We start from the raw sequence: 143,993 nt of genomic DNA, 5'->3' as shown, positions 1-143,993 counted from the left end.
TTTGCTTCTCTGGAAAATCCCAACCAAAACACCATGCAATGATGCTTAAATTGTTAATTTTTAGATGGCACTTGGAATAGCAAGAAACTTAAGAATCTCTACATGTTGAGTAAGTGGACTCATCTGTAACAATGTTAATTCTAACAGTATTCTTGAAAGAAACACTAGTGAAAATCCAAATCTTCAGCAACAGTTGTCAAAACAAACAAACAGTATAGGGCTGGGGAGATAGCTCAGCAGGTAGGAACACTTGCTTTGAAGACCTGCGGATCTGAGTTCAAAGCTCCAGCATCCACATGAGTAATACTGGGTGCAGTTATGCTTCTTTATAACTGCAGTAGTGGCTGAAGAATTAGACACAAGAGGATTGCTATGGGTTGCTGGCCACCAGCCAATCAGAAAACCAGCTCCAGGTCAGTGAAGAGATCCTTTCTCAAGGAAATAAAGTGCAGAGCAATCCGCCTGATATCTTCCTCTGGACTCTGCACAAGCGCACCCGGCTGATTGCACACACATACATACTACACAGACACACAGACAGAGAGACAGACAGACACACACACACACTCCTGGCTGATTTTGTGTCAACTTGATACAAGCTAGAGTCGTCAAAGAAGAAGGAGTTGAGAAAATACCTCCATGAGATTCAACTGTAGTGCATTTTCTCAATTAGTGATCAATAGGGGAGGACCCAGCCCATGATGGTTAGTTAGTGCCATCCCTGGGCAGGTAATCCTGGCTTCTATAAGAAAGCAGACCGAGCAAGCATGGGAAGCAAGCTAGTAAGCAGCACTCCTTCATGGCCTCTGCTTCAGCTCCTACCTCCAGGTTCCTGCCCTGTTTGAATTCTTGTCCTGACTTCCTTCAATGACGAACAGCAATATGGAAGTGTAAGCCAAATAAACCCCTTCCTCCTCAATTTGCTTTTTGGTCATGGTGTTTCATTGTAGCAATAGAAACCCTAACACACATGCATGTGTGCACATACACATACATACTATACACATACATACTACACACAGAGACAGAAACAGAGACAGACACAGAGACAGAAAGAGAGAATTAGAAAATAAAATGATAAATGAGTCAATGGTTTACGCAACTCTAATGACCTGAGTTGATTCCTATGGCCCACATGGTGGAAGAAAAGAACTTCTCTGTTGTCCTCTGACCTCTATACACTTACTATGGTGTGCCCACCCCAACTTTACACTTAACGTAGAAACTATTTAGAATTAAGAAAATATATCATGGTTCATTCTTACAGGGGAATTATTTGTAGCAGAGAAAACAAATACCCTAAACCTAAAAATCAAATTATATAAATCTGAAAGTGCAATATTAAATCATTAAGTGGTGGTTCAGAGCCCCTACAGTATGAATTTTTATATATAATATAAACTATCTGGGGATGCTTTTATTTACAGTGTAAATATAAAGCAAAATATGAACACCTCATTCTAATTCCAAGTTACATCAGTAGGTAAAGGAAAGACAATATGCAATTCAGGGGGTGGATTCAGAGCATTTGCCAAGTTTATTATCCTAAGTACTGAGCACTTGCAACTTCATTTTACACCTTTCGATAGCATTCATATGTTTACTATGTCTGATAAATAACAATGATTTTTAGAGCTTTTTTTCATAAATCTAGTGTATACCCATTTTACCAAATGATTGAAATTCAATTGGTTACAAAGATGGAGTATCAACAACCAGAAATCTCACCATAACTGAGGAAAATAAGAACATTTTGCTGTTTCACTCTCTTGTTTTTTAGTTGCTTGAATATGTGCATATATTATGTGTATGCTGATATATTATGTGCATGCTACATGGACATTTTTTAGAATGGTAGTATGTATGCAGTTTTATGCTATCTTGTCCTCTTTGTATTTTAATGTTAAATCATTTGGCATGGAAAAGCATTGAGGTCTGGTTTTGTCAAAAAAAAAAAACTTTATAGCTGTATCTGTCCCATTTCTTGAATCAAGCATTCAAATACACTGGTAGGCAAATGCCACATCTATTTCATATTAAATGATATTATCCGAGTCTGCTAAACAGCTCTCTATGCTCTTCGTTTAATCTGTATGCCATTCAGTCTGTTCCAGACAGTGATTGCAGCAGCACAGACAGAATAATTCCATTGCCTGGCAATGCAAGCCCCACCCATATGACTCACCTTTTGAACGGCTTCACAGTGTAATAATAATCACAGTGAATGATGAAAAATGTATAATACTCACTACAACATGCCAAGCTAGGCTCTGAATGCTTTTAATGTCATCTTTCAATTTCTCTCAAGAGCTCAAAGGGGCAGATACTGTTCCAATTCCTATTTAGAACAAAATGGAGTTTTGGTGTGTTTTCTTTATCATAAATACAATACATACTTATTTTACAGAGTTAACAAGACTCCGAGAAGGAAATGAAACCCACCACTACTCTGTGGGTCTCTAGATCAAATTCACAAGTATCTCATCTTAAAGGCCATGTCCTACTCTTTTTATGTTTAGTATCTTCCAGTGTTAGTGGTAAGGCCATTCCAGGAAAAGGGACTCCTCCAAGATCCTGTTGTTGTTCAGCATGGACACAGATACAATTTTGTTTTCATTTATGACCCCTTTTAAAGGCTTAGCTGGAAACTAGAAGGGAAATAAGGGGCCTGGAAACCATCTAAAAAAATTAAATTTATTTTTTCTTTTCCAAACTTCCTCAGTTCATCTCACAACACAGAAATGACCAATACTAGTGTTGCTTAGCTTATTCTGAGTTTCAAATAAAACAAACACCGTATCTGTCAGAAATAAGACCTAAAAGTACAGTCATAAAAGACATGTACATGTGATGGGGCAGGCGGGTGGCCTGGCAAGTGGGCCGAGTGTGGCCCAGAGCCCCCTCTCTGTGCGTTTGTGAAGTGATGGGTCCCCAGGAGGGGAAGGAATTTGCCTCACATGGGCGCCAGATATAGTGGCAATTGATGAGGCAATCCCATGTAGTTTATCTGGTAATTAAAAGAGGTTTATTTCAGAGGTAACTTACAGCCCATAAGGGGTCAGTTACAGGATCTGGGAGAGATGAGGTACAGTTCAGTGTGGTTCTCTGGAGAACTCTGACTTGGTCTGCAATCCAGCATCCAGGATCACGAGGAGCCAAGAGAGCAAGCATGTATGCCTCTCAGGTCTTAAGGGGTCTCGTCTTGGCCACGCCCCAGGGGCAGGTCATAGGCAGGTGTGGCAGTTACTTTTTGCCACACTAGGGGCAGTGCTTCAAGGTCAAAGCTGGAAGAGCTACTCACTACACTTTATAGGTGTTCAAGATACTTTTCATTGTTGACATTATTCAGATCAGAATACAGGAGTTATGGGAAGTTAAAAAAAAACAAGGTTTGGGCAAGTATCTCAGTGGTAGAGTGCTTGTCTAGTATACACAAAACTCTGGGTTCAATCCCAGCACCCAAAGAGTGAAAAAAAGAAGTTAAAGCAATTTTCCCAGGGTAGGAGCCTCATAAATGAGTGCTTAGAAGTTAAAACCTTCAATCACGAAGTACCAGTATTTTTTGCTCTGTTGTCTGCAATGAGTCAATGAGCCTAGATACTTTGCTTAGGACTTCTCCTTAATCGTCAGTCTTACTTCTTATCTATTTATCAAGATTTTGTCTTAATATCTATATAGTCAAATCTGAAAGTATAAAGTATGAAAACAGCTCAGAGAAAATAGTCATCATCAATATTGCAGATATTGGGTTAATAGTTCTACATCTCTTAACAGAGAAATTGCCCACAATTGAATCACAATGTAATGTAAATTCCAATTTAATGTTTGAAAACATACCTAATGATATTATAAGTGATAAAATACTAAATGAGCTCTAATAGTACACAAAACAGATAAGGAATAACATCATATGCAGAAGTCAACTGCACATTTTTAGAAGAATTCTACCTTCACATCTAAATAAATAGCTCGTCAATTTATTGTTACACACAATATCAAGTGAATGTGCATCAATATAACATTAATAATAAATAACACATATTAAGGCAGGGGAGTGTGCATGGTCCTCGAGGAAACTGTACTGACACTAGTAGCATAATCCAGATGAATTTTGCTGAGATGGACCTTTAGGCATGACTGCTGGTGTTCATCTTTGTGTTTGCACACAGTGTCCTTGTATTGTCCTTCCATACTTCATGTCCAGGGTGCTGCTAGTGGACACAGAACGGGGGCCACAAAAAAGCAGAAATCCAAGACATGAAGCAGGGACTCTCCAATGTCAATTTCTCAGACTAGTTTTGCCAGATACACCAGGATGGAGACTTCAGGGCACTGTGTCTTGTACCCCTGTGGAAATATGGAGAGCTCAGTTAGCCAAAGTGTCTAGATTACAGGTAGTATGTTCTATACATTGCAGTCAAGCTTGATATCTCGTTTATTTCCTGATAGCCTTTCCTACAGCAGCAGATGAAAGAATAATAGTAAGTGGCACTGTTTGTGCTTTTCCTTTTTTGTCTAAAATGTCATTTGTTAAAAACAAGCATTTGCACAGTATGTATAAATTATGTCAAAAGCAGCACTACTATTTTTTCCAACATAATATTTTTATTGATTATTTGGGGATTTCATATAATGTATCCCAAACACACTCACTTTCCATTCCTCCCAGGTCCACCCTCCCACCCTTGTGCACCCCCCTCCCCTCAACCTCACACCCACTGCCAAAAAATAAAAAGGGAAAAGAGAAAGAAAATACATCAATTACAATTTGTGTTGCCCCTATACTTATTGGAGAATTGTCAAACTCTCAGTGGCCAGCCCCTTAAAGATAACTGAGTCCTTTCCCAACCCCCTGCCAGAAGCCAACAACTATGAAGAGCTACTCTTCAGCATCTTCATCACAATTTTTAAGGACTCTTCCTCAGTGGCTTCCTGTCTAGACTGTTTCTTTTTTCTTTGGTGGGGGGAGGGGTTGTTGCAAAAGCCTGCAATGTCTCATTCTCAATTAAGAGTCTGCAGTCATCTATACTACTGCAACAGATGTTTCACTGTCCGCAACAGTCAGTGGCAGCATGGATCATGACTTCCACCAACTGCATGGACCACAGACATCCACTTGGTCACTGGACCATATCATGGACCATAGACTGTGGTGTTATTGTGTTCCCCAAAATATTGTGCACCCTAATAAACGTATCTGGGGTCAGAGAACAGAACAGCTACAATATTAAACATAGATGTTAGGCAGTGGTAGCACACGCCTTTAATCCTAGCATTCCAGAGGCAGAGATTCACCTGGATCTCTGTGAGTTTAAAGCCATACTGGAAACAGCCAGGCATGGTGACTCACACCTTTAATCCCACGAAGTGAGCCTTTAATCCCAGGAAGTGATGGCAGAAAGCAGAAAGGTATATAAGGTGTGAGGACCAGGAACTAGAAGCATTTGGCTGGTTAAGCTTTTAGGCTTTTGAGCAACAGTTCACCTGAGATCCATGAGGACACAGAGGCTTCCAGTTTGAGGAAACAGGATCAGCTGAGGAATTGCCAAGGTGAGGTGGCTGTGGCTTGTTCTGCTTCTCTGATCTTCCAGCATTCACCCCAATAACTGGCCTCAGGTTTGATTTTATTAATAAGACGCTTTAAGATTCATGCTACAATAGACTTCATCATGACCTCTGGACGAAATACAGATCACAGACATCAACATGGCCTCCAGTCGCTTCAGAGACCACAGACATCAGCATTGTCTCCTACAGCAACCCATCATCATAGACAGCCACATTATCTCTGGTGGCAGTACGGATCATAGATGTCAACATAGCCTCAGGCAGCAGCACAGACCACAAACACCAGCATGACTCCCCATGTGTCAGAGCAGACCACAGACATGTACATGGGCCTTGGTGGCAAGACAGACTACAGACAACCAACATGGCCTTAGGTGGCAGCCCAGACTACGGACATCCACTTGTCCTCTGGTGGTAGTATGGGCCAAGAACATCAACATGGTCTCAGGTGGCAACATAGACCATGAACACCAACAAGGCCTCTGGGGCAGCATGGACCACAGACATAAACATGGCCCCAGGCAGCAGCCCAGGCCACAGACATCCACATGTTCTCTGTTGACAGGATAGAACACCGACACTAACATGGCCTCCAGCAGCAACACAGACCATTGACATCAACATGGCTCCTGGTAGTAACACAAACTATGGACATCGGCATGGACCCCAGAGCCATCATGGAGAAGGGACATCAACATGGCCCCTGGCAGCATCTCAGACTACAAACACTAACATGGCCTCAGGGGCCAGCACAGACCACAGACATCAGCATGGCCTCCAGTGGGAATATAGACCATTAACATCACCATGGCTCCCAACAGGAACACGGACCACAGACACTCATATGGTCTCCAATAGCAGCAAGGCCCTTGGGCATCAACACAGCCTGTGGTGGCAGCCTAGACCACCTACGCCAGCATTTACTGGCTGTAGTCTGGACAGCATTGTGGCCTCTGGCGGCAGCATGGAGCATGGAGATTTTTTTTGAGAAGGCCCAGTTCAGGAAATGAACCATTCTCCATCTCAGACATCCTGCGGTTGCTCAGAGTCAGGGTGATATTGGGGCTTGGCAGTGAGTTTAGGGACAGAATATGCATGAGCTCCAGGCTGCTGCTCATCACCCTGTCGGCCCTAGGTTTTTTGAGGAGGCCCAATCCTAAAAAAATGAACCATTCTTTACCTCAGATATCCTGCAGTTGCTCAGAGTCAGGGTGATTGTGTGGCTGGACAGCACTTTCGGGGGCAGAGCCTGGGTGAGCTTCAGGCTGCTGCACACCAATCTCCAACATCCTGTTGCTGCCCAGAGTCAGGATGATCTTGCAGCCGGGCAGGGCATCCGGGGACGGGATCTGTACGAGCTCCAGGCCGCTGCACATCTCCCTGCCTTAAGTGAAGGCAGTCGGGCCTGCTCACTCGGTATGAACATCTTGCCTGTGACCCAAGGGCAGCTCCACAGCAGTGGTGCCTCCATGCTGCAGGCCCAACCAGGGAACCAAGGACCTGCACTATGAACTGCTCCGTGGTCCCACAGGTGCCAGTGGCCACTGCCATTAACCTTGGGTTCTGGTTGGAGCAAGTCGGGGGTGGGAGGATGATGACAGGATACCACAGGACTTCACTCAGCCTCCACCGATAGTCTGCTGCAGGAGCTACGTGTGCTGTGGCCATCTTTGCTTGATCTCCCTGCAGCACTACTATTTAAATGTGTTTTCACGGTAATGTTTTTTACATGAGTTTGATGGGCTTGATTTGCAATTTTTATTTAAAGCATTTCAAATGAAGTGGGTTTTAATCATTTAGTGATCATGGTCTGTAGAATGAGACACAGCGAAAAAACAAAGCAGAGGACTGATGAATCTAAATTGATGCTTGCTTGAACTGAGAAGTATGGTTCAGCTAAATCTGTTTCCAAAGCATGTTTTCTCATTAAAACATTTTCAAGTGCCTGTATGATTTTCTTCCTGGCAGACACTTATTTGCTGTGAGTAATCCATTATTGACAAGTGGCTAGAGGCTTAGGCCTCAGGGTAACCGTATTATGGAAGGGCTAAATTCTATCTCTAGGTTTTTAAAGGTCATATTTGTATTCTCATGTTCCCTAATGATCTAATAAGTAGCTCATTATTATTAGATTATTTTTACTGTGAAAAACCAAGTGGTGCATCCCTTTGGTTTATCATCAAAATGAATACTACCATAGTGAATTTAAAGGTCCATGTATTTTAACTCACCAGGCGCTAGATTTACCTTGCACCAAGTTCATTTAGCTTTATAAAGGACACAGAGCAGGAAATGGTGTGGTATATATAATAAGCAAATCAAGAAGACGCTCCTGGTGTCTCCTCACCGTGCAGGAGATATTTCTGCCACAAAGGATGAGAAGCCAACCTGAGGACATTAGAGCAGCGTGATTATGCTCTATTAATTTAGTGCTTGGACGAGATGCATCTTACTGCCTTTCAGTGAGCTGCAGCTCAAGGAGATCATGCAGGAATGGCAGGGCCAGGGGCTATCTAGATGACATAAAGTAGCTGTGTCCAGACCATTCTGTCCTAAGAATGTGTGCTTTTAGGTGACCATGCAGGAAGAAAAACAAAACAAAACAAAACAAAAAACCAGACAAATGTCATTGAATCTAGAGGAAACGTTCACAGCTGTTACCTTATTATCTGTGAGTGTTAAGTAGGAGAAATCCGAATGTCCTTTATTTCACATGATAGTGAGGTTTTTCTCCACAAGTTGTATTTGCTTGAAAAGAGACAATAAGCATTTACAGAATTAAGAAGGCAACTGGATATAGTGGAAATTCGACCTGACCCACCATGTCTTGTCCCACCAGTTCCCAGTTTCTGAGGCTGCCAGTGTCCAAAGATTCTCCCAAGATAGTCCGTGTATTTGTGAATATTGGTGTATGTGCTTTTAAAATAGTTTCCTTAGTTATAAAATTAAAACCTGGCACTGCCCACACCAAAAATATACCTTCTGGTTATGGTGTGAGAGCAGGTGACACAATTAATATCCTAATATATGAATTTGAAAAAAAAAAATACCTCTTTAATTCTATTTTCAAATATTATTTGTAAAATATGCTTTTCAAGAAAATAGCACTCTACTCTTAAATGAACATTTCTTTTTAAAAATTTCAGATATGTAATTTACATTAAGAAATACCATATTTGGACTGAAGAGAAAACTCAGTTGTTAAAGTGCTTGCTGTCAGGCATGAGGACTTGAATTCCATACCCAGAATGCATGTAGAAAAAAAAAAAAAAAGCTGGGCTTGGTGTAATTCTTGTAATTCCAGCAGTGGGGAAGCAAAAATCTTGGGGCCTCACTGGCCCACCAGCCTAGCCTAATTGGCAAGCCCCTAACCTGTGAAAAACTCTGCTTCAGGCAGGTGAAAGGCACTCACAGGCCAGCCTGGGCCCTCACAGTTTAGGCTGGCTGAAGGCATCCACAGGCCCCACTTTTGTGTCCCAGGTGGGTAGGTGCCATTATGATGAGCAAGTACGTGGTGGAGAAATGGGAGAGAAAGAGAAACAGCATGGTTCATGTCCCAAGGAAAGGACAGAACTGAAGAATGAAGGTGGTGAGAAACAGGCTGAGGTGGGTGGCCTGCTTGCCACATGGGGCAGGGTGATGTCAGGGCCCAGGCTGCTGCCAAGGGCCGTGTCTGGGTCCTTGGCTCTACCACAGCCAGGGTCTGTGTTGACATCCATGGCCCATGTTACCACAGGGTGCCAGAGGAACCATTCATGTTGAAATCTTAAGGCCATGCTGAGCCAGCCCACCTTTCACTGGCCCTCAGAGAGTTGGCCCTGCCCCTTCACGGCCACTGAAGCAGGAGAGCTGAACCTCACCCTCATGGGAGAGCTGCCTGCCTCCGCACTAGGAAGAAATGACCCTACTCTTCACCACAGGCACAGGAGAGCTGGCATAGAAGAGATACCTCCACCCCTCACCTGAGGAGGACAGTCCCAACATCTTTTTTTTTTAAATTATTTTATTTTACAATACAATTCGGTTCTACATATCAGCCATGGATTCCCTTGTTCTCCCCCATCCCGCCCCCCTCATTTCCCCCCAGCCCACGCCCCATTCCCACCTCCTCCAGGGCAAAGCCTCCCCCGAGGACTGAGATCAACCTGGTAGACTCAATCAAGACAGGTCCAGTCCCCTCCTCCCAGGCCGAGCCAAGCGACCCTGCATAGGCCCCAGGTTTCAAACAGCCAACTCATGCAATGAGCACAGGACCCGGTCCCACTGCCTGGATGCCTCCCAAACAGATCAAGCCAATCAACTGTCTCACCCATTCAGAGGGCCTGATCCAGTTGGGGGCCCCTCAGCCATTGGTTCATAGTTCATGTGTTTCCATTCGTTTGGCTATTTGTCCCTGTGCTTTATCCAACCTTGGTCTCAACAATTCTCGCTCATATAAACCCTCCTCTTTCTCGCTAACTGGACTCCCAGAGCTCCACCCGGGGCCTAGCCATGGATTTCTGCATCCAGATCCCTCAGTCATTGGATGGGGTTTCTAGCATGACAATTAGGGTGTTTGGCCATCCCATCACCAGACTAGGTCAGGACTAGGACTAAGACTTTAGTAATGTAATGCTCCAAGGGCAGTAGCTAGAATCTGGTAATTAGCAGTAGGTGTCACTTAGACTAGGACTAAGTCCCAACATCTTGAACTGAGCAGCTCAGCTACCACCCAGGCCCACATCCAGGGCCTTGGGTTGGCCCACCCTAACATCTATCCCATCTGTGACCTCCTGGAGTGTGTTAAGGGACTGGTCCTGCTGAACAATAACCACAGGCTCTCCATGACTCAATACAACAGCAGGATGTCTGAGAGGAGTATTGATGAGGGTCCAGTGATGATGGTGTGACAGAGGCCTTGAATCAGACCAAGGACTCATTGCAATGGACATTTGCAGATGGGGATGATTGGACAAAAGGTTATACTGCATGACACACCACAGCTCCCAATGCCACTAGGATGAATGAAGAGATGTTGGAGAGACAGGAAAGATGGAGGAGCAAGGTGGGTTTTTTGTTTGTTTTGTTTTTATTTGGTTTGGGGGAGTATTTTGAGGGGGTGTGCTGCAGGGGTGATGGCTGGATATGGAGCTACTGAGAAGTGAGCGGGACTGGGATTCATGATGTGAAATTCCCAAAAAATCAATAAAGAATTATGTTATAGATGTTAAAAACCAGAACAAGGTAGATGGCTCCTGAAGATCGTCACCCAAGGTTGATCTCTGGTCTCCATCCATGCACATCTGTACACATATGTGCACCCATACAAACATGCACAAAAAATAAATACTGCATTTAAGGGCCTACAGTCTTGTCAGCTAGATGATGAAACTGACTGTAGTGAAGGCAAAGAGGTCACAATATGAACAAATGTAATGCTCCAAGGGCGGTAGCTAGAACATGGTAATTAGCAGTAGGTGTCGGTATGTTTCTCTTCCCTAAAGGCATTAAGAACCAGTCAGGGTTTAGCAATATTAAATCCAGCATGGGTAGCAGTACTTGAAGCATTGTTTTTAGACGTTAATCTGCCCAACATAGAATTCTGATTGTCCAAAAGAATCATGTTCACCTATATCAACAGGTAATTCAAACAAGAAAAAGGATTGGCCATTGACATGTGTATACTTGCTTGCGTGAACCAACATTAAAGAAATGTAATCAAAAGCATCAAGACATGTGGGTATATAAGCAAGATATAGGACATCGTATTCAACATGACTTTTAAAGAACACATATTTATTTGCATATGAATATACATATGTTGTATTTTAAAATATTAACAAGCCCACACATAGTTGGAGAACATTTTCACATTATGGAGTGGGTATCTTGAGACAGTACACAGTAAGAAAGAATACACAAGTTAATGAATGCCTCTATTAATGTTTCTAGTGTTTTCAAGGGTTGGAGCTCTTAATTAGCAAAATCATTAGAATAAAACTATGATAACATAAGACAAACCTGTTGTGGTTTAATTATAAAACTCATATGGTAAGGGGCTGGGAAGACAGGCCAATGGTTCAATGGATAAGAGCTCTTGTTGTTCAAGCATAAGGACTTAAGTTTGAATCCCTAGCATCCACATAAAAAGTCAGGTGTGTCTGTGCATACCTGTAACACCAGTACTGGGGGAGGGGATAAGACAGGCAGAACCACAGTATTTCAAAGTAGAGGCAGGTGGATTCTGAGACATCATAGGTGAGCCCACCTAGCCAGATCAGCCAGTTTCTGGTTTAGTGAGAGATCTTGTCTCAAGACAATAGATCTGCAGAGTGATAGAGAAGGACACCAATGTTCTGCTCTGGCCTCTGCATACCCCACACACCACACACCACGTATTCACCACACTCACAAAATTAATGCTTCAAAAATACTTCTGTACATTAAGTTACATTAAATATACTGTAATGTAAAAAGGACTTTACATAAAATATGTTTATAATCATATGCATTTCTTGTTTAAGAGGTAAACACAGGAAATATTCTATCATGTAATTTAATATCCCTAGACACTGTGTGAATGAGCTCTTCATCTGCTACATGACATGTTGAAAGTGTCTCCTGTGGAATTCCAGGGAGGCGGGTGTTTTCTCTCCCCCTCTCTCCTTTTGAATATCTCTTGCTAGCGACAGCCATGGTGCAATTCTGAATTTGGTCACCAGAGGGCGGAAACAGCCACTCTTGCAAGAAAAAATTACTCTCTTGTTAAAAGGAGCAAATTTGAGTATGTGGAATAAAATAATGATTTATTACTTAAATAAAAATTAACTACCTGTATTCATTATATAATTTTTAAGTTTTGAGGAGACCAAGTCTCCAACTTCAACTGCCATCAAAATCACCCGGGAGGTCTGTTAAGCCTGCTACAACCAACCAGGTTGTAGGAATTTCTGGTTCAGCAGTGGGGATGAAGCCCAAAAATTAGCATTTTCTAGCAAGTTCCTAGGTGATTCTGGCACTGCTGGTCTGGGAACCATACTTTGAGAGTTATACCCTTTCTGAGGTCCTTGGAGAGCTATGATGTGCTGACAGTCTTGGTGGAGATAAGCAACTTAGGCTCCAGGCGATGAGGTTATGGGTTGTAATGGAATCACAGGATCAAGGATCTTGTCACATCTTTTTTTTTGTTTTGTTTTGTTTTTTTGTTTTTTTGTTTCTCAAGACAGGGTTTCTCTGTGTAGCTTTGCGCCTTTCCTGGAACTCACTTGGTAGCCCAGGCTGGCCTCGAACTCACAGAGATCCGCCTGGCTCTGCCTCCCGAGTGCTGGGATTAAAGGCGTGCGCCACCACCGCCCAGGATCAAGGCTCTAAAATGTACAGACCTTGTTAAATTACCTGGCCCAACACTGGCTGATATTTAACAGCCACTCTTTGCACTTGATCCCCTAACCTAGTACTCCTCCTCAATTAAGACACAAACCTGACGGTGCACGCCAATAAAGAAAAATATAATTAATCAGCAGTCCTGCCACTCATGCTTAACATTTGACATATTGTGCTATGCTATCTTTCCTGTACTTTGGTGTATACACACAAACATAGATACTTCTATTTCTGAGGACGTGACTTCTCCACAGGCATCAGTACATAGGTAACTGGATTCAGTCTTACGTCTTGCAGCTCTGCTATTAGGATGGGTTCCCCTATGCTGCCCCTTGGTTCAAATGAAATCTTTTCTTATATTTCTTTAGTGTCTTTTTTTTCCTCTTACAAAATATTATACAAGGCAAAGATAACAAGGAGAGGGAAGTATATGTAATAGTAGAAAATAGTGTGTGGATTCTCTGTCCTCCTTCCAAGCCCTTAAGGTAACTTATCCTACAAGAGCAGAAAGTTGCCACGGCTAACACAACAAGAACGTCTGCACACCCTCACCTCCCTTTTGCTACAGTACCTATTGCACTTGATCTGCTCTCGTACTCACGGTTACTTTCTGTTACACCCACCTCAGCTTCAAGAAAAAGAATGCCGCGTCGAGTCTCCGGTGGTTTCTCATTTCCCCAGACAACTCAGTGAAGAAAACACTCTGGTTCCATTTTACTGCTAATCAGTCCTAAGCTTATGAATGATAATTTTTATGTCTATGTGTGATGACTAATCTTGGTTATCAATTTGAATACATCTGGAATCAACTCAAATCAAGCAGCTGGGCATGCATGTAAGGGATTTTTTTTAATTGGATCATTTGAAGTGGAAAAACTCACCCCAAATTTGGCCAGACCTTCTGGTGGCAGCCCACATAAAAGGACATAGAAGAGGGACACTTTTGCTTTTTGCCTGCTTGCTCTCATTCTCACTGGCAAGGTATCTGTCCTGCTGCTAAGGCATTCCTTCACTTGTGTTTGAACCTACTTCTTCAGGGTTCCAATGTAGACTGCAGCTCAGCAGCTCTCTTGGAATTCCTTGGGACTCTAGGTCTAGATGGGGACTCCTGAGGCATCCAGTCTCATGGACTGAACAACTACTGGATTCTTGCTTGACTTTTCTGTCAGGAGACAGCCTTTATTGGACTACCTGGAATACAGCTGGTAAACTACTCTAATAAATCCATATTCTATTCATTTTATTCATTCTTTCAGTTCTGTTCTGTGGGTGTCTCTGCAATCACCATGGCCAGCAGAGTAAGACCCACAGGAGCCAAGAAGGCAGTTTGCTTCAACACAGCTAAATAGCTGTTGGTGTTGGTTCAAACTTTTTTTGTTTTGTTTTTTGGGTTGTTTGTTTGTTTGTTTTTTCGAGACAGGGTTTCTTTGTGTAGCTTTGGCACCTGTCCTGGATCTCGCTCTGTAGACCAGGCTGGCCTCGAACTCACAGAGATCCACCTGGCTCTGCCTCCCGAGTGCTGAGATTAAAGGCATGCGCCACCACCACCCGGCAGTTGATTTAAACTTTGAAAGTCTGACCCCAGGTAGTTTATTTTAGGCATATTTAAGCACAGCACAATTCGGTGAAATTTTTCCTAGTGATAATTAACTTAATCTCGTGTGCAACTCAATTCCCATGTGCACAATAATGCTTAAGATGTGACTTCATCAAAACTCTTTATAAAGTACATGTGGCATCATCCATAAAGGTGGGTTCTATAGATTGACTACATGTGACATCTTCCATTAAGATAGATTCTGTAAATTAACAAGCTCATGATGCTGGTTTAGGGAGGGTCCAGTGTGCTTTGGGCTGATCAGGTAGTGCAAAGGGCCACCAGGCTAGTCACCATGTTTGACTCCAGCCTTCTGGGAGGATAACAGACTTCTGGGCAAGTAGACATGAAAATTCTTACTTCCTGATATGGTGGACAATCTAAGCGCAAGTACTAGTTTCAGATAGTGGGAAAATGGCATGGGAGAAGCAAACTCTCATTTGTCTAAGCTAGCATTGTACCTGGAGAGCTTTACACTGCATTTCCTCTAACTGTGTTAGTAAACGTATAAGGCAAGTAATACGGCTCCTTAATTAGACATGAGAAAACCTAAAACTACAGAAAGTAAGAAAGCTACCCCTTCCCCCAGAGCTAAACCTATGAAAAACAGGCCAGGGACTGTGAAACACGGTCTTCTCCTACTGTGTTCTCTTCGTGTTATGGGACGGATTTTAGGGAAAATCTGCCCATCAAGTAGCAATCTCTCCCTCCTATTCTTCAAAACTTTTACAATCAACCAGATTGATTTCTTCATCATAAAAATTGGTGACAAATATCTAAAAGATATATGAAAAATAGAAAGACATTATTCAAATATTCCTCAGAAAGCACTTCCTGTATAAAGAGAAAGAAAAGAAAACAAAAATTTTAAGTCTCATAGAAAATCTTAAGAATGCTAGCATAACCATGATACTAAATTAACAAAAATGAGCATAAATTAAACTGTGAATAATTTTATTCTCAAAACAATAAATTGCATGTAAGGTTTAGTGTTGCCACATCTTTGCAAAACTATACATATGCATTCCCATGTCCATTTGCAGAAAACAATGTCTTTTATGAAGAAAAATCATTTCACAGAACATGCCTCAGCAGGGGAAGAGGAAGTAGACAAGCTATTTTCGTTTTCACATGATATATTTATTGTTTGACATTTTTCAGTTACAGACATATATTACCTTTGCTTAAAAATAGAACCAAAATATGATCCAGCTCTACCAGTCCTAGATATATACCCAAAGGATTCCAAGTCTTTCCACAGAAATACTTGCATGCCCGTGTTTACTGCTTCACTGTCCAAAATAGCTAAGAAATAGAAACAGCCTAGAAACTCACGAATGGATGGAGGCATAAAGCAGATGTGAATATACATGCACACTGCCATTTTAATTAGCCGTGAAGGAAGCCAAAGTGATAGCCTTTGCAGGAAAATGGATGCAACCAGGAATCATTTTGTTCAGCAAAAATAAGCAAGACTCAGAAAGACAAAGACCACATGTTGTTTCCCATATATGAATCCCAGATTAAATGAACATATGTGTACATACATTGGGATTGTCAGTCATGAGATTAGAAAGGGGATCATGGAAGGGAAGAAATCTTAAAGACGTGGGGATAAAAGAGAAGGTCTTCCATACCATGGAATCCATGCGATATGAAAGCAGAGGAGAGGCATTTGCAGGAGAGGGGAACAGCAAGAGGGAAGTAGGAGAGATGAGGGAGGGGCAAATATAGACAAACTCTGTATGAAAACGCCATGAAGAAAACCGCCAGTTTGAATGCTACTTTAAAAGTTTAATTTAACAGAGAAACCCTGTCTCGAAAAACCAAAAAAAAAAAAAAAAAAAAAAAAAGTTTAATTTAAAAATGTACTGGATTTGTGATTTAGGGAAGTGAGATACATTTTGGAAGGAGGGAAGGTTTTCTTATGATCTTATCCAGTTTTAAAAAGATTTTTTAAAATGTGTGTAAGTTTTGCCTGTATGCAAATGAAGTGAACCACATGGGTAGAGTATGCATGGAGGCCAGAAGAGGGCAACAGATGCCTTGGAACTGGAGTTAGAGATGCCTGTAAGCTTCCACATGAATGATGGGAACTGCACCTGCAAGAGCATTAAGGCTCTTAACCTGAGCCCTCTCTCCAGCCTTCATCCAATTTCATACAAGTCTACCGTTCTGTTAAAGAAATTCATAGTACCTAAGCTAAGGGAGGAGGAGAAGAAGAAAAAGCACACCCAAACGCAGACCTACTCTTCCTCAGAGACTCTCACAGTGGCCCCATTCTCTTCATCTGAAACAGAGGTGGAATTTCCTTCCTTCCAGGAGCTTAGAGATCCAGGCAGCAACCTCTCCTGCAGAAATGTCTGGCTGTGCCATTGAGGCTTCTAGAAAACTGGTGGGTCAGGCCCAGACCCCTCCTTCCCAAACCTTTCCTCAGCAGACACTCAGAGATGTAGTTTTAGACTTGACCAGCAGGTGGCAATGATCTCAATAGTCTGTCTTTGCTGCAACAGAACACCATAATTTTGTAAACAGATGTATGTATGTATGTATGTATGTATGTATGTATGTATGTATGTATGAAATGAATAACACTAAAAACATTTGATTTTTTCATATGGACAGAGAAGAATGAACGTGAACATGATGTTTCATTTGTTAATAAATAATGGCTCCCAGGGCTGAATCTCTCACCTTCATGCAGTGTGTGTTCAAGGGCCCCTTTGCCCTTCCACTTTTCCTCTTTGAAGCACAAATTCCCATTTCCAGATGCCTACTGACATGGTGACTTGGAAAATGGTGACTACATTTTTCCCATATATATGAAATACTAGACTAAGGAGAGAAGAATCAGATGAGATAAGTCATCACATAATAAAAAGAAATGACACAAGTGTCCTTTCTTTTGCCAAATATCAGCAGGAAACATCTGCTTTAAAAACAGCACAAAAGCTTGTCATTATGTAAATGTTTGTGGACGGCATTTCTTGTGTGTATATTTTCAAACTTCTTTAGTAGTTGTATTTATTTTCTGTCACCCCCCCCCCCCCCCGCTTTATCTTTTTAGACAGGGGCCCACGAAGCCCAGGATGGCTTCCACCCACCAAATTCTGGGATTACAGGAATGTACTACCAGGCCCAGCTAGGAAAATTTCTTAAAGGCTTAGTGTTTTCTGAGCACATTGTGTAGTTCCTCTGATAATCCCCTTTTAAATCACTTCAGGCAGGAGTTTTGCTGCTTAGCAATAATCTTTTTCTGTGTGTTAATTTAGTACTCATTTGTACATGCAGTCAATGTTAGATGCATGCATATATAATGATAAATGTACAATATACAGTCTATGAAAACACTATGCTGAGAAAGGACTATACAAAGTAAAATGGCCACGGTCAAGATCGGCTCTACTTGCAGTGAAGGGAGCATCTTGCTACCACTGGATAAGCAAACTACCACTGTCCCTTGTCTCCCCATCCCATAATCACACATATGCCCAGAACCTTAGGACATAGAGTGACTGGATGGAGGCCAAAGTGGATTATACTGTCTGATAAATTGGGTATTCCCAGCAGGACCACAGTGCAGATGAAGATGGAACTCGTGAGCAAAGCCTGACCAGTTAGAGGTAGAGCTCTTCAGGATTTGCAATATCTGAGTGCATAGAGAGACAACATGGGCACCATTGTGCTAGAAGGTAATCAAATCAGAATTCTCCATCTTTCTCTCAGTGTACAACCTCATCTTTTATAAACGACAGAGTCAATTGTGTTTCCATGCACACACTCTCACCTCTTCACTTTAAAATAACAGCCTGTACTCATGCCTTCTGCCAAATCGTTTCTCTTCCCAGTGTGTGAAAATGGATTGTCTCAACAGGGAACAAAGATTCCTTTGTCTTCAGACATATTTATTTTGAGAACTTAGTGGAAAGTATTTATACTGGGACTGGAAATTTTATCAAATATTTCTTGAACAGGAAACCAGGCAACATAACGTTCTCAGTCTGTATGGTCTGAATATATATAATCCATAGGCAAAAATACTGTTCTATATGAAAATAGTCTTGAGCTTGAGTTGGTGATTACATTAAATTTAAATATTGAGCTTGGAGAAAAAGCAACTAGAAATCATGTTTTCTGTATGCTGTATGCTTAATTTTCATAAAATGATAGATATTTTTCAGAGTCGAGTGATAAATTTTTCTGTGTAAGCACTGTCCACATATTAAAAATTCAAAGTTTATAAACAAGGTTAAAAGTAGCCCTAGTCTTTCACATTAATAAGGTTGTAAAGATAGTATTTATTGAAGACTCAGCAAAGACTTTTCCTGACTTTGTATATCTCACACATCCTTTTGACATTTCCTTCTTCACTATGTAAAGTTAGAGCTGGGATTTGCACAAATAAAAGGTTACTTATTCCTAATACATGTTTGGAGTTCTTGATTTCCTGATCTATAGAATACAGATTATCACTCCTTGCCAGTAGGAAGTATCCAACGGAATCCGAAGAAACTGAGGACCTCTGTAAAATGCAAGGAAGTGACAGTAGGCATGCCAAAATAGCTGTTGTCATTTTAAGAAGACTCTTGGGGGCTGACCATAGTGTCTCCTTTTTTTTCTTGTTGAATATCATATTTATCGTTGATAGCTATGGCTTTTTGGTAAACATTTTCATTAACTTCTATTATAACTTGTGCATTAAAACAACACTTCCCATTGCTTATGTATGGACAACATAGGTAAGGTAGCTTCTTCACGCCTCTGCACTTAGTCTTGTTTCCCCCTTTTTTTATACTTACAGTTTTAATTGTACTTTTGATTAGATGGAGCTGATTATGAAATATGGATCATGTCTATCTTTGGATTTTTAACCTATCTGCCTTCCATCTTAAATTCCTTCAATAAATACCGGTTTATAACAGAAAATAAAAAGTGTTGATTTGGAGGAACACATTTTTGTCCCCATGGGTTTTGTTTTTTAAATAGTTGGTAATATCTAAAAATTAGAGAATATCATATATAAATACAAATTACATCTTGGCTTAATCACAGGAAGCCTGAAAACCCTCAAGCATAGGACTGACTGGAACTGAGTAGCAGTGTCTAGCCTGTTCACATGATTGTGGCCATCGTCAGTTGAAGGACACCTTGACTGACTCACACTCTTGCTACAACTGCTGCTACTTTTCTTATCATCAAGAAAAAGATGAAATACCACCAAGCACGATGATCTCTGATCACTAGAATCCACACGATAGGAGAAGAGACTCTACTCCCACAAGCTGTCTTCTGACCTCCACGTGTATGCTATGGAACATTCAAGCACCCATGCATGCACGTGCGTGCACTCACACACGCACACACACAAATAAAAATGTAAAACTTAAGTATTATTTCAAAACATTCTCCATCTCTATTCTGTATTTTAAATTTAGATTAAATTTAATGTGTGTGTGTGTGTGTGTGTGTGTGTGTGTGTGCATGCATGCTACAGCGCATGTGTGGAGGCCTGCAGACATCTTGAGAAGTCATTCTTCCCCTTCCACCGTGTGAGCCACTAGGGGTTTAGCTTAGGTTGTCAGGCTTGCACAGCAAGTGCCTTTACCCCCTCAGCTGTCTCATGGCTTCCTGGCTCTATTCTTCCACTGCTCTACTTCCCTACTGCTTTTATAATGCTGACAAGTCCCTTTTAAAATTACTTTCTTTGCTAGGCCGGAGGGAGCAGTTCTCTAATCTCAGCTACTTAAGAGGCTGAGGCAGGAGAATTACAAGTTCAAGGCCTGTCTGGGCTGCAGAGTGAGTTCAGAGTCAACCCGGGCAGTTAGTTTAGTGAGATCCTGTCTCCAAAAAAGAAGTAAGAAGAGAACTGAGGATATAGCTTTGTGCTAGAGTACTTGCTTAGCATGTGTGAGGCTCCACTCTCAACACAACACAACACAGCACAACACGATTCACTACCATAACACTCATAACACACCAAAGCCTAAGTGAAATTCCTTCACACTGCAGTCGCGGGGACACATCCTCCTGATTGTCACTATCCTTGTGGTCGAGCTGGCTTTGTTGTTCTTCTGGTTGTCCTGACTTCTTGCTTGTGCTCTTTTATGGCACACTTAAGGGCTCTTTTCAGATCTCCTTCTCTGTGTCTCTCAGTATGTGTTTCTAAGTCACTCATGCCTTTCAGCTTCCAGTACCATGACTTCCGAGTATCTCCTTAGAACCTTTCCCCAGGCCTCTAAAAGCAACTCAGTGCCTGTCCCACTCTTCCACAGGCAGGCTTCGCTTCACTTTAAACTCTCCCTGAACATTCCTTCTCATACAGGACAATCTTTACCTACTCCCCAAATCTGAAAAAAAAATTCTCCAATAAAAAATAAAGTAGGTGAGGTAGTAGAGATGTTAGTTTAGTCTAATCATTCCATACTGTATATATATACAAATATATCTTGAAATATCACCTTCTACCCAATAAATATAGACAATTAATATTTTTCAATTAAGAATAATTTTAAGTACGTGGGAAAAGATTAAGATTGCTATCCAATTCAATAAAACTCTCTGCTTCCATTCTCAACGCAGTTGCCATAAGCACCACACATTCTTTCTGAGAACATGATGCATTTAAACCTGTAATGAAACGCACACCCTTAATCCCATCTTTTGGGAGGCAGTGAGGAGGATCACCGTAAGTTCAAGAGCTGCCCGACCTACAAAGCAAGTAGGCCAAGTAAGTAAGATTCTGTCTAAAAATCAAGCACGCAAGCAAGAGAGCAAACAGACAAAGAGAAAACAGCAATAAATACACATTTTAGAATTTGATTTTTTATTGTTTTATATTTTGTTGAAAATAGATGGTGTTTTTTTTTATGATATATTCCTCCCAGATCCTCCTATCTGCAAGCCAGAAAAAGACAAAACAAACAAATGAACAGTAGAAAAAGAGCCAAAGAAAAGCACAAGAAACACACATAGACACAGAGACACACACATTTGCACACACAGAAAATCCCATAAAAGCACAAAACCAGACAGCATAATATGTAAGCAAAAGACCTTTTAAGGGAGAAAAAAAAGCTCAGACAAAGAATTATGAAGCAAAAAAAAACCTCTTCAAAATTTAAGTTCATTTGGTGTTGGCCCGCCCTTAAGTGTGGTTTGTGTACCCAGTGAGACTTCATTGGAGAAAACTACTTTTTCATTTGCAAGCAGTTATCAATTGTAGATAGGTTCTGGATTAGGGAATGGAGCTTCTGTCTACTTTCCCTGCTTAGCTCTGGTACCCCATTTGGTGCAGACCCATGCAGATACTGTGCATGCTGCCACAGTCTCCATGAGTTCATATGTGGTTCAGTTCTGTTGTGTCAAGAAGGCCCTGTTTCCTTGGTGTCTTCCATCCCCCTGGCTCTTACAATCTTTCTGCATCTTCTTCTACAGAGTTCCCTGAGCCACAAGGGGAGGGATTTGATGGAGACATCCCATTTAGGATTGAGTGTTGTAAGGCCTCTCACTCACTGCACACTGTCTGGTTGTGGCTTTCTGTGTATGTACCCAACTACTTCAGAAGGAAACTTCTCTGATGATAGCTGAGAAGACACTGATCTGAGTCTAGCAAAATGTTATTAACAGTCATTTTATTGCTACATTCATCATCTTATACCAGTCAGAATGGCCAAGATCAATAAAGCAAATGACAGCTGTCATTGCTGGTGGGAGTCCAAACTTGTACATCCACTATGGAAATCAGTGTGGTGGTTCATAAGGAAGCTGGGAATCGATCTACCTCAAGATTCAGCTATACTACTCTTGGGCATATACCCAAAAGAAACTTCACCCCACCACAAGGACACTTGCTCAACCATGTTCATTGCTGCTCTACTATAGTCATAAGAGTCAGAAATTGGAAACAGTCTAGATGTCTATCAATGGATGAATGAATAAAGTGTGGTATATTTACACAATGGAATATTACTTAGCTGTTCAAAAAAAAATGAAGTCATGAAATTGGCAGGAAAATGGATGAAGCTAAAACAAATCATCCCAAATGAGGTAACCCAGACCCCCAAAGACAAATATGGTATGTCTTAGTCGGTGTTCTATTGCTGTGAAGAAACACCCTGACCACGGCAACTCTTATAAAAGAAAGTATTTAATTGGTGCTTGCTTGCAGTTTCAGAGGTTTAGTCCATTATCAGCATGGCTGGGAACATGGTGGCATGTAGGCAGACATGGTGCTGGAGTTCTACATCCAGATCCACAGGCAGCAGGAAGACAGAGATACTGGAGATACTGGAACTGACTTGGGCTTTTTGAAACCCCACAGCCTATTAAAAGTGACACACTTCCTCCAACAAAGTCATGCCTACTCCAACAAGGCCACACCTCCTAGTCTTTTCAAATAGTGCCACCCTGTGACTAAGCATTCAAGTACATGAGCCTATGGGGGTTGGGGGTGTTCTTATTCAAATAACCACGTGATATCTAGTCACTTATATGTGGATGTTAGTTGTTAAGCCTTTGATAAGTGGACTACGGTCTGCATAGCCACAGAAGTTTGGTGTAGTGTAAGGGACTGGGTGGGGGGAGGCTCTCCCTACAAAGGGAAAATAGAATAAGTAATTATGGATGGATGGGGTGGGAAGACTAGAGTGGAAGGCTCAAACAAGGAAGGGAAGAAAAGATGGAGAGAGACAGATAAAACTAAGGGCCATTTGAGGGGTTGTATGGAAACTAATATGGTAGAAACTTCTTAAAATATACACATACATGAACGAAATCTAAACCATCACCAAATGATGGGGGAGACGAAGTCCCAGTTAGACATCTCTCACCATCAAATGTAGCCTGCAGTACCAGGAGTGGGTTACACTTTATTGAATTGTTGACCAAAGGGGCTCAATGGAAACTGCCCCCCAAATCTCAGGCTATTGCTAAGGCTATTGCTCTCCACAAACTGTCTTAGGTCCTGTCTTAGTTAGAGTTTCTAATGCTGTGATAAAACACCATGACCAAAAAGTAAGTTGGAGAGGAAAGAGTTTATTAGGCTTATACTTCCATATTGCTGTTCATCATCTTCATCATCGAAGAAAGCCAGAACAGGAACTCAAGCAAGCAGGGCAGGAACCTGGAGGCAGGAGCTGATGCAGAGGCCATGGAGGGGTTCTGCTTACTGGCTTGCTCCCCATGGCTTGCTCAGCCTGCTTTCTTAGAGAACCCAGGACCTGTCCGGGGTTGGCCCCACCCACAATGGGCTGGGCTTTCCCACATTAATCACTAACTAAGAAAATACCTTATAAGCTTGCCTATAACCTGATCTTATTGAGGCATTTTCTCAAGTGAGGCTTCTTCCTCTCCAGTGACTCTAGCTTGTATCAAGTTGACATAAAACTAGCCAGCACGGGCCTTATTGCTGATGACATCACTTAGATATCCCATTGAATTCAGAGAAGTTGAGCTGGTGCCTGACTAGAGGCTTCACCACTAGAGATGTTAGTTCATGGTCTGAAAGACACTGCATACTGTCATCAACCCAGCAACAAACACTGAGATCTACAGTGGTGACCTATCTGCAAGATTCACTGGTGCAACTGTGCCACAGAAGTTGTGGGAGTAGCCAACCACTATCTGATTGGACTTAAAGCCCACTCCATGAGATGAAACCCATGCCTGACACTGTGTGGGTGGCCTAGGGGAAAAGCAAATACTATTGTTCTGCTAAAGAAATGTAGCAATAAAATGACTCCCAAGGACACTTTTTTTTGAGATTGTAACTTAATTACAATGCTTCTCCTTTCCTTCTCCTCTCTCCAAACCTTTCATATACCCCACCCTGCTATCCTTCAAATTCATAGCCTCTTTTTTCATTAATTGTTATCATATGCATGATATTTTTTTCAAATCCAGAGAGAGGTATGCCAACTGTATTTCTATTGGACTAGCTCATTTTAGAGAGAGAGAAATTGGTCTGGGAAGCCTTCGCCTGGTTTCAAAAACAGTTTGCTTTATGCCCTTATAAGAATTATATCAGAAATATTCAACATAACTCTAAGTGCCTAAAAGCACAGGGAATGGATTTAATGGATTTGGATTGCAGGTAAGAGAAGCAACTCCTGATGTTTTCTCTGTTAGTAATTTTGACTTGTGGCCCACAGAAAAGCATTAACTTAAGTGCTAAATGCTGCTCTCAAAATCGTAGGTGTTTTGCTTGACTGTATTTCTTGCTTGTCCTTGCTCACACACAGCAGTTTTCAAAAGGTCTTTTTGCTCATTTGGGTTTTTAAGTTTCATTCTGTTTTTAATGGGCACATAATAATTGTTCATATTTTGAGGGTGTAGCGTGGCATTTCTAAACGGGTATACAACGTGCAGTGATCAGATTGGGATAATTGGCATGCATTGCCTCAGATATTTAGCATCTGTTTGTTATGAGAACGTTTAGGACCTCTTCTTGTTGTTTTGAAGTATACAGTGATGTTATTAACTATAGTCACCCTGCTGTGGTATAGAATACTAAAAATTATTCCTCTTATCTAGCAGTAATTTTGTACCTGTCAACTAGTTTCCCCTATTATCGCTTCCCCACACACCTGTTCAGAGAGCAGAGCTGTGATGAAAATCTACTATTTTGGATGCCAAGCTCATGCTTCTAATGTCACTGGCCTCCAAATTACACCATTTCTCATACCCTATATTTTATTTCTTATTTGTTTATTACCTTTCATTAATCTCACATCAACATGAGCTATGGAATGGAAAGGACTTTGTTTATTTGTTTCATGGTTATGTCCTCAAGCAGCAGAGTTACTGCAGTTTTTAAAATATAATTATAGCATTCCTTCCTTCTCTTTCCTCTATGCAGCCCTTCCAGTGTACCGACCCCGCCCCGCTTTCTCTTAAATCCATAGCCTCTATTTCTTCAACTGTTTTTACATATATATGTATACATTTCTAAATATGTAAGTACAACCTGCTCAGTCCATATAATGTTGCTTGTATGTATGTTTTTTTCAGGGCTGACCATGCAGTATTGGATAATTAATTTGGAGGCTCCTCCCTGCAGAAGACAATTTCTCCCACTCTCAGCATTCCTTAGCTGCCTGGAGTTCTTTTTCTGGGACTGAGGCCCCTTGAAATGGACACCTTCCATGTTAGCATGTCTATTGGTGTTGCCATTGCTCAGGACTTGTTTAAACAGCCACCTGGACCACTGTCAATGGACCTCCACCTCACAGTGCCTGAATACCCTTCAGTCTCCCATGTGCCTTTCTTTCTCTGCCTGTGACTGTCTGTAGGGGAGGCATAAACTGAATATCTTAATGTGCTGATGGGAGTTTAGTTTCAATGAATGGAACCAAACTTACTATTCCTTCCTTCAATTCCTTTCATTGTTAAGGGGTTTGGAAAACTTTTCACAAAATTGCCATTTCTTCGTCTTTGAGTACTCAGGTTGTATTCATTATCAGTTGCTTCGTTTTCATGTACTGTTCTCTCCCTCCGTTTTCCATGGGGATGAGTATTGAATACAGTAGTTTCCATTGGACTTGAGTCAGAAGAAGCACTACACTCATTTTACAAATACTGAGTGCCTTGTTTGTGCTAGACGCTGCTCAAGAGCAACAGAAAACGGCACTGGAGAAAACAGATCAAATTCCCATCGTCCTGAAGCTTGCATTCTACTGGCTACTTTAAATACTGAAGAGTTCCTCATGGGAATGTACTGTCTACTAAATGACAGGTATAATGGTAAACAAAATGAATAAAAATTCTTGCCCTACTATAGCAGCCCTGGGGATCAATTTGAAAACTTTGCCATGGTGGGCCCAAGAACTCCTTGTACTAAGATGTCAGGAATCAAAACCAGGTTTTTTTTTTCCTCAAAAATTACATTTTGTAACTATTTGTTGATATGTAACTCACAATCATACACTTTATAATACACCTCTTTAAAGTGTAAAAATCCAAGATTTTTAATATAGTCGCAAAAATGTGCAACCATAACTACACAATTCATTTTTAACACTTTCATGATCATAAGGAGACACTCTTGCCCTTAGCTATCCCTCTCATCCTCCCCTACACACATAAGCAGCCACTTATCTATTCTATGTCTATTTTAAATATGTATTGTGCATATGGATGCTTTGCCTGCATGTACACCTGTACACCATGTGCATACCTGGTGTCCACAGAGGCCAGAAGAAGGCGTCAGATTCCCTGAGCCTGGAGTTAGAGACGGTTGTGAGTTGCCATATGGGTTCTGGACATTGAACCTGGGTCCTCTCGAAGAGCAGCCAGTGTTCCTAATCATTGAGCCATCTCTCCAGCCCCTGTCCCTATATTCACTGAGGACATTTCATATCAACAGAACCATGCAGTAATAGTTTCAGGACTTCATCATGGTAATGCATACATCAGTAATTTTATAGCGGGATCACATTCTATTGAGTAGCTATATCACGTTTTATTTGCATATTTATCCACTGCTTGACATTTGGGTGTTTCCACCTGCCGGTTAAAATGATAAATAATGTTGTATAAATATTCATGAACAACCTTTGGCTTAAACAACTGTTTTCAACTCTCTGTATATACCCAGAGGTAGAATTATAGGCCAAATATTTATTTTTTTAAATAAAGCAGAGTGTACGTGTGTGAAATTTTAATCAAAGCACAGAAAGACAAATGCCTCATGATCTCACACATCTGAGGAATCTAAAAATGCTCATCTGTAGACATTCAGAGTAGAATCATGGCCATCAGAGGATTGTGTGCAATGGTGAGGAGAACAATGACCAATGGTTGCAGAATGACACATAGGAGGAATAATTCCGGGCATTCTATAATATAGAAGGACAATTGCAATACTGTAGTTAATAATATCATAGTGTATATTTCACAAGAACTAAAAGAGAGGATTCAAAATGCTCTTGTGACAAGGAAGTAAATGTTTGAGGTGATGGATATGCTAAAATTCACTTTATTCTTAAAAAATATGTTTTAAATATCACACTTTGCCCTAAAATATGCATAATTATTATTATGTATCAGCTAAAAGTGAAGTAGTGTTTCAAAATAATATACGATAAAATACAAAGCTTCCATTTTAACTTTAAACCTCTCATTGCCTCCCATTCCTCATCTCAAAGGTAAAGCTAATAATCAAAATAACAGCAATAATACCATATCTTTCTCAATGTTTATGTAAAGAAATAGATATATTAGTACATGGGAAGCACTGAGAGCAGTACATGGATAAGAATGAAAATGATGTCACTTCAATCATAGAAAACATAAAGCATGGAAGAGGGGCAGGGAGTGCTTAGGAGTTGATGTGAACTTTTTAACTGAATGTAATCAATAAAGTTCTTCCTGATCAGGGTGACTCTGAGGAAAGACCTATCTCCATACATAGAATATATATTATACTCTAGAGCAGAGGCCAGTACCAGGAAATTGAATGAAAGGCTTGTGATTTGTGGTTGATCTGGGATCTAAACTTCAAGCTTCTACCAAGTAAACACATAACTGACATTTCTTTATCAAACATATGGAAATTGCTTCTTTAATGCTGAAGTAAAGGGTGAAATCAAGTTAATGATGTGGCTCAGTGAGTAAAGGTGCTTGCAGCCAAGACTGATGACCTCAGTTTGATTCCTAGGAATGGTAAATGGAGAGAACTCTCACCTCCACAGGAACACAGTGGCAAACACATGCTCGAGTGCACGCATGTGTGCAAGCACACACACACACACACACACACACACACACACACACACACACATTAAATGAAATAAATCAGATAAATAAATAAATAAATGTTTTCAAATGGTGAAATCACAGAGACAGACCAGCACATAGGACAGAAAGTTTCAAAGATGAATTCTCTTTCTTGAAAGATTTTATCATCTCATTCTTATTATACGGTACTCTCTCTATGCTAACTTCTTTCTCCTTCTTATCACTCTTAGAAATATCTTTACTTTCCACACTTGATTCTAAAAACCACAATCATACACACTTCTCTGTCCTGCCAACTAGCTTCCAAATAATGACGTGAAGACATATTAATTATGAAGCCTCAGTCTACAGCTTAGGTTTGTTCCTAGCTAGGTCTTACATCTTAAATTAACTCATATTTTTTAATTTGCATTCTACCACATGGCTTTTTATCTTTCTTTAATTCTGTACCTCTGATTTGTTCTGTGCCTCTCTCTCTGCCCAGAAGTCCCGCCTATACCTCCTGCTTAACTCTTCGCCATTCAGCTTTTTATTAAACCAATCAGAAGGCACCTTGGCAAAGACACATCTTTACAATGTAAACAAATATTACACAAAACTTCCCAGACAAAATCATCCATTCATGAACATTATAGGCAAAACTATGTTTTCTTTTTGACAATGATCATAAAGTTATAAATACACATAATTAGTGACAATCTTTATAGTACATGAGATTGTAAATTTAGCTAGAAACGTTAATGGAAAGTTAAAGAGAGACTTTATTAAAATACAGATAATAACTCTAAGGAAATGTGAATTATGTGAAAATTTTCCAGAATATTTTATGGGCAGACAATTTACATGCATAATACATAAATAAGTCAGAATGTTTCAAAATGTATTGAAACTTTACAGTGAAATGATTCCACAATAATCTTGCACTATAATAAAACAGGAAAAAGAGAAGAAAACTATAATGTACATAAATTAAAACACATGTTACACACCCATGGTCTCACAAGAGCTGTGGTTTCCTTCACAAAATCAAGCAATAAACAGGGTAGAGAAGGTAGAGAATCTCCAGGTCCCTTACTGATGAGCCACTGGCTGGGGACAAGTACTGGCAAGGGAGAATCATTCTTTAGTAAGGATATGGTCACTGGTAGGTTTCCCATGTTCCACTGGATGTTCCCACGTCCATTCACGTATGGGCAACACTAACTAGACTTAGTGGGTTATCAAAAATAAAAAAGACATGAAATTAGAAGCTGGGTAGAGGCATGTTGAAAAGGAGATGGGAGGAGCTGAACAAGGAAATGGGGTAGATATGACCATATTTCCACTTTATACATGCATGGAATTCTCAAGAATAAAGACAAATTTAAAAAGAATATACATGTAAATACATTATCAGATGTAATGATTTAACATTTAAAAACATTATACAAATTCATGTGATAACTTAAGTAGCAGTGGACACACAGAAATATATGCAGAAAATATGAGCTAAGTTACCACATATTGACATCTTTCTATATATCAGGATAAAAGACAACACAGAGATTTTCTCTAGTGAGTAATTATTTCTCCATTGCAGTTATTTTTGAAATGAAAAGATTAATTTTGAAATCCAAAGGAAAACCATAAAATTTTATAATATTGTTGTGCATTATTAATTGGATTTGATGATCGTAAAGTTTGGCAAAATGCATGTCTGGACATAAACATGTATATGCTCTCTCTATATGTGTATATGTAGTTGGCATTTTCTTTGGGCCACCAACTAATTCCCAAATAATGACACGGAGACTTATTATTAATTATGAAAGCTCAGCCTTTAGCTTATGCTTGTCGCATTAGCTGTTATAACTTAACTTAACCTGTTTCTATTCATCTACATTTTGCCTCAGGGCTTTTTACCTTTCTGTATGTCCTACTTTCCTGCTTCCTCCATGTCTGTCTGTCTGGTCCCTGGCATCTCCCTAGCGTCTCCCTTTCTTTCTCTTTTTTCTTTCCTGAGCCTAAATTTTTCTTCCTACTTATTCTTCCTGCCTGGAAGTTCCACCCATACCTCCTCCCTCACCCACTGGCTGTTCAGCTTTTCATTAGACCAATCAGGTGCCTTAGACAGGTGAGGTAAAACAGCAACACATCTTTACATAATTAAACAAATGCAACACATGTTACATAGTTAAACAAATATTCTGCAACATAAACAAATGCAACACATCTTTGCATAGTTAAATATCCCACAGCTTGTATACACACTTTTGAAGCAACAAGGAAATTTTAGCAGTCTTTATTTAGATTCAGACATTTGCGTATGTGTTTCACTGATTGGCTTGCTATCTCACACATACTCAAATTAGTCAACACAGAGTCTCCCATTATCATGGAAAACTTCTAGCACACAGTTTAAAATAATTTAATATCTATAGGCTCTGAGTCACTTCATTTACCATAGAAATTTCCAGAAAAATCCTACTGGTGGGAGGACAGTATTTTCCAAGGCTTCCTGCTAAATGATGAACCAGTAGTCATTCCAGATGTGGTCACTAGATGGTACTGATCTCCAACTTCTGCCTTTCTTCAATAAAAGATATTATTTATGAAAGTGAAAGAAATGCCTTATTCAGAGTTGCTTTGCATTACAAGATGTGCAAGAATGTGTAAAACAAAATGGTGACTGAATTTTTTATTTAATGGTTTTCTTCTTTTTTCTAATTCCACAATGTAATTCCTGGTGACAAAGGTGACACTCCACTGTGAAGGCTGACTTGGGGTCAGAGCAGAGAGGAGAATGAGTTTGGGCATTTGCTGCAATTGTGAAGTTTCACAGGACAAGTATAGAAGAAGACTTTTTAGACATGCCCAACTGCAGGGTAGTGGGTTTCCACACAAGATTTCCCCAAGGATGAACCGGGTCATAGAACGTTTCCTGCCTGTTGTGTCTCGCTAACATCTCTCAATAACTTCTCCTTCCACTCTTCCTTGACTGAAGTTCTTAGTCCTCCAGTCTCAGCTGAAACATCACTTCCTGTGGGACGTCTTCCCAACACACTCCAATGACCCTAGGAACTTAAAGCTCTAACACTAACTCCACCAACTTCACCACTTTAAGACAAATATTTTTGTTTCAAAAGAGTTCAGTGAATGGAAACTCCTAACTCCTCATGCCTGTGGCCTAACACAATGGAAAATTCTGAAACTTTCAAGTATCTGAAGGTTGGTCCTAGGTTTTGGCTCTTCTACTTTTGAGAGGGACTACTGGGTCACAGATCAAGTAAGCAATGGACGTCTAGATTTAGTCCATACAAGACAGCTGGGAATGTTTGTGGGAGAAGCTATTGGAAGTGATGAAGACTATGGGTTGATGCCTTCTCTTCTCTGAAAGATTCTGTGGAAGAGTGAAATGGCAATCTCTTCTTTGCGGCAGAGAGTTTGGCAGAGCAAAGCTCATTGAAATGTTCTAGATAGAATAAACTTGAGCACGCTAATTTGTAGCAGATACTCTTAAAAACATTTCCAAGATATTGAAGTTTTGAAGACAGGAAAAACATTACAAACAAGAAAAGATTTTAAATCCTACATATACTTTCTAATTAACTGCAGGTATAACAAGACACTGAGTTCTAGTTTAAATTATGTAACATTTAATTCCTTTCACCCACTGCACTATCAGCATACTGCTTTTCTTTTCACAGAATAGACAGATAAGAGAGAAGACAGACAGACAGACAGACAGACAGATAGAAATAGTTTCACGTCAAAGCATGGCTGATTAAGTCATCTCTGTAATCTCAAAGATGTTTCATATTTAATCAAAGCCCATCAAAGAATCTGAGAGAAGGAATTTCTTAGATAGAAAAGCATGCTCTCAGTCATTGGTAAAGCCCAAATTTCTGACTCTAAAATCCTAAATCTTCCCACTACTTCACTCTGAGTTGCCTTGATTGTGGGACATACTTTTATGGTCTTTGTTTCATAATATTAATAGACACTGATTTTCAGTTTAAACAATAGTGAAAAGGCCTTCACAGATGGAGTAGTAAATTCAAATAACTAGCAACCCCACAACCCAGTGACAAACACAGTTAATTTTGAAGTCTCCTTTCTGATGCTTGGAAACTCTTTCCTACTTTCAATATAGTGTGATGATTTGGGGTAACTCTGTCTTGATTTGTACCACTGTAAATCATATTACATTACCTTCTACATTCCATTGGGAGCACGCTTTTCCTTGTAAGGAATTCCTTCTCTGAGAGGACTGGTAATCACTCCATCGAGGATGGGGAGTGGCTCATGAGGCAGTAAATGGTTGCTAGAGGAAGAGCTGTCATTTTCTTCAACAGTGTGGCCATTACTAAATCGCCCATGCTCTTGTAAATAATGTCCCACTCATCCTTGTGCAAGCAAAGTGAAGTAAACTCAGTAGGTCACAAAAATAAAACGTAAAGATAGGAAACTGTATTTCTTTCTTCTTCTGTTGCTGTGATAAAGTATCCTGGCAAAAACAAGGGTTTATTTGGCTCACAATTCCAGATTCTATTCCGTTACGACAGGAAAGTCAAGAAAACAGGACCTGAATCAGCTAGTCACATTACAAGCACAGTTCACATTAGAGAGCAATGGATTAATTCACGCATGCCAATACTCAGCTCACTTTCTCTACTCTTATATAGGCAATGATCCCCCTCCCCCGCCTAGAGAATGGTGCCACCCATTGAGACAGGAAGTGATATGGCTGGGTGAAGAAAGGAATATAAGGCAGGAGAAGACAGGAGTTCGACCCTTTTGGCTGAGGATTTTGTAGTGGTGAGAGCTAGTGGCTGGCTAGTGGCTGCTGGGCTTCTCTGAGCTTTCACACTGATATCTGACTCTGGGTTTTTATTATGAATACCAATTAGGATTCTTTCCACTTTAATTAATGGAATAAATTCACCTCTTCACAGACACACCCACAGGCAAACTAATCTAGACAATCTCTCATTGAGACTCACATTCCAGGCAGTTCTTCATTGTATCAAATTGACAGCTAAAACCATCACAGAGGGAAGAAAAAAACATTTCAGCAGAAGAGAGAGGTGTATGAGACAGGGAGAAAAATGACAAAATTCAATATATTTATGTATGTAAAATTGTCAAATAAAATAAATAAACAAATAAGGGAAATTTCAAACTATAGGGGCAAAAGCAAGATGAGACTGGGGGGTGTTGGTAACTGACAACAGGAGAACACAACAGAACTTGACTTGTGACAGAATGTTTATGTCTCTATTATGGTACTGGTTTGCCAGCTGTACTCACTTCTCAAACTTATACATCCCCAAAGCCTGAATTTAAATAAATGCAGCACAGTTAAGACCAATTCAGAGTTGAAGAGTCTGGTACAATACACAGGAGAACACTTATCAGAAGCCACAGGAAACATTTAAAAATAGCTAAGACCAAAAGTGTTCACATTTGGTCATTTCCATTCACTCTTGTGCAAACTCTCTCTGTGTGCAAAACCAACATTAAAAAAATCAGTACCTTTCATATATTCCAATAATAAACATGCTGTGAAAGAAAATAAGGAAATGATGCCATTCACAACAGCCTCAAAACAAAGAAAATACCTAGGAATAGACTTAACCATGTGGTGATATTTTGTTTGCGCTTTAACAAATAAAGCTTACCTGAAGATCAGAGGGTGGAGCTAGCCACTAGTTAGCCATAGAGGCCAGACAGTGGTGGCACACACCTTTAATCCCAGCCCTTGAGATCTCATGCCTTTAATCCCAGCACTAGGGAAGTTGAGACAGGAAGTGATATGGCTGGGTGAAGAAAGGAATATAAGGCAGGAGAAGACAGGAGTTCGACTCTTTTGGCTGAGGATTTTTGTAGTGGTAAGAGCTAGTGGCTGGATAGTGGCTGCTCTGCTTCTCTGAGCTTTCACACTGATATCTGACTCTGGGTTTTTATTATTAATAACCAGGTTGATGAAAGACCTCTACAATAAAAACTCTAAAACACTCAAGAGAAAAATTGAAGAATACATTAAAATATGAAGAGACCTCCCATGCGCAAGAACTGGCAAAATTAATATTTTGAAAATGGCTGTTATATTATAAATGATGTACAAGTTCATAACAATACCAAACAAAATTTCTATGGCATGGCTCATAGAACTGGAGAAATCAATCCTAAAATTTATTTTGACAAACAAAAGGCTCCAAACAGTCAAAGGACTCCTTCCCAGAGAGACCACTGCTAGAGGTATCCCAGTGCCTGATCTCAAACTGTACTACAGAGCCATAGTAACAAAAACAGCAGGTGGTGACACAACAAAGAACACTTAGACCAGTAGAATAGACAGAGGACTAAAAAGCAAACCTGCCTAGCTATAGCACCTCACCTCATTTTTTTTACAAAGTTATAAAAAATATACATAGGGAAAAAATGACTTCTATCTCTCACTTTATACAAAAACTACTTAAAATGAGTCAACGCCTTTAATGTAAGATTTTAAACCTTAAAAATTTTAAGAGGAAAACATACAGAAAACAATTCAAGATATAGGTGTAAACATGGGCTTTCTGAAATATTCCAATAATTCGGGAAATAATAACAAGGACTGGCAGATGGGATTGCATCCAATTGAAAAGCATCTGCAAAGAAATCAGAACAATTAACAGAGCCAAGGCCAACCTACAGAATGGGATGTATTCTTTGCTACCCACACATCTGACAGAATAAATGAATATTTACAGTGTCTACAGAGCTATAAAAATCAACAAGTAGACTAATTAGATGAGCAAATAATTATCAATGAAGAAGTGTTGAACACACTTATAACTATCCATAAAATTTAAACTGAAGCTACATAAAGATTCCAACTCATCCTAGTCAGAATATCTATCACTAAGAAAGCAAATAAGAGAGAATCCTTGTGTATGGGTGGCAGGGGGGGGAGAGGAAACACACACAGCTGTTAGGAATGTAAATTAATCGACCTGCTAGGGAAACCAGTATAGAAGCTCCTGTAAACAGTGAAGTTAGAACTTCCATATGGGCCGGGTGGTGGTGGAGGAGGAGGAGGAGGAGGCGGCGGCGGCGGCGGCGGCGGCGGCGGCGGCGGCGGCGCACGCCTTTAATCCTAGCACTCGGGAGGCAGAGCCAGGCGGATCTCTGTGAGTTCGAGGCCAGCCTGGGCTACCAAGTGAGATCCAGGAGAGGCGCAAAGCTACACAGAGAAACCCTGTCTCGAAAAACAAAAAAAACAAAACAAAACAAAAAAAAAAAGAACTTCCATATGATTCAGCTATATCATTCCTGGGAGTATATGTCCAAAGAAAATATGTGAGCACACTACAAAATGTCTGCACATTCATGTTTATTATAGCAGCATCTGTAGTAGTCAAGTTATGGAATCATTGACCTAAGTGCCTGTCAATAGAGGAATGGATAAAGAAAATGCGGTATATATACACAATGGAGTTTTGTTTGGCCATGAAGAATGACATTATGACATTTGCAGTAAAACTGATGCAACTGGAAATTACATTAAGTGAAATACACCAAGCTGAAAATGCAAATATTGCTTGTTCCCTGTCATATGTAGTTCCTAGATCTTATTTAAGTGTGTACAAAATAAATTTTATACATAGTGTGAAAACATAACTTATTAGTTCTATTTGAGAAAAGGAAGGAGAGTCACAGGAGGGGAAGGAAGAGAGACTAGAAGAGTATGGTGGGCTATGGTCAAAGTACATTATGTATTTGAATGAAAATATCATTATGAAACCCACCACTATGTATGATGAATAGGCTCCAATAAAAATAATAAATGAAATTACTTTTCATGACATTTAATATAAATAAAGCATGTGGTAAAGCAAATTCTTAATAATGATTAAAATATTAGTGAATTAATGTATTAGAGGAATAGAAGTAATATAAAGGATTCAAGAGGGAAAGAAAATTTGTAAAAATGCCAGAAAGGTAAAAACCAGAAGATTCACCAAGAAAGCAGGAAAATAAAAGTACAAGATGGCAAAAAGAATGCAAATACATAAGAAATCATACTATTTATAAACTAATTTATCTAGGTTTTTTTAAAGCAGTGCATAACTGACTTTTTAAGTCTAGTTACATGCAATTTACAATAGTCTCAACTAAAATTCAGTAACACACAGAGAAAAAAACCATATATATGTAGTAAGCAAGATTTACAACTGAAATATAACAACATAGAAATGTTTAAAGTAAAGAGACAGAAAAAGACATGCTGGGAAAATTTGTGGAAATCTACTGTAGCTATATATTTTTATCAGAAAAAAATGGCCTTTAAGGCAAAAGACATTATTAAGGATAATGCGGCTCAGAACACAATGCTAAAAGGTAGAATTCTCTAGAAAAGTATCTCAGTTTTATGCTTTTATGCCTCCTAAAAACACAGCTTCAAAATCTACAGCAAAGAATCAACAAATTACAAAAAGAAATTGACAAATGTACCATTACAGTAAGAGTTATTAACATTCCTCTCTCGGTAATTGATAGATCAAGTAGGCAAGAAAAAACAGTAAAGATACAGAAGGTTTGAAAAACAAAACTAACAAGCTTGATTTAATGGATTGGATTCTACAATGAAAATTGGAGAAATAAAATGCTCCTCAAGTACCTTGCAAATGAAGTGGTTATAAAAATTGGCATTGCAGTAGTCCCTAAGACAAGAGTTAAAATATTCACCAGCTAATTCTAAAGTATGCAGTCAGCCTTCTGTCTACGGATTCCAGAAACCTAATCATCACAAATCAAAATATTCAAAATAAAGTTGCATCTATATTGAGCACTTACAGAACTCTTGTTGTTATTCCCTTAACCATGCAGTGCATCAACTATTTACATCATGTTTATATTATACCAAGTATCGTAAATAACCTAAAGATGATTTAAAGTAAACAAGGACAAATTCCCTGTAGATACCAAGAGGCAAAACACACCTACAAAATTAATTCTCCTAGAATTAAATTCTAAGAGAGAGCCTAAAAACCGTACCTCAACAGAAGTAATAGATCCCATAGGTGAGAAAATGCGAGTTATTTGATATGTGACATTGAAACAAAGCTTTTCCATTTATCTTTCCCATCTAGCATTTTGCTCCATATCCCTTTCTGGAGGTGTGTAGTGTAAACCATCTCACTTTAGCCCCTTTAACCATATAAGCAGAAAAACAAACACAGTGCTCCATGTCTGTGCATCGGGACATATTATCAGCGATTGTGTCAGGCAGTATGTACCAGTCCATCATGACTAAGAACACAACAAAGAGTCTTTTACATTTTACTTCACTCATGACCTGTTACCTTGTAACAGGATAAGTAGTACTTCATCATTAGAATAAAGGTACACAAAAAAATGAAGGGGGGAAAGTCTAAACTTTCAGCCTTTTGCATTTTACCTTTCTTGTGTCCTTCCACAGCCTTTCTTTCAGCTGTAATTTTAAAAGCCAACCAAACCATTTATTTTCTATTTTTGACGAAAAAAAGTCCATGTAATTGATAGGCTTACCCTTTACAAGGTCTTGCTTGAGTTATTTCTAACAGCCCAACCCTTTCCATTTCTGCGTGTATGTGTTCTACATTAAAAGTAATCCACATATGGCAATGTGGAGTCTATTAAGTAGATGAGTGGAGGGGTAAATCCTGTTACTTAGCAATCATACTTCAGGCATCTTCCAAATAGAGCAACTTCTACCACCCCATCTAACCACAATGGCTTCTTGCCCAGACCAAAACACGAGAAGAGACTTTTTCATTGTTCTGTAGAGAATACATAGGACAGATTCAGAGTAACATGAAACTGAGTGTCAAACAGGGAGTAATTTTAGATGAAAAGGATCTTTGTATGGCTCCAAGTGATGCTGACAGTAGATTCCATTTGTTCATACTTAGGGAAATGTGTCAGATAAATATGCAGTCACTGTCCCAAAGTCACACACATACTATACAGAAGGAAAAAACAACTTCTAGTTTTCAGAAAAGAGTATTTTTTCTACTCTACCACACCATAGGACAAGAGGGACTTAATATTGAGGTTTTCATATTTGAGTAAGGACATAGAGCTTTGTATACTAAAGAAATAGATCCTAATCTCACTTTTTCCTGTTATGAACAGGCTATTATTAACCACTGTGCATAGAATAGTTCATAGATTCTAAGACGTGATTTCAAAAAAATGTAATACCTCAGTCATAGGTATCTTACGACTATAGTAGCAAAAATTTTGTCATTGTTAGTAACGCCTAAAAATAACATATTTCTTAAGAGTGATGGCATATGAATTTCAATGAAGCAAGGTTCTCCACATTTCAGAGCCTCAGTTTCCTCATCTGTAGAATGGAACTTTTGTGAAGTTAAAGGGAGGTAATCCCAGTGCCTGACACATAAAGAACAGTACCCAGAGTTGGGGAGCATGGTAGCTTTGCACTGAGCCTTGGCATTCCTCGCAGTGCATTTGGCCCCTTAAGTCTTTCCCTCTTCTTTCCCAAGCAGACCAGAGAACGTGACTGCAAACTGGTACTGAATGTTTTCCATCTGTATTTGGCAACGTAATATGCCTTGGCTGGGGGAGGGGGGCAGCAGTTTCTTTTCTTTCTTTTCTTTTCAGCATTTGTCCTGTGGAAAATCACACAAAAAATTCCAAAACTACATACATAATCACAGTGATTATACTAGTGTTTCAAATACAAAATTCTTAAAACCTGCTGTGTTGCAAGGGAAACTTCTCAGGACAGAATGGCTAGATCAAAGATTCACAGGCTCAAAAAAAAAAACCAACTATTTTTCTATTGAACAAAGTCTTGGCAATTTTCTCACGGCATGAAATGTTACTCAGTTACAAATAAGAACACAAGATCCCTATGTGTTATCTCTCAATAAAATAAATTTTAATAAATTCTATTTATTAAACATATGAAAGAGAAAATTTAAGCTGCAATTCTTATAACATTGAAATTTATAATTATTCATATTGTGAGAGTAAAAAAGATTTTTAAAAATTTTCAGAAGTAGCAGGTATGGTGGTGCATGTCTTTAATCCCTCCTAGCATGTGAAAGACAAAGGCAAAAGGATCTCTGTGAGTTCAAGTCCAATCTAGTCTGAACAGTTTGTTCCAAGTCAGCCAGCACTATGTAGTGACACCCTGTCTCAAAAAAAAGAGTTTTCTCTTTTTAAAGTAATTCTCGTTCATGTGGGATATTAAAAGTACAGACCAAGGGTCTGGAGGGACTGCTTGGTGCTTAAGGGCACTTGTTCCTTTTGCAGAAGACCTGAATTCTGTTCTCAGCACCTAAGAGGCATCTGTAATTCTAACTCAGGGGCTCAGCCACCCTCTTCTGGACTCTAAAGGTACTGCATGCATGCAATGCATGCACATCCATGCAGACACACTATTCTTACATGTAAAATAAAAAGAAACAAATGTACAGACCTGTATTTAAAAGAACCATAAGTAATCCCCAATCACATTCACTGATAAGCAGTTTTCATACTTTGCTGCATCCTAACACAAATAGAAGCAATCACACATATGCACATATATGTATAGTTGCATATGCATTTTATGTAACTAGAACAATACTGGATGCCTATCTGGTATTATGTATTGATACTTGACATTTACATTATAACATATAGAATGAGGCTAATATTTCTCATTTTTTGTTAGTAAACAATTTGTATGTGACCCTAAATCAATTCTTATTCTATATGAATCTTCAAGTAATGAGTGCTGTATTTATTTATGAAATACACAATATTTTTACGCATTTGGTTCTGTTATTTTTTTCAATTACATCCTGTCAATGTGTATGTCAATCCTTTTTACTTATTTTAGCATGAAAAATAGCAGACTCTCTTATAGGTTTTTTTTTTTTTAAGATTTATTTATTTATTTATTACGTACACAGTGCTCTATCTGCATGTATACCTGCAGACAGAAGAGGGCACCAGATCTCATTACAGGTAGTTATGAGCCACCATGTGGTTGCTGGGAATTGAACTCAGGACCTCTAGAAGAACAAGCAGTGCTCTTAACCACTGAGCCATCCCTCCAGCCCCTCTTATAGGTTTTACATACATGCTTAGTTTGGGTTGATTGTCCTCTTATCCTGGCTTCTCCATCACTTCCCTGATTTAATCTGTGTTTGAACTCTTCCACTCAAGGTATTTCCCCTTTCCTATCAAATGTGCTCCATAACCCTTATAACCTGTCTCCCTTAATGCCTCTTTTTCCCCTCATTGGGTCCCTTTTCTCATTTCAGGGCATCTCCATGTGCTCACTCAAAAATAAATATGCATACACAAAAATTAAGAGCAACCAATTCAATACTGCATCTTCACAGAATCTTGTTATCTAAGGTCAGGCATTACATCCCTTCCAGCCTGAGGCCATTTGTTCTTTTTGCTTGAAAGGATTAATATTAAAGAATAATATTTATTGAGCACTTAGAGCCAGATATTTTACTATATCCCTTAAATGCATTTTCTCATTTAATTTTGAAGTATAATTTAATCAGAATTTTTGCCATTATAGCAGCTATTTAAAAGATTATTAATGGATATGAAGGAAGTTAATAAATTTGCCAAAGATTATGTGCTGTGGATATCACTCTGTATAAATAAAATGCTGTTTGGCCAGTAGCCAGGCAGGAAGCATAGGCGGGACAAGCAGAGAAGAGAATTCTGGGAACAGGAAGGCAGAGAGTCAGGAGACACTGCCAGCCACCGCCATGAGAAGATGTTAAGATACTGGTAAGCCACGAGCCACATGGCAACTTTTAGATTAATAGAAATGGGTTAATTTAAGATGTAAGGATTAGATAGCTAGAAGCCTGAGCCATTAGGCTAAACAGTTTAAATAATATAAGCGTCTGTGTGTTTATTTTATAAGTGGGCTGTCAGACTGCCGGGGCTTGGTGGGACCTGGAGACAAAACTCCAGCTACAATTATGCAACTAGAAAATAGTAGCATCCAAGGCCAAACTCTCCTAACCAGTTATATTGCATATGGCTTAGTCTAAGAGGTGAGGCCAGTGTGCAGGCAGTGACTCATCCAGTATCCTATGCTCTATTGTGGTTTGTTTCTCTGTTCTATTTCTTCTTTCTCGAGCTTATTAAAAATGGTTTTCTAAAGTTCTTGAATTAGAAAGTAGAGTGACAGGCCAGAGACAGCTCACTGATCTTCCAGACAACCTGAGTTTGATTCTGAGCACTCATATCAAGCAAGCGACATTTGCATTAACTCTATCTCTAGGGGATCTGACACTCTCTTCTGGCTTCCAAGGGCACTACATTTATAAAGCATATACCCACTTACAGTCATACACAAATACACACAACTTTAAAATTATAATTTGATACTTTTTTAAAAGAAGAAAGCAGAATGATCCAGGAAGAAAGTCATGTAGAGCAGATAGTGTGGATTTTTTTCAATTTTTTCCCCAAATTTCTCAGACAACTTATTCCACAACTTGAAGATGGCAACTAAACTAATACATTGTATAGATTTGTGTTTCATTTCTTGTTACTTTTCCATTCCACTGCTAACAGTTTGGTTCTTTGTTTTATGTCCAAATCTTTTTTATAATGGAATGTAGTCATGATTGGGAGAGCAAAAATTTGTTAAAGGCATACTACATGCCAAATTTTCTTATTTCCTTCACACAGCTCTGTGGGAATGGTATTAATTTTCATCATTTTACAGTGGTCAAATTCAGGATCACAGACAGTGAGTTAGTTTTCCAAAGTCCTACACGGGTAGAAAGAAGGACAGGTTAGCAAGATGGCTCAGCAGGTAAAGGCACCTGCTGCCAAGTCTGACAATCTGAGTTCAATCCTCAAGACACATATTGTGGAAGGAGAGAATAGACTCCTGCAAGTTTTTCTCTGACCTCCAGTTTCACGCAGGAAGGAGAAGAAATCAATACGTGTAATAGTAGTAGTAGTAGTAGTAGTAGTAGTAGTAGTAGTAGTAGTAATAACAACAACGAGGAGAAGGAGGAGGAGGAGGAGGAGAATCAGAAGAAGAGGAAGAGGAAGAAGAAGTCATTTCTCCAGTCTCTCACTTTCCCTGGAGGATACTGAGCACCCCCCCCCCCACACACACACCTTTTAGAAGATTACTTTCTAGGGCTTGAGTTAGGATTACTTTAGCTCACTTACTATTTGTAGGCCCATGGATCCCCTCATTAATAGCTCTTTCAGGTGATGCAGAAGATAAAAGAGAGGAAATATCACTTTTTGTGCCAGGAGACCTGTGTGTAGGGCCATGTGAAGAGATCCTGAAGTGGTGAGTAAGGTCAGGTGACAGCTTAGTATTTGAAAATCTGGGAAGGTCATCTTGAAAGTAGAAATGAATACCAAAGTCACTCTATATCATAGGAATTTTGTCCCACCCCCTTTAACCATGAAAACAAATATTCAAGGAAGTGAATAATAGTTTCTTCCTGACATACAGTTTAATCTACTAGAACCAGATCACCAACATTGTAAATTACAGATCAGGGACATTAAGCATGGACTTGTTCTAAAAGAAAGTCCCACTGTGTCTTATGGTCTCATGAGCTTTGAATGTACTTTGTCTAATCTCCCAATAGATTGGCAATTACTTCACCCTAGTGTATTCTTCAAACATTTAGAATTAATAACCACAGACATTTCTCTTAATAATAAAAACCAACATTCTATTAAAACACTCGCACAGGATTTTTTGTTTATGGTATCTTGGCTTAAATTAGGTAGTTGTTAATAATTATTTAGGGTTGTAATGTCAATAACTGTATCAGTTATAAGGGCAGAAAAAGCGATCAAGAATTCTCAAAAAATAGGTATTTTTGTCAAGATTTAGCATCATGGTCAAAATTAGTGTAATAACCATAACATATAAAGTCAAGATAAAAATCTCATTCATTCTGTAGTTGGCGATCATATCATACAATAAAACTATGGGGAAAAAACTAAAGAAAAGTGGACTTATTTGCATGTATTGCAGACATGAAGGTGAACATATAGCTTGATATGCTTCCAGTGTAGGTCTATTATTGAACAATTATTATTTCAGTTTCAAATGGTAAGTGAGCCATCGACTATATGGTAATTTTTTTATAGTGAGACTTGTTTTTAACCACCAAAAGGCAGGTAAACGATAACTTTCAGTTTTTATGATGTTTTATTCTGAATACACCTATGAAACAATACCCCAAATACTATAGCAAAAGAAACACAAATATAAGTTTTAAGATTTCATGAGTCAAAAAGAAAAAAAAAGAGTAGATTATTGTATCATTGCTGAAGACTTCCTCAGAGGTGAAGTAGTAGTCTTCTGGAAGCTGAGCTTTACGCTTTGGTCTGGCTCCTGGTTTTTTACTACTTGATTGACCCTCGGCAAAGATGCCTTTTCTTGAGTGTGTGCATGTGCGCGCGAGCGTGCATGTGTGTGTGTGTGTGTGTGTGTATGTGCGTGTGTGTGTATGTGTGTGTGTGTGTTCATGTGTGTGTAGATGTATATGTGTGTGCAGGTGTCTATGCACATGTGTACACTTGATTGCGGATGCAAGAGAACATTGAGTGTGGTGCCTCAAGTGATGTCCACCTTTTATTTGGAGGGAGGGTTGGCAAGGTCTTTTACTGGCCTAGAACTCCTCAAGTAGGCTAGCTTGGCTAGCCATCAAGCCCCAGAGATCTACTTGTCTCTGTAGCTAGAGTTTTCCTGCCTTGCCCACAGTCAGGACAAACCTCTTTCACCCGCCAGTCCCACAGCCTCTCAGACCCGACCAAGTAAACACAGAGACTTATATTGCTTTCAAACTGTATGGCCGTGGCAGGCTTCTTGCTAACTGTTCTTATAGTTTAAATTAATCCATTTCCATTAATCTATACCTTGCCACATGGCTCGTGGCTTACCGGCATCTTCACATGCTGCTTGTCAGGGCGGTGGCTGCCAGTGTCTCCCTCACTCAGCCTTCCACTTCCCAGAATTCTCCTCTCTCCTTGTCCCGCCTATACTTCGCGCCTGGCCACTGGCCAATCCGTGTTTTATTTATACAGAACGATGTCCACAGCATGTCTCTGCTTCCCCAGCCTCCCCAGTGCTGTAATTACAAGCACACCCCACCCCATCTGGCTTTTTTAAAAAACATGAGTTCTGGGGTTTAACAGCAGGTCCTCATGCTTGCAAAACAACACTTTACTGACCAAGCCATTGCCACAGCTCAATCACTTTGTTCTGGCTTGCTTGCGTGTTTCTTTCTTCTTTTTTATGTTGTTAAAATTTTAAGTTGGTGTAGAAAATAACAGATTTCATTATGACATTTTGATGCATGTATATCATTGTTTCTTGCTCATATTCATCCCCCCACCCCAGGCCCCTCCTTCGTCCTTCCTACCCACTCTAACTCCCTCCTTTCCCCCTAATCAAGCTAGGTTTTCTGACCTATAGTTTTCCTGAACTTTGTGGTCACCTTTATTATGTTTTGACACTAGATATAGCAGACAAGAATCCACAAACCTTGCTGAAGAATCCGTTAGATAGAAATAAATTGAAGAGGACCTCGTGTGGTAGCATACACCTTTAATCCCAGCACTCATTCGAGGAGGCAGAGACAGGTGATCTCTGTGAGCTCAAGGTCCAGCAGGGTTATATAGTAAGACCTTGTGTCAAATAAACAAACAAAAATTAAATTGAACAAGTATTTTTGGCATTAATTATGGTTCAGTCATAATGAATTTTTATTCATTTATTTTTCTTCAAAAGCCCTTTCACCTAAACACAGTGCTTGGTTTCTAGGATTACCTCATTCTTGGGGGTGTGATTTGAACAATTTACATATTCTATTTTCTTTTGTTGTTATTGTTCAACATATTCTTTGAATAGGATTTGAATAAGAACTTTTTTCTGCTTCAAGTCAGAGATCCTTTCCCAAGCACACAAGAACCTAGGGGTTATATTTTATTTTTTTTATATTAACCAAGAATCATTTTCCTTTGTTCTTTTACAAGGCAAGATACTCATTTTTAAAAAAAAGGTCAGTAGTTTGGCTGGAGAAACCATTACTTCTGTATTAGTTATCTTTCTGTTGCTGTGAGAAAACACCATGAGCAAGGCAACCTGTAGAAGGGAGAGTTTATTTGGGGCCTACAGTTCCAGAGCGTTAAGAGTCCATCACAATTAAGGTAGGGAAGTGTGGCGGAAAGCTCTAGGTAGGGCAGCAGGAACAGCTGAGAGCTCATATTTTGAACCATAAACAGAAAACAAAGAGAGTGAAAGGGTTGGGGGGAATGGTAGGAGGCTTTTGAAACCTCAAAGCCCACCCCAATGGCTCACTTCCTCTAGCAAAGCCACGCCCCTTAAGCCTCCCCTCACAATCCTACTACCAACTGAGAAGCAAGCACTCAAACACCTGGACATTCTACCTACTGACACCCTTAGTCTTGTGGCCATATCATAATGCAAAAGTCTTTCACAGTCTCCACACTGTTTAAAAGTCCAGTCTCTTCTGAGATTAAGTCCAGGTTTTATCTACCATTGGAATGTATTGTACCTCTAAAGCATCATAACTACACTCTGAATTACATTTTAAAAGTAATGCTAATTCTTAGGATATTTTTTATGATATCAAAAAGTGTGTTTGGGCTTTTACAATTTAATTATATTTCAACTTGGCTTAAGACATACTGAGCAAGCTCAATATATTTTTAAAATTATAGGGACTTACATACTTAATGAGAACCTTATGACATTTCTCTACAGGGCTTTATTGCTTAATTTTGCTTTAGTTCATGCATAGCATTGATCCATAAAGAATCAAAAGGTAAAAAAAAATATAAATCTTCCATAATTTACTTTAGAACTAATACATGTTTCCTATAATAAACAAAATGAATGCCATTTAGTCATTTTCTATTGCTAGGGTGTATTTGTCATTTGCATTTGGAATAGATCTAGCTTATTTATGAGTTCACCTCCTTTGTGCCTCTGAAATGTGTATGGATCCTTGTTAAGCTTTCATGAATAAACCGTGGTGTCCAGTTTGATGGGTGTGTGCGTTAGTGCTTGTGTGTGTGTGTGTGTGTGTGTGTGTGTGTGTGTGTGTGTGTGTGTTTATGTGTCCCTAGAATGCTTCTCTATGCCTCTCTATACCCTATTCACTGATATTCTTTGGGTTCCAACTACCCTCCAATAAATTTACATTGGTGGTAAAGCCCAAAATTGGCATTTAGGTTGATGAATTTTATTGTTTCCACACTCTTGTGCACATCCTTAACGCTTTCCTTAGGGTACATTTCAAGACATGGAATTGCTATCTCAAATGGTATACACATGTTTAATTTAATTCCCCTCCTGCTACCCAGAAAGGTTGTACCAATTTAAAGTCCATAAACTGGAATTAAGTGGGAAAAAAGCCCCAGGGAAGTGAGGAGTATGGCTGTACTGTGTACTGCACATAGAAAGTGCAGCCCTTAGATAGCATTGAGCAAAAGCATAGAGCCACACAAATAACCGTGAATACACCTCAGAGTGATCAGTAGTGAAAGGCAACAGTAAACCTAACTACATTATACAGCAGCATGGGGATAATTAACCAAACGACCTCAGGATTGGGAGTCACCAGCCCTGCAGCATAGTTCTAATTTGGTGAAGAGCACATAAAACTGATATGAAATCCTTTTACCCACACCATTATGACAAATCAACTATAACTCCAAATCAGCACCACATTTAACCAAAATCCATACCAATTTTTCACCTTCCCATCTCCTCAAAAGAACAGTATTGCTCTGTCAGCTGATCACTGGGGTATTCTCATTCCTGGGATACTCATTGCTAAGAATTCCTTGATAAACATCCTTGAACTTTGCAAGATGCTACAGATGCTTCTTCTGAGAGTTGCACACCCATCCTGAAAAGCGTACATAGTTACTCTCCTAGTTTTGGAACCAAGGGACAGAGAGATGAAAACAAATGGTTAGGTAGGTATTGGTGATTCTGAGGCTAGTCTTGGCCTCACTTGGCCCCTAAGTAAAACCACTGAATTGTATAAGACTTATGTAAGGACTGACCCAGTACTGATGCAGAAAACAAACAGTTCCAAATACTCTGCCTGCTTTAGATTCTGCAAAGAGAGTTATTTATTTTCTTATTTCAGTTTTTATCTCGTTTTTAGCAGACAGAGTTTGGCACAGCAAAACCTCTCTAAAAACACTATGACTCAGCCAGTTGCTGTAGAAAGAAGGCTGGAAAAGCAGGTTTGTACCATTAAATTACAAGAGAATTTAATGAGTAGATATAGGCATTGCATGATGCTATTTGGTTGTAAAAACTATACTTTTACATTACTTCAGATATTCCTAAAGTAATTCAGTTGTTTATACTTGCCATGAACATTTTTCATATGTTAACTACTACGTATTGTCTTATAATTTATAATTTAAGATAATGGTCAATATTTAAAAGGAGGAAAAGTACCATGATAAGCTGGGTTTCATATTTAGTTCACACTAACCTTTTTTTTCCAAGTAAAATTTCAATGAAGATGCCATGTTTTATTCTGGTTTTGATAGATACACTATCACTTAAGATATCTCCACTCAGGACTCCACTCAGGACATAAGTGAATTCTAGACTGACTATCTTTAGGATTTTGAAGATATAACAGCAATAATTTATCTCAGACACAGTCATCAGTACTCCAGTGTTTGAACTGCTGTTCAAAGCCATTATCCTAACTACAATGGAGCAGAGACACAAAAAGTTATAGAAAAGATCATTGAACTCATGCATCTAAGGATGTGAAAAAGAATGTAGCGACAACATGATGATCAACCAATCCCTTTATTTTGGTGGTTAAGGAAACAGGAGCTGAGTTCTGCTGTGGGATGTATGGCAAATGTGTTGCTGATTAATCAATAAAACACTGATTGGCCGTTGGCTAGGCAGGAAGTGTAGGCGGGGCAAGGAGGAGAATAAAGCTTGGAAGTGGAAGGCTGAGTCAGAGAGACACTGCCAGCCGCCACCATGACAAACAGCATGTGAAGATGCCAGTAAGCCACGAGCCATGTGGCAAGGTATAGATTAAAGGAAATGGATTAATTTAAGCTGTAAGAACAGTTAGCAAGAAGCCTGCCACGGCCATACAGTTTGTAACCAATATAAGTCTCTGTGTTTACTTGGTCGGGTCTGAGGCTGTGGGACTGGCAGGTGATAGAGATTTATCCTGACTGTGGGCCAGGCAGGAAAACTTTAACTACAGAATTCAGTGATGGTTGAAGATAGAGCTGATTTATAGATAAGGAAAATGAGTTATCAAAATGGGAAGCAGCACTTCGAATTTCTCTCAACAACAGACAAATATTTTCAACTACTCCTTAAATAGACACCCAAGTTGCCTTTAATGTTGCATCACCACACCTATATAGTCCCATACATATTCCCCTATTTGGTAATATGAAAATATCTGTGAGATATCCAGCCTGGAGTTTCTGCTGATTCATTGAGCATGTGTATTTTTGATATGACTAAGCACTTCCATATTGCTCTCTAGTTTCAGCTCCTCTCAAGTCTGCGCAGGCCCCCACAGCTCTAAAAACACATGGCGTTAGTTAACATTCTAGTTTTTGTCTATAATGTGATGTTTCCTTGGAAAGTAGAAATTTTAAGTAAAGCAGACTTAAAATGCATCAAACTTAATTTGGTGGTATTTCTAAGGGGTTTATAAACTATCATTTAACAGTTAGCTAGCCATGTGTTTTCACGCCAGGATCATGGTAACACTTTTTTTCTTTTTTTTTTCTACAGTGAAAAAAAAAAGAGTAAAACTTTTGTTTTTAAATGAAGAAATGTACCAAGTGAATCACCATCATTTCCTGAATAATCCATGCTACTTGCTGATAAGAAATGTCAAATTTATCACTTTCTAAAAGCTTCTTAGGACTGAATTTTGATTCTGTTCCACTAAACCATATATCAGATTTTCTGCCAATCTTATCTTGTTTTAATATTGTTGCTTCATAAAACATTTTCGTAGCTGAAAAACATTGTTTTCCCCATTATTTCCTCTCAGATGGTCTAGAGTAACAACAGCAACAACAAATGTAGCTAACACTGAGTATTTGCTGTGTATCTAATATTTCCCCACATTAACATATTTAATCCTTAACTACATATAATGAAGCAGACAATATTCTTATCCCCATTTGAAAAGACAAGAAACTTCAGGCACAGAATACTCAACTGGCTTGATATGGAATCAAGCCTCAAGCCTACACATTACTGCAATAAGCCTGTGCTAACCACTGTTATATGAAGGTGAACAGTATGGAATACTTAAAATCAGAATATTTTGACCAATAATTGAATTTTTTCAACCTAACACCAAGTTTCCACTCCACATCTCTTCCTAGATCTCTCCAACTCTCCATCCTTCCAACTCTATGCCTTCTTTGTCTCCCTCTCTTTAGAAAACAAATAGACAAATAAAAATGGAAAGTACCACAATAAAACAAAATAAACAAACAAAAAGGCAAAGAAAAAAGCACTAGAAACACATACAACAACAAATTAGTAAATAAATAATTAAATAAAAACACAAAATCAGAAACCATGATATACAAGCAAAAGACCAGAATGGGGAATGCTCACCAAAAAATATGAAACAAAACAAAAGAACCCTTCAAAAATGCCATTGAGTTCATTTATGGTTGGCCATCTACTGCTGGGCATGGGACCTGCCCTTAAGTGTGGTTTTTATCCACAATGAGACTCCATTGGAGAGAGTTAATTTATCATTTGAGTGGTTATCAACTGGACATAGCTTCTGGATGATGAATGGGAGCTTGTGTCCACTTCTCTCAGCACTGAGACCCCATCTGACACAGACCTAAGCAGGCCCTGTGCATGCTGCTACAGTCTCTGTGAGTTCATACGTGTGTCAGTCCTGCTATATCTAGAAGACCCTGCTCCCTTGGTGTCCTCCATCTTTTCCGGCTCTTAACAATCTTTCTACTCCTTCTTCTTCAGGGTTCTCTGAGCCCTGAGGGGAGAGATTAATCGAGACATCCCATTTAGGACCAAGTATTCCAAGATTTCTCACTCCTTGCACATTGTCCAATTTGGGGTTTGTTATTTATTTCTTACCCTTGATGGAAAATTACTTCTCTCTGATGATCCACTAGGAGATGTAAAGGGGACCAATAAAGGAGAAGATAAGTATCACCAAGGAACACACACACACACACACACACACACACACACACACACACACACTCGTGCACGAATAAACGTGTCAGAATAATAAAATAAAAATATAGCTTTAGTGGGAAATGGAAGTCAGGGGAAATGAGCATAATTCTTATTCAGTCTACTATGTGCTAGACAATACTAATGATACGGCCAGTTTCACCCCCAGTAGCTATCTATTATGGATACTAAAATAAATTTTTTTCTGAGATGAAAGAATGTAACTTTTCTTTATTTACAAAACAAGTATTTTTATGAAACACTATATACAAAATTATGCCAATTCTGATGTGGGTTTTTTGTTTGTTTTGAGATAAAATCTTGCTAATGTAGCCCTGGCTGACCTGGAAGTCATTACGTAGCCCAAGCTGGCCTTGAATTTATGATCCTTCTTCCTTTGCTTCTGAGTGCTGGGATTATAGGTATGTGCCCAACCCAGCCTAATCTGTTTTAAATAATATAAATGAGAAGAAGAAGATGGTTATTCAGTTTTATTTGCTTATTTGATAACTAACAAATATACATTTCTTTCTTTTTCATTTATCCAACAAATAGTTGTTGTATACCACGCAAGTGAAAGGAATATCCAGAATAAATCATATCTCAACCAGTATCTTTTTCTTCTAACCAGCAAATCCTGCTATTCAACTACAACATAACAGACATTGACATATAAGACCAGGCAACTCAAGTTACAATCTTAACAGTCAGCAAGTTTTGATGGCTTACATTCTAAGTGTTTCGTGTGCTGGAGCAGAGGGATAGACCAGAGTTTGGAAATTAGGTAGGCACGGGTTAAAATTTCTCTTCTGACACTTTATTTAAGGTGTATAAACTTGCCACATTTACTTAGCATCTCTAAGACTTAATTTCCTGATCTGCACAAGGAGATTGTGATCTCGGTTTCCAAGGGAGAGCAATGAATACAGTGTCTCCGAACACTCTGTCTGAAAATTCAGTGCTTCTTCACACTTACCCACTGTTCTAATTAGGTCTCTGTCGCTGTGATAAACCAACCATGACCAAAAACAACCTGGGGAAGAAAGGGTTTATTTCACCTCACAGATTCTAATCTATCACTAACAGGGCAGGAACTCAAGGCAGGAACCTGGAGGCAGAAGCTGAAGCAGAGACCCTGGGGGAGTGCTGCTTACCGGCTTGCTCAGCACCCACGGTGCACTGGGCTCTTCCATATCAATTATCAGTCAAAGAAATGCCTCAGAGGCCTGCCCACAAGCCAAGCTGACAGGGGCATTTACTCAATTGAGGTTCCCTCTTCTCAGATGACGAGTTTGTGTCGGGTTAACGGAAAACTAACACATCCACTCTATCTCCCCTCTTTCTTAGTGGAAAATACTCTAATCCAACAGCACTAACTATATCACACAGAACATTCAGAAATGTAAGAGAAAACAAAAATCCAATATATTTTGGCATTATGGATATGACCCAATGACATTTATGTGTAATAGGAGTTGGCTAGAAGAATTCATAGTGCTTTATCTAACACATTCAAACTTTCTGTATTAGAATGATGCACATGTATTCCTTGGATGATTCTAGTGCTCTTTGAACCACAGAATGCTAAGATAAAGCAGAAACATAACATGTAATGATGATCTTCAGGAGAGATAGGAGAACAAGGGTCAGGAACTCTGTCCAGACCCCAGTTCCTAAGTATTACGTGATGTAGGACAAAGCACTTGAAAGTTTTCAGAAATGTTAAAGAGATAAGTGAATTCTTTCTTAGAAAAGAAGTAAAATCTTTGTTATGTTCAAGAAATCAATTTTGTTGTTTTTGTTTTTGTTTTTTTATTTTTCGAGACAGGGTTTCTCTGTGCAGTTTTGGTGCCTGTCCTGGATCTCACTCTGTAGATCAGGCTGGCCTCGAACTCACAGAGATCCACCTGGCTCTGCCTCCTGAGTGCTGGGATTAAAGGCGTACACCACCACCGCCCGGCTCAAGAAATCAGTTTTATAAGATATAGGTTTTGAGCCAATGGTTGGTAAAGGTGCTTGCTGCCAAGTCTGATGACCTGAGTTCAATCCCTGGGACCTCTATGGTGGAAAGAGAGAAATGACTCATAAATGTCATCTGCTACTTGCACATATCCACTGTGGCCTGCTCATGCCTACACATGTATCACAACACACATACAATAAATAAATATATGTAACAAATATTTTAAAGAAAGAAAGACAGGCTTTGAAAGACTCCTTTACATAATTGACACATTCAGTTAACTCAGCAAGCCTCTGGGATTGAGACTATTCTGAAAGACAGTTGGTTGTAAAACAGCAATGTTCGGTAACTATGTATTACATATGCATACACAAATATATGCAGCGTTTATATCTCTACTTCTGTTTACAAGAATTATGTGCATATATTTCTGTTGCTTTACTCCTTCCCTTCTGATTTTTTTTGGTCTCAAGGTATAGGCCCTCCTCAAAAAATTTAAGCTTGGTGTGTAGGTAAATATCTAAAATTATACTTGAATTGAATTGTTTGTCAGTTCTGCTTGTACTGACCCTGATGCTAAGGCTTTTGTAACAGGGAGCAGATCTGCTGAATGTTAATGGATGCTATTGTGACTGTCTGGAACAACTGTACATTCCATTCCAGAGATGTAATCGTGACAACAAGGTGTCCAAACAGACAATACTCCAAGGCCTTATCCCCTATTAAAATGGTATGGTATATTTTTCTTAGTCTAAGACTTCTTCTTTTTTTCCTTCTCTTTCTGTTTTGTAACAAATTGAATTTTAGAAGTAGCTGATGGGCAAGTTTTTTCATTGGATTTATTAGTGAGGCTCTATTGACAATTCTAGAACACTACACCACCCCTCAAATCAGTGGTTCTCAACCTGTGGGCCACGCCCTCTTTGGCAAACCTCTATCTCCAAAAATATTTGCCTTACGATTCATAACACTGGCAAAATTATAGTTATGAAATAGCAACAAAAATTTTATGGTTGAGGGAGTCACCATAACATGAAGAACTGTATTAAAGAGCCACAGCATTAGGAAGGTTGAGAAGCACTGCCTTAGATGTTGATTAAGTTCTCCATCTGAACTGAAGGCAGTCAATGCATGATGTGAAATAATCATGGAGAAAGAAGCCATTTAATTCCTGATTTCTATTTCCAACACAAGAGCCATTCTTTCCATATTTCAAAAGAATTTCAAAGGCATCATCTGCAGGCATTAGGCTCCAAAGTCATTTACCTATGCAACAACATCTCCAGGTAACACCCCATCTTGTTTTCAGAATTTTGAAACGCAATAGACAACTGGAATCTGCTGTTTCTGAGCAGTCCTTGACTAGGACAGGCTCTTTCATGAGGAGAGCAAGTGTTCAGGTTTCACCAGGTGAGAGCCTTTGTAAACAGCCCTTCCCATTGCCTACCCATGCAAGAAGAGGTGATATTTGGTTATCTTCTGTTGCATAATAAACCACTCTAAGCATGGAGGCTGAAAACATCAACAGTTTGTTATAGTTCCTGTCATGATAGTGTTTTTTGCCTGGGTGTTTTGTTTTGTTTTGTTTTTGCTTTAGGTGATATCAGTTGAGGTTGTGGGATGGTCAAAATATCAAAACCACTTTTTAAACATAACCAGAAGGTGATAGAGACTGCTGGCTATAAACTCAGCTGAAGCTGACATCAGGGAGATTCATTTCCCCCATGTGTGCCCCTGAACAACTGCTTACTTAGGTTCCAAAAATGAACATTCCAAGAGGCAAGTAAAAGCTTGGAATGCAACATTACTTCTGCCTCATTTTGTTGCTCTCAAACAAACACTAGACCAATCCAAATGCCAGGAAAAGGGAAATAAATTTCTTTTCTGGGTGAAATGGAAGCAAAACTACATTCAAAGGACATGCAAAGTGGGAGAATTGTTGCTGTTGCCCTTGAAACACGTTCCATCTACCACAGGCAATAGTAGGAAGCACTTTATCTGCCAGTGCCCTAGAAAGACCGCCACGATTCACTTCAAATTTCTGCCTTTTCTCTCCACCCCAAAGTTGTCGAGCTTTCCTCCCTCCTACACATGTGTGTTCTGTTGAGGATTATTGAACGGCACATTATTTATTTTATGTAAAAGTCTCTGTAATGGAAGGAAAGGAGCCTAGTTGGCTGAGGTAATAATAACATTCTTAGAAACCTTAGCCCATGCCAGACATTTTGCATAGATTGCTCATATTCTCCTTGGAAACAAATCCTGTAAGAAAGGCATCATAGTTCCTCTTCCCTGTAACATAAAGGCTATGCTGACATAAGGAGATTTGGTAATGGGTTCCCAGCATGGCATTGTGGCTCAGCCCAGGTCTGAGAAGCACCAAAATACATTTACCTTCAAAAATGACAAGTTCGATAAGAGAGTTCAGACCAAGAAAATTAATGCAAAATTTCATGATGGAGTTAGGTCAGCACTGAAAACAAGTTCTTGAATGGTGTGTAAAATACAGCAATTACAAACCACTGTCAAAGCCTAAGAAGTGTGTTAAATGTTCACAAAAGACAGTGAAAGGACTCTTTCATATAATGTGTAAACCACGTGCCTGTGAACTTGAAGTCTGTGCAAAATGTGGAAAGAAAGAAGTTGTCATTATTCCCTTCAATGAAGAACCAGAAACTTCAGCAAATTCTGAAAATCAAGGTACTTGAAATATTTTCTTTTAGGTTTTTGTTGTGTTTTATTTATTTTTGGTGATTTTTCTCACGTAGGATATATTAGTATTTTGTTTATATACAAAATTCAACATAAAATATGGAGAAAGTACAAAGATATTCACTACTCTCCTGATCGTATATACCTGAAGGTGAACTGATAAAATGGCCAGAAGCCTATAAAACTCTAAACCAGGGAAATGCAGGGCTTTGTGTAAAGAGTAGAGCATTCTTTGTCAATGCAGCTTTGAATCTCTGGTCTCACATTTACATGCTACATAGTATGCTACAAATACGTAACTTATCTAAGCCTGTCACAGTTTGGGTACTATAAAAGGATATAAAATCAAATGTTCTCTTTGTAATTTTTCTATTCCTGTTCTTTAGTTCAGGTAGCATGTATTTATACTTTCTTTTTTTTTTTAGTATTTATACTTTCTATTGACATTGTCATCATCATCATCATCATCATCATCATCATCATCATCATCCTCATCATCTTCATGTTGTAATCTGGGCAGCACGGCCAGTAAGTATAAAATAACTAGTCCTTGAATTCTGAAAATGTATCTAATAGATGAAAATGGTGAGAGAGAGAATCCTCTTACTCTCTTCCACTAGGTCCTTGACAACAGGAAAATTACTCACTTATAAATCTGAGATTGATATTTGAAACTTAGATTATGGTACCTTTCTTTTTTTTGGAGTTTCACATTTATTTCAATGGTTCAGCAAATAGATACACACATATATGCATCTACATACATGTCATATATACATACATGAAGATTGACAGAAAACATGGTAAAACAGTAAAATTGGGAACCTAGGTACAGAGTGTGGAAAAGTGCATTGCACCGCCTAGCTGCTTTTAAACACAGGACACAGATTTCAATAATCACATGAAGCTAGCCTACACTGTCTACAAGTAGAAACACTGGCAAAGAAAAATTCAGAACAATGGAATTCTGGGAAGGATAGGCTTATGAGGGAGAACCTCACAGGAGCGTCTGATACTGCAAGTATCTCTACTTGAGTATAAATGTTGGATTTTTTTTCTAGGTATTAATGATATAGTCCACACATTTTTTTTCTGAGTATATATTCCCAAACTGGGGTGGGGAAGGCAAAAACAATGGGATGGAGTATATAAAAATACGTTTGAAGGAAAATCACTATACATGATTTATATTTGTATGTGTGTGTGTGTGTGTGTGTGTGTGTGTGTGTGTGTGTGTGTTTGTGTCTGTCTGTCAGTCAGTCTGTCTGTCTGTCTGTGTGTGTGTGTGTGTGTGTGTGTAAATAAACTTGTTTTGTAAGATGTAAGGGGGCTTTTGCTAAGAAAGTCACACCTGAGGTCAGTCTATAGAAATGTACTTGCAGTGAGAATCATCTTAGTTTTCCATGAGATAGTTCTGATATAATCACCAATTCTCAACATGGGATAGTTTGACATTAGGTAATATGTTTTTTCTAAACAATTTCTAAATCTTATACAACATGTCACAGTAAGTATTTTCACACATATTCTGTATATGCAGCTTAAATTTTACCACAAAACCCTGAAGGTTTGTTGTTCTAATGTTACAGATAATATCTGCTGCTCATGAGCCCGTTCCGCTTCTTTTGAACAGCCTTTCTGACTCCCTCATGAGGATGTCAGCGTGTCTGTGGAGCCCTCTGATGCTGACTGCTGTCAGGCCACCTGAATGTCTCCATCTCGTCACGTGAGTCAGTCTCAGCATCCAAATCCTTATCACTGTCTTCCTGCCTCTTGCACCTTCCCCTATGGTTAGAACCTTCATTTTCAGAATTTGCTGAAGTTTCTGGTTCTTCATTGAAGGGAATAATGACAACTTCATTCTTTCCACATTTTGCACAGACTTCAAGTTCACAGGCACGTGGTCTACACATTATATGAAAGAGTCCTTTACTGTCTTTTGTGAACATTTAACACACTTCTTAGGCTTTGACAGTGGTTTGTAATTGCTGTATTTTACACACCATTCAAGAACTTGTTTTCAGTGCTGACCTAACTCCATCATGAAATTTTGCATTAATTTTCTTGGTCTGAACTCTCTTATCGATCTTGTCATTTTTGAAGGTGAATGTATTTTGGTGCCTCTCAGACCTGAGCTGAGCCACATTGCCGTGCTGGGAACCCATTACCAAATCTACTCATGTCAGCACAGTCTTTATGTTACAGGAAAGAGGTTACAAACAGGTTTCAAAAATAGTTAATATTCTTTTTCACATTTTAAAATTACTTGTATGTGTCTATCTGTCTGTCTGTCTGAGCATGTGCATGTATGTGTGGAACTTTTAAGTGACATGGTGAACATTTGGAGGTTAGAGTACAACTTGCAAGGGTCAGTTCTCTCTCTGTACAGTGTGGGTTCTAGGGATGGAATTCAGGCCATCAGACTTAACAGCAAGTTCCTTTACCTGATGAGCTATCTTTTCAGTTCAAAAACAGGTAATATTTTTTAATTTATAAAGGCTCTTACAAATCAAGAGTGTGCTGGAGCGATGGTTCAGTGAGGAAAAGCACTTGCTGTGAAGTCTGATGGCCTGGATTTGATCCCTAGAACTCACATGAAGGTAAGAACCTATGCAAAGTTGCCGTTGCCCTCTAAGTCATTCACCCACATACCCCCCTCTCTCTCTCTCTCTCTCTCTCTCTCTCTCTCTCTCTCTCTCTCTCTCTCTCATACACACACACACACACACACACACACACACACACACACACACACGATTTAAATAAAATGTACTGGACCTTTTGATAAATGAACAGTATGTGCATAGAAACAAGGGTTATTACAATAAATGCAAGAAATAATCAAAAAAAATTTAAATCAAGTGATTTTTGGAAGAAAGGGGAAATATAGAAACACTTTCTAAGGTCCACATGTCTGTATTATGTGCATTTTTATAGGAAGTATGTGCTTGTGGCACATGTGAGCGAGTTCTGAAAACCACTAGGAATCTTAGGAATAGTTTCTTTACTGAACAGACTTCTAGAATGTGCTTTCTTTTTTTGAGACAGGGTTTCTCTGTGTAGTTTTGGTGCCTGTCCTGGATCTTGCTCTGCAGACCAGCCTGGCCTCGAACTCACAGAGATCCACCTGGCTCTGCCTCCCGATTGCTGGGATTATAGGCGTGCACCACCGCTGCCCGGCTAGAATGTGCTTTTTAACTTCATAATTATCCTTTCCACCTTCCCTCTTGTCCTCTTTTATTTGAAATGTTATTTCATTTCTGGCTCTGACCAATGCTTTTTTTTCACCAATAAATAATAACAATATTTACAAATATATGGTAAACATGGAGTTTGAAGTTAGATTTTGGAGTTCTCATCTAAACCTCAAATATATAATTTGGAACCCCCCATCAGGACCATGGGGCTATAGACATTCTTGCTCACCTAACTTTTTTGCCCTAATGGGAATGCAAGAAAACTGGGTTGAATTCTCCTAGTTCTGAGGGACCAGGAAAGTTTAATGGAACTGCCTCAGACTTTTTAGGACCAAGATATAAAATGAAGCCACCTTTATCCTGCTTTATATAGTGTATTAGTCACTTTTTTATTTATGTGATAAAACAGCAAAACCAATGTAACTTATAGAAGAAAGGGTTTATTTGAACTTACGGTTCCAGAATGGTGAGTCCATCTCCATCATGGTGTGGAAGTGTAGCAACAGGCACGCATAGTGAATAGAATAGCTGAGGGCTCACATCTCAAGCCCCAAACAGGAAACAGTAAAAGCAAAATGGGAATGGTGTGTGGCTTTGAAATCTCAAAGTCCTCCCCCAGTGGCACTTCCTCCAGCAAGGCCACACACACTTCCTAAACCTACTCAAACCGTGACACCAACTGGGGGACCAAGTATTCAAACATCTGTTCCTATAGAAAACATTCTTATTCAAATTACCACACGCACATTGAGATGATATATATATATATATAAAGATGATATATAGAATTCATTTTTTAAAATTTTTATTTTGCAATACAATTCAGTTCTACATATCAGCCACGGATTCCCTCGTTCTCCCCCCTCCCGCCCCCCCTCACCTTCCCCCCAGCCTGCCCCCCATTCCCATCTCGTCCAGGGCAAAGCCTTCCTCGCAGACTGAGATCAACCTGGTAGACTCAGTCCAGGTAGGTCCAGTCCCCTCCTCCCAGGCCGAGCCAAGCGACCCTGCATAGGCCCCAGGTTTCAAACAGCCGACTCATGCAATGAGCACAGGACCCGGTCCCACTGCCTGGATGCCTCCCAAACAGATCAAGCCAATCAACTGTCTCACCCATTCAGAGGGCCTGATCCAGTTGGTGACCCCTCAGCCATTGGTTCATAGTTCATGTGTTTCCGTTCGTTTGGGTATTTGTCCCTGTGCTTTATCCAACCTTGGTCTCAACAATTCTCCCTCATATAAACCCTCCTCATTCTCGCTAATTGGACTCCCAGAGATCCACCCGGGGCCTAGTCATGGATCTCTGCATCCAGATCCCTCAGTAGTTGGATGAGGTTTCTAGCTCGACAATTAGGGTGTCTGGCCATCCCATCACCAGAGTAGGTCAGTTCGGGCTGTCTCTCGACCATTGCCAGCAGTCTGTTGTGGGGTGGGGGTATCTTTGTGGATTTCTGTGGGCCTCTCTAGCACTTTGCTTCTTCCTATTCTCATGTACCCAAGGAATGCTCAACCACACCACAAGAGCACTTGTTCAGCTATGTTCATATCAGCATTGTTTGTAATAGCCAGAACATGGAAACAACCTAGATGCCCTTCAACTGAAGAATGGATAAACAAAATGTGGTACATATACACAATGGAATACTACTCAGCAGAGAAAAAACAATGACATCATGAGGTTTGCAGACAAATGGATGGATCTAGAAAAAATCATCCTGAGTGAGGTAACCCAGACTCAGAAAGACAAACAAGGTATGTACTCACTCATAGCAGGATACTAGATGTGGAACAAGGATGACTGGACTGCTACTCACATCACCAGGGAGGCTACCTGGAAAACAGGACCCTAAGAAAGACATGGGGATCGCCCAATGACAGAGAAATGGAATGAGATCTACATGAACAGCCTGGACATGAGTGGGGGTAGTGAAGGGCGAGGGTCGAGGGAAAGAGAGCTTGGGTGAGCGGGAGATCCCAGCTGGATCAACAACAGAGAGGGAGAACAAGGAATAGGAGACCATGGTAAATGAAGACCACATGATATATAGAATTCTTGTGAGGCTGTGGTATCCCAGATATTCAGACAAGAGGAACATTATAGGGTAAAAAGGTATATGGGAGACAGCATGGGACACATCAAGGTAATAACATAACTGTTACATACAATATCCCTATAAAATCTTTGTTTCCTACCAGAGAAAATACATTTCTCATCTAGGTGCCACTCCCATAAAAATGGTTGGAAGCATAATCCCCATATTCAAACCCTCAAGTGAGTGTTGTCTTCTCTGGAGTATTGTTTTATTAGGTAGATAAAGGTGGTAACTGGGTAGATTTTTCACCTCCCTCATTTAAGGATAGCTACTTGTCCTCACAGGCCTAGCTGTTTACAGACCAATCATTCTTACCAAACATAACCACCTATGATTCAATGCTGCAATCCAATCCTCCACCCCTGGGAATTTAAACTCCAGTCTAAATTGATTTAGTGCATGCTGACCTGATTTAGCAAACCCTAAGGTATCTGGATTTACCATCAATTGACAAGATTAGATTTTCCACAACCAAAAGAAAGTGGCTCTATATGTATTCTAAAATGAACTATGTGAAAACGGAAAGATTTGTTTATTAGCTGAGTTTAATATCCTGAAAATCTTTACCCAGCAAAACTAATAAAAGCTATTCTTAAAAGATTGTGAAACAGTATATACAGTGTTGTCCTAAATACTTTGACACATGTTTAGAAAAAATGTAAGATATAAGTATAAATGTATGTATCTAGAAAAACATAAGAAGGATATCTTCTTAATTTTATTTCTTGGTGGCTCACAATGTATAATAAATTACGCTAACAGCTTACTCATTCAAAAATAATTATTGACCATTTTTATATGTTAGACACTGAAAATTCAATTCTATGGCTTCAACATACAACTTATTTCTATTAAATCCCACATATGTATAGAATACCACCTCCTCCAAATAGTCATTTGAGAAAGATATGGATAACTGGTTGTCTATGAGCTGCTCACATAGACCTTACTCAAAAATTCAAGACCAAATGGGGTCTGACTCCTAAACACTCATCACCGTCCTTAGGAGGCCTCCTTAGGAGGCCATGGGAGAGAATAAGAAGAGGCTAAGCTCATAAGGCAGAGACAGCTGGGGTAGAATTCCTACTCAATCAATTTCATGGAGCCTTCCTTACAAAGTATGCTTAGGAAGGTGATAGGGATTAAAAAGATTCTGATATCTCCTTATAGGATGTCTGAGTATTTAAGGAAAAACTGTGGCTAACCAAGGTTCTGACCAATACTTATCAAACAGCAAAGCTTTCTTCTTAACCCCTTTGCCCTGTGACAGAGGAGGTATTATAATAGTGCAATTGCCAAAATATATGATTAAAAAAACATCTGGAACTACTGAAAGAACAGACAACACATATTCATCTTATGTAGGAAATACAGTGCATTCGCGTTTATATTTTGCTAAGTCATATTAAATTGCTGGTATTTAACAATATTTTACACATCACTGCAATGTCACAGAAATCTAATAAATGCTAACTTAGAACGGGATGAATGATAATTTTCATTGTTTCCTATTGACATGGAATTTTTACTCTTCACCTTTTGGACTTCAACATAGGCAGGCTAGCACATAATGTGGACATCTTGGCTACGTTTCAAAAGGACTTATTTTAATTTGAATTGAATGTATGTGTGTGTGCCTATGTGTGGGTATGTGCATGTGAGGGTAGGTGCTCTCAGAGGTGGGGGTCATTAGATCCCCTGGAACTGGGGCTAACACACAAGCCTCCTGATATGAGTGCTGGCAACTGAACTAGGGTCTTCCACAAGAGCAGTAGATACTGGGCCATCTCTCTAGCCCCCTCTGCTGTCTTTTGAGTGTCAGGAGGACTGTGGAAGCACAAAGCACACTGATGAAACAGGGCTGGTAGCACAGCCCTGTAATCCCAACCACTCAGGAGGCTAAGGGGGAAGAATGACAAGTTCTAGGCCTGTCTGCGTTACATAGTAAGTTCAGTGCCAGCCTATTCAACTTGAAGGATCCTAAAGTTAGCATTAAGATAGTTACTTGGTACAAAGCCCCGGGATAGCACTTAGTATAGGATTTTGGATGAATTATTTCCTTGTTTATAGCCTGTACTAACCACTGAGATGCACTAGCTGTCCTACAGTACTGTGGAGACCTATGAGATGCCAGCTGAGATCTATTAAGGCCAAAAGGTTATTTTAAAATAATTTGCAGAAATAACAGAAGACTACATAGTAGGCACCCAAATAACAATTATTTGTGAAATCTCAAACTACTGGCAAAGGGGCCATCAAAATGGCACATCAGGTAAGGGTACTTGCCACCAAGCTTGATGACCTGAGTTCTATCCAGGAAACCACTTAGTGGAGAGACTGAACTCACACAAGTTGTCCTCTGACTTCCCTTATGCATGCTGTCATACACACATGTGCATGTGTGTGCGTACATGTGCATACACACACACAGAGAGAAACATACACACACACACAGAGAAACATACACACGCACACACACACACACACACACACACACACACACACACACACACAAATAAGATGTAAAATAAAAACAAAACTTGGTGAGATGCAAATGATACCCGGCTATCCATGGATTCTGATATCTACAGAACCAAGGAAATACACACAACTGGCAGCTGCCACATGCTTTGGCCTATGTGCTTTCTCCTTTAATGCTTTTCTATTGTAATTCTTTTTATGGGGAGCCCTATATTTTGTTAATCAAATCCCACATTATATATGTAGTAGAGTCCCACATTCACACATGGCCTTGGTGTTTTTCTGTACTATTTCCACTCCAGAGAACTCATTGCTCTCTGCTCTGGACTGTAGAAGGATGAAGAAAGGAGACTGAGCACTAGCATGCAGGTATTAATTCACTGATCTCTGCTCTTGATTCCAAGTGTAATGGGACAAACTGCCTCAACTCCCTGCCACCTGGATTTCCCCACGATGATGTAACCTCAAATAGTGAACCAAATAAACCCTCTCTCCCTTAATTTTCTGTTGTCAAAGTGTTTTATCACAGCAATGGGAGATGAAACTAAGACAGCATTCCAGGGGGAGGCCTGGCCAGCTTGAGAACTGAAATTAGACTGATGGGGCTGTAGACTGCAGAAAAAACTCACAGGTCTCAGGTGAGCTCACCATTCAAAAACACAATCCCATGACTCAAATACCAAGACAACACAATTGGAAGTCAAATTAGACAATTGTATTTAAGTCTTGATATTCTTCACTCAGCTCTACACCGTAAATCAGCTCTAATTAAGTGAAAAATCTAACAGCAAGAGAATAAAGTATGGGTCCAACACACCATTGGGAGTTCATATCTTTGTTTATCTCCTCTAACTGAAATTACAGGTTGAACTATCTTAAAAATCGTGGACTACGTTGTTGTCCCTCATCCAGCTTCCCTGGGTTAATAATAGGTTTGGAGATGAAAAATTCTGTGAGTGTGAGAGCTGCTTATTTCTACAGCAGTCCACAAGTATACTCTTTTGAGGTTTCTCCCTCTCCCTTTTTCTCCTCTCCACTTACTTCCCTGAAGCAGTTCCGTATCTTTGTTTCTTGGTTGCTATTTTTTCAAGGTTTCTCTTATTTTCTTTTGTTGTTGTTGTTTTGTTTTTTGTTTTGTTTTTCGAGACAGGGTTTCTCTGTGTAGTTTTAGTGCCTGTCCTGGATTTCACTCTGTAGACCAGGCTGGCCTCAACTCACAGAGATCAGCCTGGTTCTGCCTCCCAAGTACTGGGATTAAAGGTGTGTACTACCACCGCCTGGCGGTTTTTCTTATTTTCTACTTCAAGTTTTTGTAAAGGAAATTAAGACAATAATTTAAGTAGACGTTGTGGTTCTATGTAACACACTGTTGATATCAATCTTTCCTGACTCAGGAGTGGACCCATATAGTAAATGTCGAGATACATTACAATGGTATACTAGAGCATCTGGCAAATGACACATAGAATTCTAGAGATGCAGGTTAAGGACTAAAAACAATCCAAAATATAAAATATCCCCTGATAAAAAGAAGCGTTTGAATTCTCTCGTTTTTCCAAGCTGGCTTTGCAAACATCTCAGAACAGTCAGAGACATCACATACAGACATTAAGCTGCAGATCTACCACCTGTCTCTTCCTATGACTCATAACACAAACATAGACCCTCCATGTGGCCTCTTTCCTAGCACTTTAAAATATAACCCGCAGCTGTGGCTTCCCTTCTGCTTGGCCTCTGTTGATGAGAGGCCCTTTCTTCATGCAGTGGCACAGAATCTCAGTAGTCTCACATGCTTTTTCAATCCTGAGCAGGTGCTTTTGTCTACCTCTATTAAGTACAGTCTACAATACAATTTATCCTAGACCCTTACAAAATGGATGGGGTCAGGGACAGCAAGCTGCCATTAGAAAGCCCGAGGTCTCAGCCACCCATACCTGTGAATTTAATAGTCAGTGGTCTCTCTCAGGCTTCTATTGTTTATTTTTGTTCACTGGCATTAATGGTATTTCTTAGTAAGAATCGGAGCCGTGTTTTTCTTTCATACATGCTGTCTTTAGAAAAACTATAACACATAAAAAATGAAGACCTCTACCTCCTAGCTTTGTAAAACAGCAAAAGACCTAACATAAAATTAAAAAAAAATCAGTCTGGCAAGGGAAAAAGGCTTTCTGGAGGAAGAATATTAAGTTTTCCTCACTGCCTTTGATCATCTAACTGAGGAGCTGACAAAATTCTTTTATGAACTGGCCCTTTGTGGGGGCCTTATACAGTCTCTGCCCTATCTATTCAACTTTGTAGCTGTAGTGAAAGGGCAAGGAGTTGGAATGCATATAAAAAAAGTGTGAAAATATTTCAATGGAACTTCACTGCCAGAGAGAGAGAGAGAGAGAGAGAGAGAGAGAGAGAGCGAGCGAGCATGTGGTGATTTGGCCCACAGTACTTAAGACAAAGCTTTAGTCTAGTCGAGGGTACAATCCCCACAAAATATGGAATCATGAGGAATGGAAGTGAGTTTGATGCTCATAAACTTGCATATCCTAATAAATATTGGTTAAGTTATGAGGTTTTTCATCTTCAATTCAGTGCCCCTCATTTGCCGACTCATATTTAATATGGCTTTTTACCATTGGTATTACTCAAAACTTCTCAATGAAGTGGATGCTAATTTTCCATACTGACATATAATTCTTTACAATACCTCTTGGAAGTTGGAATCATAAACTCTTTGCAAGAGTGAAAGGGTTCAGGACACTAAAATGTAACAGAAAAAATGAACTTAAAGTTTTCATTTTTTAATGTTTGGAAGGGTTCCTATAACTCTTTGGATAGTGACAGCACTTCCAAAATTTTATAGACCAACTGTCTACTTCTGCTGAGTCTACAAAATGCAAACATTTATAACCTTGAGGTTGGCTTTCTAGTTGGCAGTAAATTTTGCTCCTGTAGTTCATTATCAATGTCAGGATAGAATCTTGAACTTTGAGTGTCAGATCAAACAAAACCGATAGAAAACATTGATAATGTTTTATTCCAGTTCCTTTGAGATTAACTTAGTTATGTTACTATAATTTACTCTCAAGTTAGGGAATCCTCCCTTTGTCTTTATGTTAATTGCTGACACACACATGTGCATAGAGTGTGAGTTTTACTTGTTTGCATTTCCTTTTTCGTCAAAGACAGGTCACAATTTGCTCTAACAACAGTGCAGAGGGAACTTTTCTCTCTACATGACATCTTCTTAACCAGATCTTTTCTCCTAGAATAGCCACTGATTAGATGGCTAGATGGGCACATCTAGCCCATCTTTGATCACCCTGACCCCACTTTTCAGAGATGGGCATAGACTCTGGGGTTTTCATATACTATGAAAACTCACGAAGGGGGACCTTCAGCTCTCCTTATGTCTTGTCCATGAAAGAATCTGGGAAGACATTGCACCTAGTGACTGGTCCTGTTTATGCCAGTGACTCCACTGAGCATTGGAGTCAATCACCCTAAATACACAGGACTTTACGACAAAGTTCCAACTACTGTCTCTCTACCAGGCTTCCTCTGACAACCCAGTTGTTGTTGTTTTGGCTTTTGTACAGACCTGCTTTTATCCAAAAGAATACTGTGAAGTATAGTGCCCCTCTACGGCCAGCTTCTCTCCCAGGTACCCTTCCCTCCGAGGCCAGACATCCAGTGTATTTAAATAGGCTTGGGTCATTTTACAGCTCATTTCCCTCTTCTTGTATCTTGCTCAAGTTCTGCCTCCTCATGACTCATACTTATGCCATCAATTTCTCAGTTTTCATCCAAAAATATCTTCCTGTGTTTTCTCTGGGACTTCTGACGTCTGTTTTTATCCCTAGGCTCCTAATGAATGTCCTGGACATAGCTGAGATTTTTCTCAATAAATTCAAGTGCCTTTCATCAGTGCCACTACAAGAATCTTGCTGGTTCTTAGCTGGAGAAGCAGGACAGAAATTCTGCATGCAGTATTTATTTTTCATCTTTAGTCCTACAGTTGGATAGTGATCAGTTGCTAGTAGATTTCTATTAGTTAATTATCAGCTTATATCGTTATTTCTAAACAACTTGGGGAGGGGGTTACTATGGTTCTTAAGAATTTATTTTTTCATTGCTATCGGTCTTCTTTTTAAAAAGTAATAAATGATGGCAAATATACGACCAGTTTCCTTAAGCTGTTTAGAATATGGTCAGTTGGTAGAGTGCTTGCTGGACAAGCATGAGCAGCTGAGTTGAATCCCCGGAACCCACATTTTAAAGCTGAGCATGGTGGGATGCTCTCATAATCCCAGCCCCAAAGAGGTAAAGCAGAGACAGGCAGCTCCTTGGGGTCCCTGGCCAGCCAGACCAGTCCGCTTGATTTTGAGGACCAGTGAGAGACCCTGTTGCAAGGGAAAGATGGAAAGCACTCAAAGAATGACACCCAAGATGAGGTTCCCCTCTGGTCTCCACACAGAAGGTGAACATGCATAATACATAAATATACACAAGCACACACACATAAACACTCACACATACATATAGAAAATGGTCACCAGAGACAGAGTTGGGGCAATTATCACTAAGCTTTCCAGGTAGATTTTTTAATTGCCATTCTCTGTTCTCCCCCAAGTCCTTCATAATGTGTTCCCTGTCATCCTGCATGCTATTTTTCTCCTGCATAGGCCCTTTCTCTCACAAGAAAGCAGGGCATTTTGACAAGACTGATTTAATGCAGCTGTTGTGCAACAGCTGCTCCAGATGTCAGTGCCGAATGTCAGAAGGCTGGTTTTTATTACTGAGCTATGTACATAGCAGCCATCCGTAACACTCACCCTATCCTTGACCCTTTCTTCCAGAGAACAGACCAGCTTTTCTCTTCACATTTTCCACTTTCAATGTCTGTGGTTAGTAAGTCGCTACTTTTCAAGGACTCTTTATCCAGGCAGCTAGCTTCACATTGGAAAATCTTACGTGAGGTTTCCCCCACCACTTGCATCTTGATGAGACCACGTGCACTGCTCCTGCATCTGATTTCCATAGTCTGGAGAAGTTGTACTTCTGGATCTCTTATTTCATTTTTGGAAGCAATGTGAATTTTTGAAAATATCTTTCAATACACTTTACATTCTCACCAAGGTATGGTGTAACTCTTTTAACATGTCACATATAATTTATCTGGAAACACACTATCATCTAGAGTGAATAGAACCAAAAATGAACTTGCAGTATACTGAGTGTGTTGCACATTATAAAACATAGGATTTTTATTTAAAAACTTTAGCCAGGCGGTGGTGGCACACTCCTTTAATCCCAGCACTCGGGAGGCAGAGTCAGGCGGATCTCTGTGAGTTCGAGGCCAGCCTGGTCTACAAAGTGAGTTCCAGGACAGGCTCCAAAGCTACACAGAGAAACCCTGTCTTGAAAAACAAAAAAAAAAAACAAAAAAAAAACTTTAATGACTTCTATAAGAGTAAGAGCTAGACAATAACAGGCCTGAGCTAATGGCCAAGCAGTTTAAATAATGTAAGAGTCTGTGTGTTTATTTTATAAGTGGGCTCTGGGACTGGCGGGACTTGGTGGCAGGAGCTGGAGAAAAATTCTCCAGCAACAAATGGCGCCCAACGTGGGGCAAGAGTTTCCACCTAAAACCTGAATAAAAAGATTCTAAAACGGAGCTAAAAACAGTTCCTAGTTGTCTCTTTCAAGTTAGCGGCAGCCTGCATGTTTGAGCTACTGCTGGCGGGTTCCTAGCGTGCGTGCTCGACCTGCCGCCATATGGCAGGAATGAGGCCTCTGCAAATGACACATTAAGCTGCATGGTGAATTTAGCCTTTGCTAGTACAAAACAAAAACAGAGGTTTCTGGGCTGCATGCTGCTTGGATAAAAATGTAGACCCACTATTTATGAGAGTTACGGCTCCCAGAGCTGGCGGAAAGCAGACTACCGCCATATTGGGAAACTGAAGTGGGCGGAGCCAGCAGCCACAGCGCCAGCTCCATTTCAGGCTTAGAAGGCTGCAGTTTAAAAGCAATAGGCTCACGCTAATATAAAAAAATAAGCCACGTAAAGATGGCTACCACACAAAGAATCTGGATTATGTTCTCTTTGATATTCGTAACTGCAGAAAAACATTTGATTGTAAAAGCTGTTGAGTTATGCCAAAATGTATATTTTAAAGGTACCTTGACTTCAAAATTTGGATATAAGGATATGTTGCTTTGGAAAAGAGTCTCTGCTTTTGTTTCCACAGAAAGCCAGAGACTATGGATTTGTTCCAGATTAAGATACATCAGGTTTGACCAGCCAAGACCCCCTGAAAGGTCTCCAATGACACCATGGCCCAGATGACTCAACATCCAGAATGGTTCCAAGGCAACTGGCTCAGACGATACAGCCTCATGGACTACTCCATGATCCTAAAATTTTCTTCATGTCCCCATAAGATACAGCGCCCCCCTCCAGCAGGAAGTAGTAAGAGAAGCTACGCCCAAATTCCCAAATATACCAAGCTGGCTTTAGAGATGGAATTGGCTCACTCCCCCTCTAAACCCAGACATATTGCTCAAAAAAAAAAAATGGTTAAGAGATTCTCATGTCCCAAATCAGAAGAGCCCTCTGGTGTGGGACAGACAAAAACCAATATTTTTATTTAAAGCAGGTTGATTATAAATACAATCTCTTTCTAAAGAAAAAAAGGGGATAGTTTAGATATGATAGGATGAAAGGGTAGATTAATGAACCTACTTTTAAAGAGTAACAACTTGTTTAAAATGTTTTACATCGCTATAGGTTTTAGTTTATTGATACAAGTTTAAACTTAATTTTGTTATACTGTATATATATTTCTATTCTTGTTTGAGGTATTATATTTATGTAACTCATTTAAAATTGTAATGGATAATTAAAAAATAGATTAATAGTTAGTCATCTATGATAATATTTGTAGCCATGTTAATTAAGTCTTCTAGGTATACATAATTATATTTCAGATAGATAGGTAGTCTTCAAACACTTCAAAGACCTACAGAATATGGCATTTAAAATGTTTTAAAAGTTTAGACTTTTTGGACAGTGAGACATGTCTGCTCCTGACAGCACCGATTTACTTCAGAGAGGAGGATGGGCATCGAAGACACTCCATATGGAGTTTATCTTCACCTTGACAAAAATAGCCATTTGGGCAAGAAACTGTTCTTGCCTGGACTGCTTGATCAACTGGACATGCAGGACCCATAGAAAGGTGACCACTGAACTTTGCTTGACAAAATGGTCCTTCAGGTTCCTGCTTTGCAGAGAAAACTGCCAGACATTCTACAAGACACAGAAAAAAATGAATAAGAGACTCTAGGCCTGTGGGCTGAAGACAGATGCCCCAACTTTACAAAAAAACTTTGCATGACTGTCCAGGCTCAGCTGTCTCTGTCTACCCTGCAAGACTCCCAAAAGTTGCTTGCATCCTTCTCCCATTTCTCAGGCAATGTTATATCCTTCTGAGGTCTTTGATATGGTTAAAGACTAGATACTTACAATTTTCCTTAATTATAATAAAAGATAAGTTAGATATAAAACCTTAAACTTACAAATAGAAGATAGATAGGATCTCTTCTTTAATATTGTAACTATAATTCTTGCTTGATAATTGTTTTGTTATATGTAATTTTACTATGTTAAAATTAAAACCTTCCTTTTTAAGAAAAGAAAAGGGGAAGTGCTATGGGATGGTCTGTATGTCAAATGTGTTGCTGATTGGTCAATAAATAAATCACTGATTGGCCATTGGCTAGGCAGGAAGTATAGGCGGGACAAGGAAAAGAATTCTGGGAAGTGGAAGGCTGAGAGAGGGACACTGCCAGCCGCCATCAGGACAAGGAAGATGTAAGGTACCAGTAAGCCATGAGCCATGTGGCAAAGTAAAGATTAATAGAAATGGGCTAAATATAAGAGTAAGAGCTAGACAATAACAGGCCTGAGCTAATGGCCAAGCAGTTTAAATAATGTAAGAGTCTGTGTGTTTATTTTATAAGTGGGCTCTGGGACTGGCGGGACTTGGTGGCGGGAGCTGGAGAAAAATTCTCCAGCAACAGACTTCTGATGACAATATATCATCACATTTCAAATTCGTATTATACAAATAGCATCTTTCATTAAAGACAATTTAGGAAATCTAAAAACAAAAAAGGTTCAAATCTCTCATTCCTACTTCAAGTTTAAAACAGTAAATATCATTGTTATGTATGAATTACTAATATATAATGTAATAATACAAATACAATAATATATAACATAATTTATGTTTCACAGCTGGGCATAGTGGTGAATGCCTTTAATCCGAGTACTCAGGAGGCCAAGCCACCCGGATCGACAGAGCAAGTTCTAGGACAGCCAGGACTACCCAGAGAAACCTTGTCTTCAAAACAAAAACAAACAATAAACTTATGTTTTTCACTAATTTGGGGGTGTTTGTGTAGCTCTAAATAGATATTATTTTACAAAATAATGACAACTTGGTTGTGAAAAGCTTTCCCTACTTAGTATATCTTGAGCACATTATTTTATTTTTTATTATTTTATTTATTTATTTATTTTTATTTTTATTTTTTATTTATTTATTGTTTTGTTTTGTTTTTTTGAGACAGGGTTTCTCTGTGTAGTTTTGGTGCCTGTCCTGGATCTTGCTCTGTAGATCAGGCTGGCCTCGAACTCACAAAGATCTGCCTGGCTCTGCCTCCCGAGTGCTGGGATTAAAGGCATGCGCCACTACCGTTCGGCGAGCATATTGTTTTTAATTAATGAAAATGTCTTCATGGGACTTTAGATGCTGGGGTATTTCGTTGTTTTAAAGCACTTCACTGAAATAGATCTGTCCTGCGTTACATGGAGAGATTTTTTATCATTCTTGCTTTTTCACTATTTTTTTCTAATATTTCACTATCCCAGATTTCCAGTGTTATATTTATTACTACAGTTAATTTTTATGCACATATATTTTTGTTTAAAAATAGGATTCTTAAGGATAATTTTCTACAAGCACAATACCTGAATCATATAGTGTAAATATATTTGAATGTAGCATATCATGCCAATCTATCTTCCAGACAAAAATATTCAGCATTTTACATGCCTTTCACACAATATAAAAATGTCTTGCCAATATTTTGCCAAATCCTTCATGGTGCTGGGAGTCAATTATATTTCTCATCTTTGTCTGATAACCATGAAAAGTAATTTTATTTTCATTTATGCTTTTTAAGCTATTAACGTCATTGTACAGCTCTTTATTGATTTTTTTCTCTAAATGTTTTGTTCAAAGTGTAGTCCTTATCCAGGATGAGATGTTATGCAGCTGTAAAGAAAACTGCGAAGTAGTTGGAGAAAGTGACTGCTGCTATACAGCCGCGTGCTTTATGGACCATGTGCTTCTATGTGCATCTGCAATACTTGAAATGCAAGACTTGGCCCTCTAAGCACTAGGCTAGATTCACTTCTGGATGAGGATGAATTTTCAACAAATTGGAGTAAACATGTAGTCGGTCGTTTGGGCTGGAAAGCCATACGGTTCATCTAGTTCATCACATGACTGGTAGACTGAAACTGAGCTCTTAGACAGTGAATCAGAAAAGGTAGTATGAATTTCCCTAAATACTTCTCAGAATGGAGTTCCAATTGCCAAAGAGAGGATGTGATGGCATCTTTTGCTGATGTTGGGTGGGTAGTCATACAGGAAGAAGAGTGCTCAATAAGATTTGTGGCAGAGGTTAGGCCCAAGCCTTCCCTTGAGGAAGGCTTTCCTTGCTTTGAGAAGCTCACACAGGCATGTTTCCTCAACAAATTTGTTTCAGGAAGAAGCTTTTCTGAAAACAGTAACACTGGCAAACAAGGAAGACTCACAGAAAATCTCTACACTTGAAAATGAACTTGCTGCCCTCAAAGCTCAAATTGCCAAAATTATGACCCTACAGGAGCAACAGAGTCAGAGTACAAGCAACTTGGACTCTTCCACATTGATTACCTTAATAGCACCTCCTCCCTTATGACCCCTGCTTCCACCCCCACCTCTCCCTCTACTGGGGCTCCACCAAAGTGTGTTTCCTGTTTATCTGATTAAAAAGTGAAGAGAACAAAAACTCAAATATGCTAGAGATCTTAACGACAGTGTAAAGCCTCTATCAGCCAAGAGGTCAGAACAAAATGTAAAGCACAGGCCAGGGGATGCTACTGACCCTGCTGCCCTCATGGCAGAGGTTCCAAACAAAAGAAAAGAAAAGAAAAGAAAAGAAAAGAAAAGAAAAGAAAAGAAAAGAAAAGAAAAGAAAAGATTACTTATCAGTATCCAAGCAACACGTTATTAGAGCAAAATATCTGAGCTGGAAATACTTTGAGCAGGACTTACAGATGTTCTCACACTGTTTTGGAGCAGAGTTTACATAGGAAGCATATGATGTTCACTGGTGAATCTCAGCATTGCTTTCTGTTAGAGGGAAAGTGGGGGCCAAGAAGCCTGCTTACACCTCATTGCCACTCAATGCTAAAAAAGCAAATACACTTTTCAAGTAGTGACAGACCAAATTATTGAATTAAATAACTACTTAAGTAGAAGCCAGAATGTATCATCTATCTTTTCAGCTTAATAAATGGCCTGATAAAGATGACTTGTTGCTAAGTTAACACCACTTCCGGTAATGTCAGCATAATGGAGTTTAATTTTTTTCATATTGGCCAAAATATTCTTTATAATGAAACATTACTGAATAGTGGGATAAATTTCCTGTAAGTTATTTATCATTAGTCAGAATGATGAATTACATTATGCAATATAAAACTTAGGTTTAATGGTGCATATGTATGAATGTGTCATTATAAAACCCATTACTCTCTATGCTAACTTTAAAATCAATTTTTAAAATAGGATATTAGGGAGATAGTTCAGTCAGCAGAGTCCTTCCTGCAAGCTTGAGGACCTGAGGTCAATCACCCACCACCTACATAAATGAGCCAGATGTGATGGTGCACACTTTGAATCTCAGTTCTGGGGAGGTAGATTCAAACAGAAAAAAAATCTAGGGCTTGGAAGGACTTGTTTTAAACAATCATTTAATCGCTTAACAAATTTTCATGATTTTCTGTTTCTGATGTACTTAACTCTAGTTAATGTCAGATCCCTGGGGCTCACTGGCCAGGGAGCCTATCCTACTTGGCGAGCTCCAGGCCCGTGAGAAACCCTGTTTCAAAACACAAGGTTGAGAGTGACAGAGATTGACACCCCAAGCTGTCTTCAGGCCTCCACATGCATAAGCAGGCATGTTCACCTGCACACATGCATAAAGTTGTGCAAACACAAGAACATGAATACGCATGCAGGCATGCACATACAAAAAGAAGAAAATAAAGAAGTTAAATAAAATAACTCTTTTGCTCTTATGATCAACTTCCTAGTGGAGGTTGTAGGAAATCTTTATGCTTTAAATATATTAAGCTTCTGCCTTTACTATAGGATGCAAATGTTTTATTAGCGTGTGTCAGTTACACATGATTTTCAGGATGACATTTTCATACATGTGTATAACATATTTTAGTCATATTTTCCTACACTACTTTCCCTTGCTCCCTTCTCACTCCCATTATTCTCTTTCCTCTTCTTCACCAGACTCCTTCTACTTTCAGTGGGTCTCATTAGGAGTGTTTACCTGAGCATCGGAGACAGCTTGTTTACTGGAGGGTGGCCACCTTACCGGTAGCTACACCACTGAAAAGGAGTCTCTTCCTCCCTCATCACCCATCACTTGTATATAAATCCTCAAGCAGCCCTCTGTCTTCCACAACAGGGTGCTGACAGGCCCGCTATATTGTTTTAATTTAATTTATTTTTTCTTTGATAATTTCATGCATGTATATAACATACTCCAAACACTTTCACCCCCGTTATCTTTCCCCATACCCCTGTCACTCCCACATAACTAACCCCTTTGTCTTCCCAAAAAATCCTCAAAGTATTGCCATATCTTTTTGTTTTGCTTTGAGGGTGGACAACCACTAAGTTTAATTGGGTTTGCCCAAATAAACATGGGTGGGTTATTATTTACTAAAGCATACACAAATTGCTAGTGTCTGTACCACTGAAAAAAAATGACTCTGCCTTCCCTAGCAATCACTACCCTCCAACAGCTCCTCCAGGAGGGGTGGGACTCCATGAATACCTCTGTCATCCCTGATGGAATGTTCACAAAGCCCACCTTAGGCAGGCCTTAGGCAAGTAACTGCAACTGCTTAACTTCATGACTGTAACGGCCATTCCTGAAAGGCAGTATTCCACAGTACTCTCCCCTATTCCTCTGGCTCTTACATTCCTTTCTCTTCTTCTTTTTCATGTTCCCTATGACCTAGAAAGACTGATACAGATATCCCGTTCATGGCTTGGGATTCAACTGTCATCTACTCTTAATGTTTTGACCAGTTATGAATCCTTGTAGTAGCTTCCACACACTGCCAAAAGAAGCTTCTCTGAACAGAGCTAACAACAGCACTAATCTGTTGGGAACAGACGTAAATATTCAGAAAGGAATTTAACAAGCATATTGTGTTCAACTAGTAAAAAAACAGCAGAAGCTTCCCTTACTATGGCTTTTGACGTCATCAGCCACAGGCTTTTGACCAGATTTACAGTGTAAGATATGAATCTCTTCCTATGGAAATGGTCTCAGAGCCAAGGACACGGTTGTTTACATAACAGCAGACTTATCACTGTAGCACCAGTAGGCTTATCTTGCATGAGTAGCGGCGTTGTTAAACACAGGTGTCTGTAGCTGAATAAGGCTGTTGTTGACAAGTCTTCCCCAGAAGCCTGCATAGCTCTTCCTGGAACTTTGAGGACTAGGTTGAAAGGAAGACAATTCCTGCTCAGATCCACTGTCATTTCTCTATGTCTGACTAAGAAAGTGTCTTCAGTAAATATGGTCTCGCTGTGTATTTCTGGTAGGTAACCAATAGCAAAGGCAATTGTCTGTATGGTTTTAGGGGCCTCAGGGGCCTCCTTAAACCAACAACCTGTAGTAAGGCAGCCCACCTCTAGCACTAGAGCTCTCATTTAATAACCTAAGCCTTCTGAAAGCAGCATTATCAACCCACACTAGGTACTGCCATTGAAATTTTCTCTTTAATTTCGTTTTGTATTTGTTTATCAAGTATTAGGTTTCCCTATGGCTTTTTCATACAGCATTACTTTTGGTTAACTCTTCCTCTTCCTCACTGCCTCCCTCTTCTCTCTTTCCCACTTTAACCTTTCAACTCACAGTATTCGTCCTTCCATTTTGTATCACATACCTTCTCCTATCCTCTCTCACGGCCCCTTTCTAGTTTCCTGGACTCTATATGTACTCACTCCCACCTAGATTACCTATGTTCACATGTTTCTAAGCTAGGATTTCCATATCAACATGCAGTATTTGTCTTTCTGGCCCTGGATCACCTTAGTTAATATAATATTTTCCAGTTGTCTTTTTCTACCGATACCATGATTTCATTTTTCTTTATAGTTGAATAATATTCCATCATGTATATGTAACACATTTTCCTTATCCATTCATCAGTTGATGGTTATCTAGGCTGTAGTAAATAGAACAATGAACATGGGTGTGCAGGTATCTCTCCTGTAGGCTATAGAGGCCTTTGAGTATATGCCCAGGAGTAATGCAGCTGGGTCATATGAAAGTTTATTTTCAGTTTTGAGAAATCTCCACACTGATTTCCATAGTGGCTAAGATAGAAATGTTTTATTACTGGTTTTCATATGTTTTCAATGGTAGTTTAAGTAAAACTTAAACTCTTTTATTTCAGACTACAAAACAAATTCATTGGAAAATATTTAATGGCACACTGGCATGTATTTAGCAGCATTGTTATCAAGATGTTATATTTGTATAAGCTATGTATATTGTGCATTTATATAAGTTATAGTTGTATAGACTTTGTAGTACTTCAATAATCCCTATATGAAAGTGCAGCTAGGGGTTGGTGAGATGGCGCACTGATTGATGATAAGCCTGATGACTTGTACTCAGTCCCAGGACCCACATAGTGGAAAGAGAGAACTGGCTCCTGCAAGTTGTCCTATGATCTCTGTACTCGCATCGTGGCGCCTGAGTGCCCTTCCCAACAAATAAATAGAAATATAGTTTTAAACGTTTAAAGTGCAACTAAACTCAAACATTTTTGTGAGCACAGTGTACAAAGACCATAAGGTTTGGAAGAAAGAAAGGCCTGTAGGCCTGTGTGTAGAGAAAATAATGAAAAGGAATAAATCAAAACAGCAGTTATTAGTGGGAGGGGTAGCATTAATTATTTCTTTTCCATAAATTCTTCTCTAAACTTGGTCATGATTATCTTTGTTCTAGAGATAACAGCAGATTACTTTCATAATTGCAAAACTCCAAAATATATTAATAATAAAATATGGGGAATGTAGTCCGAAAGAAAAAGCCAAAACTCTGAAGTCAGACCCGGGTTAGAAATTGAGCTAGGCTAATTTCTGACTGTTGACTCAGGACAAGCCGCCTAAAGCCTCTTTGAGCATCTGTTTGGCAACATAAAAAAAATGGGATAATAGTCTTGGTAGTATACAAGTGATCCTAGCACAGCACTCTGACTAAAATGCTAACTCTAGTACCTACTAATCATGTAGTCATAAATAACTTTTTCCATCTCCTCTGTGGTGGTTTGAATGAGAAGGTCCCACATAGGCTTAACTATTTGAACACTTGGTCCCCAGTTGGTTGTACTCTTTGGGGATGCTCAGGAGATGTGGCCTTGAAATAGGAAGCCACTGGAAGAAGATAATCATTCCCAGTTTGCTTTTTCCTTCCTGTTTGTGTTTCAAGCTGTAAGCTTTCAGATTCCAGCTTTAGCCATCATGCCTCATCATTACCTTCTGGGGCAATAAGCCCCAAATAAACCATTCTTCCCATAAGCTGCTTTTGTCATGGTGCTTTATCTTTAGCGATAGAAAAGTAACTAATACATTCTCAAAGATTTAGTTTCTTCATCTATAAAAATAAGTATAATAACATCAACCCCCTCAAGATTGTCCAAGGTTATATGAGATAATAAATATAAAATGACATCACAACAGCAATGTAGCCACACACTAAAAGACAGATAAAATTTGCCGGGCGGTGGTGGTGCACGCCTTTAATGCCAGCACTCAGGAGGCAGAGCCAGGCAGATCTCTGTGAGTTGGAGGCCAGCCTGGTCTACAGAGCGAGATCCAGGACAGGCACCAAAACTACACAGAGAAACCCTGTCTCAAAAAAAAGACAGATAAATTTGATTAACTATATATAAATGAGGGAGTGGCTGAGATTTTCTTCAAACTTTAATTTCTTACCCAAACTTACATATAACCACATATTTCTACAGAACTAAAAATTACTGTTTTGTAGTACTAACATATTTTATTTCTAGCTCTACAATTTCATTTTAGAGATGCTCATAACACAAGGTATGTTAATGTTTCCTATGACATTGTAATAGCAAACTTTTATAAACAGCAAGTACTACAGGAGAACCCCATGAATTATAATAAACTCTTGCTATGGAAAAATATTGAAGCACTTAAGAGAAATGAGGAGGAACCATGTAGACTAACTGGAATGCAATCTAAGACACTAAGGAAAAAATAAGCTGTGAATAATGAGATTTTTTCATTAAAAATATCATTACATACTGTATGTTAATTTTGCCGTAGAAAAAATTCTAAAAGAATGAACACACATATAATAGCTGTTTAGGAGATTGAATTGTAGCAATATTCCATCTCTGTTGTAGTGTTTTAAATGGGAAATGTTCCCCATAGGCTAAGGCATTTAAATGTTTGGTCCTCAGATGCTGGCACTGTTTGGGGAGGTCTAGAAGGCAGAGCTTTGCTGGAGGAAGTACGCCACTAAAGGCAGGCTTTGAGAGTTCATAGCCTGTCATACTCAAGTTTCCACTCACTCTGCTGTGTACCTACAGTTGAGCATGTGCTCTCTCAGCTTCCTACTCTGCTGCCATGTCTGCTGCTTGTTGCTATGCTTCCCTGCCATGATGAACTATTTTTTACTCTTTTTTTAAGTTTGTAATTATATTTATGTACAGAAAACTTAGCAGTGTACATTTAACCCAATTTAGTGGCAAGTTCTTGGGCCTTTGCCTTTTCCAGCTTGGCAATCCGAGCCACAGATTTAGGACCCAGGACATTGCCTCCCCAGTGGCGGTGGATCTCATCATATCTGTCGTTGTAATTGGTCCTAACAGCTTCCACCAGCTTAGCCAGAGCACCCTTGTCTTCCGAGTTAACCTGTGAAGGCAACAGTGGTGCATGTCTTCCTGTGGACCAGCCGCCCCAGCCTGGCCTTTCCCTTGATGATGCAGTAGGGGACCCCCATCTTTCGACACAGGGCAGGCAGGAAGACCACCAGCTCAATGGGGTCTACATCGTGGGCAATCACCACCAGCTGAGCCTTCTTGTTCTCCACCAAGGTGGTGACTGTATTGACCCCCGCTCGGAGGACAGGTGGTCTCTTAGTTGGGACGTCCCCTTTGCCAGCAGCTTTCTTCTCAGCACGGGCCAGCAGCCTTTGCTTCGTCTCCTGCTTTGTCTCTGGCCTGTACTTGTGGGCAAGCTTAAGCAGCTGGGTAGCTGTTTGCTGGTCCAGGGCCTGTGTCAACTGGCTAATGGCAGGAGGTACTTTGAGCCGCTTGTAGAGGATGGCTCTTTGCCTCTTCTGGAACTGGAAGCCAAAATAAACTCTTCCTCTGTAAGCTGCTTTTAATTGTGGTATTTTATCACAGCAACAGAAAAGTAACTAATTCAGAAGTATTGTATGTTTCTAAAGTATGCATATTATTTTGAAGTATCATTACATGTTTTAATTAACTTTCATACTTGATTAATAATCAAGGTATTTTCCCCCGTGCACTCATTTTTCTCCTTTTACAAAAGCATTTTCATGGCTGGCAAGATGGCTCAATGGATAAAGCCACCTGCTGCCAAACCTGAAGACCTAAGTTCGGTCCCTAGGACCCACAGGGTGGAAGGAGAGAGCTAATTATTGCAAGTTGTCCTCTGACCTCCATGTGCTTCTTCCACACAGAATAAATAAATATAATAGGAATATTTCCACAGACTTACTTAAATTTGACAAAATAAAATGAGTCATATGCTAGAGCACAATATTTTAGACATGATGAAATAAATACAAATGAATTATTGTTTAATATGTTTAATTTGCAAACTCCATTAAAGGAAAAATGAATTCTTTGAACATCTACAAAGAGTTGGATTTATTTATTTTTCTGAAATAAAAAGAACTTTCCTTACATCTTCTATTTTTCTCTGAAAATTGAAATGAACTATCTATTAAGTGTTTAGATTTTAAGTAAGAATTTTTAATTTCTCTTCTAACATTTAGAGAGTTGAAAGGTAACTGAATGCTAGGAAGAAATCATTTAAGTATAAAGATAAGGCATTACTATTTGATTCAGCAACAATTAGGTCACTTATGACCTTGGTGTTGGTAATTTTATAGGGCAGCTGGTGACAAAAAGCAGATGGCCAAGAAGGGCTGGCGAGCAAGTGGAATTAGAGATTATATGCAAGTCTTGCTGGTGGTTTGTCTGCAAAGAGCAGACGAGGAACAGGACAAGAGCTGGAGGAGGGTGTAAGGTCAATGGAGAGCTTGTTTATTTCATTGGGGTTTTGCCTTTTTAATGAGAGCAAATTGGTTATATTAAAGTTTTATATGAAAAGAGTTAGAATAGAGTTGAAACTAAATTGGGGGGGGGGATGTTACAGGAGGTAGGAGAGAGAGGGATCCAAATCAAAGATGAAGAGTTTATTACTAAGGATGAAAAGGTAGACAAGGTCTCAGTTTTGAGAAAAGTGGAGAAAGTCTGATTTAGTCAATCCAACAATATCTTTAAAAAGGCAATAGTAAAATGCAGAAGAAACACTGGGTGCTACCAAATTTTGAGACCAAATATTGCAGCTATGTGATTTTTTAAGGCACATTCAGAAACAATAATAGAGCAAATTTGATTGACTTATTGGTTGATAATGTTTTTACAGATGGTTTTTAAATAAGAACAAAGAGATAAAGTATTTGAAGAAATTGGCTTACTGATGGAGAGGGCTGACATGAGCATAAAACAGAGCATAGCCAGTTTTAAATCCTAAAAGTAGCCCAGGTGTGCCTACAGAATAGGAGATATATAGATATAGATATAGATATTAATATTTAGCAGCTTTAAAGAACTCTAGAGGCTAGAGAGGTGGCTCAACAGTTAAGAGCATTGGCTGCCCTTCCAGAGGACTCAGGTTAATTCCTAGCACCCACATGGCAGTTCAAAACTGTCTCTAAGTCCAGTTCTAGAGATTCTGATGCCATCACAACAATGCACATAAATATAAATAAATCATTTAAAAAATAAACTGTAAATACTAAATACAAAAATCATCCTGTGAATAAATGGGCCCATTAATAGACAATTCTCAAAGGAATAAACATACACTGTAAATAAATATTTGAAAAATTGTGCAACATATTTTTGATATTTAATTTCACCCCAATCAACATGGCTATCAAAGTAAATAATAATAGCAAATGTTGCCAAGAATATAGGGAAAGAAGACACTTCTGTGAAGAGTCTGTTGGAAAGAATGCAAACTGAAATAGCCACTATAAATGCAGTATGGAGGTTCCTCATAATCCATCTATACCATTTCTGGGCATACACCTAAAAGGCTAAGTTAACGTACCACAGAACCAGTCTAGATGCCCACCCATAGCTAAATAGATGAGAAAATGTGCCATCACACAATTGAGTTGTACTCATTGGTGAAGAAAAATGAAATCATGACATTTGTACAGAGGGAAAATGAACAAAACTGGAGATAATTGTGTTAAATGAAATAAGTCAAACTCAGAAAGGCATTAAGTGGAACCTAATGTGAACACACACACACACACACACACACACACACACACACACACACACACACACACACAGTGATTAGCTTTAATTGTCAACTTCACATAACCTGGAAAGAGTGTCAATGAAGGATTTTCTCCATTGGGTTGGCCTGTGGCATGTCTGTGGGGGATTATCTTTAGTTGGTATGGGAAGATCCAGCCTACTTTGGTTGGTACCATTTCCTAGGCAGACAGTCCTGAACTACGTGAGAGTGGAGTGATGGAGCTGAGCACAAGCTAGCAAGCAAAAGAACATGCATGACTTGATTTCTCTCTGCTCTTTACCATAGATTTGATGTAACTAGCAGCTTTGAGTACCTGCTACCTTGACTTCCCTGAAATAATAGACTGTAACCAGGAACTGTGAGCTAAATTGATTGTTACTGGGCTATTTTATCACAACGACAGAACTGAAACCTTGTGTGTGTGTGTGTGTGTGTGTGTGTGAGAGAGAGAGAGAGAGAGAGAGAGAGAGAGAGAGAGAGAGAGAGAGAGAGAGAGAGAGAGATGGAAAGAGTATAAGGGAAAGGAAGAGTTCTAAAAGGAGGAGCGAGGGAGCAAGGGAGGAGAGGAAAAACCCATGAGAGAGTAATAGAATATAAACGTTATGAAAACAGAGGGAGGGTCTGTAGAGATGGCTCAGTGGTTGAGAGCACTGGCTGTTCATCCAGAGGACCAGGGTTCAATTCTTCCAGCAACCACATGGCAGCTCACAACTGTTTGTAACTCCATTTCCAGGAGATCCAACACCTCACACAGACATACATGTAAGCAAAACACCAATGTACATAAAATACAAATAATCAAGTTTAAAAAGAAAGAAAACAGAGGGAGAACTACTTGTGGAGGAAAGGGGGAACAGAAAGGGGGAAAACAGACCTGAGGGACATAAGTGGTGAGAGGAGAGTAAGACCAAGATAAAATTTGATATATGTATTAAAACATCACAATGGAAACCATTTCTTTGTCTGCTAAACAGAAATATTTTTCGGTTTATTTTACTTCACATGTGTGAAAGTTTTGCCTACATGTATGTATGTGCAACATGTATGTGCCTGATATCATGAGAGTTCAGAAGAGGGCGCCAAAAGCCCTGGAACTTGAGTTCAAGACGATTGTGAGCCACCGTGTGGGTTGTGGAAACAGACCCTGGGGTCCTCTGAAATAGCAACAAGTGCTCTTAACTGCTGAGCTATTTCTCTAGTCAGTGTCCCCAGTTTAATTTAAAAATATGAAAACAGTAATAAAAAGGGTGAAATAGTACAAAAGGGCAAAGGTTAAATAAAATATTGAACTTCTATGAATCAAAAAGTAAAGCAAGCCTAAATTCTAAGCATGTGTGAAATAGACTTTCTGTGTGAAGATATGGATAGTAATATAGTTTAAATGGTATTTCATATGCTGACATAATAAATAGCAATTACTTTTTAAAAAGCAATCAAACTCTTTTAAAAACCCAGTGAGTAGGCCTTTACAGTGATTTGGTTAAGAAAGGTTGTTCTTTCACACTAATGTGATAGTAATGAAGGCTGAAAAGAGCAAGCAGATTCATGAGATAGAATCAGTGAGCCTTGGAATAAACTGGATATGAAGGTGACTGTGAGATAGGAGTCATAATTTCTGCCTTATAAAAATAGATGACACTGCCAGCTCTTCACTGAGATAAGGAAGGCGGGGGACAGGTTGAAGAATAGGAGAAAGCAGAGATGATGAATTGGGTTTGGGAACATCTTGAGTTAAGGTGTAAAATAGTCTGTTTAATATCAAAATATCAAGCTTGAAACTCAGAGAATCTGGAAGCTTGGGGAATAAAAATAAGATGTTTGGATTTAAGATACATGTATGCTCTCAACCTAGAATTAATGAAAATTCACTTAGAAATTGATTCTACAAAATCATAGCAATTCCACTTAAAATTTTATGTTAAGAAAATAGAACATGGTGTGTGTGTGTGTGTGTGTGTGTGTGTGTGTGTGTGTAAAACTAAGAACTTCATCTCTTTAAATCCCTAACCTCCTTATTTTGACATGTGCTTTAATTTAAGGAGGGATTGATCACTGCACATTAAGCGCAGCAAGGCATCATAAAAAGTTAAGAGAAAGTTCTAGGCAGTTGCATATATGACAAAACCACAATCACCACCACAGCCAACAACACCAGCAAAAATGAGAGAAGAGAGAAGCTAAATTCCATCTCACAGTTTACATGACTGATTTTAATGGGAGAAGGGGCTGTCTGTGATATAAAGGAAAAACCAAAGTCTGTTTTTCCAATTGTTCTACATAACACACAATACTTTTGTGAGTTCTTGTTAACAAAATGTATGAAGATTTTCCCCACCCAAAACAAGTCTGTTGTGCAACAGACACCCCCACCTGAGTGTCCTCAAATTCAATACACTCCTGACTAGAGGTAGCATCAGATGCCAGATGTTGAGGCTTTAATCCCACACCATTATCCTCACATTAGAAACCCAAGTACAGACCATGGCTTGTGAATGACCAATTACAAATTGGAGGTTATGACAATCTCCTTGGCAATTAATTTACTAAAGTGGCTCACAGAACTCAGAGAAACACTTAATTACACTTACTAGTCATTTATAAAAAAAATAATGCAAAGGACACAGATGTCACAGATGGTCAGATGGAAGATGTGATGTTATCTTGACAGCCAATTTGATTGAATGAAAGACAATTAGTAATCATATGTCTTGGTGTATTTGTTAGAGTATTTCCAGAAATATTAAATTAAGGGGTAGAAGGCAAGCCTCAAATGTGAGTAATATCATGCAATTCTTTGAGGGTCTGGATAGAATAAAAGGAGTAAAAGGAAATGAAGCTAGCACATACGCACATATTCATATTCTCTCTCTCCTTCTCCCTCCTTCCCTCCCTCCCTTCACGTCTCCCTTCATCCTTCCCTCTTTGCAGCTGTCTCCTTTCCTCTCTCCCTTTCTCTCTTGCCTCCCTGTGTAAATGGAGGCTTTTCTCTATCCCACCCCATCCCGCAGCCACTTCCAAATAATCACTCAGAGGCTTGTATTATTTAAAAATGCTTGGCTTGATGGCTCAGGCTTATTATTAATCAGCTCTTATATTTAAATTAACCCATATTTCTTATCTATGCTTTGCCATGGGGCTCGTGGTTTGTTATCTCATATTCTACATGTGGCAGCTGGCTGGAGTCTGCCCTGACTTCACCCTTCTTCATTTCTGTCCTCAGTTTGATTGTACAGCCTAACCTTATCTTGCCTCACCATTGGCCAAAACTGCTTTATTATCAACCAATGAGAGCAACACACGTTCACAGTGTGCAGAAGGACATTCCACAGCATCCCTGCCTTCTCTGGCCACCATGATGTGAGTTGCTTTGCCCTGACATGTTCTTTGCCATGATGGATTGAAACCTCTTAAGTCATAAGCTAAAACAAATCTTTCCTCAATTAAACTGATTTATTCCAGTATTTTTTTCACGGTGACAAAAGTCTAACACAAAAGATATTCATAGGACTAGGTATGTGAGAAGAAATATAGTGCTTCCTTGCCCTCCCCAGGTAATCCACCATCTGGGAACTCCATTTGATCAGCTATTGGAAAACTCACTAAAGTCTGTCATTTTTTTAAAATTATGGACTCAATATTCATGATTGATTAAAAATGGATCCTGGTGATCAATCAAATTTCAGCTCCTCTCCCCTCCTTCCAGTTGGAAAATGTGGTTCAATGTTCTATACCAGGCCTTTCTAGTAACCAGGCCTTATCCTTTAGCCATATAGAGGACCTCAGCCACAAGTCATCTAGTCAATATACAAAAGATACTTAACATTCTGAGGATTCCAAGGCTTCAGAGACTCTAGGTAAGGAAATGAGAACAAAACTTAAATATGTTTTACAATATTGAAGCTCAAAAATATTTTAAAGATGTTGATGATATATAGTGATGCAAAGGGAGTGGAAAAACTGTCATTCTCCTACACCCTCTGTGTGATTACACATAGCTTCACCTTTTCAAGGAATTTTTCATAATATGTATTACAATAGACAATGCATGTGTTACTGGAGACAGCAATTTCACATCTATAAATTTATCATACAAAAATGATGACACACACAACTAAAATGTATATATTAAAATGTCCATTTTTCATGATTTCTAGAGGCAAACTATTTTAAAAGAGCCTAAAATAAATTCATTGCTGGTTGTTTACATGAAAAAGTATACTTTCACGAGGCTAGAAGTACAGTTCAGTGTCTTAGTTAGGGTTTCTATTGCTGTGAAGAGACACCATGACTATGGCAACTCTTATAAGGAGACATTTAATTGGGGCTGGCTTACAGTTCAGAGGTTTAGTACATTATTGTCATGATGGGAAGCATGGTGGCATGTAGGCAGACATGATACTAGAACTCTCAATCTGTTTTCTTATGTCGTACAGGGTCACCTGCCTAGGGGTAGCACCACCCACCATGATCTGAGCCTTCTCACATCAATCATCAATCAAGAGAATATACTACAGGCTTACTCACCAGCCAATCTGGTGGGGTCATTTTCTCAAATGAGGTTTCTTCTCAAATGGCTCTACCTTGTTTCCAGTTTACATAAAACTAGCCAGTATACCTAGCATGCATATATCCCTGGCATCAATCCTCCACATCAAAAATGAATATACGTTCCCTCAGTATAATTCTCTGAATAGTTTAAAGGAAATTAGGTAAAAATATATGTACTGCCATGAAAATCTATCTGTGGTTGGATTCTTGTTTGGTTGGTTGGTAAGTTAGGTTTGGTATCATTTGGTTTTTAAACAGACCTCACTATATAGCCCTGGCTGACCTGAATCTCAATCAAGTTGGCTTCAAAACTGTGATGATATTTTTGCCTCTGCTTACCAAGAGCTAGGATTCTAGGCATCAGCCGTTATACCTTGTTGTTGTATTGCTCAATACAAGTTGTAAACAATATAACTGATGTGATCCCATATTTTGCAAAAAAAATCCTGGAAGAATAGACACCATTAACTGTCTTCACAGAACATAGAGAAACATGGAACTTTTACTTCCTAGTGTAGATGTAACCAACTGTCTTATTAAATAAGAAACACAGAGCCGATTCAGAGAAGAAAGCCAAGAGGTCAGAACTAAGAGCCTTACCCTTCCTGCTTCAGCCAAGAGAGTTCTCCGAAAAGGGACCTACTTCCTGTGTGTATGTCTTTATATAGTCTAGCTGTTCTGCCTTCTCATTGGTTGTAAACCCAAACACATGACTGCCTCGTCACTGCCTGTATGTACAGCCCTCCAGGTCCTCTTTGGTATTGAGATTAAAGGCGTGTGTCTCCAATGTTGACTGTATCTTTTTACACACAGAGATCTACCTAGTTCTGTCTACCAAGTGCTGGGATTAAAGGCGTGCGCCACCATCGCCATGCTCTTGCTATGGCTCTAATAGCTCTGACCCCCAGGCAACTTTATTTATTAACATACAATTAAAATCACATTTCAGTACAAGTAAAATACCACCATATTTCCCCTTTTCTATTTTAATAAAAAGAAAAAAAAGAAAAAGGTTATAACTAACAAAAGAAAAACTATATACAAAAGTACAATAACTATATACAATATATACAAGTAATAAATGTCTAAACAATGTCTAGTCCATTTTTATTTGACAAATTCAGAGAAAATAATTTCATTATCTATCCTATTTTGGTAAGTCCAAAATGTATCTAATTCACTTTCTATCTGAATTAATCTTCAACTATAACTAACTAACCTTCAACTATAACTAACTAATCTTCAACTCCCTCAGAGACCCAAGAAGGAAATAATATTACCTAACAAAAATAAAAACAGGAAGTGCATGCAAGCAACTTCCAAAAAATTTGTGAGTTGACAGAAACAGCCAGCTGCCTGGACAGTCACCTGAGGTTTCTCTGCAGTGCTGGGGCATCATCTTCAGCCTATAGGCTTAGCGTATCTGACAGACTCATTTGTGAAGTAGGATGTACACAAGGTCAACAGTTCAACCTCACATTGGGTGAGAGCAGTCCATGTACCAGAAACACCTGAATTCCACTAGTGTCAAATTCAGGATTTTAAATTCTGGAAATTGTTGATGGTTTTTTAATTCAGCTGTCGATTCTTCTTGACTGTGTATATACGGCTTCATCTCAGCATCCCGTTCTTCTCCACATCCCTCTATCAAATGCCAGTCTACTATTGAGAGGCGTGAGCTTAGTTACTCTTCAAGAATAACTGTTTCAGCTGCTGTTCCATTGCACATCAGAAGCCATCGGCCCACTGTTTGTTCAGCTGCCTTCGAAGAAAAGGGCACTGTACCTTTTCCGAATTGTGAAGGCCACCTCAGGGATGGTGCCATATTGTCCTGGCCTCAGAAGATGCCTTTTGATAAAGCCATAACCACACTTGTTTTGGCAAGAATCAGTAGTCCTTTGTTTCATGTCCTGTCTGTCCATTTTGTCCTGTTGATTCAAGGATACTTTGTTGTCCAGTGGCTAACTTTTGCCACCATGAAAGTTAACTCCATACGCAGTTTCTTCAATGCCCATATTTTCTCTGAAGTAGATTGGTACTGCCAGGAGCCGACATGTTTCAAAAAAGAAAAATTTTCTAAGTTATTATTTCTAAGTTAAAGTTAAAAATATTTCTAAGTTAAAGCATTTTAAATGCCATATTCTGTAGATCTCTGAAGGGTTTGAAGATGACCTGTCTAAAATATATCTGCTCAATTTTTAAAACATATCTTAAATAATTTTGTATCATTTGAATATTTGCAACAAGCATGTGTAACTTCCAACCAGAAAGAAGCTAGTTAACCTTTCACAATTTGGAGATCTTATCAAATACTGAGTGATTCATAAAATGATGTGATATATTTATTGATGTGAAATAATTCACAGTTCATTTCTGAATGGAAACTGGTATGCAAATATTATAAGCATAGGCTAGAACTAAGAAAACTAAAATACAAATTTCCTGCGAAGTTTTGTTTTCCTCCCACCTTTTCCATGTACTTCTCAAGTTCATGGACTCTGTTTCTTTAATTGTACACACACACACACACACACACACACACACACACACACACACTCCTAAATATATAAATGCAACCTTCTCAGTCCATATGTTATTTGTATGTCTATGATTTCGGGGCTGACTGTGTATTATTGGATAACCAATTAGTGTGCTCTCCTGTAGGGAAGACTGTTTCTCTCTGTTTCCAGCATTCCTTGGTGGCCTGTAGCTCTTTGTTTAGGGTTGAGCTCCCACGAAATTTCCCCCTTCTGTGTTAGCATGTCTGTTGGTGGTATCGTCATTCAGGTCTTGTTTAGGCAGTCATATTGATGAGGCTTCATGGGTGTAGTTTCTCTGGCTTTTCTAGGAAACACAATATCATAGCAAACTTAATGTCATTTTTAAAGAGTGTATAGTGTGTCTACAAATAAAATTTCCAAAGATATGGACTCTAAGTTAGAGAGGGGAAATAATTCCACTGGCTTGACAACTAAGGGAAATTCAGGACAGTTCCTTTGAAGATATAAAATTCTACAATACTTGATTTTTTACAAGGACTTCGATTGGGCACAGTGGCTCACACCTGTAGCTCAGCACTCAATAGAGTGAGACAGGAGGACTGCCACAAATTCAAGGATAGCCTGGGCTACAATGTAGGACCTTGTCTTCAAAAATACCCTATAACTATAGAATTCTAAGTAATTTCTATCTTCTGTTTATTTTTCTGACTCATAACAATTTTTTCTCAATAATCACTAATAACATAATCAGAAAAAAAGCCACATCAATAGAGTCCCTTTTGGTGAGGGTGAAGACTCCATAGGATTGAGACAGTTCCCTGCCTGCTCTGGGCAAACTTTGGCAGTTGTTGCTAACACAACTAGTGTGTGTTTTAGAAATGGACTGAAGAGAAATAGACAGGAAGAAGGAGAGGAAGATGACTGGAAAGGGAGAGAGGAGGAAGCGCGGAAAGCATTCACTAGCTGACTAGAGACCTAACTGACTCGCATGGAGAAAATTCTGTAGATATCAACTGATGCCAGTGTGCTTTCTGTGCCCCACACACAATTCTGGAAAGTTCTGTCTGCAAGTTAGAGCACTAACTACTCCCCCACTTCTTTCCTCCTCCTTCCTACATCTCCTCCCTGCATGCCTATTCTGTGATATTCAGGCTGTCAGTCATTCTCACTATGGATTCCAAATAAATATTCTAATCAAATTTGTAAATGTTTCTTGATGTATACATATCATTAGCACAAGGAAAAACAAAGCAATAAAAGATATTTTCTAATGAGCAATGAACCAGGGTGTACACAGACATTCAAATTTTCTTTAACTATGTGTAGACACTGAAAGAGGAAAACATAAACATTGCTCAGTTAATTGATAGGAAACAAAAATAAAAGCACCAAGTTCACTGTCTGGCATGTAGTAAGCGCTTTGCTTAATTAAGTGTTAGCCTAAATGCTTCCTTGTACATTAACAGTTCATTTTTTCAAACAATTAGCTAAACCACAGCACAGACAATAACAGAAGCATAACAACCAAAAGGAAAGAACTACCCTCGTCTACATTAGAGATATCAGTACCATTGCTGTAATTAACAGCACATTGTCTAATGGACTTGGTTGGGAAAACATCCTCATCTACATCCTGTAGAATTGAGATGATTTTCTGTTCTTTTAGGACATTCACAGGACTAGGATGTCTGTGTTGTGTTTGGATATTGGAATATTAATGTCTTACACAATCACAAAGATCAATGGTACTCTAATAGACATAGCATGAGAATGAGAGTCAGGTGATATTACCAGGTCCTTGAGTCCTTGCTAATGTCAATATTACATTACTGTGGAAAGCCCTTCATGTGGAAATTTGTTCCTGTAATTCATTTTATTACATGCTGTTCATGAGGCTTCTTCTTATAATTAAAAGGCATATATCTAGTGCTTTAGAGAATAAGATGAACTACACTACATTGCAAAAAACAAATTGCATCTATAAAAATGTCGATAGAACAAGGATTCCCAAGACTCAGGCAATGTGATGCTTCTCAAGCATCACTTGTTAGCCATGTAAATGACTAGGTAACCATGACAATCATTAGGTCTTTGACATCAACCCACGCTCTTCATCACTGAAATATGCTGCCTCTTAGTGTGCATGCTTAAAGAGCCTCTATTGCCAGACTCTGGCCAACAGATTGGATAAACAGCTTAGAAGAGATAAAAAGGTAAGTAGCCCCCACTAAAAGACAGGAATATCAAGAGCTCTCTCAAACCTAATGAATACAAAATAGCAGGATAACAGCCTCCTAGCCCCCTTCACCCTCAATAATACAAGCTAAGCACAAAAAGTCCTCCTTTTCCACATCATATGATAAACATTTGGCCTCTACTATCTGAGAATCTTGATTTCCTTATTTCTCCCTTAAATTTGCAAAATCTGGTTATTTTCCAGCTAGTTGATCCATGCTTGGGGGCCTGAAAGATCCCATCCCATGTCTGAATTTCACAGCGCATACCTCACAGCCTAACTCCAAATCCAGGTGGTCCACAATCACAGCAGAATTCCATCAGGATTTCCGGTTCCTACAGCTCAGCTCTGCTCAATTTACTCTTCTTCTTATTTTGCTTTCCACCCTTCCCTTCTCCTTTCTCCAAGGATTCTCATTTATAGGAAGGACACCAATAACCAATTCCCTGCCCAAGCCAGATACGTTCTCTTCCTCAGTAAACATGCTATATTTTATGCCCTGAATGTTGATGCACCCAAAAATCTACCTGTTGGAATTTGATACTCAATAAGATAGTATTAAGAGGTAAGGCCTTTTGGAAGTGAATTGGTTGTGACTGTGGGATTAGTGGCTTTGTTAAAGAGGCCTAGGGGAGCTCACTTGCCCTTCTACGATGTGAGGACGCAGAAGGTACCACCTATGAAAGTGATCATTGAACCTGCCAGTGCAGTCTTAGACCTCCAGCCTTCATTCACATCCATGAGCAATCAATGTCTGGGTTTGTGTCTATTTTTAATTACTCATCAAAATACTTTGTTATAGCACCCCAAATGGATTAAGTCATTATCCAACATTTGTTTAGCTTTCAGAGGGAAATTTAAGTTCCAAAAAATCTGTGTTTCTCTCCTTTAAAAATATTTGTTATAAGATGATGAAATAAGTTCTTGCCAGAGAATGAGTTTAGCTCTGTGTCTCTAGACACACATTGCATTTGCGATTTGGTGTGGTTATTCATTACTGGTTTTTATTTCTACCCAAGAACATAATTGACTTTATATTGTTTGTAATAATTGCCTAAGAGTTATGAGTTTGAACACTATGAGGGTGGATAAAGTTATTCACTGAATCCATAGGTTAGTAAATGAAAATACTAGTGCCCTGGGTGGGCTACTTCCCTATAGGTTAGTTAGGCAGGATCCTGAGGCTCCCAAAACAATACAGGCAATTGCTGCTGTTGGTTACCCAGCAGAACTGGATAATAAAACCCTATTGCTGAAGATACTATACATTCTGGTAGCAGGACATAAAGAAATCTAAATGGAACCGAGAAGAAAGCATCTTTGCTGCAGGCTAGCCCTTGTAGTGCTGGAAGGCACCAAACAGCCTGGTGGGGAAGAATTACTGAAATTAGTCTTACTTAGTGCAGGACCCTGCTTGCTCCACTACCAACTTGCAAGGTAGATGTGCCCACTAGTGCAATAGAGACAAATATGTATTGGGTGTGAACAACCTCTTTCAGACCACAGCCTCCACCTGACACACACACACACACACACACACACACACACACACACACCACACGAGAGAGAGAGAGACAGAGAGACAGAGAGACAGAGAGACAGAGAGACAGAGAGACAGAGAGACAGAGAGAGGATTCACATCTGGTACTGTGCCAGTGGTTAAAAGCCCAAAGCTGGGGAGGTCATAGGCCCTAGTGGGGAAGATAAACTATTGTTCTGCTAGATAGACATGATGTGCTTGTTGAGTTTCCTTCTAAATATTTATGTTTGTACCCAACAGATTAGTGTTGCTGTCAGCTTTGGTGAGAGAAGCTTAATTTTGCAGTGTGTGGAAATTACCACAGAGACTCATAACTAGTCATCGTGCTGAGAATAAGTGACCACAGAATGTTTGTTTACAAATGGGACGTCTATATTACCCCTTCCAAGGCTCAGAGAACATTTTAAAAGAATTAAGAATGAATATAAGGGATGGAAAAAAGGAGTAGAGTGTTGTGGTACAATATCTTCTGGACACAACGCAGCTATTGTACTATTGAACTCATAGCAGTTATCAATACATGCACAAGATCAGCACCAAATTATTAGGCCCATCAACAATCTGTAATGGAGAGGGAGGGAGCTCTTGAGGTCTCACTCTTCTATAAGGATATAGGCAATTAATGATTGATGGTGGAGAGAATAGCCCGAGCTTCTGTAATAACCCCTTACCCATGATCCTGTAGCAACCCTAAGGAAACTTATTGGATCACAGAAAGACATGAAAAGTGCAAGGGACAGGAATTGCTTTGGAAGAGGAGAGGATTATCAGGAATGGAAGGGGAAAAAGAAGGGTAATGGAGAGTAAATATGAGCAAAACACACATGCATGAAAATGTTATTATGAAACCCATATTAATGAATATGTATAATGAATATATGCTAACAAAAAATACTCAAAAGAGTTATGCACTTGAGCTTTCTAGTCATTCAACATAGGATAAAGTTCTATTTCTGCTGCTATTTGAATACACAATCATTTAACCTCTTTATGATTTTTCCTTGTGTGAAAATTTAAGGTAACAAGTGAAATTTCTGACATGGTAGTTGTGAGTTATGAGTATGATTAGTGTAATATCCTGGCAACAGTGCCTAGGAAATTGTAACTGCTAAGAAAATGTAACCAAAACTACCATCCTGGATGCTTCTCTCTCTTGCAGGTACAGGACCAGCTAGAACACCTAGTTTCTTATATTTTAGAATCTATAAACCATTATGTCTCTTCCAATTACGTCTTTTCCAAAGCAATCTATTCTTTCAGCTTTCTATCTGTTTATAAATGTGGTATTAATTACACCCAAAGATTATTGATTTTTAAATATATTCAAAGGTTAGTACAGCTTCAGAGACCACAAAAGAACTAAAGGTCAGGACTCAATTGAGAAAGCACTATTTGAGAACTAATTGTTCCTATGATTTTGGACATTATGAATCCAGTGTCTGGCTAGGATAAGAGTGGCAGAAATTCAGTCTTCAAATAAGACTGATTATATAATATATTTTGGCTTACTTTGTTGAAATAGAGTAGTAATTACAGCAAAGCCTAATAATAAAGTCTAAGCACTTAAAAATCTCTACCTCCTACCATGTTATTAGCTGACGTTTTAAGGTGGGATGACTTTGAATGATCAGCCAACTGTAAAATACATTTCTGTTGTTCTTTTCATTCCCTGCTAGTTGAGTTAGAATGATCTCATTCTTAAGTAGCTTCTATGGGCATTCAGGCCACAGGAAGGGATTGAAAAAGGTATGCTGGAGGGAGGGGCGTTTGGAAGCATGGGTGTTTAAATTATTCTTCTTATACTGTGTCTTGGTGTGTCAAACTGCCAGGATTCTTTTGAAACCAGAAAGCCTTGTTTTCAGAATGCATCTTAATTAATCAACCATATCGCTTCTTTCAAGTTTATAAATGTTTCAAGGCCATATTCATCAAAAAGAAACTCGAGATTAAAGAGGAGAGAAATAGAGTGGAAGAGCATGAGAGAGGGAGAAATCAGAAAAGAAAAGGAAGAAAACAATATGCTTAAATCTATGCAGAATACTTCATCCCAAAAAGTGGGCCTGGTCCTTGTTGATACCTAATAAACTACCCAAATTATTTGCCAAAATGTATGGACTGAAATATAGTAAAGGTTTTCTCTGGTTTAGTAGAATCTTTAAATAAAAACGTTCTAGAGGAGCAGTTTGTAGCTAATGAGCCTGGTGTGATTGTTTATTGGGTGGATCTTGAACCAGAAAAGATCTGACAAGCATGGTCCTAAGCCAGGAAAGGCTGCTAGTACTCCCTGGACATCAGTTAAGTACCCAAATCTTTACTATACTGTGTACCTATAGAACAAGAAAGGCTGGAACCAGCTGAGATGCTGAAGCGATCACAGCTTCTTTCACTCTGCGCCATGTATTCTTTCCTCTTTTTAAGAACTGCTCCAATCCTGGCCATGCTCTTACCAGTTCATTCATCCACAGGCCCCAAGAAAGGTCATCAGAGATGTATTGCAGGTCCTACCAGGGCCTTATTTCAGAGTTTAATTCCAATCTAGGAGTAAGCATGAAGTGAGAGCTTTCCAAAGGAAGGAAATAACTTGGATTGAGCCTCAGCTTGATGTCAGTTCATCACATCAGGACACATTATTATTCCTTAACCTACAAGAAAATTATTTCTTTTCACATAATCAAGCAACAGAAACTTAGTGGGTATCTAAGGAAATGCAGTAATAAATAATAAAGCAAAAACTCCTTGCTCTTGTTTCCTGCTGAATTTTAGTCACAGGAAAGCTTTTTTCCCCCACAAATTAATTGTATGACTGATGACTTCCTGAACTACCTTATTTCTAGTGGCATCCAGCCTTTTTATTCTCTTCTTTTTTTCCTGTTTGTGTGTTTATGGGGTTTGTTTGGGGGTATTTGTCTTTTAAATAAAGTCTGGCTATGTAGCCCTGCCTGGCCTTGAACTTCCCATAACCATACTGACTCTTCTCCTAAGTGCTGGAATTATAGTCATGTACCACTGTCTTTCTGGGTGTTAAATCATATCTATAAATAAATGGTCCTTGCTATATTCCCTCCATCATCCCCACCCCTTTTTGATCCTTCCATTCCAGTCTCCCCCTATCCCATCCATCCATAACTGTCTATTCCATTTCCCCTTTCTAGGGTGATCCAATCTTTCCCCCAGTTCCTTACTCTATACCTAACTTCTGTTGTTATATGGATTATAGCCTGCTTATTGAAGAGTTAACGGCTAATATCCATATATAAGTGAATACATACAATATTTGTTGTTTTAAGTCTGGGTTACCTGTCTCAGGATGACTTTTTTCTTGGTCCATGCATTTACATGAACATCTCATTTTTTAGACAGCTGAATTATATTTCATTGTATAAATGAACCACATTTTCTTTATCCATTCATCCATTGATGGACATCTAGACAATTTCCAGTTTCTGACTATTATGAATAGAGAAACAATGAACATGGTTGAGCAAATGTCTCTGTGGTAGTGTGTAAAGTCCTTCGGATATATGCCCAAGAATAGTATAGCTGTATATTGAGGTAGATCTATTCCCAGCTTCCTTGTGGAAACACAATACTGATTTCCATAGTGGCTGTACAAGTTTTCACTCCCACCAGCAATGGGGTAATGTTCCCCTCTTTCCACATTCTCTACAGCATGAGCTGTCACATGTGTTAATGATCTTAGCCATTCTGAAAGGTGTAAGATGGAATCTCAAAGTAGTTTTTTTATTTACTTTATTTTATATGCATTGGTGTTTTGCCTGCATGTGTGTCTGTATGAGGATATCAGATCTCCTGGAACTGGAATTACAGACAGTTGTGAATTTCCATGTGGTTTCTGGGAATTGAACTTGGGTCCTAGAGCAGCCAGTGCTCTTAGCTGCTGAGCCATCTCTCCAGCTTCCTCAAAGTAGTTTTGATTTGCATTTTACTGATGGCGAAAGATGTTGAACATTTCTCTAAGTGTTTCTCAACCATTTGAGTTTCCTCTATTGAGAATTCTCTGTTTAGATATGTACTTGATTTTTTAATTGGATTGTTTGTTTTCTTGATGTCCAGGTTTTTTAAGTTTAATATGTATATGATATTAGCCCACTATTAGATGTATAGTTGATAAAAATGTTTTTCTATTCTGTAACCTGCTTCTTTGTCTGAATGATGGTATCTTTTACCATACAGAAGCTTTTCAGTTTTGTGGGGTCTCATTCAATTTACAATTTTAAGGATGGCATTGAATTCTATTTGGTAATATTTTGTGTCCAATATTGAGAGGTTTATTGGGAAACCATATTTATAACTTCTATAATCACTAATTGCTTTATAAAAATAATTTGGACTCTTTATTATTTCATTATGCTCTGAAATATTTTAAACAAAATAGAACTATGCCTTTAAAAATTATTTAGAGTTTTTTAATATGGGAAACGGCATGATTAAAAAAACACTTATTCTAATAATGACATGCATAGGACAGAGAGTAAAGAGGAAAGCAATCTGTAATTTATTGGGATATTGGTAGGATGACTAGGATCTGCTATAAGGAGGACGCTACAGGAATGCTGGGATTGAGGGAGTGGTTTTAGAAAAGGAAGATACTTCAGTAAAAGCAGAGAGAGAATTTGGTAGCCAATAGTGTTTCCAAATAGAACAGGGATACTAAATATTGCATGAGACATATTTATATGAAAAAGTATTTGCTTTTTATCTGAAATTCAAATTTAAGTCTGTGTCTTGGATCTTTACTGGCTAAATATGGCAGTCATAATTGAGTGATAAAAGGAAGATTCCATGACTCAGTACATAATACTTAGGACAACTCTAGTGATTTTTGTAGCTGAAAAAACTGTATCACTTTGAATAATGAAGAAAAACATCAGTGGTGGAAGAATCTTTAGCATTCATGAATGATCTTTTTTGAAAAGTTAGAAGTTTATGTCTGTTTTCTTTTATGACAGGGACAATAGTAAGACCTGTGAGAACACTGAGGTTTTTTTTTAAGATAGAAATCTGCCTTCTTTTGTGTCTTTCTCCTACCCTGATCATTGAGATAACTAATAGATGGTAGTAGAATAACATGGTAAAATTATTTAGAGAATTTTCATTTTTTCCTAAGTAGTATGGACGCTGCCAAAGAAGGATTTCTTTATATAATCCATGGACTTTTGGAATGCTAAGAACTTAAGGTATGTTTTGAGTCATAGGTTATATCAGTAGTTGATTAACTTTTTAAAATAATTCACTTTGCACTGAAAGGAGAAAATATAAAATCCTTGTTATGGTACAACTTTAGAATTCTAAAGGAATAATATGTGTGTTAGTAAAAGAAAGTGTACGCTTCTAAATGGTATCATCTATTAGGGAAGTTAGAGACATGTACATATAACTCCTAATAAATTTTGATTTCTCTGCATTTCTTTGTTCTTTGTTCTTTCTATCCAATATATAAATACAGGCTTATGGAGAGTAAAACTGGATTTCCATTATTCAATCTGGGTATGATGAGTATCTGGTGATAATTTTATATTTAATTGAGTCATTTGAAGCCTTTGAGCCCAATTTCCATGTTCTTCTTATTATAATCTCAGGTTTCCCTCAGAGAAATTTTATAAAAAGGTAACAATGGGCTTTTGAATCTCCTAAGATGTAGTAACCACCTGCTGCATGTACAGAATCCACTGGCTAACAGCAAACCAAAGCCAAGAGTTCCCAGCCTTTGATGTGAAAAGAAGGTAAAGCACAGACCATCATCTGGTCAGTGACTGTTTCTTTCTATCATGACCCCCGCCATGGATCTTGCCTTTGTGAAGCTCTGAATGGTCTCTGAAGAAAGGAATAGCATTTTCCATTGGTCATAGGCCTGAAGGATGATGGAGAAAACTAATGTCCCTTTGTAAGCATTCTGCACCTAGAAAGGCAGACAACATGCTGATCCTATTATATAAGATTGAGTATCATTGGATTCTGTTTTCAGTATGCTTTCTGAAGCAGAGACTTTAAAAAAAAAAAGAAAAACTCAACCACTGAAAGAATATTCCAGCTGGTCATACCGAGGTACAACAAATTTACAGCTGTGTCCTTGCATTTTTAAAGAATAGAAAGAAGTATTAATCCTGTTTCACTGGAACTGTGGTGACCATGAAAATGTGACATGTGACACTAAAGTAAAGAGGCAACTTTGTTCTTTAGTAAGCATGAGAATTTGCCTTCAAAGTAGTTACCTTTGTAAGAAGTCACAGACTTCTTCAGTCACGGCTTTAAAGAAATACTAGGAATTGCTTTCAGAACCGGCTCCAAAGTCAAATAGAGAAAAAAAACCTACTGTCCTAGCTGTATAGATATACACCATGGGATAGCTAAGACCTTTGGAACCTGAATCTTCTATTTTAGGGAATATTATAATAATCTTCATATGAAATAGGCAAAAGCAGAAATACTGTAGAAGGTTGTCTAGGGGATGCTCAGACTCATGCCAACTTGCCTCTTAATCTCTACAAACCAAATTTGTGCAGAATCCCATTTGAAAGTCACTGTTACATAGGACAGCTACACTTGTATTAGCAATATGACCAATATCAGACACAGATGTGCACACCTTTAATCATCGCACCCGGGAGGAAGATGCAGGCAGATCCCTGATTTACACAGGAAGTTCTAGATCAGCCATGGAAACATAGTGAGACACTGTCTCAAAACACCAAAACCCAAACAAAAAAACAACTATATTAGTAATTGGAAGATTCTACCAAAAAAAAAAAGTGAAGCTCACAGACAGATATGCAGGCTTTTCACAGACTTAAGTATGTGACCATTGTTTTTTCTTTTAAGAATCTAGTGGGTGCATCAGGCGTGGTAGTACATGCTTGTAAGCCCAGCACTTGGGAGGCTGGAGCAGCAGCATTGAGGCCAGCTGGGTTACATAAGGAGATCCTGTGTAGCTGAAGTTTTCTCCAGTCCTGCCTGGGCCACGGTCAGGACAAATCTCTCTCACCCACCAGCTGCGCAGCTACTCAGACCCAACCGGGTAAACACACAGAGACTTATATTGCTTACAAACTGTATGGCCGTGGCAGGCTTCTTGTTATCTAGTTCTTTTATCATAAAGTAATGCATTTCTATAAATCTATACCTTGCCACATGGCTCATGGCTTACCAGTATCTTACATGTTGGTACTCACGGCAGCAGCTGGCAGCATCTCCTGACTCAGCCTTCCTGTTCCCAGAATTCTCTTCTCTGCTTGTCCTGCCTATACTTCCTGCCTGGCTACTGGCCAATCAGCATTTTATTTATACAGAGCGATTCCCACAGCAATTCCTGTCCCAAAAAGAGAGGAGAGGAGAAGAGAGGAGAGGAGAGGAGAGGAGAGGAGAGGAGAGGAGAGGAGAGGAGAGGAGAGGAGAGGAGAGGAGAGGAGAGGAGAGGAGAGGAGAGGAGAGGAGAGGAGAGGAGAGGAGAGGAGAGGAGAGGAGAGGAGAGGAGAGGAGAGGAGAGGAGAGGAGAGGAGAGGAGAGGAGAGGAGAGGAGAGGAGAGGAAAGGAAAGGAAAGGAAAGGAAAGGAAAGGAAAGGAAAGGAAAGGAAAGGAAAGGAAAGGAAAGGAAAGGAATCCCAGTGAACAAGAAATAAGCTGTGTAATTAATAAAATTTAAAAAAAAAAGAAACTGTGTATAAAACCTAATTCAACCTAATTTCTGTCTCGAACCTACCACTTACACAAGGTGGCAAAAAAGAATTGATGTTGTGTGGTGTAGATCCCTTCCCTTTAGTAGTATTGTATTTAGACACCAGTGAAGAACGGGGTGAAAAGCAAGACTTTGGCTATAAGAGAACATCTAGTCCTAGATACAGTCTGGACCAGTGGTCCTTGGCAACACTGCTACAAGTCTCTCCTGTCTTGGGTCCCTTTCAGCTCTAATAATCTCTCTCATCTGCTGCTTCTCCAGTCCAAGGCACAGGAGTCTTGAAGGTTGTCCAGGGCCTCGTCATCCTGGACACAACATTCATTCATTTCTTCCCTGGGCTCTGACCTCTCCTCATGTCCTCTACTTCTTTGTCCTCTCCTCTTGGGAAATAAATGGAGGTGCTTTTAAATGAAAAAAAGAAGTAAAAAGGAAAGGAAAGGACATGACTACTCCTAGGTATGGTGGAGGAGAAAGTTAATTGTGGATATGTGGACCAGCGTAGCCAGAGGCAGGAATATCTGGGAGAGTCTGGAGTGAACATGACCAAGCTGAGCTGGGCCATGTGGGGTGCGGGAGGAAGAAGGGAGAGAAGGGACAAGGTGCAACAGCCAGGAGGCCAAAGGCACAGGAGGGGAGAGTAATCAGAACGTCTGGATCATATAGGGGAATTGCCTCTGGGGGAAGGGTAGCCCAGCCCCTGGTCTGGAGAGTTCAGGGTAGAGGGTGGGGTATGCCAGCTATACCCAGTAACAGGTAGGGACTGAGGGATGCTAGGAGAACCTGGCAGTCAGGTCTGCTCTGATATGTTAAATAGGCACCTCAGGCATTTTTCTAGGTTTGAAACTTAACAGTTTTCTTTAAGCTTTCGGTTTTCTTTTCTTTTTGGGTGCCGGGGATTGAACCCAGAGCCATACACGTGGTAGGTGAGTGCTCCACTACTGACTCCCTCACCCCAGCCTTACTCTTTGTTGCTCCTGTCTGATTCAGTAGCTCCTAGAATAATAGTCTCAGGCATTTATACAAAGACAAAAACCAGGGACCACCTACTGCAAATTCTCATTGAGACACATACATCTGTTTAAATGACAAAGGGGTAAAATAGTAAGATACCCAGGAAAGCAGCAAGAATATAGATAAAGATGCATAGCTGTGCATTTATTTTTTTACCAAAAGTAAGGAGCCATTTAATGAGCTAGTACAGCCCTTGCATCATGCCGAGGCAATTCTTCACTCTGCCATCATAAGGAGGGATATTTCATGTGGGAAACCTCGAGTGCTCTCTTTTCCAAGCACCACAGCAATAGAAAGATAACTAGGCCAAGTAGAGAGGCTGCAGAGTGGGACTGAGAGCCAGCTGAGCCCCAAGCTCATGAATGTGGAAATGAAGGCCCTGCGCACCCTGTCAAGGGAATTGTTTCCAGTGTCAGCAATCGTGACTGCAGCAGCAAAAGCAAGGATTCCCCTGGTGCCGCAGAGAAAACCAGTGATTCAGGTCTGAGTGAGCAGCAAAAGGATGTGAATTAAAATGATGAATTCAGGGGATTGAAGGTGCTATTAAGAGAGACATTATCCACAGGTTCAGACTGAGAGAAGATTAAGGCAATATAGAAAGTAGCTTCCTGTCAGACAGTAGGTATCCTAGTTTAATGGAGAAAATACCAGATAGAAGAAAGTGTTGAGACTTGAGAGAGAGATGGGTTAAAGTATTCGTCCTTTAAGAGCTGCTGTGCCTACTAGGACATTTAGATAACATAAGTTAAGGAAGACTTTTGGTGAGCAAATTCTTTTCACTACCAGCATATTAATTACTCTTCCATGCTATGAGTATAAGGTCAGCTCTCAACTCAAGCTGCCTCAGAGAGGGCTTATCTATCGTAAGTATTCTGTTAGGCTTGACTTTATTAGTTCCACTACCAGGAATTCTACATCCACTACTGCCGTATACATGATCAAGTCGGGGGAAGACAGAGGAGTGCATTGCCTGGAGACACCACGAAATTTAATGATTTCTAAACTCTTCACCTTTTTGTTTTCCAGAGCTCACAATAAATCTTCTTGTACAGTGAATAGTTGTCTTATACTTTCATAGGGCATGTAAGGCACAATTATATGACTTTTGGATTCCTTTGTCATATCTAAGTCAATAGATACTTTCTACATAATCACTACATATCAATTGTACCTGCATGGGACTAGAGGAGGGGCATTGTCCCAAGTGTTTTCCCTACATTGTCTCAGGCAATCCTCACAAAAACCACACTGAGGTATACATTGCCATAATTAACAACTATTTCACTGATTTAAAAAAAAAAAAGCTACTTGACACTCCACAGCTGGGGTCTGAAAGGCAGACAGACAGGCAGGAGGTCTTGCAAGAGCCACAGCGGCTACACATAGAGCCACTTCTGGTCTTCTGCCAGTGGGTGTTTAAGGAACAGAAGAGCTGTTAGTTAAAGCCTGAGGCGTGTTTGTCTAACAGGAATGTTCTAACTCCTTTAGCTGGGAAGTAACAAAGGAATGTCTCCAGCCCAGGGTTGGCCATTCAAAGCTCTCCAGCTTCAAAGGCCAGCTACTAGGGAAGGGAGCAAAGTTAGACAAGGCTTCTTCCTCCAAATAAGGGGCCCAAGGTATTTCACAGTGGTGGTCTGCACAGTAACAGTCCACCTCAAATTACAAGCCAACAGCTTCTGAGAACAGGTTGTTTAACCAAGATGCTAAAATGTTCATCAGAACCCTTTTAAAAACAGTATTTTTATTAACTCTCTGAGAATTTGACACGATGTGCTTTAAACATACTCCCCGTCTACCCCAACCCTCCTACAACCACCCCTTTTCACCCTCACTCTCTACCCAACCCAACTTGGAGTTTTCTTTTTTCTCCTTTAAATCCAATTTGTGTTGCCTACGGACTCTTGGGAGTGGGGCCTGCCCTGGAGGATGGTCAGCCCAACAAGATTCACATCATTAAAGAACACTGACCCCCCGCCTCCCCCACCGCCTCTTTCCCAGCAGCTGTCCTGTCTATGGTGGGATCTGAGCTGAGCAGAGTTTGTGCGTGCTGTCACCATCGCTGTGCAACTGCTCTGTTGTGTCTGGCAGACAGTTTCCTGGATGTTAGCCTCACCCCTGGGACTTACAATCTTTTGAGCCCCCTCTACGAGGAACATCCCCGAACCTTAGAGGTGTGATGTGTTTAAGTTAGTGGGAACTGGCTGAGTTTCACCAGATGCTGTAAGATGTCTGAAGAACTGGATCACTCTGTTATTGGGCAGGGACCTTGGAGTGGGGAGAAGGAGGACAGGAAGTGCTTCGAGGTAGGGCATGTAGTAAGTGGTAAGTAATTATCCAGGACTTTACACAATGTAACAACGGATTTTGGGAAACCAAGCCTTACTTTGGAAATTCTTTAGATTTCTTATGGAAAGGCATGGAGTACTTGAATAAGTAAACAGAAACACGGGTAACTTCAGCAAAAAGCTGGAACCAAAAAAAAAAAAAAAAGAATAAAGAAGAGAAAGGAGAGCAAGAAAAGGCAGAGGAGAAAGTGAAGTTTTCAATTATAAATGCCTGTGTTGCTGAATTGTACTCCAGGATTCCTTTTGTAATTAAAAACAATAGTAAAGTAAAACTTGAATAATCCGTGTTTTTTAAAGGCAATGTTCCCCCAAAATACAATACTAATGCACCTTTGCGTTAGGAGTAGAGCTGGGCAAAGGCAGGGGCATCCTGTAGCAAGTTTACATTCCCAGGGTTACTTAGCTGCAGCACTCCTTGTCTGAAGTTTCTGAGTTTTAGAGCAATTGCCTTTTCTACAGACCTGTTGCTCGCTATGGGCAAGCCTTCTCTGAGTAGCCTGGAAGAAGGCGCTCACTGAACACCTGAGTCCTGTGGCTTCCCATTGGGAAGAATCAAAGAGAACAACCTTTTCTCCTTTCCCTACAGGTCCTCTCACAAAGCATGAAATTACAGATGTAACTTCCCCAATAGCCCTCAGAAAGGCTATTGATTATTGGAAGCTCCAATAATAAAAATGTGCTAAATTTAGGAGTAGCTGTAAAATCACAAGGAAACACACAATTTTAAAGACACAATTTAAAAAAAAATCAAAGAAGAAATTTCTATGATAGAGACATAGATAAAAATCATTAAAAATGAAAATAAGCTAAGTCTCACTAATTTATACAGAAAATAACATAAATTGACTCTGCCAAATCTTCAAAGAATAATTACTACTAATTCTAGAAAACAATCGAAGACAAAATTCTGATTTTATGAGGTTAGCTTTTATCCTAATACCAAAATCCTACAACACCAAAAAGGGGTGGTGGTGCTGAACATTAGCCTCTTCCTTGAATATAAACACAAAAAGCTTTAGCAACCATCAAGAAATAGAATTAAACCAAAAAATTAAAATAAAAACCCCCAGTCAAGCTGGAATACAGGTGAGACTTCTCCAGCTTGATAACAGTAGCTACAAATGATAGGAAGTAAAAGCACAGAGCCGAAAAAATAAGTCTGCAGAGGAAGTTTAGGCACTAACGTGCTTGCCTTACAAGGATGAGTAGCTGAGTTCAGTCCTCAGAATCAATGTAAAAAAAAATCAGACATGGTGATACAGGTTTATAAACATATATGACCTGGTCCAGGCCACCAAGAAACCCTGTCTCACACACACACACACACACAAAATTGTGCAGCAGGGCACCCGTGTATATGAACTACCAGCAACTGCAGCAGCACACACAAAACCTGGGCAAGCCCGTGCCAGACCAAGTCCCAGAATGGAGAGTGGTTTTAGCACACAGTTCTACTCCTAGCTGTGGAGCAATTAGCGATTATTAGCTGCTGGCAGGGGAAGGGTCAGCTTTCTCTAAGAGTGAAGCCCCTAGTAAGTTCACCATGTTCCAGTGGAAAATCACATACCCAAGAATATTTTGGACTGAACAACTTTGTCTTGAATGGTTTGTTTTTAAAAGGACACAAAGTCAAATAGAGTGGGAGGGAACAGTAGATCTGGGAAGAGTTGGGATAGTGGGGCTGAATATGATCAAAATACATTGAACAAACTTTGAACTCTCAAAGACCCAAGTTTTTAAAAAGTGGAGAGCATCTAAGGAAAGACACCCTAGAATGTCCTCTATCCTACTCTATCTCTCTGTTTCTGTCTCTGTCTTTGTCTCTCTATGTGTGTTTCTGCTCTCTCTGTATCTCTGTGTCTCTGTGTCTCTGTCTGTCTCTGTGTCTCTGTGTCTCTGTGTCTCTGTGTCTCTGTCTCTCTCTCTCTCTGTCTCTCTCTCTCTCTCTCTCTCTCTCTCTCTCTCTCTCTCTCTCTCTCTCTCTCTTTCTCTCTCTCTCTCTCTCTCTAGGTCACCCAAGCAATGACGGGGATTCCATCTCCTGGAGTGGGCCTTAAGTCAAATAAGACATTGCTTGGTTACTCCCACAAGCTTTGTGCCACCATTGCCCTAGCATATCTTGCAGGCAGGACACCACTGTAGATAAAAGAGTTTCTGGCTGGCTTGGTGCTTATGCTTCTTTTTTGGAAGCATGCTGAGTACCTTCTTGTATGAAAGACACCAGCATGTAGAGATGAAGGCTCTATTTAGTCACCAGCTCAACTTCTCCATGCTCAATGAATTGTGTAGGTGTTGTCTTCAGTAATGGGGCCCTGCTGTCAGTTTGTGGAGAGCAATCTATAGTCCTCGCAACAGCCTGGGTTGTTTGGGGATTCCAAGGGGGCCCTTTTGGCCAACGACTCAACTGAATATAATTCAATTCTGGCATTAGAAGCTTTGTTTGCTGACAAGACATGGTCAGCTGGGACTCCGTCTCCCCCATTATTTGGCAATTTCATTTAGAGTGCCTTCATATATGTATATATTTTAGGAAGTTTCTACTGTATTAGGTTTTCATACTGCCCCTCAAATGCACCTTAATTTTAACTGTCTCTCTATTTATTCCCTCCCACAAGCACCTCTTTCCTCCCCTCCAGTCCCCTCTCCACTTGATCCTCCTATTCTAGTGCCCGTATCTATCCCTAGCTACCTGTTCTGTTTCTGTTTCCTAACAAGATCCATCTGCTCCCTCTTGTCCCTTACACTGTACCTAGCCACTGGGGTTCTATGGATTGTAGCTTGGTTGTCACTGACTTCACGGCTAATATCCACATGTAAGTCAATACATACCATGTTTGTCTTTCTGGCTCTAGGATACCACACTCAGGATGATTTTGCCTAGTTCCATACACTTGCCTACAAATTCCATGATGTCATTTTTTTTTTAAACAGCTGAGTAATATGCCACTGTGTAAGTGTACCACATTTTCTCTATCCATTCTTCAGTTGAGGGACGTCTAGGTTGTTTCCAGTTTCTGGATGTTATGAATAAAGAAGCAATAAACATGGCTGAGCAAGTGTTGCTGTGGTAGAATGGAGTGTCCTTTGGGTATATGTCCAAGAAATAGCTGGATGTTGAGGTAGATCGATTCCCATCTTCCTGAGGAACTGCCACATTGATTTCCATAGTGTCTTACGGATTTGTCCTCGCACCAACAAAGTATGAGTATTCCTCTTACTCCACATCCTCACAAACATAAGCTGTCATTGATTGGTTGATCTAGCCATTCTGACAGGTGTAAGATGAAACCTCAAACTAGTTTTGATTACATTTCCCTGTTGGTTAAGGATGTTGAACATTTCTCTGAGTTTCCTCTATCAAGAATTCCCTGTTTAGATCTGTATACCTTTTTTCAGAATTGGATTATTTGTTTTCTTTATATCTAGTTTTTTTTTTATTCTGTCAGATGTGAAGCTGGTAAAAAACTTTTCCCATTCTGTAGGCTGCTGCTTTGTCTGAATGACGGTATCCTTTGCTGTGCAGAAGCTTCTCAGTTTCTTGAAGTCCCTTTTATTAATTGTTGATCTTAGTGCCTTAATAATGTGGTCTGTTTAGGAAGTCTTTTCCTGTACCAATAAGTTCAAGACTATTCCCCACTTTCTCTTCTATAAGAGTCAGTGTATCTGGTTTTATGATGAGGTCTTCGATCCATTTGGAGTTGAGATTTGTTCAGGGTGATAAGTATGGATCTATTTGGATTCTTCTACATCAGAGGTTCTCAACAGGTGGGTCACGACCCCTTTGGGGTCAAATGACACTTTCACAAGGGTCACATATCAGATATCCTGCATATCAGACATTTACATTACGATTCATAACCGTAGCAAATTTATAGTTATGAAGTGGCAATAAAATGTTATGGTCGGGGTCACTGCAGCATGAAGAATTGTATTAAAGGGCCACAGCATTAGGAGGTTAAGAACCACTGTTCTACGTGCAGTCATCCAGTTCAACCAGTACCATTTGTTAAGATGTTGACTTTTTTCTCAGTTTATATTTCTTACTTCTTTATCAAAAATCAGGTGTCCACAAGTGTGTGGATTTATGTCTATGACACATTTCATTCTTTAACACTCGTACAAATATGCTAAGAAATGTGTCTCAAGGAATATGTTGCTAAGGATATAGATGACCAGTAGACCACTTGCTTAACTTGTATGAAGCCCTAGGGTTCAATTTTCAGCACCACAAAAGCTAAAAGAACATGTTAAGAAAGAAAGAGAAAAAGAAAAATACATGGTAATGCAAACTTCTTTTTATTGCTTTAAATACTATTTTTATCACAGGTGATATGAAGATAGAAGAGGGAATTATGAAGAGGAAAATTTAAGTGGAGAGAAGGATGGGAGGGTAGGGCAGAGGAGGAGGTTGGGAGAGGGATAACTAACACTTTTTGTTAGAAAAAGCACATGAAAACCTATTTCTTGATAAGCTTCATATATATAATTATATATCATTTATATTTAAATATGACATTTATACATTATATCATATATATATATTTATTTAATTGGAGTCATCTTGCACAGGGGATTACGATTGTGCCAGAAGGCTCAGATTGACAAAGTAACTGGTTCCAGGTGTGGGATAGCTCCCCTCAAGGGGTCATTTAGAGGATTCCTGGCTACCTCCAAAACAATACGTTATTACTATTGCTATTTGTTGCCCACCAGAACTTGACGGTAAGACCCTATTAATGAAGACACCACACATTTTGGTCACAGGACATGGAGAAATCAAGGTGGTACTGGCCAGAAACTTCTCTGTTGCCTAGTTTTCATATACTGGAAGGTGCTATGCAGGTTACTTGTGTGGGGTGAGAGGGTTGGGGAGTGGAGGTGGTGGTGGGGTGGCTTATTTAAATCTTACCCATTTGTGTACTGCAATAACTAGTGTAGCAAGATGTGCCTGTCCGTGAAGTGCCAATGTTGTTGGGAGGTTGCTAACTGCTTTGTGATTGGATTTAAGACCTGCTCCACATGAGGAAATGCATGCCTGGTTCTGTAAATCTTGTCAAAAATCCATGATTGGTGAGATCATAGGCCCTAGGGGAGAATCTACTACTATTATTCTGCTAAGTGGACAGAGTATCAAACTGTCACCTGACTTTATATTTCTCTACGTGTGGATTAGCACAACTCTCAGACCTCACCAACTCTGTGACAATGCCATTGCATTCATGAACTCATAGACCTCACAAAATCTGCACACGATCAAGCCAATCAATTGTCTAGCGTGAAGTGAGAAGCGGTTCATGAGTCCCCACTCCCAACTGAAGAGCTGGTTGATTGAGATGGTCAGTTTTCTTTAAGGGCGTGGCTGCTGGTAAGTCAGCTCCAGCGGGTGGCCTCATAACCAGAAGTATATGGACAGCACAGATGTTGATGGGTTATTTTTTTTTTTAAAAAAAGAGGACACGGGCTGGAGAGATGGCTCAGAGGTTAAGAGCACTGACTGCTCTTCCAGAGGTCCTGAGTTCAATTCCCAGCACCCACATGGTGGCTCACAACCATCTGTAATGAGATCTGGCACCCTCTCCTGTATACATAATAAAAAAAAAAAAAGGACACAAAGTTGGGAGTATCTGGAGTTAGGGAGAAGGATTTTTGTCAATAGGATCAAAATGCATTGTATGAAATTCTAAAAACTGATTTTTAAAACACAGAGTAAATATAATAAACGTTAAAACATTTTTTAATTTAAAAATATATTTTATTTCACATATTTACAGGAAATCTTGGTCATTTACACCCCCCCAATCTCCCCTCCAGTTCTCTCTGGGACCACCCCAACACATCCCATTCCAATTTCATGTCTTCTTCTATTACTTGCATTTCTTTAACCCACTGAGTCAAATTAGTGCTGCCCTCATGCACATGGGTATGTGGTCATCCATTTGGGCATGGGTAATGACTAGTGGCCACATATCCCCTCCCCCCAAATATGACTCTCCCTCCCCCAGCAACTTTCAACAGCCAATAGCTCCTCAAGCAGCGTCTGAGCCTCATGAGCCCTTCTACCATCCATGCTGGAATTTTTTTTTGGGGGGGGGGTTGAAGACAGGGTTTCTCTGTGTAGTTTTGGTGCCTGTCATGGATCTCGCTCTGTAGACCAGGCTGGCCTTGAACTCACAGAGATCTGCCTCCCTCTGCCTCCCGAGTGCTGGGATTAAAGGCGTGCGCCACCACCGCCCGGCTTCCATCCTGGAATTTTTAACTGGTTTGAACTTGTACATGTTGCCACAGCTGTTGTGAGTTCATGTATGCAACAGTCATGTCATGTCATGTCATGTCATGTCATGTCCAAAAAATCATATTTTACAGCATTCCTCCCCCATCTTGCATCTCTTATATTCTTTCTGCTTCCTCCTCCTCTATGATGTTCTCTGAGCCCTATGGGAGGCTGATATCCATCCGTAGCTGAGAACTCTCAGTTATTTATTCTCAGCACCTTGAACAATTATTAGTTTCTGCATTAACCACTATCCAATGCAGTAAGAAGCCCCTCTGATCAAAACTGGGAGCAGCATATAGTATAGGTATCAAAGTAAATATTTTTAAGACAGCTTGACAACATGACTATTTAGCAAAACATTAGGTTCCCCTAATGACTTTTGGTCATGTTTACAGCACTGGCTAGGAATTTCCTTCTACGGAGTAAGTCTCAAATCCAATTAAGAAGGTGGTTGATTATTCTCATTTAGTTTGGTCACTATTGCACCACTGACTATGGCTAGCCTGGTCGGTCAGTAGGATTGCATTCAGGGTTCAGGACTAGGTAAGACCTTTGTAATCTTCTCTACTCCGGTGGCCTACATAAGCACCTTCCACCACTCTGAAAGTCAGACAGCAAGGAGCGTTTTCTGGTCAGTTCAAGATTGATTTCTGTATGTCCTGCAACCAAAGTATGTGGTGTATTCAGCAGTAGGGTCTTACTATTTAACTATGGTAGGCAACTAAGAGTTATTGCTTGTGTTGTTGTGAGTTTGTGTTGTTTTGGGTGCCCATAGGACCTCCCTGACCAATAATTCATAGGGAAGTAACCTGTGTCTGCACTACATTTTCATTTAATAACTCATTCTCTTCTGGAAGAAGCATTGTTCATCCATGTGGAGTACTTCTGTTCAAACTCCTTGTTGTTTAAAATAATGTTTTTAATTAGCTTACAAATTAGTCTGTTTTCATAAAATGTCTTCTTACATCCTTAGTATTGGTTAAACATCCCCTACACTTTTCTTTTCCCTCATCCTCCTGCCCCAATGCTTAAATCTTTACAAGTATATCATCAATCTATCAATGAAATGCTAAGAAAACTGAAACTTTTAACCTACCATGGAACATCTTAGGGCTTGAGAACATATGTATTTAATCATATAATGTAGATTTGAGTCCATACCTCTTCATTATAACTAACTAGCACAAATCCCTTCCAGTTCCATTTCTTCTTTAGTAAAACCAGCATAATAGTGGTTCCTATCTCATGGACTTGTTGTACAACCAGAGGTCATAAGACAGTCCTTGTCAGATATTAAAGGAAAATTACATTAATTCTTTTAATAAAATAGACTTCCAGGTAATGTCAAAAATATAGAGATAAAGATGAGGAGATTTACTATATCTTTGTATTTTATTTTCATGTTAAATTGCATGAAGACCCATGGTTCTGTGACCAAAGCCAGAGGTAGGTGTTAAATACCGAAAGGTGATGTTGAGGGTCACACATTTTTTTCCTTTGGGGGCACCCTTTCTGTCTTCTTCAGAAAGTCCCAGACAGTTGCTAAGTTTCAGAATGGTTCATTTTAGAGAAGCTGCCTATCTGGGAGTTGTCTGAATTGTTTCTAAATTTGGAAGGCCAGCAAAGCTCTAATGTGATGAGGAACAGAAGAGAGACAATTAGCTTCAACATGAAAAGATGTTTGGCCAATTATCCATTGTGATGGATGGCTTGTACATGCATAGAAAGACCTCTCCTTGTTCCACTAATAGCAGAGAGTTCATCATTTTGATGTGTTGGAAAGAAAGGCTCCCCACAGACACAAATTTCCCAGGTTGTCCTCTCCTTTATCACTCTAAGTTTACAGTGATGGGTGATTTGTGGCAGAAGTTTAAAGAAAGTATGACCAAAGGTTCAATATTTGTTGACTCAGTGACAAGGTATCTTCAATATTATGTGTTTATGGTGTTCCTTCCAAGAACTACATTATTGCCCTAACATTCAGAACTACCCCTCAGGGTATTGGCTACCAGTTCTGCCCTGGGCAGAGAAGCTACTGCTAGTTTTCATAGGACTCTTATTGGTTGGATGATTTATCTGATATTTCCTGTTTCCTACTTTTTAAAAAGCCTGTGATTTATTTCTTCTTACTTGGAGAGAGGAATGACAAATGTTTCTGCCGAATTCATCAAAAGTATCCAACCACCACTTTGCTAACTGTGATTACCTCCTTTGTGGCTTCACTTCCAACTCTGATTTGGGCAGATAACTCCCAGGACACTTGAAAAGAGAGGTCATCCGAGGACCCTCTCTTCATTCTCCTCTCTCGTTACACATGGGGGTTGGGGCGCTTTCAGAAGCTATTTACCTTGTTTTCAATAGAGACAGATTTCTCCATCTTTGCTAAGAAGACTAGATTAATCCCTTTAAAATATTCTCCCAAAACTGCCTCACTCTGTGACTAAGCATCTCCCTGTCTCTAACTGCTGAGTCTGGGGTATATTTCTTGGCTCCAAACAGTCCTTTCCCAAAGAAGAATTCTACTTTCTCCTTGTTCTTATAAACTGATCAACCAACATCAGAAGTGTGCTCAGTGAGTACCAGGAAGTGCCCTGGTGATGCAAAGACCTTGAGATCACAGTCTAATTTGAACCTTTGACCCCTTTTCATTCCAGGATTAATGTGAAGATGAAGGCTGAGCAGCACATTGGAGGGGACAGAAGAAGGATTTATGCTTTTTTAATAGGGACCTGGCTAGAGTCAATAATCTACCAAAGCTTTTACCCTGCTAGCAGTGCAGGAGATTGTGTACTACATACGTGTATCCCCTGAGGAGCCAACATGACCCAGAGGGCCTGCGGAGAACAAAAACGTAGTCTTGTTTCTCTGTTCCCTGTGGGTCCCTGTCATTTCTACGTGGGGGAATGAGTGGTCTCATGAAGCTAGAGGAAGGGACAAAAACTGAACATTGCTGTTCAACTGAACTACTCACCTCATTTCTTTGAGTTTCCCTGTGTTTTCTGTCCTCTTGAGCTCTCTTCCCCATTTTATATGAGAAACATCTTTTTTTCCTTTGAGCTTCAGAGTGACAACACCACGTGGCTCGGTTGATTAAATGCTTGCTGCACAAGGGTGAGGACCCAAGGTTGAATCCCCAACACTCATGTAAGAACCTGGCACTGGCACATGCTTGTAATGCCAGAGCTGGAAAATTCTTAGAGAGACGAAGATCTGGGAAGCTTGCTGGTCATCCAGCCTAACCTAATTTGCAAGCCCCAAGTCCCAGTCCAAGATGGTTCCTGAAGAACGACACCAAGTGTTGACCTCTGACTTCCACATACATATGCATGCACCTGCACGCACATGAATACACACACACACACACACACACACACACACACACACACACACACACTGAAAAACAAAAAAACAAAACAAATTATGACTGAGCATGGTGTCACAGGTTTTTAATCCCAGCAAGGAGATCTCTATGAGTTCAAGGCTAGCCTGGTCTACATAACAAGTTCCAGGACAGCAAGGGGTATATACTGAGAAACTGTCTAAAATAAAATTCCAATACCAAGTGGCCAGCCATGAATGAAAATGTACACACAAGTAACATCATATGGATTGAACAGGTAGCATTTATATATTTAGGAATAGCCAAGAATTTGAAAGAGAGTAGAAAAGGACATGGGAGGAGTTGGAAGGAGGAAATAATGTAATTAAATAATAACCTCAATACTTTAAAAATATAATAAAATGTTATTAACACATTTTAATTTAAAAAATAAAATATACATTTAAAAATTATTGGACTTGTCTGCCAAACAAACAAAACAAACTTTGTAAATGTAAAGGTTCTTTATTGCAGCAAGATTAAAAATAATAAACAACTGAATACAGCCTACAAAACCAACAAGGGTGTACTGGACTATTTAAAACAATAGTCTACTATTGACATCAATGTTTTCCTAATTTATACTTGACAGATAAAATTACATCTATTTGGGGCTAAAGGGTACTTTCTTGATAAATTGTATACATTATAGAAAAATTCACTTGAGCTAATTAGAGTTACCCATCACTTCCAGAACTGATCAGTGTTTGTGTTGACAATGTTAAAACTCTGTATTTTTTTTTAGCAATTTGAAATACACCATACATTCTTATTAACTGTGGTCTTCATGCAGTTCACTAGATCATTAAAATTTTTCTTCTAATCTAACAGAAAATTTGTACCCTTTGACCAACATTTTTTTTCTCCCCTTCACATTCCACAGCCACTGATAATACTATTTCTAAAAGATTGAACTTTTTATTCCATATTTGAACAAGAAATGCAGTATTTTTTTCTATGCCCAGCCTATTTCACTTAGCATAATTTTCTCCAATTCCATCCATGTTTTCTCAAATCACAGAATTTCATTATTTTTCATGGTATATAATATTCCATTGTGTGTATACATGTTTATATATAGCTTGTTCTTTACCCGCTCATCCATCACTGGACACTTAAGGTGAGTCCGTATCTTAGCCATTGTGAAAAGTGATCCAACAAACATGAGAGTAGATATCATGTCTTTAACTTACTCATTTCTTTTGGATATACACAGAAGCAAATGGAAGAACTGCTACATGTAGTGCTTCTATTTTTAGTTTTGTGAGGAATTCCATAGTGCTTATATAGTGCCTGGCACAATTCACATTCCCAGCAATAGTGTGCAAGGGTTCGTTTTTCCCTACATCCTCACCCACATTTGTCATTGTATCTTTTTTATAATAGCCAATCTAACACATGAGATTTGTGTCTCATTATGATTTTAATTTCCATGGTGATGAGAAATGTTGAACTTTTTTTTCATGTATCTCTTCGTCATTTCTATCAGTTCCTTTCTGTTAAAGCTGGTGTTTCTTTTTCTAATGTTTTTGCATTTATTTATTTATATGTGTAGGTGCATGTGTGCCAAGGTGCATGTGAGGAGGTCATAGAATGACTTGTGGGAATTGGTCCTCTTCTTCCACCATGTGGGTCCCATGAGGGAATCAAACTCAGGCTTGGCTACAAGTGCCTTTATCTACTGCACCATGTTGTTGGCTCTGTATTTCTTTTGATAGATGTCTATTCAGACCTTGTTTGTATTTCTAATTGGATAGTTTGTTTTCTTGCTTATAAGTTGTCACCTGTTATTAGATATATGGGGTAAAACTATTTTCTCCCAGTCAGTGGTTTTTGTCTTCACCTTGCTTATTGTTTCCTTACTGTAATAAGACATTTAGTTTTTTGCAATCTTATTAATCTACACAATAATATTTTCATGTATATTGTGGGCAAACAGGATACTAGGTATATTTGCTCAAATTATGGACCAAAACATGGCATGGTCTTCTATTTCATGCACAACTCCTTATATAATAAACATTTCCATTTACATCATTGACAAAGTATCTTACTTTTTAAAATGCCAAGCAAAGGTACTGTGTTTTTTCCTATTATTTACATTTGATGAAAATATGTGTGGCAGAAGAATGTATTGAACTATTTTATAATTTTGTATTTTCTTCACTATATTTTTCTTTTCTTTAAATCTCCACTCCCAATTCCAAAAAAGATAATGAGGTCCATTGTACTTTTTTACTCCCAGGGAAGTTGGTGTTATAGGGCTGAAAATAGTTGTCTATCAACAACCACCCTTCCTGGCTTTTGTTCACTGAAATCCTGAGTTCCTAGGGTAGATGATGCTTCAAAGGGATGGGGCAGAGGTGAATGAGAAACCAAGGGAAAGCAGAGGGGCTGGGAGGATTTCCCAAGACTGGGCAAAGACAAAACAGTCTGAAGAAACTGGAATTTACAAGTAGTGCCCAAGATTCTTATCAGGGACTCAGAAAAGAACATCTCAATGATGTAGTTAAAAGGACGAAGTCTAAAGAACAAACAATCTTGGGAACAATCTTGACTCAGAAACGGCACACAGTTCCTGGCCTTGTGGAATGGCTAAAAAACAGAGCTGTAGAAACTGAATTATGCTGTTTTCCCGGAACTTTTCAATTCTGGTGAGAAAAGAGAGACCATGGAGTGAAGTAGAGTAGACAGTGATTAACAGGGATTGAACAGTCCACCAGCCAAGCGGGATGGAAGCTTGAAGTCAAATTTCATTTCATTTATTGAACATCACAGAGGGGCACACCTCTTAGGCTTCCAAGTTTGTAAAGTAAGATGCATATCAACCTTGCATGTTTCTGTGAAAAGAAATTTTCTAGGAGGTTATACACCCTGTATCTGGATGAGATTCTGAGTGCTTGTATTTTTTTCCTATTTTTCTTCTCTTTATTTTTCAACTGCCCTGGAATGGGTAGGTAACAGTATTTTTAAAGTTCTGTAAACCTTATATTTTTTTTAAAAAAAAACACGTTTTCTATATTTTCCTTTACAATTTATGTTCATATGGAACCTGGTTTTCTGTGTGGTATAGAGCAGGACGCGGAGCGAAGTAGCTCAGATACCTCAACATGACACAGCCTTGAGCTTCACACAGAACTCCCCATCTTACATCTGCTCTCAGATTTCCTTTCCCAGAAACAAACTTGAGATAAGGACTCGTGTGTGAGTGATTTATTGAGGAAACACACCCAGGGGAAACTAGAAAGGGAGTGGGAATAGCAGGGCAGGGAAAGGGAAGAAGCTAAGCAAGCAATAAGACTTTAGAGACTACAGAAGCCCCCACATAATTCTGAAGGGAACTCTGAAGTGTAAATTAGGCCTCAGAGTTTGGCCAAGGGAGTTGGGCTTTTGTATTCTGAAATCAGTTGTCACTGCCTATGGGGCCACTCTGAGGACATAAATGCTCAGGATTTATGGCTTTCTACCCAGGCAAGTGAAGCCACACAAGGAATGCAAAGACACAAGGCTATCATACGCCAGCCCCAAGAAGCAAACTGCAGCTGGGTGTGGTGGAGGCAGGAGAACCAGGAGTACACGCCTAGCCTCAGCTACATGCAGGCTTGACTGTGTGCAGTCCTGTCTTAGATGAAAAGCAAAGTGCAAGGAAATGGCAAAAAGGGGTGCACACAGGTAGCATGGGCCAAAGGGCTCGAGTGATCTAAGAGGGAGATATAATCACATGGCGACACTACCTGCAGGCATTGCCTTGTCTGTTATTCTTATTACCAGGGTTCTTTTTTCACCTTCTCCTCCATCAAATAGTTGAAGAAATATTTTGTCAACGAAGTCTATTTGCTCTTTCCTTTTAAATTTACAATTGTATTCAAGATCTTCCAATCTCTTTTAACATATTCTATTTCAACTTCATAGTTCTTAACATTATGTAATATATTCTCTGTGTGCATATCCATTATATTTACTATTTATCCACTGTCTCTCTCAACTACATGTAATTCATGACCTTCCAATCCCTTTTAATATATTCCATGTAACATAGGCTGTTGTGCACATATTTACTAGATTTACTATTTATCCACTGTCTTCCTCGACTACATGTAAGCCTGATGAGGGTACGTTATGTCTATTTCTGTTTTTTATGCAATTTGGCACCTACAACAGTGCCTAGATCACACCAAGTACTCAATACTATTTGTTGAATGAATTACTGGGTGAATCCATGAATTTTTTCCAAAGAAATAAGGTTGTAAACAATCAAAGTGTTCAAAGAATACCTGCAAGTCTATCATTGAATAGGGTTGCCTATTACTAACTTCCTGTTTTCAATGACACAATAATTATTTTATGTAGAATGGGTAACACGTGGTTTTTAAAAGATGTATTTAATATGTATACAGTGTTCTTCCTGTATGTATACCTTCACACCAGTAGAGGGCACCAGATCTCATTATAGAGGATTGTGAGTCACCATGTGGTTGCTGGGAATTGAACTAAGGACCTCTGGAAGAGCAGCCAGTGCTCTTAACCTCTGAGTCATCTCTCCAGCCCCCAGGTAACAAGTTTTAAAGTCCATAAAATAATGAACTTAGTGTCTCTTTTCTTTCATTTTTGTTTTTTGATAGAATGTGCTAATTGTATATAATAATGTGTTTGATTATGACATTTAAATAAGTGTCTTAATTTGCTTTCTATTGATGTGACAAACACCATAACCAAAAGCAACTTGAGAAGAAAGAATTTATTTCAGCTGACACTGAAGTAGTTCATGGTTGAGTAAAGTCACAGAAGAAACTCAAGCAGGAACCTGAGGTAGGAATTGACAGAGAAGCCATGGAGAAATGCTGCTCACTGGTTTACTCCCTATGGCTTGCTCAGCCTGCTTTCTTAGAGTATCCAGGACTACTAGCCTAAGGGTGGTACTATCCATAGTAAGTTGGGCCCTCCCACATCAATTGTTAATCAAGAATGCTTCCATAGACCCGGTGAAGGGCTGATTTGATGAAGGCAGTTCCTCAGTTGTGATTCCCTCTTCCCAGATATGTCTAGATTTGTGTCAAGTTGACAAAAACAAACCAGTACTTGAGTAAATAATGCATTTTGATCATATTCATTCCCTATTATCCTTTTGATCTTCATTCCACTCCTGATGATCCCTTTCCTCTTATTAACTAGTCCCCCTTCTACTTTTATGTCTCTTTTGGTTTTGGTCAACTAATGAATTTAATTAGGGTTACTTACAGGAGCTTGAGTGAGCATGAGCAACTTACTCTTGGCTACACCACTGAAGAAAACATGTTCCCCCTCCAGCAACCATTAACTGCCTATATATCTATCCTAAGGGAGGGGTACAGTCTTATTAGCCTCTCTGCCTTAGCAACCATTACCTACCTATAGAACATCTAAAGGGGGTAAGGTCTCGTGAGTCCATCTTCTCTCCATAGTAAATGTTCACTGGCCCAGTCCTGTGCAGGTAACCACAGCTGCTGAGAGTTCAGTGTAACAGCTAGGTTCTTCCCAGAAGATAATGTTACCCAACACTCTACCCGTTCTTCTGGCTCTTATATGCTTTCTACATGCTCTTTCAGTACGACCCTGGGGCCTTGGAGGAGGAGACGTGGATGTCCAATTTATGGCTGAGCATTCAACAGTCTCTTATTCTCACCACTTCGACCAGCTATGAGTCTCTTCGGTAACTGCCACCAACTCAAAAATAAACTTCTCTGAGCAAACCTGACAGCAGCACTAAGCTATGGCCATTTATAGCAAAAATGTTGAGAAGGCAGTTTTCACAAGCATGTCTTGTCCTTTTACCTGAGTAACAACAGCAGCTTACATCATAGAACCAGAACTTCCTCCAGCCTAAGGCTTTTGACCAGGTTTACAGTATCAGATCTGAATTCCTTCTCTTGGAGCAGGCCTCAAATCCAACCAGAAACTCCTTTAAACGTTTTTAAAGGATAACAAATTCAACGAGATTGCAACAGTATACGAGAACTATTGAATTTATACTTGATAACTACAATGGGTATAATCAAAACTTGACATAAATATAATGAAAAATAGACAAATTAATAATAAAAGTAAATTATTTTAGTATGCTTCCTAATGAATAGTGTTAGTAGACCAAAAAGAAAGTATAAGCTGAGTGTGGTTGGTGATAGATTCCTGTAATTTTATCACTCAAGGGACTGAAACAGGATAGTAAGTTCAAAGCCAGCAAGGACTATATACCAAGGCCTTATTTCAAAGATATGTTCATGCAGGAACCTAAGGAGGTCAGAAAAGGGCATTGGATCCCCTGTACTGAAATTACAGATGGTTGTGAACCATGTGCTGTGTGGGAAGAGATCTCTGATCCTCTGTGAGAGCAGCAAATGCTCTTAACCACTGAGCCATCTCTCCAGTCCCTGAATTTGCCATCCTTTTGAATGGCCTTCTTTATCTCTAGGAATATATTTTCCCTTAAGGTCTTCTTTGCTGATAATAACATGAAGATTTGGGGGGCTCTGGCATGTTATATATTTAGTTTGAGAATTCCACAAGAACACCACTAGACTCTTCTATATCCTAGGAACACCTCCCCCCTCTCCCCCCCTCCCCGATCTGTTCAGTGCCGAAGAAACTTGCCTAGAAGGGGAAATTGCTCTAATGCTTTTGGCATTGCACCTTTATTAAAACATGTCTCTGTTGGACTCATTATAAGCAGACAGCGTCTGCTCTTTGTCTTCTGTTCCTCATGCCTCATTAACCTGCGAACACTTTAGCTCAGACTCAATAGTTTAGTAAATACCCTCAGGGTAAAAGAGTTTCTGTGCTCTTCTTATTTATTAGATTTTCACTTTGACTTGGATTTTTGAACGTGCCAATTTCATACAGTTTTGTCAACCCTTTGGTAGTCTTAAGAGGTTTTTTTAAATATTTTTATCCAGCACTTTTTCATTGTTTTTAGTATGAGGCATGATCTGAATAATCAGAAACAGAACTTTACCATTTATCTTCCTTTGGCATGAACTTGAGTTTCTAGAATATCCCCTCAAAAGAGCACATGAAAAATACTGAGAAGTACAGGGATGAAGCTGAAGAAAAAAATAGCAGCAGCTTTTCTTATCAATTATAGTACCTCCTCAAGAGAGATAATAAAATAGGATACAGGAATACATACAAATGCCTGTTAAGAATTCCACACTTGATATTGAAGGTTTTGGTGTAAAATGTCTTAGAAGATAGAAAAGTGAATTTAGTAGGGAAATGTAAAAAGATTGCCGACTTAAAAATTCAGAGATAACAGTTAGTAACAGTGAGTACTTTTAGCGGGCCAAAAAGAGAAGTGGAAGAGCAGACTAAGGTATAAAAGAGGCTCTTGTTTTCCCAGACATGTAAAGATGGGAGTAAAGAAAGGGGGATAGTGATACACGTGAAAAAGTGGTTATGAATTTGGACCACAGACATAAGGTAGGTATAGTGATGCAGTAACTGTTTAATGCCTCAGAATTTGTGTAGTCTAAATTGAATCCCCATTGCCACAATGTGAACAGGTAATTAGGTCATGAGAACTCCACTCTCACCAATGGATTAATGTTGTTTATAAAAGACAACGCTGTATAATCAATCTCTTCCCTGACCCCCATTTTCATGCCATGTGATGAATTGTTATGTTATGAATCACTTGATACAATCTCTCAATCTTGGACTTCCTAGTCTCTAGATCCATGATCCAAATAAACTTCATTATAAGGTATTAAGTCTGTAGAATCTGTTACAGCAGCACCAAATTCACTGAGGCAAGAAGGAAAGACCATAAGGAGGGTCATAAACAGTGCAACATGTCAGTAAGTTCAATGAATTGGAGTTCCTGGTGGATATGGAGAAACACTGGGATAAGAATATACAGAGAAGTGGCCAGGAAAGGTAACCCTTAAAATCAATATTTTGGCCTTGGCAGCACTACTATTGATGATAAGGTCTAAAGTATGATAAATGGGAGTAGTTGCCTAATGTGAGATGTAGGTAAGGCCATGGAAATGAGGGCTTTGATGGATTGTTTACATGATGTTGAAGTCACCAAGAATGATGACAAGATTAACAGGGAAGAGAAAAAACAGACAGTGAACCAGATGCCAAAGTCTTCGGTGAATGAGAAGTAAAATACAGCAGGCCACTGTAACACTGAGGGTAGCAGTGGTGTGGCCTAAGAGTTTAAGACTGAACAGAGCTGGCTTGTGGGAGATGAGAAGAAATATGATCTGGGAATGGTGGGGGAGAGCCACAAAAGTAAAACAAAACAAACCAAAAAAAAACCCCTCCACTTTTCCTACAGGCCCTGTGATACCATCAGAGTGGAAGAAAAACTGTGAAAAAATGCTATAAATCATCCCTTGTGTAATTTATTCAGTTAGCTATGTACTAAATAGCTATTGATGATCAAGTTTGCCAGCCCCATGAGGGTGCTGACGAGATGAAGACACTGTGATAATTCGCTAGTTATCAGGATTAAAAGAAGCTGCAATTGATTATCGTTCGGTGGACAAATAATTTGGTGTAGCTCACATGCTGTCATGCCCAGTTGATTTGTTGCTGAGTCTAACATGTTGCTGCCTACGTGTAAAAATTGAATTTGGCAGTTGTCCAGTCATGAAGAAAAGCAAATAAGTTTTCATTAAGCATAGTTAAATGTAATTTAAAAAATTTAATTACACAGCTACAGTAATCAAAATTGTGTGGTGTTGGTGTAACAGTGGGCTTTTCAATCAATGAAACAGAAAAAAGTCTAGAAACACACACAAACTTACACAGCTAATTGATTGTTCTAGAAAATAATTAAAGTAATTTCATGGGGGCAAGATACTTCAAAAGTGCTGCTAGCAAATTGGACATCCATACACCAATTTGGAAAGGACCTCAACTTTCATTTTGCACCACATGAAAACAATGAACTCACAATGGATCACAGATCTAACTATAAAATATAAAATCTATAAGTCTTAGATTAAAAAACAAAAAAATATTGACTCTAGGTTAGAAAGTCATATGGCAACAGAAGCAAAATTTACTTAAAAATTGATATAATTTTATGTTATCAAGATTTAAAAGTAATGCCCCATGATTTAAACAGTTATGTTAAAAGAATGAAAAGAAAATCCCCAGATTAGGACAAAACATTAAAAAGCATGTATCTCATTAACTGCAAATTAAAAATACATAAATAATTCTTAACATTCTGTAATAAGAAAACAAACCAGTGCTAAAATGAAGGAAAATAAAGCCACAATAAAATTATACTTATGCCCTGGCCTATTATAATTAAAATATTATCAGTACCAGATGTTAGAGATGCTATTGAGCAACTTGAACAGTCATGCATTGCTAGTGGGAATGAAATCTCATTTTAAAGGATCTCAGAACCACTCACATGGTGAACAGAACTCCACAAATAAGATGGAATCATGGTTTAATACCAAATAGAACTTCACAAACAATGGAATGGCTTAAAAGATGAAAAAAGTGCGTATATTAAAAGAGGAAGCATACCAAGAATTCTAAACGTTCTAAAACATGCAGTGTTTCAGAGGCTGAGGTAGTTGTCTCAAGTGGTCCTAGAGCAGCAGCTTAAGGTCACCCCCTTGGTGACCTTATTGAGACAACTCTGAAAAACAGAATACAAGCTATCAAAGGGATAAGCAACCTCTCAGCTGCCCTCCCCCCGCCACCCAGAAGCACAGACACATCTTGACACTAAAACCATGGAAGAAGCCGGGGAAGTAGATCTGCTAATGGAATGCTTGCCTAGCATGCACAATACCGTGGATCCAATCCTAGGCACAGCGTGCATCTCGGAATCTCAGTACAAGAGGTAGAGGCAGAGGAATCACAAATTCCAAGTTATCCTCAGATACATGCACAGGTTGAAGTTCAACCTTGGCTACTGAGACCCTATCTCAAAACAAAATGAAACAAAAAACAGAAAGGAGAGAAACATCGCTACCTTTAAAATGATACAAAAATCTTTTTCACACTGAGTGATCATATCTGACCTCTGCTGCTTCGCCATCTTGATTGCTTCCCATTTCTCTCCTCCATTTACAAAATCTGGCTTCTGCCAGCCAGCTGACCTGCTTCCAGAGGCCTGAAAACTGACATTCTATATCTGGATCTCCAGTCCAGAGCCTGCAGCCTAACTCCCCATCCATATGATCAATACATCACAGAACAGTTTCATTTGGATAATTTTCCAGCTTCTACAACTCAGTTTTGCCCAACCTTGTCCCCACCTTCCTAAAAGTGTTCCCACTCTCAGCGAAGGGCACCAATAATCCACTCATTGCCCAAGTCAGATCACCTTCTCTTCCTCATCCCTACAACCCATCTACTATTATCTGAAACTTCTTTGGCTGCTCCTAAATCCACATGCTTGAACCCAATCCTCAATGTGATTGTATTAGGAGGCAAAGCCTCTAGGGAATGACTAGGTCATGAAGGTTCCATGCTCATGAATAAAATTAGTCCCCATTTAAAATGAAACTGTCCTGCCCTTCTGCCGTGAGAGGACACAAAGTTTGCCACTTGTGAGGATGAGCCCTCGTCAGGCATTCAGTCTGCCAGAACCTTGACCTAGAACCTCCAGTTTTCGTAAGTACAAGCACTTAATTTCTGTATTTTCCCAACTACTCCAACTAAAGAACTTAGTTGCAACAGTCGAAATGGGCTGAGACACTATCCTCCATTTATACTCAAAATGGTTCTTGGGGCCAGCAAGATGGCTCAGTAGATGAAGGTCTTTGCTGCTGCTGAGCCTGACAGAGTTTGGTCCACATGGCATAAGGAGAGAATCTATTCCTGAAAATTGTTCTCCAATCTCCCCTCCCCCTGCTTTCCCCCTTCTCATTAAATAAATAAATATATGTAATAAAACTTTTGGAAAATGTTCCCCAGAAGACCACTTCTTTTGGATGCTACTTTGGCTTCCCTTGCTCAAAACATCTCTCTTCTGGAATCTGAGCAGCCTTTTGTGTTGTCAAATGCTGATGGGGACAGCCAGTGTACTTGGCAGCCAACCAGATCTTCTTAAATTCTGAGTTCTTTCGCCTCTAACTTAAAACTTCTCAATAGTTGTCTTCCTGCTACACTGGATGCAGTCCAAATATCCTAACCACACCAAACAAGGCCTTACACGTCCCTGACTGTCCCCACTTCATCTTCATTGCTTTGGCCATACTAAGTTGTTCTAATTTCACTTCTGCCTAGAACATAACTTTTATGCTTTTTCATCAGCTAGACCCATTCAACCTTTACTGGACTGTTCATGTGTTCAAATGCTGTAGGCATTCCTGGATCGACAGTGTTCATTGTGTCCTACAGTCTACTCCATATCCATTGTGACAGGCTTTTAAATGTTTAACTTTGAAAGAGAAGCTTCATTTTCAATGTGTGTGTGTGTGTGTGTGTGTGTGTGTGTGTGTGTGTGTCCCCATCCATCCTTACCTCACCAAAGCTACTATCTTCCAAAGTTAAATTTCTTTCGATTCAAAACTATACACAAATGATCTGTCTCATCACTTTGTTACAGGATGATATTATAATCTATTGATAGAAGCAGAGGGTAAGCCTTTGTCTTAACTACAAGCATTTCTTTAGTTACAGAGTATGCTTTATTATTGCTCATTATTGATACCCAGGTATGTCATGATATAGTAATTCAAGCCTGGGTTGTAGCAACATCATTGGCCTACATGCTACTCTTTCTGTCTCATGTGACATTGTCCAAGATCCCATGCTAGCTGATCTTTTTAATGCAATTTATACTTTTAATTTTCGATGTTCATATCTTTTAGCTTTTTGTCTATTTTTATGTCTAATCTCTTCCATTTTGCCTTATAATAGGTACTCAGGTAAAAGTGTCTCTTGCCTTAAATACCTAGCTAAGCTATATGGTATTGTTTTTTATTCTCACTTTTTTCAGGTGCAAGAGATCAAACTCAGTGTATATTATACTTAGTGTAATACACATATATAAAATCTCCATTAGCTTAGGTGAAGTGACAAGTAATTAATCATCAAATTGTGAATTCATTAATGAGCTAATAACACATTGATGAAGTCAGGGTCTTAACTATCTAATCACTTCCAAAAATCAGCAGCAGCTGGCAACCAAGACACAGGAGCCTTTTGGGAGACATTCCATATAGAATCATAACAATTGTACTAAATTGCATAATTTGGTTTCACAAGCTAGTAAAACAATGTTCTCATTAATGTAAGGACTCTCTCTCTCTCTCTCTCTCTCTCTCTCTCTCTCTCTCTCTCTCTCTCTCTCTCTCTCGTGCATGAGTGTGGGACTGTGCATATGTGAGCAGACAGATGTCGAGTGTCTTCCTCTATTGCTCTCTGCCTTGAGACATGGTCTGTCCCTGAACTGGACTCTCACTGTTTAGGTTAGGCTGCCCAGTAAGCTTACAGGAAGCTCTCCAGATCCACGGGTCTCTTCCCTCCCAGTCCTAGGTGTAGCACGAATCTTAAAAGGTCTTATTAATAAAATCAAACCCAGGGCCAGGTATCTTCCAGGTGAATGCTGGAAGATCAGGGAAGCAGAACAAGCCACAGCCACCTCACCTCACCAGTTCCTCAGCTGATCCTGTTTCCTCAGACTGGAAGCCTCTGTGTCCTCATCCAAATGGATCTCAGCTGACTGCTGCTAAAAGCTTAACCAGCTCTAGTTCCTCGTCCTCATGCCTTATATACCTTTCTACTTCCTGCCATCAGTTCCTGGGATCAAAGGCGTGAATCACCATGCCTGGCTGTTTCCAGTGTGGCTTTGAACTCACAGAGATCCAGATGGATCTCTGCCTCTGGAATGCTAGGATTAAAGGCGTGTGCTACCATTGCCTAACCTCTATGTTCAATATTATGGTTGCTCTGTTCTCTGACCCCAGATAAGTTTATTAGGGTGCAGAGTATTTTGGGGAACACAATATCACCACAGCTAGGTTTACAGAAACGCACAGCCATGCCTGGTTGTTTACATCGGTGCTATGGATTCCAATGCAAACCTCATGCTTGCAGATTGAGTGCTCTTATCCTCCACTCCACACCCTAGCCTCAGGGCTTTCTTTTTTCTTTAAATGTCTGGTGTTTCTTTAGTGGTTTGATTTTAATTCATTCATATACATATATAACACATAATTTTCTCAATTTCATATTAATTTTTATGCTGCTGGTTTTTGAGAGTCTCTCTCTATGTAACCCAAGCTTGCCTTTCTCAAAGTTGTCTTTCTCCTGACTCTACTTCCCAAGTTCTGGTATTACAGGTGTTTGCTACCATACCAAGCCTTATATTGCTTTTTCTAAAATGAACTACTTCCTGTATCTCTTGTTCCCATGCCAGGAGAATTCTATGTACCTTATCTTACTTGGAACAAAGATCTTCCAAGTGAAGTACACCAGCCTCAACAGAACATAAATTGCTTTTCCTTTGCCTTACCTTTACAAGTGATCAACTATGCTGTTTTAAAATGTATATAATACATTGTTACATTTTTATTATATACAGAAAGATAAATATTTGTACACTAGTATGTGTGCTATGCTTTGACAATACATAACCATTAGAAACCACTGACCTAGATTAGCCAAGAAACTTGCATATTTCAAAATATGGCAATGTGGAGCACACCAGGCACCCATGGACTGGAAGACGTTGAAGCTTCTCTAGGAAAAGGGTACAGAACATTCACCAAGTGCTCTAGTCTGCCTTTCAAAAATTCTAGAGTAGGCACAATCCAAAATACACTGCATGAAATTTTGTTTGGTAGAACTGCACACATAATTAACTTAGCAGTTCATGATTAGCATCAAAACCCTACACTACTAATTACATTCATAATTAACTGTTCCATTAATATTTGCTCTGCAGATTAATATTAAAATTTAGAATGAATTTTTTTCATTGCTTCTATGCAAGAAGTAATTATTTTACTTACAGGATAATAAGACCCTCAATACATCAAAAATATTTAATAATGAGTTAATTTTGAAAATTAAACTAACAGACACTAGGTATACTCAAACTAATAATTATGAGACATCTTTACACAGAAGGTCTTATCTGATCAAGCTGCAGTTTTTGTCATGTGGATGGGCTTTTAGTTATTTGCCCCACCAATTAATATAGTGAATACTGGTCGTTGGTATTTAAATTTCAAGACGTTACTTCTATGAATTTGAATTTTCTATTTGAACTGCATCAGAAGAAAAGGAAGAGTGCCTGAGAAGTATACTGTCTCCATGATCAATAACAACTTGATGCTTGATATTCCGGAGAAAGCCACAAGGCTACTCTAAAACTATAGGCCAGTTCTGGAAGCTGTTTCTGCCAACACAAATTAAAGGTTCCTTTTCACAAGACTGCCCTGATCTACTAGATATCTGACATGAGAATTTTGCATGTCCCAACAGTTTGGTTTGGACTCCAGAAATCTTTCTTGATAAGATTTTGATTCCATGGCTGGCCAAGGAACCATTTCTAGACTCACTGTAAAGGTATAATAAAAAAATAGGTGGAAGATGTTTTTATGGATGCTCAGATCCTTTAGAAGCCCTTGATCTAGATAAAAGAAAGACATGTCTACACCATCTGATGTTTCACATGACTCACTGTGCATCCTGCTCTTCTTGAAGACAGGGTTTGCATTTCAGAAAAAAACTCACAGTCCTTAAAAAAATTCCCTTCTAAAAGCATATATTTTGGTGTGTAAAGTGAAATTAAAGTCTAGAATAGCAAAGTTATGTTTGCCATAAGAATTTAAATAATAAAGACTTCAATATATAAGTACACAGCAATAAAATGTGGACCTCAGTGAACAAATTCAGGGTTTGATTACATGGAACACATGTTCAGAAATAATAGCTTTTCCATATTACAAACAGCGATGTCCCCAGCACAAAGCATCCTATACATTCTAAATTTTAATCACCTTTATCACCCACCATTGGAATAAACAAAGCTTAAAGGTCCCAGCTGTGTACTGTGTTCTTAAGAGGATTTTCTTAACCACAAGTGACAGTTGTTCCTGAATTTGATGGTACTGTTACCAGAGACTCTCTGCAAATTGCAAATCAGATTTCCAAATTGATCAACCACACTGTATCTAATTTGAGTAGTAAAAATATGGCTGTGTGAGAAATTCTGCTACTGAAGAAAAATAGACCATTATCTGGGACTCAGGCATCCTTGTTTTGTAGACATATTTTGTAGACTCTCCATACTGTACCCTATATTATGCTGTACTATTTAATTCTCTCGAAACACTTGTAGGTATTACTTTTAATTAAAAATGAAACTGGAATGGGGAATAAATTGTATTTCAGTACTATTTCTCAACATTTAATTATTTTAACTGGATCTATGCTTTAAAATGAATCACCCATAGTTGTCCATAATGTCTTAGCTAATTTATTTATACTCTTCTGACCTCATCTGTGAAGTTGAATAAGATAGCTTGTATTTCAAGAGACAGAAATTTCCCCATAGTCAAAAAAAATCCCTCTTTTTAACAAAAGCGTTGATTCAGAAACAGAAATGGCTGTACTGAACAAGGAGATACCTGTGCCCTACTTCAGCAGTGTCTCTGTGATGTAGCAAGCCTCAGACAGGACAGCTGTGAGATATGTCAGGGAGACTTGATCCTAAACACAGCAACTGTAACCCTAACACAGATCTCTGTTCCCCTCGCCTGCAGCAAAAGCAGAACAAAGTTTGAAATGAGTTTTCAGTATGGAACAATGCTTCCTGGTATTCTGGCTTGTAAAATTTAACAATACTTCATGAGCAAGGAAACCACAGGAAGAAAGGAAACTGGTTTTTCTTTTACATTAACAGTATGGAGACTCAAAGTTTAAATTCCTCTAAGGCACCATCTTTACCCCCCAAGAATTCATGGCTATCACATGGATGTTAGATATATAGACAGCCCATTAATGTAGCAGGGACTCTTTGCCTCAATGCCTTTCCATAGGACTGACTTATCCTGAACTGTATACAGATTAAAGATATATTGTGCATAGTTTTAACCTCTACAAAACCTGTTCTAAATGCGTCAGAATTGCGAATCTTATGACTAAATTTCCCTCAACCTCTGTATTAGTCCATAATCTCATTACATGCAAAAAACAGTTTCACTAGGTGCCAAATTGCAAGGACAATCCCCTATCCAAAATTCATACAGTGATGGAGGTGATTTGATTCTCCATTAGAGAGGAAAAGCTAGCCTCTGAAGCAACTATTTCTGAGGCAACTAGATTAGTGAAGCTCAAGCAGTTTCCTTTTTTCCTGTATTTGTGGATAAGCTGCCCATATCCTGACAGGCTGCACGCATGAAAAGACTCCAAAGATAGCAATGCTGAAATTGAATCTTCTGGAAGTGGGTGGAGGTACGTGGATGGGAAGCTCGTTTTTATTGCGAGAGTGCAGACTGACTAACTATAGTGGGTATAGTAGATGCTACTGGTGCACCTTCCAGATTCCATTTACTAGATGGATGCACCTATCTGTAGCTGCTACGAGTGTTGGCTGCTGGAGTCATATTTGAATATTTGTCAGAGCCACTGTGTGGAACCAAAACCTCTTTCCTCTCATCTGACACTATTCATGTATCCTAGCTCAGTGGATATAGAAGCCAAGCTCCCTTATCTCAAGATGGACCAATCCCTTCATGTCTTTCATGTTTCAGAGTTTCCTTGATCTCAGACTAAAGCTAGACTCTAGCTGAACTATGTTTCTGCCCAGCTTCTTCGCCTGTCTTATGCTGCCATATACATATAAGTTTCACCTAAGAGCACTCCTTTAGTAAACCATTTTCACAAGAATCCTCATCTCAGGTTTTACATCTGGGGAGTCCTACTTAACCTACTGGAAACTGATTTGTTTCATTTCTGTAGATGTTCTCCAGTTTCATTTTCTCAGTCAAGAAAATGCTGTTTTCTTTACTCATAGAGTTTATACCAGCATTTCTTTGAGTTTGTTTCTCCCAATCCCTAAGCCCATTAGGAATAATGGGATTTGGTGTGAGAGAGGTTTCCCTCGTGTTAAAATGAAACTGCTCCTATAAACGCACACACACACACACACACACACACACACACACACACACACACGCAAGCAAGCAAGCAAGGAGAGAAGAGAGCTGTCTATGAGTCCCTTGAGCATATGAGATCTTTGTCCTGCTCCTCTAAAGCCCACACAACAATATTAACTCAATGCTGATAGCCATACTATACACTTGGTAAGCTGGGTCCCACCCAGGCTCCCAGCCTCTCTATTCCTTCTACACTAATGGGAGCGGGGAGGATGGCTAAATAACTCATTGAAAAGCTTGTAGACACTTGACTAATGGATATTCCAGCTGCAAATAGTGTGAAAACATATACCCCTATGTATGTTGGCTACACATAACCCCAGTCGCCATTCCTCTGATTCCCCTGAAAACTTCTTCCTCCATCCTGCCTTCTTAAGTCACCAATGCCAACTATTTCTGCTGTTGTTACTGCCCTGAACTTTAGAAAACGTGAATGAAATAGGAAAGAGGTTAAGTTTCCATGGGCCCTACTGGGAAACAGTGTACACTCCAAACTTAAAAATTGTGCTACTACCATGTACACCCATGCTAGCAGTCTCCAATCAGTACTCACCCTCACACCAAACCGCAGGGATCAGAATTAGGATGAGTTTCCTCCTCTTCTTCTTGTTCCTGCCAAGGCCACAGTCATATAGCCCCCAAGAGAACAGAATTGTTGCTTATCAAAAGTCTCTATAAGAGCCAGAAGTGGTGAATAAGTACAAGGAAACAGTATTGTCTGGATACAACAGGGCAGTTGCACATTAATAACTCATAGGAGTTGAGACAGCATGCGCGAGACCTACAAAACTCAAGCCAGAAGAAATCCCCTCATGGAGAAGAGGTGGGCATAAAGTCCCCACTCTCAGCTTAGGAACGACTGGTAACTGATAGCTTCTGATGGGGGCTCACTCAGTTTTCTTTAAGAGTGTAAACCCTGGTAAATTGAGCATATTCCAGTGGAAGACCACATATCCAAGAATAGATGGGCAGCAGAAATTGGACTAAATGGGTTTTTTTGAAGATCACACCAAGTTGGGTTCGTAAGGGAAAGGGTAAGACATCTGGAGGAGGTGAGGGAAGGTGTGCGCATAATCTAAACACATTGAATGAAATTCTCAAAGAACGAAAACGAGAAGAGCAAAAAGGAACCTCTGTCTGAACAAGACTTCAGTATGTGAGCTACTGATCATATCAGGCCACATCGCTAGTGAATTCTGGTCCTGATTTTTTCCTGGCCCTATTAGCACAGCAAAGAGTGACATATACGACCCTCTGTGCTTTTCTCACATCCACTGCAATACAGTGTACTTTTCTTGGCCTTTATAGTCTTTCCACACATGACAAAATTTAAGCCTTTCTCTGGTAACGGGAGGAGACAGCTTTACTTCTGGGGTACAAACTGACCAGGAAAAGACTCACTAAAAAGTTGAGCTTTGAAAATGTGGTACACACACACACACACACACACACACACACACACACACACACACACTGGAACATTGTTCTGCCATAAAAAAGAAATCATGTCACTAAATGGATAGACCTGGGATCTTTTGTTGCGAAAAATAAAAATAAAATGGATGGAACTGAAAACCTTTATGTTAAGCAAAATAAACCAGTCTCAGAAAGATATTTCATGTTTCCTTGCAAATGTGGAATCTAAAAGAAAAATCCTGAAAGACTATTAGGAAAGAAGGAGATCAGGAAGCAAGGAAGTAAAAGACGGTGCTATGTAAGTACTCTGCCGCTGAGCTAGATTCCCTTTAAAGCTCACCTTTGATAAAATACAACAGTATGAGGGATATGTGGTGATATGTAGGAGGAGATTATCTCAAGCAGAAAGACAAACAAATACAAAGGCTCTATGAAGGGTTTGTGGCCAATTTGGCCCAGGCATATCAAGGAAGCTGGGATGATTAGGAAAAATGAGGCAAAAGTGTACGAAGTTTGACTATGGTAGATTCTTGTCAGTTGTAACGAGGATATTTGTGTTTATTTTAAACAATTCAGGAAGGAGGGTTGGAGTTTACAAAAGTGTTAATATGTCTAGATGTGTTGGGAATATACTGTGGGGCAACAAAAGTGATGGGAACGCTCTATTTTCATCATTCTGGACAACAGCAAGTTAATAGAAAGAGAAATCTTACAATCAAAGCATTTGAATTTGGGGGATTGAACGTGGGCCTCCTGCTAGCAGGCAAGCACTCTACCACTGAACTATAATCGTAGCTCAGCACTTAGTAAATGAAGCTAGTCATTCTTAAAATTTCAAACTATAAATAAAAAGAAGAGGGAAAACTTCATTTACGTAGTAAAGAATTATATGTAATTAAATGATTCATTATTGGTTAAATTAAATTAGATACAAAAGAAAATATCCTTAACCTGATAAAGAATACATGAAGTTCTCTGACCTGGTAGATTTATCACTCCCCTGTGGGCTACCAGGACAATAGATCTTACAAGTCACTTCCACTCATTGATAATATTTCTGAATATTACTTTTTGAGTGATACTAGTAAAGATAAGTTAAAAATAACCTTGAAAAAGACATATGTTACACTAAGGGATAAAACAAAAGAGAACAAAATGAGGAGGCTCTCAGAGAGGTCATGGTCAAAGAGAAAAATAAAGAGAAGGAAGCATGAATATTAGAAAAGGGGAAATGCCTAACTTACAAAAAACCTTAAGGTTTCATCCTATTTGGGATTTGGCACGTATAAATTGGGATTATGCATTTTGTTAGGATTTTGTTTCTAAAAGTATTACATGGAGTAAGAGTAGCAACTAATGGCAACTCAGGTTTAGAAAAGTTTTTTGTACCTTTTTAAATACATGAAAATAATTTCTATTTCTGCTTTCCTACTTTTAATAAACTTTTTCAAAGGTTGTATAAGTAGGTGCTTAGTAGTATTTAGTTGTATTGTCTTGACATTAAATCATTTTGTCTTTTCTGTATAATGGTATGCTAAAAACAAAAACATATCTCTTGCCTTTTTATAATCGAGGTGCTTGTCAAGAATGTCTCCTGATGGAAATTGGATTTCTCAATCAAATATTTTGATTGAACATTTAGAATTCATAAAGTATGATATTTAGGAAGAATATAAAATTATACTCAGACTTATTCATATACTTGAAAATCACTGCATCTTTGTCCTGTTTAAAATTTATCCCTGTAGTGGTAACAATAAAAAATAAAATTTCGGGGCTGGATAGATGGTTCAGCAGTTAGAGCACTGGCTGCTCTTCCAGAGGGCCCGGATTCAATTCCCAGCACCCACACAGCAGCTCACAAGTCTGTAACTCCATTTCCAGGGGACCCAACACCCTCACACAGACATACATGTGGGCAAAACACCAATACACATAAAATAAAAATAAACAAATAAAAAATAAAATTTCAAAAAAGAAAGGAGGAAATGAGAACCTGTTACAAAAAAAATGGCATTTAGTATAAATCTACACAAACCAAAAATGTCACTTAAGAACTATTGGAACTATTAAGATATCAAAAAGTTGGCTAGCAGAAAATAAATATATAATAGTAGAATATTTTCTCTTAAATATAGTTTCCCGTGAGAAATTGTAATTCAAGAAAGAAATAGTGGTTGGGCTGGAGAGATGGCTCATGGGTGAAAAGTGTTTGCTGCTCTTGCAGAGGGCCAAGTTCTGCTCCCAATACCTACATCCAGTAACAAACAACCGCTCGTAACTCCAGCTCTAGAGAATTCAACCTCCTCTTATGGCCTTCACAGGAACCCATATACTTGTGGCATACACACACAGACACACATACACATAAAATAAAAATAATAAATAGTTTTTAAAGAAACAGTGATTTTACAACAAAGATAACTAATAATTCAGAAAAATTAGCAAATAATGTGAATTAGATAGCTGAAGAAACATAAAATATAAAAATGGACAGGTGCTCACATGAATGTTCCTGGGGAGGAAACCTTGACTTTAAGATAATAATGTTCCACAAGTGAATCTGCAGATTTACTGATATTACAATACAAATATCAATGCCTATTTCCTTTATGACTTCTGCTTCATTTGGAACTTTATCAATAAGCATAACCATACTTATTAAAATGTGCTTTAAAAGAAAATCAAAAATAGTTAGCAGTGGCTGGGAATAGAAAAGTTACAAGATTCTTTCTTCATATATACTTATATATTTCCTTATTGGTTTTATTTAGCTTTCCTTTTATGCTGGGAGGTTGAATTAGGGCTTTAAACATGCTTTGTAATATTTATTACTAGACAAAAGAGATTTTTTTCTTCTTGTTTTTGTTTGTTTGTTTGTTTGTTTGTTTGTTTTGAGACAAGGTTTCTCTGTGTAACAATCCTGGCTGCCCTGGAACTAGCTCTGTAGATCAGGCTGCCTCAAACTCAGAAGTCCTCCTGCCTTTGCCTCCTGAGTGCTGGGATTATAGGTGTGTGCCACCATTACCGACTGACAAAGAAGATTCTTAATCTTGACAAATACACAAAACAAGATCTCTTTAGGCCATTCTGTTGGCTCTTAATATCTGAGAGATGGATCACAGATTCCTTGGAAAACTGTCGCTGTCAAGGATCTCTAATCTGACCTCCTAAAATTGATTTAGACCCATACACAATTAAAAATAAAACCTTTAGGATGAATATCATTTCAGATGGACCACAGAGTTAACTAAGTATGAACACCTAATTGAGGTTGATCAGTGTGGCCATTGGGCACTGTAGTTTGGGTCTGGACATATATTTGGCTAAGGGAGCACCAAAGTAGAGGAGGACTGGCAGTTACTCTGCAGCAAACCTAGGATCCTACTGGTTGCTTGGAGTAAAGGAAGCCAGAGGTGAGGACCATCAGGCTGTAACTTTCAGACCAGGTAGTATAGTACATGGGATATTAAAGAAAACATTCACCAGGACACAACCCTTCCCCCAACCATCACTTCTGTATTCATTGAAATAGTCAGCTCTAAAGGCAGATAAGAAGAGCAAGCTATTCCATGCATTGCTGAGTTACCCCTAAGAGAGGAAAGGTAAGCGGCTAAAGGCATTCACCCATGTCACCACTTTGATGAGCTATCCATGTACATTTTGGAAGTAAGCAACAAAGTCAGATGACTGCATGCAGGGGATAGCATTAAAGGCTCAGGAGTGTGGGAGGGGGTGGTGGAACAGCAGCTTCTATCCTTCTTAACAGGGCAAGGAGGATTTTCCAATCCTGCACCCTTCACACAATTACTTTTCTTAGCCTTGAAGCTCTTCTTTTCATCTAAAGATGAATCACTAAACTGGAACCTAACCCAGGCACAGATGTTCAAAATTGTCATGGTTACAGCCATGAAATTACAGGAGATTCACACAGCAGTAAGCAACAGCATGATAATGTTAAATAAATGTATTTCTCTAACAGGACAAGAGAAGGTCATTCATTTATTCAACTTAAAAGCTATCCAAGAAGAAAAGTAGGATATTATTTATCCAAAATAAATAAGATAGGGCAACTGAATGCATCTTCACGGATCAATTTACAGATCATATGGAAATAAGTTTATATCATCAAGAAAAAACACATTTTAAATGCTCAGATACTTAGCATGCTTTGAAATCTATCACCCACGTGGCTAATACAATTTATTTTCTGTGTGATAAAAATTAACCAAAATTAACGAGAGAAAAATCCTGCTTTAAAACAAAACGTTTCTGTCAGTGTTTGCTACTATTTCTCACACTTAGTTCTTCTTTCATTGTATCTTCTTCCTGTCAAAATAAAGCTGTAGTCATGGTTTTTAAAACAAAAGAACGAGTCTTCCATAAGTGCAGATCTAACCTCCAATCCTTGCCTCCTCTTTGATATGCACCCCTTATCTATACAGGAGCAGAAACTCAATCACAAGGGAAATGGTGGGAACTAGGTAGGGACTGAAGGATGGAGGGGAAAGAAAGCTTGGAGTAACAGGGGGGGGGGGGGAGACGATGAGATAATTCCCATGGAAAAAAAAGTGAACAATGTCAACAGTTCTCCCAGAAGCTGCAGCTCCTCTCCAGTAACTAGAGAAAGCAAATTCATGCAGGGAGAAAGGGGCTACTTTTGGCCTGAGTTACAAAGGCAATGAATGATTGACAGGACCTGATGTGGTAGGATGAGGCAGGAGTGGGGATAAAGGAGGGGGTCCCGCTCTTGGTGGGAGTGGAATTCCGGGACCCAAGCTGACTGGCAATGAAGCCTCACGTGACCAAGAGCTGACGTGGGCAAAGGTACTTAAAGCCTTGACGGCCATCCCTGCCATCTTCCTCCGGGTACCAACGCTGTTAAGCTGCACACTGCCAGGCAAGAAGAAGAAAATTCCCTCAGAACTGGACAGGTGGGTGTGAGAATGAACATCCTCAGGACTCGGGGGATAGAAATAGCTCAGGGATGCTGAAAGTCAAGGCCTCAGGCATTTCTGCATCCTCTGCCGCCCCGGTTTTCCAGACCCTGGGATCTCCGGTGCAGCGGACTTTGGTAGGCAGCGGGCGAGAGGGGAGGAGTGGAATGAAAGGACTATCCGATGTATGGGAAAAACCGCTTACTTCTCTCCCAGATGTTTTGCGGTTTTGTTTTTGCCACTCAGGCTCGGCTCCCTACTTACCGTGTTGTTTTGAGAGCAGCAGGCAAGAGAAATAAACGTGGCAGTACATTCAAGCCCAGCAAGGAGGTTGGGATCGGGTGGCCGGAGGGGCTTGAAATTTGGAAGCAATCGGTATTTTTCACTCCCATCCTCCCTTTTCAGACACCTTGCTGCTCCAACCCTCCCCTCTCCCCCTCCCCTCCCCCACCTCCCCCTGTCCTTCTAGGGTGCTAGGAAATGGGTGTGCCAGCTTCTGTGGGAGAGATGGCGGATTTGGCGCTGCATGGGCTTCACAGGCTGGGGGATCGTGACAGAATCGGGTATTAAACCGCCATGCTAACTGCCAGGCTGCTTTCCAGACACCTGCGGCCCACAGAGCCCTTCATCCTTGTCTTTTCAGGCCTGAAAAAGGAATTCGGGTATGCGGGCTAAAGAGACGGCGGTTATCTGGGGATTTGGGGTGGGGGGTGGGAGGCGGAGCCCAGAGCAGAGAAATCACGGAAAATCGCGACCCTAACACTGAGGAGGCAGGCCTAGTGGCCCTTGTTCTGCAAGCTAGTGCTAGGCCAGAAAGATGGGGGATGGAGAACCGCTGAGTACAAGCGAGGAACAGTAGAATATCTGGCAGGAATCCCCCATGCTGCGTCTTAGCCAGCACTCTCGCCTTGCCCCCTCCGCTTCGATGCAGCAGAAGGGGTGTGGCGCTGTGTCTCAGAAAAATGGCGGCCAGGGGTGGGGCGAAATAGAAGGGGGCGTTGAGTGCCTGGGGAGCCTGCGCAAACGGGGGTGGGAGTGCTGGGGGCCTGGGGAGGTGGGATGAAAGAGGCAAGAAGAATGAAAGGAATTGAAAGGTGGAATTTCTTTCTTTTTTTTTTTGCCATTGTGATGTGCAGATAGAAAAAGGCTAACACTAGGGCTCTTGTTCTGGGTGATGATATGTCCACCAGGTTCTCAGCCTGCACCCGCAGTCTATATTTCTGCCCTTCAGCCTGTCCTCCGCATGAAGCTCTGACTGAATTAAAGGAAGGGGAAAGACCTCTGAATTCTTGCAGGTCAGTATTTGGGGTGATGACCCCCTGGTGTGGGTGTGGCAGAGGCCAGAACATAGAAGCAGAACACCTCTGCCTGCATCTTTTCTTTCTTTAGGACACCTTTGTCCTGGCCTGTCCTTTTTGGTGCAAGGAAAGGGGCATGTGGTATCTGTCTCTTTAAATTAACAACTGGGGGAGAAAAGGAAGAGTCCTGAGAGCTTTTTTTTTGTCCCACCAAATGCAAATCAGGGGAGAAACAACTATCTCTCTACCAAAGGCTCAAAACCACCTGTCATCTACCCACAGATCCATTTACCTGTAGACTCTGCAGCTGTGAGAACGAGCACCGTGGGAATTGCTCCTGATCCCGGGAAGTTGGTATGTACATGAGCACTATCTGAGGACATTTGAATGGGGGTGGAGGTACTGTAGGTGAATCTCAGATCTTCCACTCTCTGCCAGATGTCCATATTACCCCCTCCCCATTTAGGGACAAAGAAATGATAGGGACTGGTACTGGGAAGGTGGACTAGAGTTGTAGATAAGACCTGGAGCTGATCTCTACATCAGCAAATGTAGGCTTCCACACCTGTGTCCCCAAACTCTCCTCTAAGGTTAGACACAAAGTGAGCCCAAACCCTGTGCCTCTCATTTCTAACATTTACTCTTACTAGGTCCAGCTCAGCTTGCAGCCTCAGAAGAACTTTCAAACCTGAGCTTGAGAGCCTCGCTTTGACTGATAACATACATTCCACTTAGGCAAGCCGGTAACACAACCTGGATCAGAGAATTGTTCCAAGTGTATCATGAGCCGTGCTCGGGATGCTGGCTGCGTAGCTGCTGGAATAGTGATCGGGGCTAGTGCCTGGTACTGTGTCTACAAATATACTAGAGGAAGAGACCAGAAGAAGAAGAGACCAGCCAAGCCCAAGAACCGGGCTTCGGTGGGTACTGGAGCCAGAGCTAGAGCTGGGCTAAGAGCTGGATTCACAATTGACCTTGGGCCAGGATTCAATACCCCAGCCCTAGTGAGTGTTGAGGCAATGAATAAGGCCCAAGAAGAAACATCCACTCTTGCCAAAGCTGCAGCTGAAGAAATGGTGCCAGCTGCACCCAGCCCTAAGGTTCAGAATGGGGCAGAAAGTAAGGTCCAGGAGGCAAATGGGACTGGGACTGAGCCTACTAAAGTAGCCATGACTTCAGCTGCCTGTGCAGTTACATCCCCACCCAAGGTGGCAGGGGTCCCCACAGCTGCAGGGGCCCCAGAAATAGCAGTGGCTCCCAAAGTGGCAGGAGCTGCCAGCACCACACAGGCTTCTGGAGCAGCAGCACTCCCTGGGCCAGCAATACTTCCTGGGGCAGTCCAGTCTCCTGGGCCAGCAATACTTCCTGGGGCAGTCCAGTCTCCTGGGCCAGCAGTCCTTTCCCCATCAATAGCACCTCCTATACCAGCAGCACTTCCGTGGGCTGTAGCACCTCATGGGGTAGCCCAGTCTCCTGGGCCAGCAGCACCAACCATGGCAGTCCAATCTCTTATGCCAGCAGCACCTTCCTGGGCAGTAGTAGCGCCTCCTGGGGCAGTCTATATTCCTGTGGCAACCCACTTTCCTGGGGCGGCAGCAGCAGCTGCTGCTGCTGCCAGGGTAAGCCAGTCTCCTGGGACAGTGGTGCCTCCCCTTCCACCCCCGTCTCTTGGGGCAGCAGCAGTGCTTTCCAGGGCAGTCCAGTCTTCTGTGGCATCAGCGCCTCCCAGAGCAGTCCAGTCTCCTGGGGCAACAGTGCATCCTGGGGCAGCCCAATCTCCTGGGGTAGTAGTGCCTCCCAGGGCAGTCCAGTATTCTGGGGCAGCAGTGCCTCCCAGGACAGGAGCCCCTGCTGGGACAACAGTGGCTCCCAGGGGGGCAACAACTCCCAATGCGGCAGCATTAGCTAGGGCACCAGTATCTACCCAGAGGGTAACAACCACAGAAGCCGTGCAGGTCCCTAGGGTGGTAGCACCTACCAATGCCACAGAGACTCCTCGAATAGCAACACCTGCCACGGTGCCTGAAGCCTCTCTGCCGATGCTTTCTGGGGCCGCAGAGACTCCTGGGACTTCAGGGTCCTCTAAGACAGCAGCCACTGGCAAAAAAGCAAGCCCTGGAGCTCACACTGGGGCTATACCTAAGGCTGGATCAGCCACTGGCGCTGTGCCCAAAGGTGGAGGCAAGGGTGGAAACAGGAACCGGAATGGAGGCAAGGGCAAAAATAGGAAAAACAAGGTTGAAGTGGATGAGTTGGGGATGGGCTTTCGCCCCGGTGATGGGGCTGCAGCAGCTGCTGCAGCTTCTGCTAATGGGGGACAGGCTTTCCTAGCAGAGATTCCTGAATCTGAGGAGGGGGAATCTGGGTGGACTGATACAGAGTCAGATTCAGACTCTGAACCTGAGGTTCAGCACAAAGGGAAGGGCAAGAGAACCATTCCCATGCATAAGCGCCCCTTTCCATATGAAATTGATGAGATTCTGGGTGTCCGAGATCTCAGGAAAGTCCTAGCCTTGCTTCAGAAATCAGATGACCCCTTTATCCAGCAGGTAGCCCTGCTCACCCTGAGCAACAATGCCAATTATTCATGTAATCAAGAAACAATTCGAAAGTTGGGAGGCCTCCCGATTATTGCTAACATGATCAACAAAACTGACCCCCACATTAAGGAAAAAGCCTTAATGGCCATGAATAACCTGAGTGAAAATTATGAAAACCAGGGCCGACTGCAGGTATACATGAACAAAGTGATGGATGATATCATGGCTTCTAACCTGAACTCAGCAGTACAGGTAGTTGGGCTAAAATTTTTAACAAACATGACTATTACTAATGACTACCAGCACCTGCTTGTCAATTCCATTGCAAACTTTTTCCGCTTGTTATCTCAAGGGGGTGGAAAAATTAAGGTTGAAATTTTGAAAATACTTTCAAATTTTGCTGAAAATCCAGACATGCTGAAAAAACTTCTCGGTACCCAAGTGCCATCATCATTTAGTTCCCTTTATAATTCTTATGTGGAATCAGAAATTCTTATTAATGCTCTTACTCTATTTGAGATTATCTTTGACAACCTCAGAGCAGAAGTGTTCAACTACAGAGAATTCAACAAGGGTTCCCTGTTTTACTTATGTACTACATCTGGGGTGTGTGTTAAGAAAATCCGAGCCTTGGCAAATCACCATGACCTCTTGGTGAAAGTGAAAGTTATCAAACTGGTAAACAAATTCTGATTGCTCTGTGTCCTCAAGATCTGTGATTTCTCAGTTTTCCAATCTGGAAGCGTTAAAAATGAGATGTTATTGCTTTTCTCCTTGTGTGAATAGTAAAGGGGTCTTTTCAGCTGCCAGTTTAGAAAAATGTGTCATTCAGAGTGATGTTGTCTGTGACAGTCACCAGCTTTAAGCTGATCCATTTCCTGAATACCAAATAGTCCTGTAGTCCTGTAGTTCTGTAGTCCTGTAGTACTGAAGACACATTTGTGATTTGAATTGTGTTGCTTGGGTGGAATATTTTTACTGGGTCCTCTATGTGAATTGATAATGAACCTGTCCGTGAATGGCCTACTCTGCTCCTACTTGTTTTGACTTGAATTTTGTCACCAAAGACTTCATATGTGTATCATCAATAAAGATGTGTGTTGCAAATGGCAAGAAATTGTTCTCGTGCTTGAATTAAAAGTCTAGCTGTAGCTGGGCGGTGGTGGCACACGCCTTTAATCCCAGCACTCGGGAGGCAGAGCCAGGCGGATCTCTGTGAGTTCGAGGCCAGCCTGGTCTCCAAAGCGAGTTCCAGGAAAGGCGCAAAGCTACACAGAGAAACCCTGTCTCGAAAAAACAAACAAACAAACAAAAAAGTCTAGCTGCAGAGGTAAGGACCGTGAATACTGATAGACTGCTAATAGTACCTGGGCACCTGGTCAGTGTCAGATACTTGCTGTCAGGGAGGGTGGAGCAGAACTTTAATGAAGGATGCACTTAAGCTGAGCCTGCAGGACAACATAGAAGGTGGCCTAGGAAGGAGAAATTGTATGAAGAAAGGCATCGGGGCAAGAATTCTGTTCCTATGATAGGGAGGAAGGTAATTTCCATGAAATGGAAAAATAGAAGCTGTGAAAGAGGAATGATAAAAGATAAAAATGAGAACTTAGGGTGAAGACTGTTATTTTTGTTCGTTCGTTTTGTTTTTAAGGTCTTAAACCCTCAGCTTGGGTACCAAAATATCCTGTCATCCAGGGAGTAACAGGACATTTTTAAAATATACATATATAAAAGGAAAATCAGAGCTGGGAGATAGCTCAGTTGGTAAAGTCCTTGCCTCACAAGTGTGAGGATTTGAGTTTGGTTCCCAGAACGCACTTAAAAATGCTGTGTGTGATAATGCCCACTTGTAATCTTGGCCCTGGGGGTGAAGAGACAAGAGGGTCCCTGGGGCTCACTGGCCAGCCAGGCTAACCTAATTGATGAGCTCCAGGTCAGTGAGAAACCCTGTATCAAAGCAGTAACGGAATTCCTGAGAATTATACCTGAGATTGCCCTCTGGTCTCTACACATACATACACACATATGAACACACACGTAAAAATGAAAATAAACTGGTGGCATTGTGCAAGATGGATTGAAGCTGGCATGAGTAAGGGGTAGAGATAAAATGAGAGTAATCGTTTGAATGTTTTAATAAACCAAGCCTGAAATGATGAATGATGAAGTGGGGTGGTAATAAGACACATGTGCACAGTAGTGCGCAAGTGCATACTTACACACAAGCAAACACACACACACACACACACACACACACACACACACACACACACACAGGACCTGCCACCTGACAAGTTCTGACAGGGAAGGGCTCTCTTAGGCAACTGTGAGGACCACATAGTGACCAAATGAATTCTCATTTAAGATGGGAAAAAATCAGAGCAATAGAAAGGCCTTTGGTGCTGACCCCTGGTAGGTTTCTCAAAGCTAGAGGTCAGCTCAGCCCTCCTTTGGAAAAGGAGCTGGGGTGAGGTTTTTCTTGAACCCTCACCCCTACTTCTTAGTTTCTAAGTATACATTTTTTCTTCTCTATCTAACCCATTGAATCAATGAAGAAAGAAAATAGAAAGACCCTAAAATATTTTCTAAACCCAGCCTGTTTTGCTGACATGCGAACAAAATAATTTATGGAGCCCTGGCTCAATCACCTGTAACACACACACAGAGAGGATGGGGGAGATCTATTACACATCATGACGTCTTGAGATAATATCACCATGTTACATACCTGATAATTGCTGTGACAGAAGATTTTACGTGTTCTAATGACAAAAAGTAGATGTGACATATTTTTATAAAATAACTTCATTTAACCATCTCGTAATACGTATGTGTATCAGAACATGATTTTGTGCACAATAATATAATAAGTATTTCTCAATTCAGCTAAAAAATTTAAAGCTAATATACTTCTATACAAACATTACACTTGATCATAGCCAAAAAGCAGAGAAGGAATCTATACTCACATTAAAAGACAGGATTTTTAAGTTTATGACTCATCATTAGGGTTCATACGATTGAAATCGGTGAAAAATTCTTTCAGATGTTTAGTCTGTAGATTTCTATGTATTCCTTACATAAACTGAGATCCTATCACACATCAGTAGTTCTCAATGTGTAGTCCACTTTTGCAGGTTCCTGAAAACGTGTGGTCAAAACCACTCTCAAAACAATCCTAAC

The 143,993-nt window shown here is 39.6% G+C and overlaps 1 protein-coding gene and 3 pseudogenes across 3 annotated transcripts; 2 read left to right on the top strand and 2 right to left on the bottom strand.

Moving 5' to 3' along the window:
* The first annotated feature begins 54,814 nt into the window (after window positions 1-54,814).
* LOC131900115 (uncharacterized protein C9orf85 homolog) lies at window positions 54,815-55,190 on the top strand (annotated as a pseudogene).
* A 1,662-nt stretch (window positions 55,191-56,852) lies between these two features.
* On the bottom strand, window positions 56,853-57,359 carry LOC131900114 (uncharacterized protein C9orf85 homolog; annotated as a pseudogene).
* Window positions 57,360-79,104: 21,745 nt separating this feature from the next.
* LOC131900113 (large ribosomal subunit protein eL8-like) lies at window positions 79,105-138,716 on the bottom strand (annotated as a pseudogene).
* Window positions 137,412-141,921, top strand: Armcx2 (armadillo repeat containing X-linked 2). 3 transcript variants are annotated; one of them, XM_059250140.1, is made up of 4 exons: window positions 137,412-137,634; window positions 138,163-138,267; window positions 138,553-138,624; window positions 138,921-141,921. In XM_059250140.1, exon 4 carries the CDS (start codon window positions 139,053-139,055, stop codon window positions 141,501-141,503), a length of 2,451 nt encoding a protein of 816 aa, XP_059106123.1. In that variant the 5' UTR covers window positions 137,412-137,634; window positions 138,163-138,267; window positions 138,553-138,624; window positions 138,921-139,052; the 3' UTR covers window positions 141,504-141,921. The 3 variants fall into 3 exon arrangements, with proteins under 3 accessions (XP_059106123.1, XP_059106124.1, XP_059106122.1); XM_059250141.1 differs by having other exon boundaries at window positions 138,109-138,267; window positions 139,006-141,921; XM_059250139.1 differs by having other exon boundaries at window positions 138,109-138,267.
* Window positions 141,922-143,993: the final 2,072 nt, after the last annotated feature.

The sequence above is a fragment of the Peromyscus eremicus genome, chromosome X, assembly GCF_949786415.1.
Source record: "Peromyscus eremicus chromosome X, PerEre_H2_v1, whole genome shotgun sequence".
NCBI lineage: Eukaryota > Metazoa > Chordata > Mammalia > Rodentia > Cricetidae > Peromyscus > Peromyscus eremicus.
The sequence above is the reverse complement of the archived record's forward strand: the minus strand, read 5'-3'. Positions and strand labels throughout refer to the sequence as shown.

Coding starts and splice junctions, on each gene's coding strand:
- Armcx2 (XM_059250140.1), top strand. CDS start 139,053: ATGAGCCGTGCTCGGGATGCTGGCTGCGTAGCTGCTGGAATAGTGATC.